Source organism: Phascolarctos cinereus, unplaced genomic scaffold (assembly GCF_003287225.1).
Source record: "Phascolarctos cinereus isolate Bilbo 61053 unplaced genomic scaffold, phaCin_HiC Scaffold_9;HRSCAF=440, whole genome shotgun sequence".
Taxonomy (NCBI): Eukaryota; Metazoa; Chordata; class Mammalia; order Diprotodontia; family Phascolarctidae; genus Phascolarctos; species Phascolarctos cinereus.
In genome coordinates this window covers 199943845-200088023 of record NW_027556402.1, presented here as the reverse complement: position 1 = coordinate 200088023, position 144179 = coordinate 199943845, and the positions used below count along the sequence as shown (strand labels likewise).

The following is a 144179-nucleotide window of genomic DNA, read 5'->3' as shown; positions in this document are numbered from 1 at the left end:
AAGGAAGGAAGGAAGGAAGGAAGGAAGTTAGAGACTATGTATTAAATGCCTACTACGCACCAGACACTGTGCTAAGAACTTGACAATTATTTCATTGGTTCCTCACAACAACCCTGGGAGGTGGGTGCTATCATCATCCCCATAAGGCAGAGATGAAGTGACTTACCCAAGGTCACACAACTAGTCTGAAGCTGGATTTGAACTCAGGCCTTCTGACTTATGTCCCAGCACTTTATCCGTTTATCTGGAAGTGTCAATGAAGAGTCTGGGGAGTGGGGAGAAAGAAAGGAAAAGGAACACACAGTACCAAAGAGGGTGGGTCAAGATACAGTGTCTCCCAGAGAGATCCTGGTTTCCATGAGCACCAGAAGATAGAATGTGAGATAAGAGTTCTAGGAGGAAGGAGAGTTTGTCCACAAAAGAGGAGGGTTCTTGAGGACACAGTGGACTGGGAGGGGGCGGGGGAGAGAGAAAGAGTGGAGTGGTCAAGCTGAGAGTGATGGAGACTAGAACACTGGGAGAGGCAACAGACAAACAGCATTCTTGTCTCAGCAGAGGTCGGTTGACCCTGAATCACAGGGCTGAGAGGAGCAGGAGGGAAGTTTGTCTTCGGTAGCATGGGGGCAGAGTCAGCCTGGCTACCCTGCAGGGTCCTGGTCACCTCATTGGGGTAAGGATGGTTTTGCCAACTTCAGCATCTCGATGCTTCAGAGGTGGGCGGGGGAGCACTACAGGCACGGGCAGCAGGCAGAAGCAGCGAGGGATTTCTGTCCGAGTGTCTCAATAAAGAGCTGGTCTTCTGGGTCCCTACTACAGAATGAACTCACCCTCAGAGGCATGCTGTGTCATCATTCCATGATGGTGGGAGCTAAGACTCATCCAGGAGACACCCAGCCCACAGGACAAGCACTCAGCTCTCCATCTCTAAGCCTCCAGAAGCATGGACCCTCCGCTGCCATCGGCCCACTGAGGAATGCAGGTTCATTTTCAGATTCCCTCTCCAGACACAGGCTCCCTGAGCGAAACTCAGGCTAACAGGATCAGAGATCGAGGAAGTTGGAAGGGACCTCAGAAGCAACCCCTTCATTTTACAGATGAGGAAACCAAGGCCCAGGAAAGTTAAGGCAGCTAGGTAGTGCAGCAGATGGGAAGCTGGACCTGGAATCCAAATCCAGCTTCAGTCACTCAGTAGCTGTGTGACCCTGGGCAAATCCTCCATCTGCCTCAGTTTATTTATCAGTATAATGGGGATAATATCATAACACTTACCTCCCGGGGTTGCTGTGAAGATAAAACAAAATAGTATTTATAAGGTGTATTTCAAATCTTAAAAGCACTATATACATGCTGGCTATTATTAATTAAGGGACTGCCCAAGAGCACATGGGAATCTAGCACCAGGATTGGGATTTGAACTCGGGTCTTCTGACTCTGACACCAGTGGGCTTTCTTGATTGCACCAGAGCCTGGCAGTGGCAGATGGTGATGGGGCCCTGAGGGATGGGCTGATTTCATAGTACCTGTGCTGTCCTGAGGCTCAGGATGTCCAAGGTGTATCAGCTCCCTTCACTGAAGGCTCTCTAGGGATTAAGGGTCCCTGAGGTTTCGAGTCCCCGTCTGAACAGCTCATTGCCATGTCTACCTGAGTATCAGTGCATGAGTATACACATACATTTATATGTATATGTATATAGTTGTATCAGTGTGTGAGTATAGAAACATACATATATATACTCACGAGTATATATACACATGAGAATATACACACATATATACATATATATTCATGAACTGATTTGTTTTCAGTTATGTCTGACTCTTCGTGACCCCATTTGGAGTTTTCCTGGCAAAGATGCTGAAGTGGTTTTGCCATTTCCTTCTCTAGCTCATTTTACAGATGAGGAAACTGAGGCAAACAGGGTTAAGTGACTTGCCCAAAGTTACACAGCTAGTAAGTGTCTAAGGCCAGATATGAACTCAGGGAGATGAGTCTTCCTGACTCCAAGCCTGGCACTCTATCCACTGTGCCACTTAGCTGCCCATGAACCAATCCAGCTACACACACACACATCTACATACATATACACATGATGCATACATGCATACATACATACACATATATACATATACACATGTACATGCATACATACATACATATACACATGATGCATACATGCATACATACATACACATATATACATATACACATGTACATGCATACATACATAACTATATATACCCACATCTATTTACATATGTGCATATACATGTATGCATGTCTGCATATGTACATGTATGCACATATGCACATGTGTGTGTTGTGTCTGTAACTTTTCTGGTCTTTAGTAACTGCATTTGGGACTTGAAGATAAGTCAACTCTTTCAGTATCAGAAATCTGAATAAGAGTGCACAGACAGATGTTTACTTTGATAAAGAGCTATATGAGCTTAAAAAATAAAACAAATTGTCGATGAATTAACTAACAGAAACAGGCTATCAAGGCTCTATTTCCCTGAATAATCAGAGTTGCCTGTCCAATGGAGTGAGCCAAGAATCCCATCTGTCTTCACCACCAAATATGGTTTCCAGTGAAGGGTCCTAAATCACCTACTGATTGACCTGATATTAACAAGAGAAAGGTGTGCTGTCTTCCTGGGCCACGTATCTGAGGTATGACTGAGAACCTTCCCAAATCTGTCAAACCTGATGACAACTATCCACTTCTGGTGATTCCTATAGGGACAAATGATATTTCCAGAAGGAAACTAGAAAAAAATTTTTTTTACTAGGGATTATGTAGTCCCGGATAAGAAACTAAGAGTGTTAAGGACACAGGTGGTGTTTTCATCACACTACTGATTGAAAAAAGTAAGAAAGGGAAGCAAAAGACAGATGTGGGAATGTGTAGGAGCCGCTGGCACAGAACACAGTGGCTGAGAACAGGATTTGGATTTCTGGACCACAGTATCAAATCTAGGAATGATGATCTCCTGGCCGGGGATGGCATGCACCTAATCAGGGGATGGTAAAAATATATTTGCTGGAAGTCTTGTGAATCTAATCAAAAGGTCTTTAAACTCAAAAAGGAAGGGGAGGAAGAAAATTGCTTCCATGTGCCGGCCAACGTTTAGATACCATAGAGACCAGAAATGACAACATAAGAAAGAGAATAGCAGCAGAGAGGCCTAAAAATTCACTGGAGACAAATACAAGGAAAAAAGCACTGATCAGACTCATTGCCTCAAATGTTTATAAACAAAAACATAAAAAGCATGAAGAATAAAAAGATAAACCAGAAGTCTCAACGTAAGAAGATAAATTAATAAATCATAGGAGCTATCTGTAGAGCTGCAAAGGACACTGGGGGGTCCTCTAGTCAAACCCCTTCATTTTAGAGATGAGGAAACTGAGACCCAAATTAAGTGACTTGCCCAAAGTCATTCATATAGATAATAAATTGAGTTGAGATTTGAACCCAGGATTTCTGATTACAGCACTTGTGATTCTACAGTCTGAACATTCTCCACTGCACTCTTCTTCCTCTCACAGAGACACAGTGAGATAAGACTCAGGACTGGAAAATGGCCATTGAAAGATGGACCTCATCCAAAAGAAATTGAATAGACAAAAAGGCGAAGATTGAGGAGGGCTGAGAATATGCACTTCCTTCCCTTCATTGTAGAGGTGAAGGATGATGGGAATATCGCATAAATTGTCAAACACATGCATATGTTGGTTAGTTTTGTTGAACTGACTTTTTGCCCTCTGTCTTTGTTACAAGGGGTGACTCACTGTGTCAGAAAGAGAAGGTGGAAACATTTGGAAATGAACACTATGCAAAAACCAAATAATCAATAAAATATAGTTCCTCTCAATAAATTCAGATCATTAGGCCTAGAGGAACTATATCCCAGGGTTCTGAAAGAACTCATTGATGAGGTTGCCGAGGCACTGGCAGAGATCTTTGAAAATTCATGGAAGAGAGACCAAAGAAGTTTGGAGATGGGGTAAATGCACTGATTAAAAAAAGGGGGGGGGGAAGGTGGTGAAATCTGTTCATTGTATGTCAGTTTGCTTGACCTCAACTCCTGGCCAAATTCTAAGCTATATTATCAAAGGGGTGGTTTGTTAACACTCCAAAAGGGAAGCAGTGATTTCTGAGAGCCAATATGGCTTCACCAATAACAAATCAACTCAGATACAGGACAACTAGATTTCAATGAAGTATTTGACAGGCTCTCATGCTATCCTCATGGATAGAATGGAGATGTGTGGGCTGGATGATGGCAACTAGATTAGGTGGATTTTGAACTGGTTAAATGAATATTCCCGATGTCAGTAAGGACATGAGCATGAACTCACATGGCCTGTTATATCTAACCAGCCCCAATCATGTTTCCCATTTCTACTCCAGCCATCTTCTCAACCTCTCTGCCCGTTCACACTGCTAACCAGGGCGGTGTAAGTATTCCCTTCCACCTCTTGCTCTGAGAACATAAATCAAGTCTTTACCTCTATTGCTACTGGAAATGGTGTGATAGTTAATACCCCATCACCATTCCTGTGACGTCCCAGACCAAAATACACCTCCATGGCCATCACTCCTTTATATACGTTGTTTCCTCCTATTACAGGGATTCTTAAACTAGGATCCATGGATCAATTAATTAAGGTCAGTTAATTTTGTTAACTCAATTGTTAATTCAATATGGTTTCCTTTATAATCTTATGTATCATGCACTTAGAAACATTACTCTGAGAAGGGACCCATAAGTTTCATCAGACTGCCAGAAGGGACCATGACACACAGCAAGGTTAAGGATTCCCTACCTATTAGAATGTGAGCTCCTTGAAGGCAGGGGCTATCTCACTTCTGTATTTGTATCCTTAGCATTTAGCAAAGTTCTGGCCGCACAGTACTTTAAAAATGCCTCATTCAAAGGGCAGCTAGGCGGCGCAGTGGGTAGAGCACAGGCCCTGAAGTCAGGAGGACCTGAGTTCAAATCTGGCCTCAGATGCGTAACACTCATTACCTGTGTGACTCTGGGCAAGTCACTTAACCCCAATTGCCTCACCAACAAAAAAAAAAAAAGGAAGAAGATTCTTCATGTGTGCATGCATACATTCACATATTCAGATCTGGAAGAGATTTCTCATTTTATAAGTAATTAATGTTAGACCTAGAACCAGAACCAGTCCTCCTGATTCCAAGATAAGGCCAAGCTCCCTCTCTTGAGTATTTTATTCAGACCTTCCCTGAGACCCATGGAAGGCTTTTGGAAGACAAGAGAAACGTATGGAGAACTCATCCCAAGAGACAGCATGGTTTCTATGGTGGGCCCCCCTCTCTTTGGGGCAATTTGCTCCACAGGTACTCCCTAAGCTTGGGAACTTTGCTCCCTGTCCAGATGTCCCCCCATCCCCACCCCAGGCTACACAATGAATCTTCAAGGTGATGGGGGTCAGGAGGGGGAGAGACTCAGAAAAGCAGTGAGGGTGGCAGGAAGAGCAACACCAGGAGCGAGGGGGAGAGGGCTGGGGAGGCCGGAGACCAGGCAACCCCAGAGAAATCCCTCTTTTGTTTGCTGGCTGTCCTGCTGCTGCTGCCCCTCCAGCTGAGGGGTCTGAGCTCAATGAATAAGGAGCGAGCGAGCGACTCGAGACAGGCAGCTCAGGAGCCCACTGAGTCTCGGGAGATGACAGGCGGCTGTCAGCCTTCCCACAAGCTGCCTGCCATTCCCAGAGGAATTTCAGGCATCAATCAAAGCGCTCTGCTTTCTGCCTCTTTACCATGACATTTAAGTCACAGAATACACATGCTCTTCTCTCTTCCCCGTCTCTCTGTCTCTCCGTCTCTTTATCAGTCAATCAAAGGGCTCAGAATAGCTCCAGCCCTGATGAACTTGGGATAAGAATAGAGAAGTTCTCACATTGTGCATGATTTCCCCCCACGCTGTGAATCTTCTTGTGAAAGGAGGGGTGCGGTGGGGCATAAAGGTGGAGCCTTTTTGGAGCCTTCCCCAAGCTCGGGCTCTGAAAGGCCCCGCCATCCCCCTGCAGGCACTCTCACCATCCCTGGGGAGCCAGGGCCTCAGACGCAAGGGAGGATGTTCACATTCCGTGCTCCTCTTGCCTGTCCAATGCCTTCAGGGTCCTGGCCCCCTCTGCTCCTCCTCATCCTCCTTCTGAGCCTCTCTCTCCTCTTCCTCATTATCCTCTTTGCTCATCCTTATCTCTCTTCCTTCTCTTTCCTCATCCTCCCATCTTCTCTTCCTCTTTTTTCTCTCTCCTCCTTTTCCTCATTCCTTCATTGCCTCTCTCCTCCTGATGCTGCTTTCTCCTTCTCCTGTTCCTCTTCTTCTCTCTTCCCTCCTCCTGATTCTTTTTTTTCTTCTTTCATCTTCCTTCTTTCCTTCCCTCCTTCCTACCGTCATCCTTCTGTCTTTCCCTTCTCTATCTACCCAGATTCATTCCTCTTACCCTGAGAGCTCTGGTTTGGATCAGGGCCTGATCCTGGCCCTTTGACCAAATCTATAGGCCAGACAGAAAGAGCCTGGTGTCCATCTCCCCACGCTTGTACCAAACTCAGGGCTGATAAAACTCTGTTCTCTGTTCTGTCCCTGACCCCTTTGATTTATTGCATCGGGGCAGAGGTACACCTCTGCCTGCCTAGAAGAGAAATAAACCTGTTCTTGGCCATCCATTCCTAGAACAGGTCAGCTGAGGCTTGGAGGAATCAGAACAGAAGCCCAGGGAAGTATGGGAGAGATTTCTTGCCAGAGGATACTTGGGTCATGCTGCTCCCTTCAGAGGGGTTCCACAGAAGGAGGGTGACCCAAAGAACCTTCAAAAGCAAAACAGAGAGAGGTACTGGGCAAGCAGTGTCTGGGGCCCTGAAACGGCCCATCCCTCCTACCCAAGCAGGGATTTCCCACAGCAGTAGGAACAGTGGGGGCCCAGGACTAGATCAGAAGGAAACTAGGAGCAATCCCATCAGCCTCTAGTGGTAATGATTGTGCTAAATGATCTTCCTGTCACAGGCTCCTATGTCTGCAGAAGGAGCCCCAGGATGTGAGGCTGGTCCCTGTCAGCACCAAGCATACCCCAGGTTCTTTATCTTCCTCCCACACCTTCCTCTCGATGTCCCACCCCCCACCCCCACCGCCAGCCATGACTACTATCCTTCTCCTCCCCTTTGCTTTTCCAAATCCTCTTCATACTTCTCAAAGTCCTCCTCCAGAAAACCTTCCTTGACCACTCAAGTCCACACTGATGTATTCTTCCTTCTTCTTCTTCTTTTTTTTTTTTGGTCGAGGTAAACAGGGTTAAGTGACTTGCCCAGGGTCACACAGCTAGTATCAAGCATATGAGACCATATTCGAACTCAGATCCTTCCGATTTCAGGACCAATGTTCTATCCACTATACCACCTAGCTGCCCTGATCTATTCTTTTCAAAAATTAAATTAAATTTTTTTAATGAACAAAAATACATTTCCTCTCCTTATATCCCAATTAATCATCATCATCATCATAACCCTTGTAACAAATATGCATAATTAAGCTAACAAGATTCCTATATTGGTCATGCTGAAAAAATATTTCTTCCTCTGCTCCCTAGGTCCATCATCTCTCTATCGGGCAATGAGTGGTCTCTCCTATTCCCGATCAAGATCCCAATCCTATACTTTGCCAAGCACTGCATTAATAGGATAATCTGGTTTTTTACTCTACCTTTTTTTTAGCTGTATTCTTTCTTCTTTGTATAGGAATCTTGCCTCCCTGACCAGACTGTGAGATCCAGGTCTGTTCCTCCTCGGAGGCCTCCTCCAGACCACAATTACCCTGAGTGCAGGGTCAAGTTCTGTTCCTTTGGTCCCCATGATAAAGAAGTATTTACTAAGTTTGCTCAGACTTCGAGGAAATCAGGCTAGCATGTCCTTTAGGCCCTTAAATCAAGAAATCTCTATTATAACATGGAAATTATAACACCCTTCCTCACCCCACCCCCAGCCAAGAGGAAAGCAGATCTGCCACCTGGAACCAGGACCTCCCTTTTTCTCAGAATCCTAGATGACTCTGTAGGTAACTCTCTAACTAAAAGGATAGCTCCCAGCTGGACTGGGCTTCGGAGGCTGCCAAAACACCTTTCCCCTCCTCATCAAAGCCCCAGGGCCTAGTGAGATTTGCTTAATCCCTTCCGGTCTAGGTGGGAAGGTTTCAAGAACAATCCCAAATCCAACAACTCACTCCAGTGTGCCATGGAAGGAAAATTAAAATCTATCACTCCCACTGCCCCTCTAACTGAGCAACTGAAAAATAAAGCCCACATTACAGACATGCGTAGATCAGCATTGACCATGTCCAAAAACAGATGTCTCTTCCTCCATTTGAAGTTCATCACCTCCCCGGGTAGGAAGTGAGCGGTGTGTTTCATCTTCAGTCTTTTTGGACTTGTGGTTTATCATTTATTTGATCTGAGTTCAAGCATCTTTCAAAGTTCTTGTTGTTATTGTTTTTTATGATTGGGGCGATCGTACATGTCCGCCGGGTCCTCCTGCATGCCTCCTCACTCTGCATCACTTCATAGTGGTCTTTCTGGTTTCATCTGCAACAATTTCATTTCATCATTTCTTAACTACACGTTGATACACGGCAGGTAAATCACCTCTTGGGGCGGCTAGATGGCACAGTGGATAGAATACCAGTCTTGGAGTCGGGAGGACTGGAGTTCAAATGTGACCTCAGATACTCATTAGCTGTGTGGCTCTAGGCAAGTCACTTCTCTCTGTTTGCCTCAGTTTCCTCACCTGTAAAATGAGGTGGAGAAAGGAAATGGCAAACCACTGTAGTATCTTTGCCAAGAAGAGTCAGACACGACTGAAGAACAACGACAAGCCACCTCCGAATTAGGGCTTTGTTTGGACTTATCATCTGAAGGACCGGGAGTTCCCAGGGAGGGCGTTTTGTCCTGAACCCTGAGGATTCCTTGGAGACACCCTGAGACTTGTTTCTGAGGCTCTGCTCTTCCCTCTGCTGGGAGCGTATCCCCCAATCTGGATGCCCTGGCATCACCTCCTTTTAGTCACAAAATGGCAGAGTTGAAGGGGTACATTGAGAAGTTATGGATTCCCTCTCCCTGGAGCTTCTATAGCAGCCCTCTAGCTGCTCTCCCTGCATCCACTCTTTCCCCTCTCCAGTCTATCTGTTCCTTTGGTCTTCTCCATGATAATGAGATGTTTATTCAGCTCGCTCCCAGAACTCAGCCTGGCTGGTCCGTTAGACCCTAGAATCAGGCCCTAGAATCAGAACGCCTTCACACAGCTACCAATAGTATGTTAGGACCTTCAGTTTAGAGCTAGGAGGAACCTTAGGGTCCATCAGGTCCAGCCTAGTCATTTTCTATACAAGGAAACTGAGGCCCAGAGAGATGAGTGCCTTGTCCAAGGTTATACAAGGAGTAACACTTGATAACAAATCCGCAGCTCTTTCTGCTCTATCATGCTCTTACCAAGTCACTCCTCTGCTCAAAAGCCATCAATAGCTCCCCATTGCCTCCCAAATAAAGGTCCAGATCTGAGGGTTAGTCTCAAATGAGCTATCAAATGACATACTAATTATAAAGCATAGTGCTTGGTACATAATAAGTGACATACATACATACATACATATATATATATATATATATATATATATATATATATATATATATATATATATATACTAGCTATTAGTTTTAATTATTAAATTCAGGAACATGTGCATCCAAGTTCTCCTTGGACACATACTGTCTCTCTATTATGTGACTTCGACCCAGAGCTCCTGCTTGGACAGGTTGAGGTTGGTGGACTGACTGAGTTGGGGGTTCAGAGCTACAGCAGGGCTGAAGTCACCTGGTGTAATTGCTAAGACCAGTGTCAACAGGGTGAACGCCCAAGCGGCAAAGGCCACTAGCTGGCCTGAAGAGGGCCATGCCAGTCTGAGTCAGAAAAATGAAGAAGTGCCTACAGCAAGACGGGGAGACCCAGGCTCAAAAGACTTTTTCATTTAATTTCTCAGTGCTTCCGGAAATTAATGCAGAAATTCTTAACCTAGGGTCTAACAATGTTTTTTAAAATATATATATATATATGTTGATAGTTCTATTTCAATAGAATTTATTTCCTTGAAAATCCCACATATGTTAGTTTATGCATTTAAAAACACTGTTCTGAGAAGGGAGAGGGGGAATCTAAAGGCTTTACCTGACCATCAAAGAGATCCATAACACACCAAAAGGGTAAGAACTCCTGTTGTGTATGAGTTACTGAGGAGTTGCCAATCTGCACTGGGGTAGGGAGTTTATTATACCAATGAAATCAAATGTCTCGATTAAAATATATATATATATATATATGTGTATATATATATAAAAATATATATAAATATATTTATATATATATACATACATATAGACACATATATACACATATACACACACATATATATATACACACATACACAGAGACACACATATACATACACATACATATATATACATACATATGCACACACATACATATATACACACAGACACACACATACATAGATACACACAGAGACCCACATATACATACAGACAGACACACACATATACATAGATACACACAGACACACACATGTGCATATATATATATACACAGAGACACACATATACATATATACACACCAATACATACATACACATATACACGCACCAAACACACCTATACATATATACACACAGAGATACACACATATACATACAGAGATATACACATATACATATATACACAGAACACACATATACATATATACACGTATACATATATACACATAGACACACACACAGACACACACACACATATACACACACACACATATACATATGTATGTATGTATGTATGTATGTATGTAAGAAGTATGGTCAAACTCAAATAGAACCGGATCCCTCCAGGCCACAGATTGACTAAGAAAACCACAAACTGACCTTATCTATGTTGTATTGTATTTTTATTTATCTTGCCACACACTTCCCAATTACATGTGAATCTGGCTGGGGTTCACTGGGGAGGTTTTTTGCAAGCTGCAGCTTGTGGTCTGTAAGCAGGGTGTTTGATGCCTCTGGTGCAGTGCACAAGATGGCACAGTCTCTGCCCTCCTGAACTACCAGCTTCTAAGGGAGCAAAGAAGAGCTGTACTGTACACCAATGTGCATGGACAAGGACAAAGGAGAGCTCTAGGCAAGGTGCTCTAGAAAATTTGAGAACCGAGAGAGAGGGGCCCTTGGCCAGTGGGGCACTCTGGAGGTAGGCAACTCCCACAGAGGAGCCTGAGTGGAACCTTAAAGGAAGATGAATTTGAAGAGGAGATGAGGAGGGGGTGCATTGAAGCTCATCAGGCCACTTGTGTCTAGTTGGTCTGAAACCCAGAATGCTGCCTGAAAGGAACAAATTGCTGATATAAGAACTTGTATCCATGTTGGGGTGAAGCATTCAATGCCAGGAGAAGGCTATTTCAGCCTTCAGACAACAGAGATCCAAAGAACGTTCTTGGCCAAGAAAGTGAGATGGCCAGAAATCTGTGCCTGAGGAAGGTCATCTCGACAGCTGTGTGGAATGTAGAAAGAAGGGAGGAATGATGGGGGGCAGGGCAAGTGCTTTGTGCCTGGACAAAAAGGGTGACAGTATGAATGGAAAGAAGGGGATGGATGTAAGAGATATTCCCGATGAAGAATAAACAGCAGGGCACCTCGGTGGCTCAGTGGATAGAGCATCGGCCCTGGAATCAGGAGGACCTGAGTTCAAATTTGACCTCAGACCAAACCACTTGACACTTACTAGCTGTGTGACCCTGGGCAAGTCACTTAATCCCAATTGCCTAAATAAATAGATAAATAAGCCAATAAATAAATAAATAAATAGATAGATAGATAAATAAATAAATGAATGAATGAATGAATGAATGAATGAATAAATAAATAAATAATAAGTAAATAGATAAATAAATAAATAAGCAGAATTTGGCAGCTGTTTGGAGGGAAGGAAGAGGGAAGAATCAAAAACTACTTGGAGAACCTCGCAAATTGGCATTGATGACTGATACAAACAACAAATGGTGGAGGGACTGCGGGAAAAGGGACACAGTAAGACTCCGTAGAATTGGTCCAACCATCCTGAAAACCAGTTTGGGATCACGCTAAGAAAGGGAACGAAATACCCTTTGATCCAGAGAGCTCAGTGCTAGAGACATACCGGCAAGTGAGCTGAAGATGGAAGGAGTGGCTCCATATACATAAAAGAGACATAGTATCACTTTTTGTAGTGGGAAAATAGATTTCCATTGATTAGAGAATGACCAGACAAATTGTAGTATATGAATCTAATGGATTATCACTGAACCATAAGAAACAAAAAACATGAAGAATTTAAAAAAGCATGAAGGACTTACGTGAACTGATAACAGAGTAAAGTAAGCTGAACCAGAATGATGTACACACTATACATGGAAAAGTAAAAGCAAATCTAAGCAGAATCAATCTTGGCCCTGAAGAAGAGATAAAAATGCTACTCCTTCCCCTACTCCACCACCCCCCCCTTTTTTTTTCAGAGGTGAGGGTCTATGGGTGTGGAACACAAAACGCATCGTCAGACTTGGTTGAGGTGTTGATTAGAGCTACTAAACTGCTTTTCTTCATTCTTTTTTCTTTATTACAAGTGATGGCTCTCTAAGGGGGGGGAGGGGGAGAGAGAGAGAGAGAGCGCGAGATTTGGAAATGAAGGTGATATAAAAACAAAACTATCAATTAAAATTTTTAAAAGAAAAAAACAAGTAAAGTTTTGAGCCTGGGTGATGAGGAGGATGGTGGTGCCGATCAAGAGAATAAGAAGGGGAAATGACATGTTCAGTTTTGTATATGTTGGGTTTGAGATGTTAACCAGACACCCAGGTAGAGATGTCTAGAAGAAATTAATGATACAGGACTGAAAAAGCAGAGGAATAAACTGGGGGTGAGGATAAAGATTTAAGCATCATCTCCATAAGGAGAATTTGTCCTGAGGTCGCCAGGCAAGAGAGTATACCTCATACTGCTGCTCCCCTTTACCCACTCACACCAGCCACACGAGGTAGGCGAGGCAGACATATTGATCTCTATTTGTCAGATGAAGAAACTGAGGCTCATCCATGTTGTGACTTGCCCAAGGTCACACAGCTTGGCAAAGCCTGACTACAAGCTCAAAGCTCTTTCTACCATACCAGACAGTGATCTTTAACCCAGGCTCAGAGAGGAACAGTCGGTCATCCAAGGTCACAAAGTGAATCAATACTACAGCCACGACGCTCCCTCCAGACTTAGGAGTCTTGACATTGCTACAGTCAGGCCAAGGTCGAGGAGCAGCAGTCCTGGGGAATGCTGGGACTCTCCCCTGTCAGGGCCTTCTGTCATGAGACACGGAGCCTCGGGGTTCAGGACCCTGGTAAAGGTCAGGGGCCAGGGAGACCCGCCGTGCCCTAATTGTTCAGCACCTGTCAGTCACCCCCACGACCACAGCTGGCATGCTGAGCCAGCGTGAGAAGCAGGAGAATCCTAGAGGACGTGGTGATCTTGAAACCACACGCCTCGAAACCAAGACAAGAGTGTCAGCAGCTCGCAGCATGGGGGCTTGCCTTGATGCCGAAGCATGGGGGCCGAGTGCAAAGCAGGATTGCTCAAGACGAAAACCCCAAACCTCACTTGGTGAAACTAAGAACGGCTCTGCGAGGGCGAGGGTTTCCCACCAGGTGGCAAGTAACCCCAGAGCCGGGCCTGGGGCCCCAAGGCCCAGAGCAAACAAAAATAAACAAGCACAACCAGAGTAAGCTTTTACAAAGCACTTCAGAGGCTTGCAAACGCTTTTCTCACAGCAGCCCTGGGAGGGAGGTCTTGAGGAGGTGGATTCTCAGGGACCCTCCCATGGTCACCTCGGAAGGAAAAGCCCAAACCAGTGGCCCAGCCCCAGCTCTACCCGGGAGGCCTTTCGCACGAGGGAGGCCCTCAGTAAATTAATGCCCCCAGAGCATTTTTCAGAGTTCTCATAGCCCCTATCACATTCCACCTGATATTATAGTGACTTGTGGCCATTCTCACCCTGGCCCCAACCCTCAGATATACTCGAAGGTCCTTCTAGGCAGGAAATGAATCCTACTTTATTTAGGAAATTAAGGGTATCTGTCCTGAGCTCCCCCTCATCCCCGGATCCACAGCTCAGAACCATCTGCGACTTCACCCAATGACTTTTGATTGCCTCCCTCTCTGAGGAAGAAGTGGTCCTCCTCCTCAAGTCCAAACCCTCCACTCGTACCCCGAGTTCCCTCCCCCTCTCCTTTAGAACTGCCCTCCTCAATCACTGTGGCACTCTCCCTCTTAGTTCAGCCTGCCCCTATCTACTGGCTCCTTCCCTGTGGGGTGAAGATGAGGAGAAGGCAGTAAGCATTTGCAGAGCTCCTACTGTGTGCCAGGCACTGTGCTAAGCGCTTTACAGATACTATCTCACAACAACCTTGCAAGGTAGGTGCTATTATCTACTACTACTAATTATTATTAATATTATTATTATTATTATAGCAGGCAATCATATAACTCCTACTATGTGCCAGGCACTGTGCTAAGTGCTTTACAGAGATTATCTCACTTGATCTCCACAACCCTTCCAGGTAGGTGCTATTACTCTGTAACAATAATAATAATAATAATAATAATAATAATAATAATAATAATAATAATAATAATAGCAGGCATTTATATAATTCCTACTATACAGCAGACATTGTGCTAGTATTTTACAATTATTAACTCTTTCGATCCTCACAACAAGGGAGGTAGGTGCTGTTACTATCTCCACTTTAACATTGAGGAAATGAAGCAAACAGAGGTAAGGTGACTTGCCCAGGGTCACATAGCTAGTAAGTGTCTGAGGCTGGATTTGAATTCAGGTCTTCTGTGCTTCATCCACTACTATCCCTACTGTTTATAAATATGCTTGGGTGTCTTGCTTCCTTAAAAACAAAACAAACAAACATACAAAATCCATCCCTTCAAGCAATGGTCTAAAACTCCTTTCCTTAACCTGTCAACTCCTAGAAAAAGTCATCTATACTTCCTGCTTCCCCTTCCTTTCTTTCCCATCACTTTTCAGCCCCCCCCAACCAGAATACCTCTTAGCTTCTAAATTCCAAGTCCCATCCTCTTTGACCTCTCAGCTACTTCCTGGGGGCAGTGGCTGACCCCTTGGATACTCTCTCTTTGTCCCTTGGTTTTTACAATCCTGCTCTCTCCTGATGGTCCTCCTCTGACCACAACTTCTCTACCTCTTCTTCCGTCTCAGCATCCATCTCCCTTTCTCTTTATACTGGGTGTCTTCCAAGGCTCAGCGTTTCACTTACTCTCTTCTCTTTGTCCAAATTCTCCCTTGGCTGACCCATCTACTCCTGTTGGTTCAATCATCATCTCTACTCATATGATTATCAGATTTCTACATCTGGCCCCAACTTCCCTCATGAGCTCAGTCTTGCACTGCCAGCTACCTACCAAATGCCCCACTGGAACTTCAAATACAACCTGTCCAAAATGGAATTCTCCATCTTACCCCCTAGGCCCGCCCCTTTTCCAAACCAAGTCAATCAGTGAGTAAATAAGCATTTATTAAGCAATATGTGCTACTCACTGTGCTAAGCAGTGGGGATACAAAGAAAGGCAAATTCATGGTACCTGCACTCAAAGAGCTTACATTCCAATGGGACAGACACATACACAACTATATACACACAACAGAACAGATGGAAAGTAATTTCAGATGGAAGGCATACCCTTAAAGGGAGGCTGGGAAAAGCTGCAGAATATGGAATTCGAGATGTCTTGAAGGACACCAGGGAAGCCAAGAGGTAAAGATGAGGAGGGTGTGCATTCCAGACATAGGGGACAGCCAGCCAATGAAAAGGCATGGAAATGGGAAATTGTCATGTCCCAGGAACAGTGGGAAGGCTAGTGTTGCTAGATCACGAGATGACTGGTGGTACAATGGAGATACATCACTAGATCTGGAGTGAGGAAGACCTGAACACAAATCTAGACTAAGATATCTACTAGCTGGGCAAGTTATTTAAGCTCAGTTTCTTCAGCTGTAAAATGGAACCTCCCCATTTTAAACCCCCCTTCCGGGGTTGTTGTGAGGATCAAACGCGACAAGGTTTGCAAAAATCCTTTAGCACAATGTAAGTGCTTATCCCCTTCCTTTAGAACTAGGAGGGGAGTAAAGTTGGGAACAGAGGAAGATTTGGGGTGGAGGGGTAGGAGGAATGATGAGTTATATTTTGGACACGATGAATTTGAGATGCCTATAGGACTTTCTACTTCAAGATCTCCAAAAGGCAGTTGTTAATGAGAGCACGGGTGTTAATGGAGCTCTGGAGAGAGGTTAGGGCTGGATCTTCAAATCATCTGCATTGTGATGATAATTGAACCCATAGGAGCTAAGGTAATCAAGTGAGACAATACAGAAGGAGATGAAAACTGGTCCCAGGACCATCTTAGAGTGTAGTCGTGGTTGGGAGACATGACTGGGATGAAGATCTAGCAAAGACATCTGAAAAGGAGTGGACAAATCAAAACAGCTAATACTAGCTAGGATTTATATTGCACCTGCTATGTGTCAGGTCCTGTGTTAACTACTTTACAAATATAATTTCATTGGATTAGAAGAGTGCAGTATCGTGAAAACCTAGAGAAAATATTTAGCCCAGAATTCAAGGAGGAAGACTGAGAAAAGACCAATAGATTTGGCAATGAAAGGATCATTGGTGACTGGAGAGGGAAGCTTCTGTGAAATAATGAAGTTAGAAGTAGGTTTTGGAGAAGGTAGGAATGAGAGGATTTGGAACCAATCAGGTATGTGAAGGCAAGGAGGAGTCAAGGACTACACTAAAATTACAAACCTGAGACACTGGAAGGATGGAAACAGGAAAGTTTGGAGGAGCAGTGGGTTTGGGAGGGAGAGGTGATGTAATTGGAACCCATCCACGACTGCTCATCCTGTGCTACTCACTCTTTCACAGTGAAAAATAAAAAGCGTATAGGGAGTTGGGGAGGAAGGAAGGCTGATTCTCAAGCACAGGGGTGGCAGTTGAGGGGTGCCTGCTGCAGGCTCAAGGTGAAGCGGAGAGATGGGGGCAGGGTGTAAGGACACTGGGGAGTAGAGGAGCTGCAGGGTACAGCTGCTGCAGGTGTCAGGGTTGGGGGTAGTTATAACTGCCCTGAGGGGCCCACATCAGTAAGCTCCAGAAAGCCAGCAGTGGAAGGGGAATCGAATTGGGGAATCTATCAGCAGAAAACTAGGCTATGCAGGGAGGGTGGAATTCAATGCATTCCCTCCCCCTCCACTGGTTGATCACACACACTCCTTGTGGGTCAAACCACGGCCCCAACTTTGGAGACCACCATCCAATGGTACTTTCTCTGCATCTATTTGCCTCTATCCCATTTTACATGTGTATGTGTTATCCAGCCAGCCCTGCCCTCTTAAAAGAATATAAACTCCTTGAGGGAGTCATTTTTAAAAACTCTTTTTATTCCTACCATTCCAGCAACGTGTCTTATAGATTGAGTCAAGGCAACAAGCATTTATTGAATGCCTACGATGTTCCAGGCATCGTGCTAAGTTACAGGTCACGAATGTTTGTTGAATTGTCAGGCCACCCTCCTACCTCCCAGAGCCCAGGGCTCCGTGGCTCCGGAGGACCTCCAAAGGCTTTTTATAGGCAGGTGGCATCCTCAGGTGCAAACATGATCTAGATGGGGCCTCTGTGAAATTTTCAAAAGCTGCTGAGCTCCAGGCTAGTGAACCCAGCTGGCTTCCAGTTTCCGGGATGATTTACACAAGTATCGTGAGGTTTCCAGTAATAGGTGATGTAGATGCAGGGCAATAGCTGTTTTCATTTCTAATTATAATGTGCCATCCTTCCAAGTTGGAGAACTAGTGAAGAGAGAACCAGCTTGCTTTATGAATTGGTACTGGAATGAGCTTTTGTTCGGCATTTTCAATCTAGGCTCCTGCTCTTGAACGCCAAACAAAACTTTGTTTTAGCTAATTCATATTTTCTTGTGCTGGGGCTAATGGTGTCCCGCAGCTAAAGCTTCATTCAATGTCATTTATGCTGCAACTACTAGGCTCCTATTGTGTGTAAAGATACACGCTAGGTTTAGCCTTCCATTTATTTCGATTTGCATTTATTAAGCATTTACTGTGTGCAAGATGCTGTGCTGTGGGCCATGGGGATATGAGGACAAAAAAAAAAAACAAGAATGAGTCTCTCTGCCCTCAAACAGCTTACATTCTACTACTGACCTACGAGTCAAACATTTACTATGTGTCAGTCCTAATGCTGTGCGCTAGGGGTACGATTGTAGATAATCCTTGCACTGGCAGTCCATAAATTAATGACTGCTGACCATGCCTAATTAAGGTGTTTGTGTGGAAGGATTTACCATTTTACCAAGTTGCAACGGCAGAAAAGTTCATTTGTCATTTTGAACTTCCTACTTCTCCACCAGGGTGTTTTTTTTTTTTTAAAAAGGACAGCCAAGTACTCTCTTTGGATTTCTCCCATGCATTTGGATTACGGTTGTGTACTTTGCTCCCTCGGTTCCAGATTGTAAATTCCTTGAGTGCAGAGACTGTGACAATTTTTTTGCCTTTGTATTTTTTGTATGTGCATTACTTACAGGAGGGGGCTTAACACATGGTAGGAGCTTAATAACTGTTCGTTTGGATTGCTGGGTGGGGGGTGTGGGGGCAGGGAATAAAGTTCTCTAATAAAAGATTTTCCAGGCAAAGTCCTAAGAGCTATTCAAAAACGTTCCCGGCGACCTTCCCAAGGGAGAGCTGCCATGGATGGCCTAGAAACAAAGGTGTGGGATTGTCGTGGATGGGTTTTTCATGACTTGGGGGAGGCAGCAGGCCAGATGTTGGCTGGGGTTCTTTGAAGTTGTAAGTCAATCAATAAGAGTTTTGTTTTGTCTTTTTTCTTTTAGGATCAAATGAGGTAATATGTGTAAATTGCTTTCCAAACCTAAAAGTGCTATATAAATGCTACCTAAAATCATTATTTCTCAATGACAGGAGGGAAAGGAGGGAGAAAAAAAATAAATGTTAATTGAAAAAAATTAAAAAACTATAATCTATGATTCTATGATCTTCTTTGCAACGTTAGCCAGAAAGAGAGCTGTGGTTAATACAGAGTAACTACATAGAAATACAGTATGAAGCTATGCATTCATCTGCGTACCTTTCAAGCCTCTTTGTCTACATCTCCCTTATGTACTTGCCATATTGCTTATTGGTTATGTGGGTCAGTCAATAAGCATTTATTCATCCTACCACGTGCCTGGCACTGCATTAAACAACAGGGATACGAAGAAACAACTATGTACACACAATACATATCTACAGGATAAACTGGAGATATTCAATAAAGAGAAGGCAGATCAGGAAAGCTTCTCAAAGAAAATGGGATTTTGGCTGGGGCTTGTAAAGGAAGCCAGCAAGAGGCAGAGATGAGGAGGGAGGGAATTCAAGCATGGGGGACAAGAGGTGAAAATGTCCAAAAGAGGAAGACTGAGTGTCTTATGTGACGAACACCAAGGAGACCAGTGTCACTGGATCAGAGCATGGGAGATATTCTGAAAGGCTGGGGTGGGGGGAAGAAAGGTACAGTTTATAAAGGGCTTTGAATGCCAGAGGATTCTGTATTTGAGCCCAGAGGTGACAGGGAGCCACTGGAGGTTCAAGTTGGCAAGTGGTATGGTCAGGACTTTGCTTTAGGAAAATCATTTTGGCTTCTCAATGGAGGGTGGAATTGGAGGGGGGCGAGACTTTGGGCAGGCCAACCCACTAACAGGCTACTACAACAGATAAGGTATGAGTTGTTTGAGGCCTGCACTGTGGTGGTGGCAGTGGCCGAGGAGAAAAGAGGGGATATTCAAGAGATTTTCAGAAGGCAACATCAACAAGACCTGGCAATGCGGGTGTGTGTGAGAGTGAGGAGTTGAGGGTGACACGTAGATTGTGAGCCCGAGTGACTGGGAGGATGGTGATGCCTTCAACAGGCATAGGAAGGCTAGGGAAACGGGTGAGTTTGGGGAGAAAGACGAGCTCAGTTTGGGATAGAGAATCTAAGATGTCTATGGGACACTCAGTTCAAGATGCAGATGAAATTGATGGCCCCCTCTCCTGGATGGATTGATAAACTCCCATTTGTATCTCTTTCAAGTCTAAGCAAGGGTCCTTAATGTGACTGTTGATTGAACGAAAGGGAGGCAGAATTGTTATCATTCACATGTTTTTGTGAGACTACCAGAACTTGCTCTTTCTAAGACCAATATTAAGGTCAAAATGGCAGAAAATCAAGAGGGCAGAATTATGCATGATGGATTAGTGATTCAAAGGACTTTAGATACTATCATCTAACACAACCCATTCCTTTTCAAGAAGAACAACAAAATCAAGTGGATTTTAAGTGTTCCATGAAAACAGAAGATAACAATGATCTATGAAAGTCCTACTAGAACTCCTAGCCTGGAGGTTCCATAGCAAATTGAGGCAAATAGCTGGACACTGCCTGGTGAGTATATTATAATGAAGAGCATAGAAATGTGTTACTCTCAAAAATGCATACAAGCTGATCACATACAACATGAAGCTTTATCATAGTGTTTTAAGGTTTACAAAACAGAATCTCATTTGAGTCTCCCAACAACTCAGTGAAATAGGTATTATAAGTATTATCCCCATCGCGAAATGAAATTCAGAGAGCTAACAGCTACTAAGCAGCTAACAGTGTTAGAGGTAGGATTAGAACTCAATCCCAATCCCCAGCAATGTCCCCCCCATTCCTTGTGGGTAACTCTGTATAAAGTTTACATAGTGCTTATAGTATATGGCACCAGAGGTAGAACTGAGGCCAATGAATAGAAATTATCAAGAGGTAGGGGAATTTATAATGAAAAAAAAAGTCACTAAAAATTGGAAATGGTCAACGATTAGGGGGGCTAACCACGAACCCTTCATTCAAGTGCTGTGGCAGAGGAAGGAGAACATTTGCAGAACACAAAACAAGAACGCTAGATCTGGGGGCTCAGATTTGATCCTTGCTTTCCTACTTGCATAACTCTGTGCAGGTCACTTTCTCTCTCCGAGCCTCAGTTTCTTCCCCTGTAAAATGAAGAAGGTTGAATTAAACGGCCTCTGAGATCCAGCAAGCATCTTTCCTCTGGTCATCCTTTGACCAGGTCCCTCTCCAGCTCGAAACCTCTGACATCTGTAAAGAGGGGTCATGCGCAGAGAGGTTAGAGGAGACGTTCTTGGAGATCTCTTTCGAACTCTAGGATGGGGAGGTGGGGGAATGAAGTAGAAGGAGAGTTCTAATGGAAACGGAACTTTATGGATAAAATAGTTATCATTTCATCTCTTTTCCCTTGAATGGAGGAGAAAAAGAACCAAAACTAGAATGTAGGATATACCCAAATGTCCTTTTTTGGAAAACAAAATGGAACTGTAGGCCGGGGGGTTCTTAGGAATCCTTTTTCAGAATGGTTTTTTTTTTAAAAAATTCATTAAGTCAAAGAAATGCTAAATTTCAGCCAGATTAGTGAAAATGAAGATGTAACTTTTTTTTCCCCATCCAAATTCATGGACCCCCTGAAATCTATCCACAGACCCCTGCTTAAGAACCCCTGTTATGATATTTGTTGTTGCTTTACTATACCTCCAGAGGAGATTATATACTCCTCTCCTTGAGGTGGTAAGAGAAAATGCTTTATTTACAAGAAAGATTAAACGAACACAAAATATTCATTTATTTAAGTCCAAAAATATGTCAAATAACCAAGAAAAGTCAAGAGAAATAATCAAGTGATCTTAGGGCAAGATTCACTCATCAGCTAGATGAACTGAAAATCAGACTCGAAACCAGGCCTCAGATACACAGTAGTATGGAAATACCATTAGATGTGACATAGATGAAGCAACTTAAGTGGGGGATGGGAGAGGAGGGAGGTGAGCTCAGTAGCACTGAAGAGTACACCTCCTAAGGTCAAGTTTTTGTGCAATGCCAAGTGTGTATTTTTGTTCCATGTCATTTATAGCGAGCAATTTCCCTCACCAGCTTCCCTTAAAGCTGAGTTCTTCGCTCTACCCAATAGGCGATTTTTCTGATTTTAATCCATTAGCAGATACAAAGCTTCTGGTTCTGACCATTAATAATCTTGCTAAAATCTTGGTGCATAAGTAAGTGCTTCTTCTCTTCTTCTTCAAAACAGGAAGGAAGTCTTGTGTGGTAGACTGAATCAGAAATTAAGTCACAAGTACTTCTGACCTTCCCACCCATTTTAACACCACTGAAGCCTCAACAAGGTTAAAGATTACCTTTCAAGGGAAGAGTCATTTATCACCTTCACAACATTTACATCCTTGGCCTAGCTGAGTTAATAAAAATGTGTGTCAACGATGACACTTCACATTTTCTTTCAATAACCAAGAAATATTTTCCAGAGATATTGTTAATGGTCTACACACCCCCACCAACAACCATCTCCACCCTCAAACCCCACCCCATTGCCCCTCCTCCCATCACTGCCCCCAATTTCATAGTCTTCAGAGACTTTTGGGCTCAGCTCAAGGGCTGTCTAGGGCAGGGCCCTGTTCTAAATGTGAAAATAAAAACACATGCTTTGTTCTTAGGCTGAACAAAGCCCAGGCAAGGTCAAGTAACCACTGGGGACTTTAGAAGCAACATTTAAACCAAATTAATAAGCAGAAAGCCACATATGCAAAGCAAAAAGTCTTTTATTGAATTCAAGGACTAGGTTCTGTCTAGTATTGCTCAAGGGATCACCTCCTGGGGAACTGATCATTGCATTACAAAGCCCCTGTCTAAAAGTTCAAGTGCTCTTTGTCATACATTCTTCTGAAGCACAGAAAACATAATATTGACCACCAAGCAGGGAAGCTACTTGAATTTTTAACCCGCCTGAATTAGCATGGCTTCAGGCTAGAAAAGATTCAAGTAGTGAAAGCTGGGGAAATATTAAACCTGTAAGGTCAGCACTACATTTTAATCAAAAAGTCTGAATGTAGGAGGAAAAATTGTCTCGGTTCAAGAGGTCTTGTAACCACTCGAAGTAATGATGGACAAGCACTTCTGACCAAGTGTCAATCGGAGACTTCAAGAGTTTTGATCTCCAGATACCTGAAGTTTTGTTACCAATTACATTACACAACTCAGTTTTTCCCAGTAAGCATTTGAACAAAAGGAACGGATACCCGCACTAGAATCACTGTAGGCAGATTGACTTTAATAAAATGCCCTTCAGGAAATTCATTTCAAAATAGAGAAGATTTCTCCACAACTGTAAAAGCCATAAAAATGCAAAATACTTTTGTTAGGAAAACTTTAATCAAAATTACTCCTTAATGTTCAAAATAACATTTAACCTATTTTTTTTTCTGTCCATATACTGATTAACAGACTATAAACAGGTGACATCACTTCATTTCCCATTTCCCCCACCTGAATTTTTTTTTTTTGGCTTTTTTGTTTTTCTTTTTTTTAAACATAGCCCCTCAACAATGGCCACTATAGACGTTCGGGGATATGGATTACACATGGCAAAGGTAATCCGCTATCAGTGGAAATTGAGAAAAACTCACTGATTCTAACCCCAACTCTAGGACTGACTCAGTTGTTTTCAATTTGCTCTAGATCTAGGTCCCCACAGTCCAGAGGAAATATGCCCTCCTCGGCACTCTCACAATCACTGGGGTCTTCTTCATCGCTTTCACATCCTGCAGCTGCTTTCGCACAATCCCTTGTGCTGAAGCCAATTTGGCATGGTCCGTGATGTCTAACTTCATCCAGCTGCTCTTTCACTGGACTGGAACCAGGGGTGATGATGCTCATGAGGTCATTTGAGTCACATGGGGAGGACACAATTGTCTTCATTTGGGTATCATCTTCATCATCATCTTCGTAATCAAGGGAGCAAAGACTTTTTGAATTTTTTAGAGTCTGCAATAAAACAAAACACAAAAATTGATATGTTTTGCTGCACATACAGAACAACAGGTGGCTAGTTTTCTTGATTTGTCAAATTTTCCACTTTGACCTTCCTTAGTGCTCAGCAGTGTACAGCGGGTGCTGGTTTAAGTAAGTTTTCAGTTTTCTTACTCATATTTCCATAAGCTCACATCTTAAAGATAGCTCTGAATAGCCAATCTTGCTTATTCACCACCACCCCCCCTTTTTTTTTTTAAACATTTCTTAGGATCAGCGATTTAGAACTGAAAGATTTTCTAATCCAACTTAATGAGCCCAGTAATCATGTATGTACTAAGTGGCAGAAACAGATTTGAACCCAGGTCCTAGGATTCAAAATCCAGTGTGCTTTTTTTACTACACCAAGCTGCCAGTATAAGAATGAAGGAATGACACTGAAGGCTCTACTTGGAAATCAAGGAAACAAAATGAAAAAGAAATGTGCTTATTTTAGAATTAGCAACACTGACCACTTAAAACTGAGTACATCTAAAAAAACTGTCAAGAACCAAAATCAGTGAGGTCCTCACAACTTAAGAGTAAACTCCCTCCAAACCACAATTCCTCAACAAAGGGTTTGGTGCCTGGAATACAAAGATTCCCCTCTGGTTATAAAATATCTCATCCTGCTAGAAAATAAGGAGCCTATTAATCAGTCAATCCCATGAGGATACCAAGTGAATGAGCCCAAATGTCTGACGGCCTTTTACCCCAGCCAAAGATCAATCCACTGTTATTTTCAGATAAAATTCTATTTTGCAAAAGGAAGATCAAATCCTATTTGAGTCAACAGGACATAGTCCATAAAATGTCCTCTGCTTTTTGATCCACATTTTCTAGTCACAAAATTGGGACACATCCAAAGGAATACATCCTTCATTCAAATATGGCAAAGGAGACCAGAAATCCTCCATTCTCTCTTGAAGTTCACGAAGCTACACACCCAAGGACCCAGCTTTTACCCTTTCCTTTTCCAATTCTTTAAAAATCAGGTGAGAAGCTTGTTTTATATTTAAGCTTACATTTTGACCAGCAGTTAAGACATGACTATACACACAAAAATAAGACACATACATAGATTTAAAATGAGTATGTAGAGGTGGAACCCAAGTTTAGCATATTAATGAATTATCTTGTACATATATGCATATACATCATTTCTTATATGTTTTAATATATTTATAATTCCTCCTTCTAATACTCTATAATTAAATAATTGTATCTTTTACTATAACTCTGTAGGTTCAAAAGACGCTGTACTCAACCTTTTATGCATGTATGTACCTACTTAACAGATGGTACTAATGACAACTGCTGAGATGTCATTGTAACACATACCAAATTCACAGATTGCAACTGTGCAGCTTAAGCACTACAAACAGCAGGCTCCTTAATGACTTCCAGTTTATGTAATTTATAGAAGGTGTTCTTGTAATAGTTACCATGTCATTAATACTTGTAAAGGAAAAAACGGAATACAGCTAAAAACCCAATAAAAAACTCTTACCATGGAACTAAGGATCCAAAGCTTCCAGAGACTTGAAAAACAAATTACTTTCTCTTCTTGTTGAATTTAAACAATACATACATTTAAAATCCTGCCTGATGGAAGCTCATTTTTTTTTCTCCCTATAATATACTTATATAGATTAACAAGGGACATTTGTTTCCTTTGAAACATGAAATCACAATTGAACAAACATTTATTCAAGACTCAGCTAGGAACCCAGTACACAAAGAGAAAATGAGACAGTCCCTGACCTCAAGGAGCTTCCCTTCTACAATGTTAGAGCCGGAGTTTCCTCGGGACCATTTAGTGTAAAAGAAATGTGGAACCTAGAGATGTCAAATGGCATGTCCATGGTCACTGGTCTGCTATGTGGCAAAGGAGAGACTGCTAGCTCCCTATGTGCACATAAATAGGCAAGTTTAAAACTTCATATATAACAGGCAAATTTATGAGTCTCTAAATTATTAAGCCAATTTGAATAACTTTACCCCCTGGAGATTAAGCACATTTTTAAAGGATGTTTATTAGTGAAGTAGAAAACAGCTCACTAGCCACACTGCACTGAGCGAGCTCACTGGCCTCAGCCTAGTTCTCTGCCACGCACTCGTCCCAGCTACTCCACACTACACATTGGTGGACACTCTGAAGCTCAATCGCACACCTAGCAGGGAAGGCAAGAGCAACTTGTTCAATCATCAGTCTTCACACAAGATGCTAGACCAGACAATAGGAGAATGCAAGGCTAGCAGTGGCTAGAACTCAAAAGCACTCAACATATGTCTTTGTGTATTAAGATACATAAAGAAGCCCAACAAGTTTCCAAAAGGAGTGGGATGGTAAAATGGCTGAATATTTGACTTTCTCCTGGAAACAAAAACAGTAAGGGGAAAAGAAAATCTCCCCAAAGCCTTCTTTTCCAATCAAACAAGTCAAGCTCACATTTAATTGGAAGCAAGATAATGTCTAAGTGTTCTACCAAACTCGTGGCTCAGAAATTCACAATGAAATCACTGTATGGACCCAGGAGGCACAAAAACTCTCCCCGGAATTCCACGGGTATATTTGCCACAGAAGGTCTTAATCACATACTGTCCACTATAAAATACGGATTATCTGCCAGTCACCAGCATCACCAAGAAGCTTTTGTGAGGGTTTATTTCTTTTGGGAGAAACCCATCAAGGATAAAGTCACCGAAGCTCAACAAATGGCACATTAACCTTGCAATGATCTATATGAAAGTGAAGCATCTTGTCCAAGCCAACTTTCATAACCGGAATGCTTACTTCTCAAAGTTAAAATCCAGAGGCTCCACATATCCATGAACTGAGCTTCAAAGAAAGCCCCAAACCTAAATGAATGACTGTGCAAAACATTTAAAAGGAAAAAGAAAACTGGTCAAGGACTGTCTGCTCAGATTTGTCACCCAGTACACGAAGGACCTGGGTCTATGCCTAGAAAAGCCAAAAAAGTTTTGGTGGTTTTTTTGCATTTAAGGACAAAAGTGTGGCTCCAGCTCTGAAGAGGAAGTCAGAAAGGTGTAAGAATTCTGACAGGGACTCGCCGCACAAAGAAAGTCAGTCTGGCTTCCTTTCAGAACATTTTCATTGTTGCTGAGGGGAAAAGTAAACTTTGGCAATCAGCATACTAAAGAGAGAAATGCTAGCATAAATAGCTCCAATTAGAACTCTGTATGGAGTAAACACATTTTCCCCCCATCACACAAAACTCACCCTCTAGAATCTAAACTCGTTTGCCCACCTCATGAAACTCACTGAAAAAATATTCAGTTAAGCTTCCTGAAAAATCTAGTTAGTGGCAAAAAGTCAAAGAGGTTAACAGCTGCAAAGCTATATTTTCTAAAACGTTATACTTTTTGATTAATAGAATTATAAACACTTTCTTCTCAGGGATGGTACTTTTCAGGGCACCTTATGGTGCTAGAGAAAAAAAATGTAAAACATATGGCCAATAATTACCCAAACTCTACTAACTAATGTTCTTTCTTGGTATCTTGAAGGGTTTTTTTCTTTCCCTTTTTTGGGGGGAGGGAGATGGTAGTGGTGGGGGACAGAAAAAAAAACCCTACCCCAAATGCCAAAATAAAACAAACACAGGGAAAAGTCTGAATTGTATTCCAGCTGACTCTTTTGGTGGGAGGACAGCATTGTCTTTCTTGAATAAATAAAGGCTCCTAATAAATCTTCATATTATGTCAAGACACAATGAACCTGAAGATCTAAGTGCAGTTTAATTATACTCACTTCCTGCTTTAATTTGGCACAGATTCCTTCTGGTGCTACAATCACTACTAACAAAGAAATTAATTACCATCTTAAAGAACGCTTTTTTTTTTTTTGCTGGCCCTGTTACAATATCCTAATTAATTCATAGTATCATTCTTTATTTAAGCCTATGAATGCTTTATTCATATCCTCTACAACCCTGAAGCAGACTGCTTCAATGCAGTTATATTTCTATATATAAAGCATTTGAATGTCAGTTTCAAGGAAGAAGAAAAATTAGGTACCTGGACATTTAAAACAGTTTAGGGAAATTAGCTACTCCCCCCAAGAATTCAAACTTCAAAGACGGAAAATAAAACATAAGTCCTCATGCTCATACTGCACTTTATGATCATAAAATGCATAAAAATCAATGTCCTCCCTTCTACCCTCCCCACTTCTCAAATCAAATGATAGAGACTCTGTCCATAAGATGTGAAAATACCTCATCCAAGTTTCTCTGACACTTTCCAGAACAGAAAAGCTGTTTGTTAACAAAACTCGGAATAAAAGCCAGGTGCTTGCCTAGTTGGTTGACCACAGCTGATCTGAGGGTCACATTTTTGTTTGCAGGAAATCCTGAGGCATGCTATTCTCAAGACAGGAGCTAAAACAAGCTGTGATGGTGATCGTGAATGTGGCAGAATGAGAAAAATAAAAGGCAGACGTCTGGAAAAGAAAGGGGGCGCACGCAAGCTGTCTGCAGAAGCTGTTGAATTCTCCTTCCTGCTGCCGTGACACATTTTATCCTAACTGCTCTGGAGGGATAAGGACACTGCTTCCCTCAGGAGCAGCAAGAGAACCTTTTTCCTCTCTCAAGGGCCCAGACTCATACACCAAAACAAACCAAAAACACCCACCCCAAACCCCAAGAGTATATAAGAAAAAAGCAACTTTTCCTCTTGGAGAAATGTGAGAAGTCAAACTCATCAGCTCATTTAATATATTTAAACACATACCACCACACCACTGCAAAAAATTGATACTTTACTTCCCCATTAAGACCAACCAAAAGAGGAAGATTGGTAGGGAAATGGGATGGGAAAAAATGAAGAGAAGGGGGAGAAACATGGAAAAGAAAGAGGAGGTAAGAGAGGGACAAACTAAAGATGAGGAAGAAAGATGGAGAAGAGGCCCACAAGGTGGGGGCAAGGAAGAGCAGGGCCAAGCCAGACACAGGGATGTGTCATCGTTTTTGAAATGGAGATGAGAAGATAAACTGCCTTTTGTTACATACTCAGTTAATCTAGGGTCAGTTTCACCACTCTTTCAAACAGTAATGAAATGAGCCACTACTTAAAAGAAATACAAATTCAAGGTCCCAGTCTAACCAAAATCTATAAATTACCAAAAACGGCTGTTCTACAATCTGTTTTGGTATAGTCTATTCTAGTATAGCATATAATGGTGTTTTCCATCATCGAACCTGAATATGTCTGTAAATTCATCCAGACCTCTTTATGTTTCTCTGTGCAGAATATAAACATCAACAGGACCAGGTCCCTGGTCTCTACCCCCTGGGTATTTTAATTTCAACGAAGAGATGAGATTTGAATAGTCTCTGCTAATACAAGTTTATTGTTTTAAATGTCTACTCTGGGGCCAAGCTTGGACATCCCAGTTCAATGGTGTGGTCTGTTTGTTTTTAAATCTCTCCTTTTACACTGCTGTAGTCACTGTGCACACTGTTTCCTGACCCTGCTTTCACTCTGCATCAGTTAATCTATCTTCTAACGATTCTCTAACGACATCACATTCATGTACCACAATTTATCTAGCTGCTTCCAAGTTAAGGAGCATCTTCCTTTGTTTCCAGTCCTTTGTTACCACAAAAAGTGTTGCTCTCTGGTCATCAAATCCTCCTACCCCTGTCAGACAGGCATACTCCCACCTCTGTCCATAACGAACTCAAGCAAGCTCTCCAGCCTTTCTGCTAGAAGGTATTGTCTACTCTGATTGGGCTCTTGCTCATGCTCCTTCAATTCTTTTCTCCTCTCCCACAAACTCTTCTTCCTTCTCCATCCTTTTCTAAATTCAGCTCAGCCTACATCCCACTTCTAAGCTCTCCTAGGACTTCTTAAACTTTTTCCACTCAAGACCCCTTCCAAACTTCTTAAACTTAAACCCCATATGGGGTCTAGACCATACCCTGGCCTCATCTTCTCTTGGCTAAGTGGAACATAAAACAGTAGCATCTGATCAGTTTGCCACTGGACCTTTCACATGGGCTCATCCTCTATCTCCAGGGAGACTGTGCTTAAGATCGGGGAGATAACTCTACACTTCTATCGGACCGCAACAACACTCAACCCACAGCCGTTTCCCAAGAAATATACTGTCTGATCTCACAATCAGATTGGCAAGACAGAGAAAAGGCTATATTCTTTTTGCAGCACATGAGATTCTGTGATTATCTTCACAAGAAGTAGATAGATCCTTATGTGGTATGGATTCTCGAAGGGTGTGTGGAAAGAAAGCCATGATCTGGATTCCAATCACATCTCTGCCATTTACTAGCTGTGTGACCTTGGCCAAGGCATTTAACCTCAATGAGCCTCAGTTTTCCTCTAGATAGCCTAGCTTTTTTTAATTAAACATTTTACTAAAAAACACTGACCACTGATACAAACAAACTTGCTTAGTAACAACTACATTTCATTGCCAAGTAAAAAATATCACAGTACTAGGGCAGCTAGGTGGCACAGTGGGTAGAGCACCGGCCCTGGAGTCAGGAGGGCCTGAGTTCAAATGCGGCCTCAGACACATAACATTTGCTAGCTGTGTGACCCTGGGCAAGTCACTTAACCCCAACTGCCTCACAAACAAACAAAAATATCACAGTATTAATTTACAAGCACAGAGAAGTATCATAATGAGAGGCAGCATGGAATATTGGTTAGAGAGTTGGCCTCAAAGCCAAGAAGACCTGGGTTCAAGTCCCACCTCAGCTACACACTATGTGACTTTAAGCAACTCACTCAGAAGAGGTGGTGTTCTACATTGGCGGAAGGAGTTTCCTTCTCCTGTAAATTTCCTATATCAATGAAATCACAGGTTCAGTCTCTATCTCTAATGTTATCATAACATTTTCCCATTTACTCTCTCTAGGATTTTATTGGATTCTTTGCACAGTTTTCTCACCTGTGCTGGACTTAACTATAAATTCTCTAACATGATGTATCACAATTGACTAAACAATTACCCCATTTGTAGAACATTTATTATTATTTAGTTTTTTGAAATGACGTTACTATGAAAATCTCTGAACAGATAGTTCTTTTTTGTGTTTTTGGTAACACCTGAAACTATATTTCCCAATAGTAGAAATATTAGGTCAAAGACAATGTTTTTTTTTTGGTAACTTGCAATTAACATTTTTTTTGTTTGGATGACATGATCTCTAAGGTCCCTTCCAATTCTAAATCCTATGATCCTACAAATTAAACACCCCAGAGGATTGCTCTGTGTCTTCTTTTAAAACAGTGACAACGAAAACCCTTCCATGTGTTTGATGATGAATTACTGAATTAAAGCATTCACGTCTTTCAGAATGGAAAGAGGAAAGGACTTGAAGTCACAGGATCTGGGTTCAAATACCACCTCTGACACTCACTCCCCCACTTCACATCTCTGGGACTTGGTTTCCACATCTGTAAGAGGGGAACGATGACCTCCAAATTCTCAATCCATGATCTACTGATGCTATCACATCTTGGCCTGGAAGTGTTTTTCTCAAAGGGGACTTACTGTTTCCACACGTTCATCCTGGGAATTTTGTGAACGACACCAATGACAACAACACGCCATGATCAGCAGTCACTAAGTGCCAAATATTTCCCACAGTAATTGGTCTTGATTTAATGATTTTCTCAAATTCTGCTCACAGGCAAACAGATTAACAAAGCAGACAGAAAGTCATTCAAGCCTTAGGGATGTTATAATTTTCACCAAGTCATTATAATTTAATTACAATTCCTAAACAGAGAAGAGGTGGTGATGGTAGCTATAATAATCAAGAAAACTCATTCCTATACATCAAAGCAGCTCTGATTTGGAGGCCCAGAACTTGAGAGCAAGAAGGGGCCCTAGAGGGGCAGCTACGTGGTACAGTAGATACAGCTCCAGCCTTGGAGTCAGGAGGCCCTGAGTTTAAATTCTCCCTCAGACACTTGTGTGATCCTGGGCAAGTTACTTAACCCCGACTGCCTCACCAAAAAGAAAATTACAGTTAAAAAAAGAAGAAGGGGCCCTAGAGATCTTCTGGTAGCAACTCCCTCATTTTTATTTATTTTTATTCATTCACTCATTCATTCATTCATTCATTCATTCATTCATTCATTTTTGCAGTTCCCTCATTTTAATGGTAAAGAAACTAGGGTACAGAGTTCATAGCAGAGCTGAGACTTATGCCCTACCTCCTGATTCTCAGGCCAGACTCTTTTTATCACACCATGATGGCTGAGTCCTATTTAGAGAAGAGGCAGCAGAACTGGTGATGAATGAGTCTGGGTCCTACAGAAATAAATTCAACAAGTCTAACAATTACTACCTCAAACTACCAGTTGGCCTCAGAAATGGATAAATTGAGAGACTATACATTATTATTTAAAATTTAAGTGGGCATACTGGAGTTTTACAAATGTTTGTGGTCTAAAACAATGGTGGTAAAATTAAATTTTAGTTACTTTTTCGTTACGGAAATTTAAAATGTTGCAACATAAGTCAATCTATAATTCTACACGGTAATTCTTTAAGTAAGTCTATAAATGTGGGCAATTATTAACAATGATTAAACTACTTTCAATGATTATGGAAAGTAATAGCTTGTTTTTTGCTATCTAAATTCAAAAATAATTACACAAAACATGCTTGTTGACCTAAGCAGGCAAGGAAAGTCCAGAAAAGGTCCATTCTGCACATTTTCATCCCTGAAGTAAAAACCACTAAAAAAAAAATCCTATCATTAAAGTAGATTAGAGAATATAGTAACTTGATAAATTTCCCCTCATTCTTACTTATGAAGTCTTTTTTTAAAAGTTAACAAAAAGTTGTTGATGGAAAGTGTACTGGAAAAATAAAAAAAATTCAGATTCCAAAATTTGATTTTTTCTCCAGTTTAGTACTTTCAAATACATTTAAGTCCATGGATACTTTGTCCCAAACATGAGATCATAACACAATGTGCTATCCAGTTACAGTAATCTGTCAATTTAAAAACTATTTGCCTTTTAAATTTATGCATTTTCCCCTTACATTTTTTCCCTTTTCCTAAGTAAACAGAAATTAACAGACTCTTTTTTTACTTAATAGAAAATGACTGCTTTAATACTTTATAACTTCTTAAAAACCACTTTAAATTGTTTTAATGTGGCCTTCCTTTCCCCACCCCGACCCTGATTCAAGGCCATTGCACACCCTTCCCCCTCACTGTAAGGACACATCTGGTCTTATACCCATGACAGCTGGTTATATTCTGTCATCTACAGACTGAGTCCTCAAAAATAGGACAGAATGAAAGGAACAAGAGAAGTGTCTTTCAAAATTAAAACTTCAACTTTTCCATCTGTTTTGAAACGTATGCTTGGGTGAATTTGTAGAGAAATAAATCTTTCATTATGTGAACATATTGAACCACATAACAGTCAGTGAAGTAGCCAGGTCACCAGATAATGGAAAGACTTATTTCAGAAAGAAATGTTTGCATTTATTAAGCTTTGATACAGTGAGTTCTATCAACCAAGAATATCATCTAAAGACCAGCTGTTACCCTGAAGTGTCTTTAATGATTAACATACTGATTATAACTCCAATTCCCTTGAAGACCAACAAGATAAAATGTTTGGGGGGAGGGGACTATTGGGGGAAGGAGAAAATAAGAAGGGAAAAATTTTGTTAGTTGGTATTTTGCTCAACTTTTAATTTACATTATAAGATGTGTTACAAGGTTTTAAATAGTACAAGTAATAGAAACATCTGATTATTACAAAACTGACTCATCTTGTTTATCCATAATTGCTTAAAAGTCAACTCCTATTTCTAACTCAAAACAAAGGGCTACTTTCTCTAGTCATTAGGACGGTGATAGCTACAGGTTTCAATGAGGCTATATATAAAATTTACATTTTTTTGTTCTTTTTAATAAAATAAGCTCAATGACTGTCTTTATCTACAAGTATCCTGTAAGAAATAACCTAATCTATAGCTTTTTGAACTAACAGAAATCAGTTGATCAGTGAAATTAGTCTATTAGTCAGAATATGCTTTGTACTTCTCTACTATACTACCCTATTCCCATCAAAAGCAGGAAAAATGGATTACACAGAAATGGTCTGTTCTTAGCAGAGATCCAGAACTAATAAAAAGGATCCTGATGATGGCCACCAGAGGATTAAACCTCTTATGACAATAAAATTTTGCCTATGTTTCAATGCTTTGAATGTAATACATATTTAAATTATTTGCTGAATTTTTAAAAAAAGTGTTCTTCTGCTATTTCCTCATTTATATTGGACTCCATAGATTCTTCATGAAGGTAGAAGTTCCAGGTCTTGGGCTTGAAAGTCAGTTTGGATAATTATTACCTACAGAAATCTGGGCAAGTCACTCTCCAACTTGAGGCTTCAGTCTCCTGGGTAAAATGAGGGAATCGGAGAAGATCCCTTTCTGCTCTGAATCCTTTGATTCTGGGGATGATCCTCACCTGCAAAGGATGGGCCATCCTTCTTAAGAAGATAGGTTTTCTCTGCCTTCTGTCTCAAGCAGAGCCTTTCATTTTTATTTTAACAAATAACAGCCAGCATTGACCTTCCTATTTTTCTAAGTCTCTGCTCATTCAGGGTTTTATACTCGCTGGCACTATTCTTGCAGAATGGTGTCACTCTCCTCTTCTTTGGGTGGCCTACGTCTCCTCACACCTTTTGTACTTCACCTTTTTAAGGTCTAAGCTGATCCGTTTAATCATTTAATCAGATTGCTTTTCTCATAACACTTAGATCAGCTGTAAAATAGGAACAGCAATGCGGGTGGGGGGAGGTAATTTGGAGGCATGAAACACTCGAAGGGGAATAGAGAACCAATGTGAGTGACATAACAGACTAAGTGGGGGTGCGGGGTAACCCAGAGGAGAAGGGTATCAGAAGGTTGAGAAAAATACAAAATAGAAGGGAGAGGATGACACATTTCACTTAAATTTGGCCTCAGACCTGCCCTGCACCCAGGAAAGGATGAAGAAGCTTTCCTTTGTCCACTGTCCTCTGTTCCCAGAATTGAGGCATGTGCTAGTTGATACTATAAGTCAGTTATATTATGGGCAGAAACACAGGTCCTCCCCACCTATCACTTCTGTGGGAGAATGAGTCCCAAACAACTTACTCAAAATTTGTTTTTTTTAAACTTGCATATTTCTCTTTATAGCAACTTACTCTTATTTAGAACAATGTTAAATACTAATTTCCCTCCTCAGCAAGTCCCTAAAAGTTCATTAAAACAGTGGTCAGTTTTCATAGCACATAATCTACTAAAAAACACATGCAATTTGTATGTTTCCTAGGTAGGTTAACTTGCAGTGACAGAAATTTATCTTCATAAAGTTTCACAGTCTTGGCAAGGATACATCTTCAAACCTAACATGCCTTCAAAACAAGACAATGGTCAAGAAAACAGTAAGGTTACCCTTCCTAATACTGTTCTGATACTGGCACCACTGATTGAATAGGGATTAACAAAGTTTATAACAAAACACACTCCAATGCTGCAAAGAATTTTGGAGGTGGATCTTTTAGCCCAAATCCCTTATTTTACAGGTCAAGTAACTTTTTTTTAAACCACATACACAAATTCCTATGTATAGTAACATAGGATTAATTTGCGTTATGCCAATCTTGAATGTGTTTTACTTATAATGATGGCGTGGAGGGGGATCCACAGCTGGGGTAGGCCAGAGGAACATAACCTCCATTAAGTTCTCCTCAGCTAGAAAGGCTTCAAGTTTAAGTCCTGGGGTCTGATGGTAGTGCTGAATAGAAGGAGGCTCATAGCCAGAAGGTTGGCCACCATGGATAAATCCATTCCTTCACACAGTTATTTATCTACCATAGTCACTCAAGCAGACCATTTCTAACAACTTTCATTGATTTAAATACGACAGAACAAAAGACAGACTGAATTCTAAGTCAACAAACCACAGTTCCCTGAGGATTCCCTATCTGCACCCACAAAATCAATCCTTGCAACACTCTCCTGGCAGATATGCTCAAAGTGGAAAATCGCACATTCCCAGCTGAGGTCGAATGCTTGAAGGCCTTCTTGTTTCAGCTCTCACCCTACCCCCATCACTGCCATGTTTTTCGGGGTTTTTTCACATTTTTTTTGTGCTGTCTGTTGGTGATGTTGCTATTTAAAATGCATCCCAAAATCAATCAATAAATGAAATGGCCCCCAAGCATTCCTCAGCACAAGAAGGCTGTAAGGGGCCCAGATAGGCTTCCTTCAGGCGCATCCAGAAAGAGGAATAAGAAATTCAGCCATCTGTAAGTGAGGCTGCTCAGGAAAATACAAAATGCTCAAGTAGATGTGACTGTGTACCTAAACCTGGATCTTCCCCAAGGAACACTGGTTCAGTATTCACTAGTTCATGGTGACTTTGTAAGTACAGAACTACCACAAATGGCAAGAATCAGCCTACTATTATGTGCAAGAATCTATGCTATTTAGCATCCACTTAAGCAGTAACTAGAAAGAACAGATTTGATCTACCAAAAAAAGTGATAGGAAATTATTAAATTGTCTAAAAAACAAACTTATGGCACCCTCAAGAATTCCAGAAACACCCACTGGTAAACAATACAAATGATAACTATGCTCTAAATCACAATTCAAATTCCCTTAGAACACCTCATTTCCCCCCCCCCCCTTAAACTAGTTCATGTTACACTGTAAAGGAAAACAATGACTGCTTTTCTTTAAAAAGGTTCTATAATTCTATAAGACTCAATGCCCCTCTCACCTAATGATTGGATTTGTTGTTGGGCTTTGTTTTGTTGGGGGTGAGGGGACATGGAAGGCTGTACTTTTGCAACTATATTTATAAAACATATTTCCTAGCTGATCAAAAAAGTTTAGACATGTTTAGGAAAAATGAAAGTAAGTACTGAGCAAATGAGATATTCACACACATTTTAAAAATGCTCATGAAGTAAACAACTGTTATTATGTCAGGTATCAATTATCAACTTTACCTATGTTTTTTAATTCCATTAGTATGCCTATTCAAGCCAAACCCAGGCAATGACTTGGGGCTAATTCATTTGTCTTTCCCAGAAATACTAAAATATATGAACCTGAATGACACTTGTAAGAATGGCAAAGAATCATAAAGTCACTAAATGATTATATTTTAGAGTGCTTGGTGAAGAGGACCTTTATAAAATAGATCATAAAAACCTGGTCTCAGGTTTTAAAAAACACATTTATGCCTGTGAGCCACTTTGTCCCTCATTTGCAAGATTTTGCTTTGTAGTCTTTATAGTACACAGCCTCTAAAAAATGAGAAAGATGAGCCCAGGTGAGTATGTCGACCACAATCAATTAACAAACATTTCTGAAGTGCTTTCTATGTGCCAAGCACTGCCCTAAGTGCCCAAGACAGAAAACAGAATGAACAACCAAGCCCTGGCCTTAGTGGAGAAGGTTAACAGGCACATAAATTGGCATGGCAGAAGTTGAAGAGAACCTTCAGGGAAGACTGGACGAATTGGGAAAGGTCTCTGGTTGGAGGAGGTGGCATACAGGGATTCTAATTATGTAGAATTAAAATGTCTCTTTTGATCTGGATAAGTAACGTGCAAAAAACCTGTAAAAGATGGCAGCATAGACCAGTGGAAAATGTGGGAGGGTCAAGAATGAGGACTGAGGGCTGAGCCCAAGCTCTGCCACATCTGCTTCCTGTCTATGGACAAATCATCAGCATCTCTGAACCTCAGCTTTCATATGGCAAAAAATATCTATCTGCCTTGTTAACAAATTCATAGGAATACTGTCAGGATCCAGCAGGAGACTACAGAGTGATAAAGAAAAGGGATGTATAATCTATCAAACTGGGGTTCTCCCAACAAAATCTTTCACTGGGATTCTTCACTGTGGCCACTGAATCCAAGGAAAAGAAGAGCAGCTGAAAAGACACAGATGGCCCTGGTGACAGATAACATGCTGCTTCTCAAGGGTCAGTCTAGTTAAGGGCAACAAGAATCATCACTAGAAGACAGGCAGCAAAGTGGTATAACCTTTTTAGCCAACAATTATTAAGCACCTAATATATTCAAAGTACTGAGACAGGTACCAACTAGCAAAGCCCCCCAAAAGAAAAGAGACACTTAACCATTGTTGTGATCTTAATGGAGGAATAATACCCACATGTATGAAATCATGACTCAATGGAAGACATTTGGTGACTACAAGGCAGAAAGAGGCCTAGGGGCCGTTAGAAGGCTTACTCTGGAGTCCCAACTATGCTATCAGGCAGCTCTCTGGCTGCACCCAAGTTACCTGGCCTTTAGGAGACTCAATTTCCCTTTCTATAAGACAGGAAAGGCTATTGCTATTGCATAATGCTCAAATGAGACATAAATGCCAGCTATTACTTTTTTAAAAATTGGGCTTTTGCTTATTGTATGCATTAAATTTCTTAATTAATTAAAATGTTAATTAGGTATTGATGACCTGGACAATAACATCACCTTCTATTTTCACACCTGTAGGCAGCCAATGCCAGAAATTTACTCCTTCCTTACTCTAGCTTCCTTCCCAAGATTAACTCTCCCGGGAAGCTTTTCCTGATCTCTTCCCCACTGCTATTAGTGTTTGTTCTCTCCAGAAATTACTTTGGATTTATTTACCTAGGTAACTGATTTTTGAATGCCCCTACTAGATAGTAAAGGCCTGGAGAGGCAAGAATTATTTTGATTGATTGATTGATTGACTGGGTGGAGAAAAAGGGGAAAGGTATCTTTGTGTCCTATGTATCTTAGCACAGAAGCTGGGACATAGACGCTTGTCCCAAGTGGACTTTGTTAAATAATGAGACCACAATTGTTTTATTCTTAGGTGCCAATATGTAAGAACTGAATCATCTTTCAGGCATTCCCCTCTCTTGATATGTTTGAATGTAATACCTGGAATTTTAGTGTGATGCCAACTGAAATGTCTTTTTAAAATCTAAAAATACAGTTTTTCATAACCCAACACAAACATCTGTCAAATTATTTTTCTGAACAAATTCATATCAAATACCATTTCACACACATATTTAGCATTTCCTCTGTTTTGCTGATAACGTGCAACATTCAATGCCATAAGAAAAGCTTTTGGAACTCTTATATTAAGGGTAATGGGTCATGCTAATGGGAACTCCCATTCTTCACTATCCCATTTTTAGACTGAGTAGATCTGTCAACCCCTCCACAGAGCCTCTTCTTTCCCTCCTCTTCTCTCAACAGCCACTACAGTTTAGGTCTCTTAGCACTGATCACTTGGACTAGTTTGATAAGGTCTCTCTGACTCAAATCCCTCCCCTCTTCAATCTGTGCTCCCCACAGGTGATAAAGTGATAGTCCCAATCCAAGCTGTGAAGACAAGAACTCACTGTATTTGATAAAAATTGCTAGGAAAACTGGAAAGCAGTTTGGCAGAAACTAGACCCAATGTCTCACACGGTATACCAAGATAAGGTTACGTGGTTCAATACATAATTTAAAGTACATAATTTAAACATAGAGGTTGATATCATAAGCAAATTAGGAGAGCATGGAAAATGTTACCTGTTATCTATGGATAAAGGAAGAATTTATGACTAAACAAGAAATAAAGAAGATCATGGGAAGTAAAATGGATAATTTTGATTATATTAAGTTTAAAAGGTTTTGCACAAACAAAACCAATGCAGCCACAATTCGAAGGGAATCGGGGGGGGGGAGGTTTACAGCAAGTTTCTCTGAAACTCATCTCTCAAATATTTTGAGAACTGAGTCAAATTTATAAAAATGAGTCATTCTCCAATTGACAAATGGCCAAAGGATATGAACAGGCAGTTTTCAAAAGAAGAAATCAAAGCTAACTATAATCATATGAAAAAAAATGCACTAAACCACTATCGATTAGAGAAATGCACATTAAAACAACTCTGAGGTACCACCTTACACCTGTCAGATCGGCTAATATGACAGAAAAGGAAAATGATAAATACTGGAGGGGATGTGGGAAAATTGGGACACTAATGCACTATTGGTGGAGCTGCTGGACCAAAATGGTCCAAGGACTCTAGAGAACAATTTGGAATGATGTGCAAAGGGCTATAAAACCATGTATCCCCTCTGACCCAACAGTACCACCACTGGGTCCACATCCCAAAGTGATCAAAGAAAAAGGACCCACATGTACAAAAATATTTATAGCAGCTCTTCATGCGATGGCAAAGAACTGGAAATCTTGGACGTGCCCATCAACTGGAGAACGGCTGAACAAGTTGTGGTATACGATTGTGATGGAATACTACTGTAAATGCCAAGCAGGATGGTTTCAGAAAAATCTGGGAAGATTTATACAACTGATATAAAGTGAACAGAACCATGAGAACATCGTACACAGTAACAACAGTATTGTACAATGACCAACTATGAATGACTTGGTTATTCTGATTAATGCAAGGATCTAAGACAATTTCAAATTCAAAGAATGTCAAAAACAAATAATGAATTAATAACAACAAAAGACAGAATGACAGTCCTGAAGCACAGGTCCAATCCTGTCACTTCCCTGCTCAATGAGATCCAATGGCTCCCTATTGACTCTAGGACAAAACACAAAGTCTCTGGCATCTAAAGCCCTTCACAACCTGGCTCCAACCTACCTTTCTAGACTTATTCTACATTATTCCCCTTCATGCACTCTGTACCAGTCAAAGTGGACTTCTTACTTTTCTTTGGCACATGGTGCTTTATCTGTTTCCATGCCTTTGCCCCCACCCCCTTACCCCCAATACTCTGAATGCACTGTCTTTTCACCCACACCTATATCCCCTAGCTGTTTCTGCCTCCCCCACCTCTAAAATTAGCTTGTATTTACTTTCTACATGCTAGTTGTTTTCTCTGATAGCCCAGAGGCTCCTCGAGGGCAAGGACCCAGTCTCTGTTTTGTCTCTGTATCTCCAATGGCTGGCAGACAACAGGTGCTTAATAACTGCTTGCTGACTGATTTCCCAGAAATATCCAATGCCCTATCTTCAGGAATGGCACAGAATTATGATGCTGTCAATCTTTGTTTTGTTTTGTTTTAAAGAATGGGTAAAAAGGGTCATGCTCAAAAAAGAGATTCAGTCACCAGAGTAAAGCCCAGTTGTGTTTGTTTTTTTAAACTCTGGACAAATTTAAGCTCCTGTACATGTGGGAAGAGGTGGTAATAAATGACTAGCTAACATTTTCCAAAATGGGAAAGTCCAACTCTGCAATGAGACGGGCATCACCAGCTAACTTGTTCCACTTTGCTAAACGTCAGACATCTGTTTTGCTTTTATCACACCTATGTACTAGTATCAGTGTTTAACAGAAACTGGTCTGTACAACGCAAGTTTAGTAGAAAGACAGACAGAAGTGACAGTTAAATTGATTCAGCTATGCAGTGAAAAAGTTTTACCCTAGACTCCCATAACCTCAGGTTTTTAAAATCCCTGACAAATATACATAGAACTAAATAAACAGAGAAGTCAAAGCCAAGCAGCACAGAGTAAGTTTGCTTTTAAGTTAGGCAGAATTCACTGCCAATAAGGCTTTAATTTCAATCCTAAAATGTAAAAGCCCCGAATGTACACGCCTTCCTCCACTGCCCCCTGGCCCTTAGCACTTTCAATACCACCATCCTTCGGAAACCTCTTTCCTTGGTGGCTAGCCATCCTAAGAGGACTGTGGTAGCACCACTAATTCTAGTAGAAATACTACCTCTAATAATCTGGAGGGGGGAAAAGGCAGTGCACAAATCTATCCAGCTAGCCACAAGTGCACTCGGGGTGGGTGAGGTTAGGGGTTATTAGACAACCCAACAATGTGAAAAACCTGGTCTGCTCTTGCTTAACTATTCCAACAGTGAGTGTCACTGCAGCTAGATAATCTGCCAAAGAGGTCAAATAAATCTGAAGTTGATATTAAGCTTTCCAGTCTCACCAGTATGTAGCAGAACAAGAGGAAAAGACATATGTCAGTTCTGAGCTCTGGAGGAGAGGCAATGGTGTCTGCACAGTACCTCTAGAAGGCAGAGCGTCTGCGACAGGCCCGACACTGGTAGAGAGTAAATGGGGTGGAGCGGGGGTGGCCAGGAGAGAAAAGGAGGGAACCCAGAGAAATGGCCTCAATGAGATTTTCCTCTTCTTGCCCGTCTTGGGGCCTGCACTCCTTCTGAGCCCTCTGGCATCAGAGCATGGGGAGCCTGCCACCCCGAGGCTCACTTCATTAAATGCCATTTTGGGCCTGATTTCACACTGTAATCACCTCTGCTGAAGCAGGGGAGCAAAGCAGCAGATGCTGCTGGGGCACCACCTTCAAGCCCCCATTGAGAACTAAGTAGCCCCGGCCTGTTCTCTCCTGTCAAAGGACAAAGTGCGGGCTTGTCTTCAGCCCACTTCGGATGCTTGATTATCATCTCCTAGCCCGGCCTACAGCTATCGCCTTTCCTTCTTCCCAAGCCTGCTGGAATCTGAACTTTAAATGGACGTCCTCCTCGGTAACAATAGATAAAAAGGGGGCCTTTGATTGTTCATGCGCGGCGGAAAAGAAAAGGCCCAAGATTCATCCTGGCTGAGACCTCGCAGGATCTCATCAAGAGCTGCTCTCATTCCATTCCAACAGGACGCTTTAGCCTGTAGCTACTCATTCAAGCTCACTGTGTCTATGTTTCCATTTCAAAAGGGATGAATTCCTCAGGTTTCCCGTTAAGAAATGAAATGTTGATCCTGTGAATGAAGGGCAACACCAAACTTGGAATGCAGCCAACAGACTCTATAACACACTGCAGTTTGGAGTTAATTCAATACTTATTGATTGCTGGCAGGATTTATAACCGCATTATTCATAAGGGGAGGGGGGAGTAGCCAGGCCATAGGGCTCCATAAAAAAGGAGTTGGGGGCATTTTTGTATTTCCTGCCTTTCCAAGGTACAAGTTCTTTGTTCTACTTCTCAAGCACCAGTCTAAAACTTTTACAGAGAATAGTTTTAGCTCTTTGTCCATGGAGTGAATGAGGTCAAACAGCCCCAATCAAGGTGAAGGGATATAGCAGTATTCTGGGTTCAATCTTTTACAAATCCCTTCATCTTCTGATGCTAAAATAAATCTGCCTGATAGAAAAGTGACAATCTGAAGAGACTGCAAATATGCAGAGTCTTCCCTTACAAACTTGAACAGAATTTAATAACCTTTTCACAAAGAGCAATACATTTCATACAAAGAACGTTACTCTGTGGAAAGTAACAAATGCTCATTAACAACGCTAAGCCATCTGAAAAATGCTCACACTCCCTGGCAATGTTTTTCTGGGAGATAGTTGCCAAGTTTCAACCTCATTAAACCCATAGATATTTTGTAACCAGTCCATTCTGCCAGGCCCTCCCGCCACCAGGAGGGAGAGGGGGATGAAAGGGAGGAGCAGCTGCTCCAGGCACCTAGCCTCCCCAGAGGAGCCTTCATGCTGCAGCTGCCACCCAGGCCAAGGGCTCCGAAAAGCCACCAAATTAACTCTTCAAACTCACATTGATATTCTGCTCTTAGCGTGGGACCCAACACTGGTGGCCTCCCCAGCATGACAAGAGGGATAAGCCTGAAGGGCTTGCCGGTTTCTTGAATTCCGATTAAAGTCATGCTTCGGATACCTGCATACTGATTAAGTTCTCAGAAATGCCCTGCATGGCAGAAGTACATTCAGCTTACCCTCATAGGCCACATCCATGTTTCCTTTATAATCAAAAGAGCAGCCATACATAACATTGAGGAGTGGGTTCTCCATTAAGAAGTCTGGTGTTTTTTGGTTTTGTTTTTTTAACTGTGTACAAAAATTCATATGTTCTGGTAGTTTTTACTATACTTGCTTATGTAATTGAAAATACTAAGAATGTGTGTACCTAGATATACACACATGAAATGTTCACATATTTACACTCTATACAGAAATCAGTACACGATGCCTGCAGAAGGTCTTTCCTAGAGAGCTTTACCAAGCTCAATCTCTGGGTTCAGCTCTGTTACCCCCAAATCCTTTGAAGGTTTAAGAGCTCATTTTGAAACATTCAATCACTCTCAGGGATCATTCTATAGATATTGACCAGAGAGGTGTGAATGAAAAGTGTCCTCCCTTTCAACAACTATGTGAAGGCACTGAAGTGGTCCCACGTCAAGTGAAAAGACTGTCTTGTTTTTCTCACATGGACAGCACGGGGAACTCAGCACTGGAACACAGACAAATCCAACGCAATACTGGACTTCTTTTGTTGTTGTCGTCGTCATTGTCGTCCTCAAAAATGTAAACTAGAGCACGGTCATTTGTGGGTGTTAAACGCTTCTCTTTATAAAAAATTATAGCAGAATCCTTTTAAATAGCAAGTTCCCTAGTGTATTTTTATGTGTGTGTGTGTGTGTGTGTGTGTATTTCTATTTATTAAAATGGATGTATTTACAAATCTTGAGATAAAGACTGCCTAAAGGATAAAGGTGGATGCTTTCACCATTACCAACATTTAAAAATCAATGTTAAACAGGACTGGTAAATTTCTGCTAATATTTAAATCACATGTTCACATAAAGCAAGAAGTCATACAAAACCTATTTAAAGAAAAGTCAAGAAGGCAAGAGATATTTATAAGGTATTGACTAGTCAGCCAGTATTACATAGCACCTTTTTCAGCTCCAAAGTTCCCTGGGTCCTATGAAATAGTATTTGGTTTCACATTTAAAATAAGAATCTCTTTCTCAGAAGACCCCTTCTGTCCTACCAGACCCTGAACTGAAGCAAGACAGGTGTGGCCACCAAAAGGGATTAGAGTGGAGAGGTCAGCCAGACAGGCTGATATCACTGAGCTCCTAGTGCCCTAGAAGGCATTTAATACACGTCTGTTAAAAGGAACTGGTAGATAACATAAGTCAAGTGTTCCAAGAGGGCAAGGCTGACTCCAGCAGGGAGAAGTAAACAGATACCACAGAGGCCCAGGCAGGCAAGGGTCAAGTCTAGGAAGATTAGCTAAGGCAGGGATCAGGAACCTAGACTGAAGACACAGGAAACCAGGGGTCAGGGAACAAAGCCAAAGAAGCATCTGCGCAACCAATACCAGGGAAATAGGTAAGGAGTTGGGTGACAGGCACAGGGCACTCAGTATAGAGAACACAACTTGAAACTGAGCCAACGGCTTTGAAAGGCAGGGGATCCTCTTGGATCACTGATTCAGGGCCAAAACTGGGCTCAGAGTATAGATGAAGGGGTGGGAGTGGCAGGGGAGAGTGGACGCTATTTCTGACAAATTCACTCTCAATGATTCCCTCTATCTCAAATATGTGCCTCCAGTCCTGCCCCTCCAAATGCTCATTAGATATGTTCATTTGGCAGTCCTGATCTCCACAAAATCTGTACCCCCTACCCAACTCCTCCATTTTTAATGATAATCCCCCAGGCACCCATGGAAGGGCCCAGAGGGCAGAATGCTGATTTGTACATGTGCATTCTGGCTCAGTCCCTAACCTACCCCCCATGGAGTGCCAGGTCCCTGACCTGTTTCTTCCACTATCACCTGAGAAGGTTGTAGTAGATCCGATGTCTCTTCTGCCTCTTAATCCCATGGGTCCTTCCATCCTATCTCTTTATTGTGTCTTACTTGTGCTCCTTCCTTTGCCTTTCAATAGCCAAAGCACTCCATGATGTCCTTCTGTCCTAACACATGCCAAATCCAAATTTCCTACCTTCTTCAGTCCCAATAACATCCTCTGCATCACTCATTCGGCACTTAATAAAATACTGTTTTCTATTATTATATAACTTTTCATACAAAATCATCTTCCCGACCAGAGTACAAAAGGATAAATGTAAGGATGGCATCTCTTCTTACGTAGAATAGATGTACAATAACTGTTTACAGAAGCAAAAGAAAAAAAAAGCAACCAAGGATTAATAGTAATGTGGCTCCAACATCTTAAAATATATAGTTCAATAAAACAGATCCCCAAATTACTATTTTTTGATAACCAATTAGTAAAATTGACATTTAAGTAGTATGTAGGCAGGTTTGGAAGAGCTCCCACAGTTAGTTACCTACTACATAGAAAACTCTTATTTATATATTTGTTTCTGACCTGTAACCAAATTATTTAATACAAAAAAAGGAAACAGGAGGAAAAAAGTACTCAATCCACCTCTCCCCAATGCTGTGACTATAACTTTTCAGCTCTAAGTTTGCATTCCTAAATTTGCAGGACTGTGTTCTGAAGAACAAATGGAGAGTTTGGGAGGTGGGGGGCAAGGAGGGACACAGCAGGAGGCAGAAGGCTGAGAAGCAGGCGCATCTGAGAACATCTGCATTAACTACTTCCAAAGATGTCTAATTATCAGGCTGGGCACATAGCACTTCAATCCAGGCTTAGCCCTGTATCACAAGCTGGAGTTTAAAGTGAGGTCACCTATTTTGATTCATTCAGTGTTTAGCTACTCCTAATTAAGTTGTGTGCCAGCATTCATTAATGCAGCAACTGATATTAGACATTGGATGGCTGACAACTTATGAATGGCCTTGTAGACATTCAATGTGTACATTAGGGCATCTTATACCATTATTTTGCACCTGCCATGATCTAGAAATTTTAAATCATTCCCATTTAAGGCCAACACTAGCATGTGCCTGCAACTGATTCAGAAATACACACACACACAGCTTTAGAAGGGAACAGGGAATCTAGTGTTCCTATTGCCAGAAGACAAGCACTGCAATTCTACAAAGCAATGCATGAGCTGTTAAACCACAAGACACCTGTGATAAATCGGTGGTTATAAAACATTTTCTAATACTCTGGCAACTTGGCTAGAAGACTTGCTCTTTTAATGTAGCATACACAGTAATGTCAAACAGAAGTGTGCTAAATTTTTAAAGCCTGACTTCCTTTTACTATCACCCTATCCCTTCTACCCCAATCAATTCTCTCCTAAAAAAAAATATATATATCTATATATGTATGTGTGCATATATATATGAATGCATACATATATATGAAAAACACATTGCAAATTTGTACATCCCCCTTGCACAGAGGCCATGCTGACCTACTCTGCAGGAGAGGTTTACTGACAGAATATTAAAAAAAGAATATTCAAGTGGCCAAAGTAACTTCCTTCAACTAGTACTACTAACAAAGTATTAGCTTTTTAAAAATAATGCCTTCCATATCATCAAAATATAGAAAGGTAATTTCAGGTGCCAAAATGAGAACTGCATTGTCTATTACAACCAACAGAGGGACCAGGCTGAAATAAGGAAGCAAGGCACAAAGACATTTAGCAACTGTCCCATCTCCAACAGGATAACCACCCAAATCTTATGAATTCACCAAAATACATACAGGTATTAGTTTACAGCTAAAATACACATCTTTTTTTTTTTAAATACTAATCAATGCAGAGTAACTTGGAGCTTTTTTCTCAACTGGATAGTTTTTAAAAAGCTCCCATAAAAGTACTTTTTCTTACTCCTCTCAACTTCTAAGCACCATTTAATCGTTTTCTCCAATTGTCTTTGTCCCCAGGACCCAGGCAGACTACACTTCATATAATGGATGCTGGCAAAGTGTACCTTATTTTCCCAAAGGTAACCATCCCAAAGAGCTACATTTGGGGAAGGGGATGTGAGGGTAGGGAAGGAAACACCACATTCCAAATGGCTGGGCTAAAAACATTTGAGGGAAAAGAAATCGAGTGACTACTTAGTATCATGTCATATACAACCAGATTTGTCTCCAGAATGATACTGCACAATTCAGTGTTGTGACCCATAACTACCATTAACTACCTTATCTTCCCTCCCCCTTCTCTCCTACGCTTTAGGAGGTATTCTGTACGCTGCACAGGTCCTCCGAATATAAGGGAAAACATGCCCTCAAGGAAATGCTATTCTCGCAGACAGACAACGTGTGTACAGATACATGAACACAAAATGCGTGCAAGGTAAACAGAAAGTAATCTGGACAGAAGGAAGCTCTAGTAACTAAAGGGAATCAAAAAAGGCCTTCTGTGGTAGACTGCACTTGAGCTAAACCCTAACAGAAACTCAGGATTCCAAGAGCAAAGGCCTGGAGCTAGGAGAAAGGAAATGTTTGGTATGAGCATCAGCAAGAAGGTGAGTTGGTGTAGAATGGGGAACGTGCAGGAGGGAATAATATGTAATTACCCAGAAAAGTAGGATGAAGCCAAATTGGGAAGTACTTTAAATGACAAAAAGAAGAGTATTTTACCTCAGAGGCAATGGGGAGGGACACGCTTTAGGAATATCACTGTGGCAGCTCTGTGGAGAATGGACTGGAAAAGGAAAACACTAGATGTAAGGAGATCAATTAGGAAGCTATTGCCATAGTTCAGGTGACAGGTAATGAGGGTTTAAACCAGGGTGGCTGTGGAATGAGTGGGGAGAAGGGGACGCATGTCAAAGATATTATGGAGACAGAACTCACAAGAAAAACAAAAGGCTACACTTCATCCAAAAACTCCTTTAAGTCTGAATTGAAAGTTACACAATATGTGTTAGTTTCCCATTTTCTCAAAAAGGAACCTTCGCATTAAAATTTTTGATCAAGTCAATGGCTTCATTTCTCCTGGGACTTCTGGTTAGTGAAGAAACTGTAAAAACCTTTGGACTCTACTTCTAATAGAAGTATTGATTCTTCCCCCCACAATACAAAATTGACAATAATTTTCAACTTACGGTAGTCTTATAAATCAAAAAAGTGTCTTTTATCCTTACTGGCATACAACCAACATGTCCTCATCGGCAACCCTTTCAAAGTTAATAAAATTATTAAAGCTAACAGAAGTTAATAGCTGCAATGTTAATGATCTTCCACTTTATGAAGGACACAAGATTCATTATTATCTAACTCAACAGATACATAAGTAACGAATATTCAGTTTACATGGAAACTACTTCCTCCAATACAAAGTATGACAAGTTTTCACTGGAATTTAGTAAACAAATTGTTCTCTTTTTTTTCCACTAATACTTATATAGCATATAGAAGGGCTAAAATGCCAGTTTTTGGCAGAAGAGTTTTCAATCAGAATCTCCAGGTAGCTACATAGTGAATAAAGAAATATTATCATTATAATGAGATAACCAGTTATTCATTGTATGAATATGGTTCTCTTTCAAAACCTATCTATCTTTATAGGCTAAAAACCTTTTCAAATTTCAATATGGTTCTATAAAATCACATGCTAATTTAACTTAAAACTAATTAATTAAATACATTAATTTAAAACTCTATAAAATCACATTACTTCTGATGGCCCTCGGTCATGACATTTTCAGTCTTGTGTCAAGCTCATTCCCTACATAGGAGAGTATAAGGTGACCCTTCCCTTCCCTCATGATGAGTTTGAAAGACTGAATAAATGTCGTATTGCTTGGACCACATTCTATTTTACATGGAGGTCCATTAAAACTGTCATATTGGAATGAAATTCTCTCCTTTAATTGTGTATAACTGAAATAAGCACAACTCACAGGGGCTCTTCCAAGGGTCTGCCTCTCTTGAACAAGAAAAAGAATTAGGATTATCCTCCTGGGAACCAGAGAGAAAGGTTAAACTTGTTCCTTAAAAATAATTATTGTTCCAAAAGCATATCTTGCAAAAATTAAAAGTCACGGACATTTCCAGAAGAATTCTATTTTTAACTTTTGTGCATAAAAGTGTAACTATTAAATGAAGTGCAATAAAAGCTTATTCAAAAAATCTGGTCCAGATTCATTCTTGAATTTCATAGTGTTAGCAAGCAGGCAGTGGGGTGTAAAGGAGAACAAAAGACTCAGAGGCAGAGGCCTCGGACCTTGATGCAAAATCTCTACTACTTAGGCAAAGGCAAATCTTAAGAGGAGAGGGGGGGCCCCAATTTTAAGACCTACAATTAATTATACAAAGTTAGTATTCTTTTCCACTGTAAATAAGTGATGGAACTTGATCTCTTCAGGTGCAAGCCTGGCTTTTATAAACAAGGCAGAAAGAATAATTAAGCAAGTTGGCCCTCAAATAAAAAAACTCCCAAATTAATTTCTGAAACTGGATGCAAAGGAAACCTCTCAGAGAAAAGACAGACTGCAGATTTTTATGAGGGTATTACTTAAAATTCTGAAAATGGGGGCAAAGGGATTTAGACGGAAAGAATGATTTCACTGTATCTAGTGTCACTACAGTGATCCACAGTGTGACTGTGAAAGCTAGAAATTAAGCAGAAGCTATTTGCAGTGCCAAGTGGTAACGAAAAAAAAAAGTTCAGTGAAATAGGATAAAAATTCATCAAATTAAAAAAACCTACATAATTATAAAATTAACTGACAAATTTGCCATTCAATTTAAACTCAAAAAAAGTTTTTAAGAATGTCCCTAACAGATTACCTTCCCCCCCAAAATCAAGCCTCAAAAGAACTGTTTTGGTTCTTACATGTACTTGTCATAGCAACCAATTTAATTTCCATGGCCCTGATGTATGGTTATAGTTATAGTAACAGATCTCTTGTTTCACCTACTGGTTAATGGAAATATTCATAGTGGTCACTGTTTTGTGCACACAGTTGGTACTTAATGAATGTCTGTGAACCAAAGCTACAGGCATACTCCATTTGCATATGAAGGAAGGCAAGAATGAAACACTCCCCCTGGAACTCTATGCACAGGGCAGACAGACAGCAGCCCTATGCCTGGCAGAGTCAAGCGTTCAACTCCCCAGGGCCCAGGCGCAGCACTCGGACCTCTGGAATACAACAACCACATCCTTCACAACCACCAACCACTGAGTCGTTACTCAAACTTTAAGCTAGCCAAAAGCACTTTGTGGGAAACGTATAATTTAAAACAAAAATCCTACTAAAACGACGAAACTTAATGACCTAAATTGATCTTTTTTACTTAGCATGTCAAAACAACTGCCTACTCCACGATTTTCCTTTCATAAACTAAATCAGTTTGCCAAAGCAAAACACCTCATTTTACAATTCTCTGTTCTAAAACTGCAGTCCTTTGCTAATCACCATCTCTGTTCTTCTCTGCTAAACAAATTTTAAATTTAACTTCTATGTTCTAGTTAAGGTACAACAGTACAACAGTGCTATGGTGTGTTTCTTAAGTTTGCTTAGAAGACAGAAGAACCAGCTGAGCCCACGTGGGATTGGGCAGACAGGAAGACATTCTGGGAAACCAAGTCTTGATTCAGCGTCACATTTAACGATCTGGTTCTGTTGATGGCAATGAACAACAGGCCCATTTGTTCTTTATATGCCGAGAGACATAAATGGCACACTAAGATTAAAAAGGAGAGCCAAGCAGACCTGGCAAGAGAATATGTTGATTAATAAGAGATACTCAAAACACAAGTTTTGCCTAGCAGCTTACTTTCACATTCAAAAAGACACTAATGACAGTGAGAGAAACTGAACTACTTTGATATATTAATTGTTTTAAGGAGACAGTGAAGCAAGAAGTCACGTTTAGATCTGTCTTCATTATTTTAAATTTCTAATAATGAAAGTATAAACAGCAATAATAATCCTTTTCCAGAAACAACTCCTGCAGTGAAAACCTGGGAACTATAGATTCACGACAATGCTAACATTAAACTAAACACTGAAATCAAGAATGAGGAATAAACAGGTGTTAATTGAAAAAAAAACACACGTTCTTTCTAAATTATCTTAATTGCCTTATTCTTAAATAGTCTGCTTCAGATGGAATGTCTAATATCTACTGCCTTACAAGATGAACTATTAACACTGACCGGAACTCGTATAGGGGTTTACAGAGTAGTAACAAGCAAAGGTCCCTGAAGACAAGATGGATGGATGGACATAGTCTATGTAAATAAATAGCTGAATTTACTTTAAACTCTTAACTGATTATGGGGAAATCAGATATATGATATTAATTTCTAATGCCTTTTTCAACTCTAAAAATTCTACAATTTTATTAAAAACAAGTCATACTAGAAGCATAATTTTTGGTCCTTAGAAATCAAGACATTCCACTCAGGTGGCAGCATTAAGAGTTCTAGTTATTACTAGTTAAAAATCAACAAGCATTTATTGCACTCCAATTACATGCCAGATACTGAACTAGGCGCTAGAAATAAAGACAGAAAAATGATCCTTGCCCTCAAGGAAAGATTAGGAAACATACAAAATAAATACAAAGTAAGCGGAGGATGGGGAGTAAGAGAAGGAGAGAGAGGCCCTCAGGATAACACCAGGTTTAGAAATCTGGCAGACTGAAAAAAAATGGCGGTTCCTTTGACAGATATAGGAAGAGGGGTGGGTTTGGAGGAAAAGATAACAAGTTCAGTCTGGACATACAGTTTGACATACAGTCCAGTGCATCTTGTTCAGAATTTCCAATAAATAACTGGATGCAGAACTGAAGCTCAAGGGAAAGACTAGCTCTATGCATCTGTGAGTCATCAGTATAAAGATGATCATGAAATCCATGGGAGCTGATGAGGTCAACAGGATCACAAATAAAGAGAAGAGAAAGGGGACTCCCAGGATAGAGCTAGCCAGGCTTGTGACCAGAATCAAAGAACCAGGCAATTGTGCCACCTTGCCACCCCAGAAAACAGAAAGTGGGTGGGGAAAGAAGGGTGAAGATGGAGGAAGGACCATCAGATATAGCAATTAAGAGCTCTTTGGTAACTTTGGAATGAGAAGTTTCAATTACATGATGAGGTCAGAAGGGTTGAGAATTGCTTGAGCAGAGAAGATGTGGAGGGAGGTAGTACAGACAACTCATTTAAGGAATCTGGCTGAGAAAGGGGGAGGTAGAGGATGACAGACGAATGGGGAAGTCTAGTGAAGGCTTTTTAAGGATGGGGGAGACCTGGCCATGTCTGAAGGCTCTGTGGTGAATAGTAAGAGGTATTATTGACTTGTCTTTATGAACTCTGTGTGTGTAGTGCTTTATGACAATGCCTTTGACATGTTATCTTGTTTGATCTGATATTAATCCTGTGAAGTAAATAATACAAGCAGTACTGTCTCCATTTTAGAGATTGGGAAACTGAGCTTAGAAAGGTGAAGTGTTGAGGTGAAGGTCATATGGCGGATCAGGGTTCAAGCCAAGATTCAGGTCACACCAGGATGAGGATAACTCTACATCCAGAACTTTCCCAATTTCACCAAAACGATTCTCTACATAAATAAAAATTATCGATTTGCCAGGATGACCAACTTCGGGAGTTCAAATTTTAAGTAAAACTGAGCAGTTGAATGCTTTTGGAAGAATAAATGTTAGAACACATAGTAATTATAGGATTAGAAAGGAGGAGAGATGAGATGGGCTCTCACTGGTATTCATTAGGATCATATTAAAATGTATCAATAACAATTTAGTCAAAATCTCATGATGAGTCTTTGAAAAAGAAATTTGACAAATTAAAATAAAAAAACTTTTATAAAATTCAGAGCTCTCCGTTAGAATGATGACTGTCTTTTAGCTTCCCAATGAAGAAGTCTGTCCACATGACTGACCTCTTCAAAAACCTTCTATGATCTTTCTCTCTTACCTAAGGGCTAAAATAGAGATCCTTAGCCTAGCTTTATTTAAGTCCCTCTGCAATGTGGTTCCAAACTGCCTTGGCAGCTTTATTTCAAAACACTCCATCCCACTACAAATTCTAGTTTCAGGCCAAATGGGACCATGAGCTGTCCCTCCATCTTATCCTGTCTTCTTCATGCACTTGTATGGACCACCCCAACCTCTCAAATCCCATGACTTTTTCCTATCAACCTGCTAAAATCCTTTTATTTCATTCAAGTCCCAGTTAACTACTGCCTCTTCCACGAGGACTTCTCTGAATTTCTAGCCCTTCTAACCACCCCCATGCTTGCTACGGATCTCTCTGTCCTTTGTCCTCATCAATCTATATCTCTTACAGCAATAAATCTTGTCTGTCAGTATGCTGGGCCAGGGCTAGAAGCCACAGATGAATTAAGCACCAAATACTAAGCTCCATGGCTTACTCATCCACCTTAGTCAGGTTTACCCAGGGCCTGAGAATAGATTCAAGAACAGCAAAGGTAGCAAGTAAAAGGATCTAAGAAACAATGACATCTATAGAATACTAGACCGGGATGACAAGAAGTTACCCAGCACATACCTACTCTTTGACTTCTCCACCATGACCCAAGAAGCTCTTAATTGGGAAAACCTTATTCCCCTGCAAGATACCACCAGCTTTGGTTACCCTATCTCATCACCATTACCCTCTGTCCTTCCAATGGGAGGTGTAGCAATGAATGCCAAACCTCTATTTAAGGAGGGTGGCTCAGCTCAGAACATGTATGTCCTCACGTCTCACCTGGCTGCACTACTTTGAGACTTCTCTGCCATTTCCACCACGCCCCAGTGTCAGGTACCTTCCCTAGCCTCCTTCCCTTTGTCTCCCTCCAATGTTCCTACTGACCCCTTGAGGCTCATCAGAATGTCAAGGTAATATGCAATGGCTGGATTAAGTAAGTTACTAGAGAGGATGCAGATAGGGCCAGTGTTTATCCTCAGTTTCAAAAGCCTGAGCAATAGATAGGTCCTGACTGTGTAAAAAGGGTAGGAATGAGAATGAAAGGGAGAAACATAGAAGGGAGGAAGAGAGAAGGAAAGGGACATGGGGGGAGAGAGAGAGAGAAGGAAAAGAGTAGGAAAAGGAGAGAAGAATTAACTTGCATTCTGGCACAGGGAAAAAGTATCCTGAATTTATTTACTCTGAACTTACAAAGGAGTAAAAAGGTGGGGACTTAATTTTGAGAAAGGCAAAGATAAAAATCTTGAGAGACACTTGAGCACATTGTGTTAGTGTGTGGAGTTAAAAGGCTAACAATATAGCGGGGAAAGTTGTTGACTAGCCCTAAGACATGCAGGCCTGGGCACTCTCACTCCAAGCAAAAGCAACATCATTAACAAGAACAATAGCTACAAGATGAAATACAAGTAACAGAAACAGATGGAGTACAGTAGAAGAGTGGAACCAAGAGCAAACATTTGGCAAAAAGACAGGTTCAAATGGAAAAATTCCTTTATCAAGTGGGAACTGAAGCTAAAACCAAGGAACAGAGCCAAGAAATGAAAACGATAACCCAGACTTCACCCTTCACTGGTACTGAGTCATTCTGATGCCTAAAAAATGTCATGATCTACTAAAGTGGAATTCTCTAGCAACCCCAAGTTCTTTCCCCTCTGCTTTGAGAAGGGAAGAATTCAAATCCAGCGTGGGGTTATAAGAACTTTTTAAGCAGGTCCCTGGGGGGATGGACAGCCTTCTTAATTATCTATGAGCTTAGTTATGAGTCCTTTTCCATTATTTGTCGTGTGTGATAAATTCGTTCTTAGACTAAAAAGACACATGTGCTACATATGTTAGACTTAAAGATACACGTACTTTAAGAGCGACAGTAAGCCATCTAACAAGGCCATTTACGCTTAATATTGTGAAATACGGATTTTTCTCCTGAAAAGGCCAAGATTATATAAGATTAAAAAGCAACAACAACAATAATTCTGTAGGATCTTATAAGCAGCCAGTAATAATGATCTACAGTAAATCTGCAATATATATTCACTAAACCTAATTTTGAAAAGCCTCATGAGAAGCATTGATTATCAAGAAAATAAGGGACAAATCCAGGAAGAAAGTGGCCCTAGTCATTAAAGTCCACATTCAAATGCATATGAATACTATGTCCCTTCCTGTATCAGCTTTTCCATTGGTAATTTTGTTATGGACCACTTCCAACAAATATTAGGAGAAGTAATGTGCTTTCTGCCAAGGAGGGTCAGAGCAGTTTGCACTTCTAAAAATATATTGTGACTTGTATCTTGAAATTTATAAAGCATCTTTCACCTTGAAGTATCCTAAGGCTTCCCTGAAATGTCATAATACAGCATGCTTAAAACTGTAAATTAACAATAATCCATCTTAGACCTCAGGAATCTAATTAACTGATGAGGCATGTGACACAAGAATTTTACACGAATGGTGCCTCAACCTCAATATTACAAGACGACACTTGAAAAATAAGATAAACACTACTAGAGAGATTCTTCTCTAAAAACATGCCATGGAATAGTGGAAAGAACAACGAACCAAGCGTCTGAAGGGCTGGATTCGAATGCCAGCTCCCATAGTCATGTGACCTTAGGCAAACCGATTAACTTCTTCAGTTATTTTTTCAATCTTTTACAAATAAGAAAAGAAAGAGACTAGTCCTATTAGTCATATAATGCTATTTTTCAGGCTCAAATGAGGAAAAAATATGGGTAAGTACCCTCAAACCATAAATGACTCATTTGGGTATCCCCTACCCCCACCCACTAGTAACCTCTGTAAGTGGTTTCTCTTATCTTTTCTCACAGTGCTTTGTACTCCTTTTATATATATTTTCTAATTTGTGATATATTCATCAACATATGGTGAACATATATGTATATATGGATACACATACGTATGTTAAATTTCTTTACTAGCTTATGAGTTCCCTGAAGGAAAGCACTCTTATTTGATATGGTATGGTAGACAGAGGGCATTCTAGGTGGCTCAGTGGATAGAATGCTGGGCTTGAAGTCGGGAAGACCCACCTCGTGAATTCAATCTAGCTTCAGACACTTACTAGTTGTATGACCCTGGGCAAGTCACTTAACTCTGTTTGCCTCAGTTTCCTCATCTGTAAAATGAGCTGGAGAAGGAAATGGCAAATCTCTCTTTGTGATTTTTGTGTGTGATATCTTCGTCAAAAGAACTCCAAATAGGATCAGGAAGAGTCAGACACAACTTCAAAAAAAACCCAATTCAACAACAAAGTGGAGAGAGAGCTGCCTTCTCAGTCAAAAGGACCTGGGTTTAATGCTGTCTGTCACGTAATGGCTGTATGACATAGTCACTGGGCAACTAAATTATTTCTTAGTGCTCCAGGAAACCCTCTTAAGATTAGAAATTGCAGAAATGATGCCAATATAAAACAGGCAGTCCCTATAACAAATGAGATGATAAATTTGGTTCTCCCCATCATCTTCATTCCCTAATTAAAAAAAAGTGATGACATCAGATTGGCTAAGATGACAGAAAAGGGGAAATGACAAATACTGGGGGAGGCTGTGGCAAAAGAGGCACACAAATACATTGCTGCTAGAGCTGTAAACTGGTCCGGCTATCATGGAAAGCAATTTGGAACTATGCTCAAAAGGCTATTAAACCGTGCACACTTTTTGACCCAGCAATACTGCTACTATGTCTGTATTCCAAAGAGATCAAAAAAAGAGAAAAAGGACCTATATGTACAAAAGTACTTATAGCAGCTCTTTTTGTGATGGCAAAGAACTGGAAAGAGGGGGGTGTCTATCAATTGGGGAACAGCTGAACAAGTTATGGTTTTCAAATTGGATAGAATACTATTGTGTTGTAAGAAATGATAAAGGTGGTGGTTTCAGAAAAAATTGGGAAGACTTGTTTGAATTGATGCAAAGTGAAGTGAGTAGAACCAGGAGAACAATTTTCACAACAACAATATTAAAAAGACAAACAACCTTTGCAAGAATTAGGAACTCTGATCAACATAACCAATCATAATTCCAGAGGGTTAAAGAAGAAACAAAGTACCCACAATCCAAGATAGAGAGGTGGGGACTCACAGTGCAGACTGAGACTTATTTTTTGGACATATTCAATATGGGCATTTGTTTTGTCTGACTATACATATACTTGTTAGAAGGGCCTTGTTTTCCTTGCTTTCTCAATTGGAGGTGAGTATCCACCTGGGGCCCTTTGGAGTGCTGCTTCCCTTATTTTTGCTGAGGCACTGGGAGATCGGTTTGCTGTAGCCTGCTGGGGCACCAGGATCTCCTCCTGTTGTGCTAAAATGGGGCTTTCCGCTAGCTGGCTGGGATGCTTCCCGCTCAGTACCTTCCCCCCCAGGGTAAGAGGGGCCTTTCCTGTTAATCCCTCAAGCTACGTGGGCTACAGTACTGCTGCTCCCCATCTTTCTTCTGGTTCAGCTGTTCCAGGGTTTTTTGTGGGGTGATATTTTCTGGGCTTTCAGAGTTTCACAGGGGAGGGTGAGAGCAACTACCTTTCTTTTACTCTGCCATCTGGGCTCCCGGAAGCAAGCGGAAGTCCTCAAATTGAGGTAAGGTGGAGAGGAATGGCAAGAGTAAGTGGGAGAAAATTCAGACAAAATAAAATTGAATTTTTTGAAAACCAAGAAGGGCAATGGACAAAGAACCTGGGTATGAATTCCAGTTCTGCAACTTACTATCTGTCTGTATGGACTACTTCACTTCCATAGCCCCAGTTTCTAATCTGTAAAGTGAGGGAGGGGAAAGAGCTCTTTGTCTTATCACTTGACCTTTGTATTTCCCACAGGATCTAGCACAGTGCACAGTATAGTAGACACAATAAAATTTTTGTTGAATGAAACTTACGAGTCTATCAAACTTTATGAAAGAAGCTTTTGGAAGAAAAATATTGGAATTACTAAATTATAAATTTCCTCACAACTAATTGTTGAATAGAACTGAGTTAATGCAATAATTTCTCTTGTCTTTTCTGTGCCAAGGAGTCAGAATCAGTCTGAGCACATCTTCAGCTGCTGAAGGCTTCATACTTTGATTTTAACCTAGTTTTAATTTATTTAAATACTTTGTGATTTCATAAGACCTGAATTTCCATTTAACATTGAGGAATCAGGCTCAGCACATACTTTCATGAGCTAACAGTTCTGATCTATACCACAGTCTCATGTCCTATAGGCTAAAGCATGAAGTTTGATTTTTTTCTCATTTCCAAAATCAGTTAGTATTTATTCCTTGGCCAGGTAGAGATATATACACTAAGAACTACCATTACTGTGGGTCTAACAGCTCAATAAATGCTTGATAAATGTACAAATAACTATAGCAATAAAGAACTACTCTGAAATCAGTCAAGATTCTATATAACAATCAGGTCTCCAACCACAACATTTGAACATGTCTACTCTGATAAGCATAAGGCGAGGAATCTTTTTTTACTTTAATGAATAGGCACAGAATGTGGCCCTTGTTGGAAGGGCAGAGGGAGAGGGCTGTAATGTAAGAATTCTCTGTATAATCCTGACATCTTCTCTTCTAAAATTCTACTATAAAGTAGTATCAAGGAACAGGAAAATGAACATCTCAGTAAATATAAAATCTTGCCTTATTAAAAAGAGCCAACAAATTCTCTAAACAATGCCCAAGAAAATGAAAGGGATGGGAAAATAAAAACTAAGCAGAATTCCATATAAAGCAAGCGTGTGTGTGTGTCTGTGTGTGCCAACTAATCTTACCCTTACCCCTCAATCTTGGCTCCCAACATACCTGTCAGTCCAAGGCCCCAGAACAGAAACAGGTATACGTCTTGCCACAGAAGCAGATCACCAAGAAGTCAAAGATTCCCAAAGGGGCTTCCTGTTCTATCCAGTTTATTTCCCCTCTACATAGCTGACCTTAGAAACTCTTGGTTTAACTGTATAATAGTATAAAAAGTAATTTATGTGACTTGCTTAACATTTATACTTAGCTGCCATAAGCATAACATTAACATTAAATGTGTCATATTAACACTGCTGTAAGTTACATTTGATCACAATACCAAACTTCACATATTTGATCTCGATAGATTCTTGCTAAAGTGACATTCATCTGCTTAAAACTTTTTTTTAAAAAAATGAGAGGGAACACAGCAGAAGGTAGATGCAAAGCAAACATACGAGCCAAGCACTAAAGAAAAACCTACTGATGCTTTTTTTAAAATTTACTTTCAAAGTTCCAATAAAAATCTCTGTTTCTTAAATCTCTAATATCCTGTAGTTCAAAGATAGTCTCTGTGAAGCCTAAAGCTTTTCTCCTAATTGAGTCAAAATTTCTACTTCTCTCACATAAATTACTATGGTATCCCAATCATTCTGGTGAAGAAAAGTTCCTTTCATCCTTGGTCCAGCTGGACGGCTGAATGTCCAAACAGAAAGCAGCACAGCTGAGCACCCCAGCAGCTGTCCTCCTGACTGCTGAAAAGAAAGGCTCGAACAATCCCACCTTCACATTCACAAGGAGCCACTGCTTTTCTTGCAGTTTTACAGTAATTCATTCAAGAATATTTACTGAGCGCCTACTATGTGCAAAGTGCTGTGCTGTGACTCAGTGCTGTGAGAAACGCAAAGATCAACAAAGCATCATCCTTACATCAGGGCACTCAAAGTTTTACAACTGACCAAAGACTGTGAACAAACAGTTCTCCAAAGAATTGCAAACTACTAATGATTACATAAAAGAATGCTCCAGATCAATAATAATAAAAGAACTGCAAATGAAAACAAGTGAGCTCTTATCTCACACCCAAACAAATTGGCAGATGACAAAAGATGGAAGGCATACTTTTGTTGGTGGAGCTGTAAACTGGTCTGACCATTCTGGAAAGTAATTTAGAACTACATGAAGAAGGGGACTAGAGTGTCTGTATCCTTTGACCTGGAGATGCTACTGCTAGGCATACAGCCCAAGGAGGTCAATAAGAAAAAGAAGGGTCTCATATACAGCCAAATTAAATAACACAGAACTGGAGACAAGTAGATGCCCACCGACCAGGGATTAGATAATCAAATTGTGGTACATGAATGTAATTCTTACTAGACCACAAAAAAGGATAAATATTATGAATGTGAAGAAGCATGGAAGGGTTTATATGAATGGATACAAAGCAAAATAAACAATCAAGAAAACAATAGACAATGACGACAGTATAAAAGAACAACTAAACAACTGAAATTGAACACTACAGAAACATAATTATGAAACTTGTTCCCTATGGAGAGATAAGAGAAGACATGCTTCTTTGCACAATGGGGAGACCCATGTGGCATGCAACACTGCACAGAACATGCAACTTTGGATATGTTAGTTATATTTGCTGAACTTTTTGCTCCTTCCTTTTAAAAGAAAAATCATTTATTAATTGAGAGGAGGTGAGGGAAGGTCATAGTGGGAAATGTAGGTAATATTAAAGCAAAAAAATATATATCAATAACATTTTAAAAAGTAAATGACCAAAAAAAAAACCAAACACTGAAGTGTTTTCCCTTAAGAAGTATTTATTAAACAAGAAACCCAGGTGGGAAAGACATATGGTCCTGGTTCCTCCAAATATAAAACTAATAATTGTATTTATTAGCATAGATAGTATTCAGCAGACAGTGGCTACCGAAGTAAAAGTCATTAACTAAACCAAGTGCTTTTAACAAATAAATTTCTAGGAGGAGAATGTATAGAGTTATAAAGACAAGAAAAAAATATCACAGGCATTTAACCCACATCTAATATACAGTGTAAACCAAAACAAACCCTAAGTACCCACATCCCCAAACTGCAAGGAGAATATCTGTGGACACAGAGCTGCAGAACTACACATACAGGTCACAATAACATAACTATTCAACATTCTGATGAAAGCAGGTGGACAAACAAACTGCCTCAAATCCTTAAATACACCCAAGTCGTACACAGATGACTATAATTCAGGGATCCATATTCATGAATATTTGACCAAAGGCTTGATAATCGTCTTGAACTCTCAGACTGTACAGAAACTAGAAATTTCAGCAACTGGCACAGAAAACTTGGCTATTTCTTATAAGTGAGCCCCAAACAGGCATCCATGAACCACTAGCATTAATCACTGAAGATCACAGAACAGGGAGTCATTCCTACTCTGGCTTCACAGGATTAGTAACAAAAACAAGTTCTCTTCAAGAGACCCCAGACCCACTATATACACATTCTGGAATTTGTCATATTTTCACGTAGGGTATAGATAAGAATGAAAGAAAAAAGTTAGCTGTTCGTGTCTCTTGGTTCAGTCAAAAAATACTACAGTATAAAACAGGAAATGTGATATACATCACTACCCTGATGGTACAAGTCATTAAAGATGACTCTACTTCAACGATCCTTTGTTTAATGTCTGTGCTAATACCATGAGTTTTTTCCTTTGGTTCCTGTCTCTATCAGAAAGAAAAATTAAGAATCGTAATGTTTTGAATGAGAAAGATGGCATAGTCTAGTTTTATTAATTCTGTAATTTCTCCACTCAAACGTCTGAACAGGAATCTGCTAGTTGCATCAAAAGAAGAGTATGTAAAGTCTGTCTCTCTTCTTTTGCTGAGGTATGTAAGATATCTATGTTTTCAGAATGAGTGACCGGTCTTAACAAAGCCAGCAATTGTGTCAATGGGTTCAGTGATTAGAATGAATTCAATATTACTTAAAAGTTCTATTCTTCAGAATTCTTGTTAGGTCCATGAGCAACCTACAATCTAGAGAACAATCTACTGAGAATATCTATCTTATAACAGACTAAGGAAATTAACTGATTCAATATTTTTCTAATAATAAAAACATTCTGATGTGGTACTATTCAGGTTAATGTTTTTAAAGCTTAAGGAATTACACTACTTACCTGGAAAAGATACCTAGATTAATAATATCTTACATTTATATAGCATTTTAAAGTCAGCAAAGCACTTTTTTACATATTATCTCAATAATCCTGTTACATATATTTTACAGATGAGGAAACTGAGATTAAGAAAGGCATGTCCCCTGGATATAGCTGGTAACTATCAAATCTAGGTATCTCCTGCTTTCAAGTCCTGCTCCTTCCCTACAACACCTTTACTGCCCCCATATGCAAAATATCATTAAAAAAAAAGTTTTAATACCCAGGGCATGACTTGTAAACCCCTGTGAACTTATTTTTAAAGTACAGTGATGTAATAATAACAGTTAAAGAGAAAAACCACCAACTTTTGTTTTACATTTCAAACTTAGGGGACAGGGGAAGTGTGTGGGACATTAAAAAATAACACGGATTTTAAAAATAGCTATGTTCTTTTAACATCAACACACCAAACTTCCTCTATTTTAAGGAAGCAAAGGGAAAGAGTCTTCTAAAGACAAAAGAAATATTCATCTGTTGTTGATAGGGTAGGATTTAAACCTGGAAGGGTCCTTGGATTACCTAGCCCTCTTCATCATTTTGCTGATAGGAAATCTGAGACTGGTGAAGATTAAGCAATTTTTCCAAGGTTAGAGAGGTAGTTAGTAAGCAGGAGAGATGGGTTTAAAACCCAGCTCTTCAGACCCCAAATTGAGTACTTAAACAACCAAACATGAATACTGTGGAGTTAATATTCTTACAATTCATTTAAAGTAAGTTTTGAAGTATCATGCTAAGAGAGTTTACATTGACACAGCAATTTTATAAAGATTATCTCATTTGCAACTATATCACAGCATTTCATTATTCTTAACTAAAAATGAAATTGATTGACAATAAGCAGAATTGAACATCCAGTGACAGAATATGTAGGCTTTTTCCCAGTTATAATATGACAGTAGCAAGTGAATGGTAAATATGACCTCATAAAGGTCAACGAATAATATCAAAAGTCTAGGAAAAATACAGCATGAATGACTTTTATCCATTTATCTGCCAAAATGATTTTTATCTAAATTTTGTAGTGCCAAGCAGAATGCAATATAGTACCGCATCTCTCATTCGGGTTATTGACATCTGAAATGGATCATTTGTTTAGCTAAGCAGATTTAGATACACAGACAGATGGACGGATGTCAACATTCTTTTTTTAAAAATTAAGTTCCAAATTCTCTTCCTCTATCCAGTCCCTCCTCCACCTATTGAGAAAGCAAGCAATATGGTGTCAATTAGACATGCGAAATCATGCAAAACATTTCTGTATTAGATAAGCAAAATTTGTCAAAACTGCAAACACCCTTCTCTTACTATCAAAGTCAAGGGCATGAAGCAAATTTGGCCAACCCTGGCTGGTAAATACAGTGAAACATTCTGAGTTGCCCCACAACTCAGAACTAAAAGCTAGGTAAATAAACAAACTGAAAATCAAAAAAGAAAAGCTACCTACATCCCAATTTAACTTAGCATCTGAAAAAACACTCACAGAACTCAAGCCATATCCAGTAGTTCATTAGGGCTTTATCTTGTTATAATTACATAAAATAAAATTAATTATAACAAATCCACGAATACTTTCTTAAGCACTTACTATCTGTCAGCAGGGATACAAAGGTAAAGCAAAAACAGACTCTGGCCTCAAGGAGCTCACATCCAATGGGGAAAACACCATGTACACATCTAGGTATATTATATAAAATAAACAGTAACTTCCAGACAGCCTTAGAGAGGAAAGCTACCAGCAGCTAAGGAAGACGGACATGAGGTGGAAGAAGCAGGAAAGGCCTGGTCCTATACAAGGTTGTGCTTCAGACGAGTCTTGAAGGAACCAGGGAGTCCAAGATGGACAGCACAAAGGCGTGGAGGAGATGGGGGAAAAAAAAACCAAAACATCACATACGAGACACAAACACGCAGGCCACCATGGCTGTACCCACAACGCATGGAGGGGTAGAATGTGTTATAAGACTGCAAAGACAGCAAGAGCTTTCTACGTCAGAGAGAGAGAGAGTTTCCATTTGATCCTAATGGTAATAATAGGGAACCACTGAAATTTGTTGGAGATGGAATAATGGGAAATGGTGAGACATGCTTTAGAAAAGTCACTCCGGCAGGTATGTGGAAGACAAACTAGAGTTCAGGGAGATTTAAAGCCAAGACACTGATCAGGAGGCTGACCCAATACTCCAAACAAAAGAAGATGAGGGCCTGAACCAAGAAGGTGGAGAAGGCAGCAATCCCATGGAGACCAGAACGACTACTTCTGGCATCTGATTCGACAGGCGTGATGCTAGAAAGTAAGAAGGGGCACAAAAGAGAGTGGCTGGAAGGCTGGTGTTCACAGGGAATTCAGGACAAGGAGTGAGTTTTGGGGAAAAGATAATGATTTCTGTTTCAAACATGCTACGTCTGAGATGCACATGGGACATCCAGCTCAAAATGTTTAGCAGGCAGTCGGTGAAGTGAGACTGAAGCTCAGAAGACCAGAGCTGGGCATAATCTGCGCAGAGATGATGAACCAGTGGGACCTGTCGAGATCGCCAGGTAAGAGACTTCAGAGAAGACAAGAAGGTCCCAGTACAGAATTGGGGGGTATGCCTACAGCAAAGGAGACTAAGAAGGAATGAACAGAAAGGAGAAGAGCCAAGAAACAGAACTGAAAAGCCAGAGAGGTGACAGTTATGTGAACGAAAAGGTAGTTTTGTCAGGTGCCACAGAGAAACCAAGAAGGACGAGGACTGAGAAAAAAGGCCGTCATCGAGTTTATAATTAAAAGAGCTACTTCAGTTGAATAAGGAAGAGAAAAGCCGTATTGCAGAGTTTAGAACAGAGTGAGCGCACAGGAAGTAGAGGCACGAAGAGTAGATAGATTTCCAATGGAGAAGAGAGATATAGGACAATAGGTAGTGGGGTTGTTAGGATCTAGTGGGGTGGAGGTGGAAGGAGGAGGTGGTGGTGGTGGAAAAAGGATATTGGCTGCAATGTATTTATACTGGAGGAGACAGAAGAGGATGAAATCAAATTTAAAGGTAGATGGTGCTGGCTTTGGCAATGAGAAGGGCTACTTCTTCATCAGACTGCAATGTAGAAGGAAATATGATCTCAGAGGTAGAGGAGATAAAGAGGTAGGGATAAGAGAGAATTCATGATAAATGGCCTCAATTTTCCTTGGTAAAGCACAAAACAAGCTCCCAAATTGAGAAGCTGAGGAAGGAGGTGCTATGGGAGATCGGAACCAAGAAGAGACGGTTTGGAACACTGACTGAGAGAAGTGCATGGACAATTAATTAGGGAAGGCTAGAAGAGCTGCCTCGATGGTCAGGTGAAATGAGATAACATCAATTTGTTAGTGGACCCAGTCAGGACCACTGCATGACTTCTTCTAGTTTCCTTCATGAGCACACGAGGAGGTGAGATGGAAGCAGATAATGGCAGTAATCAGGGATTAGAGTTTGACAAGGCATTGAGCAGCTACAGGGCAAGGGAGGTGAGATCAGAGCAGATTTGGAGGTAAAGAGATCAGAGATCATTTCATTCTTTGTATTTAGGCTGAAGCCCCATAATATGATAATAGGAAGGGGGGATGGGGGGAGGGGCTCTGAGTTCCCCAACCAAGAAAAAAGAAAGAATTTTAAAAGATTCTTTTGGAGTTTGAGCATTAACAAGTAGGGAGTAGGCTGGCAGAGAGAACAGAGAGCCACCTTGGAGTCAAATAGAACCAAATTCAAGTCTTGCTCCTGATACATACAAGTGGTATGGCTATGAACAAAAAAGTCACAACCCCGAAGTGTACCAGGCAATTCTCAAACTTATCAATATGTCCAATATGTACATCAAAGGGACGTAATCACAGATCTAAAGTCTAAAATAGAAAGGTACCATTTGAAGTGGTACCCAAGCTTTGGAAATCTGAAAATTAATGTGGAATGCCCAAACTCCCCTTTGTGAAGAATACAGGAAAAAATGAGGAGCTATAGCTTGGGTCACCTTAGCCAAGGGAAAGCAAAAGAATAAAGAAGTATAAAATCAATGCCCTCTGGCTATTTATCTTACCCACTTTATTTCTCCACACACTCCCCCCCACACACACATACCACCTACCAAAATACTTAAATTTAATTATCTTTACATGGATTGTCTACCAGGATTTAACCTAGATAATTCAGAAAGAAACTACTGTCTCCATTGCCTGTAACCACGTATAGAGCTACAGGTTCTAGAGTTGGAAAGGACTTTAGAAATTCAATCCCCATAATTTCACATGTCTTTAGGGCCACTAGATGGCATAGTGGATAGAGTGCCAGGCCTGGAGTCAGGAAGATTCATCTTCCTAAGTTCAAATCTGGCCTCAGATACCAGTTGTGTGACTCCTGGCAAGCCATTTAACCCCATTTGCCTCAGTTTCTTCATCTGTAAAATAAGCTGGAGAAGGAAATGGCAAATCACTCCAGGATCTTTGTCAAGAAAACCTCAAATGGGGTCACAGAGTTAGGTGTGACTGAAAAATACTGAACAATTTCACAGGTCAGAAAATTGAGACACACCCAGTCAAGGGGCACTTGCCAAAGCTCAACAGCTAGTGAGCATGACAGAGCTTCTGTTTTCTCAACTTCAAATGTAATGCTCTTTCTCCTGTGCCATGTGATCTGTCTAAATGAGCTGCCAGGTTGAAAGAGGTAGACTTTTGGCCAGTGGAGCACCCTACTAACAAACAACTCCTTCTAAGTGACCATGGTGCTGAGGTCTACTTGCCTTCCCCCCCTCCCCCAAACAACCACGCCCATGGTCTCTTTAACCTCTGGGCAAATCAATCTAAGACTGTGCCCCTAAAGATCAAGAACTGCAGCAAAGGCAAAGCGTAAGTGTTAAACGCAAACAGATGCTACGTGTACAGGGAAGGAAAGATTTCTTTTTCCAGCAAAGTCTAGGATTCAGTATTGAAAAAATGTAGCTGTTTTCCAGGAAGGGATCCAGTTCTGAAAGGATCTCTGAATACCATATATCTCCATGGTTTACAAAGTAATTGAAAAGGATTTTAGAAGATAAGAGCCAAAATGGCAGAATACAATGAGCATTTTCGCCCAGCTCTCCCAACACACTCCTCTCAAACCAAATTCTGAACAGGATAACAAAGTCACACTGAGTCATTTTTCCAGCCCAGGGTAGCTCAGAAAGACCAAATAAATAAAAACAAAAAAAGAAGTCTGTGAACACTGGGGTAGGGGCTGGCCAGGGGAGTGCAGTACGGCAGAAGAGGCCTAGGAGGCTGTGGGTGGCAACAACGGCAACAGCAGCACCAGGAGCAACCAGCACCCAGGGAAGGTAAAGGGACCAAACACCTGGCCACGCGGTGCCACTCCCACTCGGCAGCTCCTTCTCCCATTGTCCAGTTCAAGTCACAGGTGGAGAGGAGCAGTTGTGGGGAGGGAGCAGGGGCTCTACCTGGATAAGAACCACAGCACAGACAAGAGAACTGCTTCTCTCTGGATCATACCAACCTGGAGGCATCAAAAACGTACAGGTCCCCGACCTAGCTGTGAAAGCAGCAGGACATAAGAGTAAGTAAATCAGACGACACATGCCCCAGTGAAACATCACTGTTTCTCACCTATGAGACTCTGTTTTCCACCTCTAGACCCAGAGGTGAACAGAGCCCAGCTCTAACCTAATGCCAAAAAGTCAAGAAAGAGGATGGAAAAAATGAGCAAACAACAACAATAAAGAACTTGACCACAAAAAGCTATGGAGGTGACAGGGAAGCTCAACGTACAAACTCAGAAGATAATGATTTGAAAACATCTACAAGCAAAACTTGAAAGAAAAATGCTGAATGAACACAAGTACCCAATAAAAGTTCCTGGAAAAGCTAGAGGCTTTTTATTAAAAGATCAAAAAAATTATTTTAAAAATCAAGTAAGAGAACGAACTGATGCTGAGTGAAGTGCGCAGAACCAGGCAGCAGAACACTGTACACAGTAACGGCCACAACGTGTGATGACTGACTTTGACAGACTCATCTCTTCTCAGCACTGCCAGGATCCAAGACAGCTCCAAAGGACTCATGATGGAAAATGCTGTCCACATCCAGAGAAAGAACTATGGAGCCTGAAGGCAGATCAGAGCATATCATGCGCTCTCTCTTTTTTGTTTGCTTCCTCTTTCTCATGGTTTCTCCTGTTGGTTCTAATCCTTCTTACAACATGACCAATGTGAAAAATAGGTTCAATATGAATGTATATGTGCAGCCTGTATGAAATTGCACGCTGTCTTGGGGTGAGGGGAGAAAAATGAGAATTCAAAATCTTATGGATGGGCAGCTAGGTGGCGCAGTGAATAGAGCACCAGCCCTGGAGTCAGGAGGACCTGAATTCAAATCCGGCCTCAGACCCATAATACTTCCTAGCTGTGTGACTCTGGGCAAGTCACTTAACCCCAATTGCCTCACTAAAAACCAAAAATCTGATGAAAGTGAATGTTGAAAACTAAAATAAATAAACAAATAAATTTAAGGACAAATAAAAAAATCAAGTAAGAGCAGTAGAGGAAAAATTGAGAAAAGAAATGAGAGCAAGAAAATGAAAAGAGTGGGCAGCTAGACTGCGCAGTGGATAGAGCACTGGCCCTGGAGTCAGGAGGACCTGAGTTCAAATCCAGCCTCAGACACATGACACTCACTAGCTGTGTGACCCTGGGCAAGTCACTTAACTCAATTGCCTAGCCAAAAAAAAAAAAAAAAGAAAGAAAGAAAAGAAAAGAAAGAAAAAAATGAAAAGAGCAGCTTGGTAAAAGACACACAAAAAAAACCTGAAGAAAATAACTCCTTAAAAATTAAAATTGGGGAGGAGCAGCTAGGTGGCACAATGGATAGAGCACTGACCCTGAAGTCAGGAGGACCTGAGTTCAAATCCAGCCTCAGACCAAACACTTGACACACTTACTAGCTGTGTGACCCTGGGCAAGTCACTTAGCCCCAACTGCCTTAAAAAAAAAATTAAAATTAAAATTGGTCAAGTGGAAGCTAATGATTAATGAAATATTAAGAAATAATAAAACAAAAGACTGAAAATATTCAAGAAAATACGAAATAACTCCTAGGAAAAACAACTGACCTAGAAAACAGATTTGAAGAGAGATAACTGAAGAATTATTGGACTACTTAAAAGCTATGATTTAAAAAAAAAAAAGCCAGGGCAGCTAGGTGGCACAGTGGATAGAGCACTGGCCCTGCAGTCAGGAGGACCTGAGTTCAAATTTGGTCTCAGACCAAACGCTTGACACTTACTAGCTGTGTGACTCTGGGCAATTCACTTAACCCCCAATTGCCTCCAAAAAAATAAATAAATAAAAGCCTAGAAAGAATATTCCAAGAAATTATTAAAAAAAAGATAGCTCAGAACCAGAAACTTGAAAGAATCCAACTGAAAGAGAACCTAAAACGAAAACTCCCAGGAATACTATAGCCAAATTCCAGAGCTCTCAGGTCAAGGAGAAAATACTGCAAGCAGTCAGAAAAAAATCATTCAAATAATGTGAAGCCACAAGCAGGATCACACAAGATTTAGCGGCTACCCAAAGAACTGGAAATTGAGAGGATGCCCATCAACTGGAGAATGGCTGAATAAGCTGTGGTATATGAATGTAATGGAATACTATTGTGCTATAAGAAATGATGAGCAGGCAGACTTCAGAAAAACCTGGAAAGACTTTTATATACGGACTGATGCCGAGTGAAGTGAGCAGAACCAGGAGAATGTTGTACACAGTAACAGCCACGCTGTGCAACGTAATGCTGATAGACTTAGCCCTTCTCGGCAATGCAAGGATCTAAGACATCTCCAAAGGTTTCATGATGGAAAATGCTATCCACATCCAAAGAAAGAACTATAGAGTTTGAATGTACATCGAAACATACTATTCGCTATTTTTTCCCTTCTGTTCTGTTTTCTTTTTTGTGGTTTCTCCTATTGGTTCTAATTCTTCCTTAAAGCATCACTAATGTGAAAATATGTTTAATAGGAACGTATTATGTATAGCCTGTATCAGCTTGTGTGCCATCTTGGGAAGGGAAGGGGGGAGGGAGGGGGAGAAAAATTTAAAACTCAAAAGCTTATGGAAGTGATTGTTGATAAATCCAAATAAATTAATTAAAAAAAATTTTTTTAAAGATTTTGCAGCTACCAATATAAAGGGGTGGAAGGCTTGGAATGATGTTCTGGAAGGCAAAGGAGCTAAAATTACAACCAAGAATAACCTACCCAGCAAAACTGGGGGGGGGGGGCGCGTGGAGATAAAGAATGGCTACTGAATGAAATATAGGACTTTCAAGCATTCTTGATGAAAAAAAAATCAGACAAAATAGATAATCTGACATTCAAACACAAGACTCAAGAGAAACATAAAAAGGTAAACATGAAAGAGTAATCCTAAGGACTCAATAAAGTTAAAACTGTTTACATTCCTTTATGGGAAGAAGATACACATATGTCCTAGAGCAGTTAAACAGAGTTTACAGAGACAGAGGGCATGAGGATAATGCAAGTATTTCCCCGAATTTATGGAAGATGAAACCAGGACTCACTGATGGAGCTGGGACACAAACCTGGCTCTTTCTGAGGCAATACATACAGTGTAGGAAAAAAAATAAATGCTGGAATTGGAATCAAAAGATGATTCTGGGGTTTTAATCCATATGCAGCTACCTCCCGTGTGATTTGGGGCAATTCATTTGCCTTCAGCAGTCCTCAGTTTTCTCATCTGTAAAACATGGAGATTGGACCAAATCATCTTTCCCATCCCTAGCAGCTCTAACTCCTATGATCCTATGATTCTTTTGTTTCCCCTCCTACTAAGTCAGAATCTTAAGAATTATGCAAAGGGTGAGCTTCAGGCAGTATAGACAAGACTGAAGCTGTAGTATTGCTTGACAGGGGAGGGGAGGCAGCAGCTTTGGAATGATTGCAAGACAGCACCTCTCCTTTTTTCTGAAAACATCAATCCTAAATCGAGTCTATCGCAAGGCAGGGCATTCACTACATGGGTTTTTATTACCATTTTCAAGCAGATGCCACATTCATAGCCACTTTCTAGTTTTATTCTGTTACACACTGCCCAAATTTTTTTTTCTGGAAATGGATGCTGCGACTGGGGTAGGTACTATCCTAGACAGCATAACACAATTAAAGAGAAAGTCTATTCACTGCTTTTTATTTCCAAAATGTTTCTTTAATCTTATGTAGGTGTTTCCTTCCTAGAAACAAATGGCTCATTAGAAAAGTTTTCAACCATTTTCTTCAGGAAAGGGTCAGGATTATTAACTGAAACAATGTATTTTAAGAATAAAGTAACAAGCACTGTACACAAGTTAGTTACTTGACACTGTTTTCTAGACTTCTGTAGAAGATGCTCTGTGCCATAACAGGGAAAACCACATACTGAACACCGTAACAAAAACATTCAATGACAACAATGATAATATCAACAACAGCTAAAAATTATAGAGTACTTTATGGTTTACAAAGTACGTAATATATTACAAAGCATGAGATAGATGATCTCATTTGGTTCTCACGACAACCCTGGGAGGCAGACATGATCATTATCATCATCATTATTATTATTATTCCTATTTTACAGATAAAGAAACTGAGGTTGTGACTTATCCAGGGTTACAGAACTAGGAAATATCTGAGAGAGGTTTTGAGCTCCGGTCTTTGTGACCTCAAGTTCAGGGCTCTAGCCACTGTACCAAAAATAGAATTTCCAAATCTCTGGAAGAGGACAATTTACTGAACAGCATTTCACCTGATGAAAATTCTGGTGAGAAAAAGTACGTGGCAACCCCTTCAAGTTTATTTTCTTGATAGTTCAACTGTTCACAGCCTAATAATCAATATTAATTTATTAAATTACCTACTATGCAAGAAGTACCAGGCTAGCTGCTACGGATACAGTCTCTGCCCTCAATGGCCTTTGGGAGGTCAGGCTGAAAGGACACAAGAGGCAGTGAAGTCTGTACAAAATACAAGGTAACTAGGGGGAGGACACTAGCAGCTAAGGGGAGTGGGGACAACGAAGAAAGGCTCTCCTAGAAGGTGGCAGGGGCCAAAAGGAACGCCCTCCAGGGATGGGGGAAGAGGAACAGCAAGAAGGCCCATGTGGATGGACCTAAGAAGGAAGGCAAGGGAATTCTGAATGACAAGGCCAGAAAGTCCTGCTGAAGCCTCCAGACAGTGGAGGGCTTTAAAATTCCAAAAGGGTAGTTTAAATCTGATCCTCGAGGCAATAAGGAACCACTGGAGATGATATTCTATTTATGGCATGGGGGAAGCTGAGAGAAAGAAGGGACAGAGAGGGAGGGTTCTAACACTAGATTATAACCACGGAACAATTCCAAGTCCACACTTGTCTTTGATAATCTGCTCAGACCCAAGCCTGCCTCTGGAGAAAATGCACCTCCCACCTTTTCTTAGAAAAGGTGGGGGACAAGGGGACAAATCACTGTGCCATAAAATGAAACTCAGCTGACAAGGTTAGTTTTCCTGAAATGTCTTCCCCCCTTCTTTTTATTTTGTTACAAGGACGGGTGCTCTTTTGGTTCAAAAAGGGGGGCAGGACACATTGGAAATGTAGCTGTTGCAAAAATCAATTGGTTCAAATTCCCCAAATATTCCAAATCAATAATTACTGCCACCAAGAAAGAACAATTTTACAAAAGTACATGTAACAAATGGGCTTACCAGGATACATGGCATTTTGAGAGTTGGAAGGAACCTAAAGATCACATCGTCCAAGCCCCTAAAATTTATAGGGGAGGAAAGGTAACACCCCTCCCCAAATTAATCAACAAGCCTCTATTAAAAATCTACTTTGTGCCAGGTACCATGCTAGATGCTAGGAATACAAAGGCAAAAAAGAAGCCTTTCCCTCCACTCCTAGTTACATTCTATTAGTGAAGGGGTGGGGAGGCTACAGCCTGGAAGCCACATGCGGCTCTCTAGGTCCTCAAGTGCAGCCCTTTGACTGAATCCAAACTTCACAAAACAAATCCCCTTAATAAAAGGATTTGTTCTATAAAACTTGGACTCAGTCAAAAGGACTGCACCCAAGGACCTAGAAGGCCACAGGTTCCTCACTGCTGTATTGGGGTAAACAGCAATCATGTACATTAGCATACTAGAAATACATACAAGGTCACTGAGAACAGAGGGAGCAAGTGGGGAGGAATTCAGAAAAAAAGTGAAGTGATCTGCCTCAAGTCACACGGTTAACGGGAGAAGCTAGGATTAGAGCCCCAGCCTTGTGAGTCTGAACACAACACTCTTCCCAGTGAGCAAAACAAGCCCCCAAGACAACACTTAGTTGGTGCATTTGTTTCAGTGGTAAAGCTCTCTTCCAAGTCCCAGTATCACTAGAAAGAGCCATCCACAGTCACCCCAATCTCACATGGAAAGACGTGGCTTCCTTCTCACATTGGCAAGTTTAATTCTGTTGAAAGGAAACTGTATACCAAAGGGAGTTTGTTGCTTTGACAAATGATTTACATAAATTTCATTCTTCCACATATATGGACATAATATGATTGTGATGGAATGCTACTGTGATGTAGAAATGATTGAGGGGGATGGTTTCAAAAAAAACTGGTAAGACTTATATGAACTGATGCAAAGTAAAGTGAGCAGAACCAGCAAAACACTACACAGAGTAACAGCAATAATGTTATGATGATCAACTGTGAAAGACTTAGCTACTACTCTAATCAATACAAGGATCCAAGACAACTCCAAAGGACCCATGATGAAAAATGCTCTTCACCTCCAGAGAAAAAACTGATCAACTTCGGGCAGATTGAAGCATACTTTTTTTAAACTTTCTTCATTTTTCTTGCGGATTTTTGTGTGTTTTCTTTTGCAACATGGATAATAGGGAAATATATTTTGTATGACTTCACATGTATAATTGATATCACTGCTTGCCTTAAGGGATGGGAGAGAGGGAAGGAATTTGGAACTCAAAATTTAAAAAAAAAAAAAGAATGTTAAAAAAATATTTTTACACATAGTTGGGAAATATTTAATGAAATAAAAATATATTTTTAAAAAACATAAGCAGACATAGAGATATAATAAAGTATAGAGCCCAATTGGACAAATATAAGAAAGCCCTAATATTCACTTTCCTAGAAGCCCACAAGCTGCAGTGGATTTGTTTGGATCAGAGATAAAGAATGCCTGTGGTTAAAAAGCACATTTGCTCCCCTTTACTGGTTATTTTGAGAGATACTCAATTACCCGGTTTTCTTTCATAATGGTCACCACTAATTTTACAACGTGACATTACATCTCCAAGTTAAATGGGAGACTCTTCATTGTGGGATGAATGAACATCCCACCCTGCTATAGGAGTTCACTCGTGCTGTCAGAATACAGACCCCATTCCTCTGCGGATGTCAATGAAAAAGGAATTTTGGAAGAGCGAATGTGCTTTTAGCTGTGCCTATTTATGTGGTTAGGTTCCTAGTGACAGGAAACGTACCTCCTGAGACACATCTAAATGGCCACAGAGAATTTTAAAATATTGACCATGGGAAGGGCTTTAGAAACCACACAGCCTAATGCCACTCATTCTACAGATGAAAGAACTGCAGCCAAGACCAGGGAGACAGCTTGCCCAAGATCTTATCACTGCTCCGGACAGCATGGAACGACAGGAAGAAGACGAGTCAGGAAAGATGTGACCAAACAAGTTAACGTATGTCACGTAGCTATCATCATCGTCATCGTTATTACTATTTTTACCTAGGTTTGAATCCCTCCTCTGACCCTTACACCTCACTGTGAAATCACAGGTAAGTTAACCAGCCTCTTTCAGCCTCGGTTTTCTTGTCTGTGACATCCTATGCCCAAACTGCCTACCTCACAGGATGGTTTTGGAAGATGACAATGGGATCATGAAAGTGAAGAACTCTGCCAGCCTGCAAATCGCCTTCATGGAGGGCCCTTGCTTCCCAACAGTACTCCTTCCAACAATGTAGATCACAACACATCCATGCATCATGCTCCTGAGAGGCTCTCGTCCCGTTCCTGCCAATGTGCTTCTACATCTCTGGCCATTACATGCATGCCAATGAAACCTACGGACTCTCTATCAGTGTGTTGTCACCCTCATGACATGAAGAGTTTTTTTCCTTCCCAGTCAGGTACTTTTCTTGATGTCATCCATCATTATTAAAGCTAGTTCTTAGGAGAGTCAGGTCTACCAATCACCCTAATTTCCTCCGTCCAGGGTTATGTCCACTGTATCAATTCAATTTTTTTTTTTGCTTTTTTTGGTGAGGCAATTGGGGTTAAATGACTTGCCCAGGGTCACGCAGCTAAGTGTCAAGTCTGAGGCCAGATTTGAACTCAGGTCTATCAATTCAATTTTTAAAAAATTATTAAGCAACTGCTATTGTACAAGACACTGTGCTACATACAAAGATAAGACAGGACAGGACAGACAAGACAAGAAACAGTCCCTGCCCTCAAGAAGCATACACTCTATTGGAGGAAAACTTGAAACAGATTCCACATAGCTTCTTATAAAACTAACAGTTAAGCCTATCAGAGGGCACCTGGACTAGAGAAACATTCAGGAAGGTAAATATTTGGGCCTATTGGTTTTCTTGAAGGCCAAAACGGAGCAGTTAAAAGGTAACTAAGCTGAGTCCCACCTCCCTGGATGCGTCCTTGCCAGAAAGAGTAATAAAAGAATTTCTGCCCCTCTTGTTAACATGAATCTCACTTTGTGGGTCTGGCTATACTAATGCCTAAGAAACTCCATTAGCCAGCTCATCCCCACCCATTTTTGCTAATGCTACTGTGCAAACATTATTGTAAAACCTGAGCCCTAATCCTGACTATACTGAACCAAAAACCAGCCATCTGACTTCAGGAAATATTTCTCAGTTTCCTCATTTGAAAAACAGCCCATGTTTTCCTACTACTTCCTTCCCAACATCCCAGAGAAGTGTTTATGCTGCCATGTATACAGATATAGTTATCAGTCAGGCCAGGCACTATAAACCAGTGTCATAAGATTTTTTTCAATAACCTGTCACTTTTCCTCTAATAAAGCCTGGCCTATGCCTTATTGTGGTTTGAGGATTTTCTTAGATAGTAATTGTTTTGTAAGGGTGGGAAGGGAATGAAGTTTGTTTTTTCATCTTAGAAAATGAAAAGATACTTTCAAAAACTCACAAGTGAGGGCATATTACAGCAAACCAAAATGCTAGGTTCATTCCCCAAAATGCAACAAGACAGATATTGAACACTCACGTTCAGGTCAGCCTAGTATCCTTAAGACAACTTGGCACAGTAGAAAAAGTACCTGACTTGGAAGCCAAAGATCTAGCAGGCTCAGATTCCGGCTCTGGCACTTAGTACCTACCTGTGTGACCTTGAGCAAGCTGTTAAGGTCCCAGTTTCCTCCTCCATAAAATGAATGGGTTGGACTAAATGACCTTTAAAAGATTTCTTTCAACTCTAAATCTACAATCCTATGACATCTTACTTATTCCATTCTCACACATACATGACCATACATAACTACTGGACAGAGAACTTTACAGATGTTTACTGCATCAAGGAATGGCATGAGGCTCTAAGTCAATTTTTCAATACTTGGTTATTTTCTTCCTACTTCCCTAACACAGAGTAAAGCTCCACTAAGATGACTTAGGCAGGTGGGGAACAAAACTATTGGCTTGTCATTTCAGACAAATGCCTTTCTTGCTAGACTTGATTCTTTGGCATCCAATTACATCTACCATACATTAAAAGGATTTTGAACTGGAAAAGGCTCTGTAAGTCCCTTGTCTAACCTCCTCCCTTTCACAGGTCCAAGCTGATGTGTCTGTCTAGTCGAGGTAGGAGTCAAATGCTAGTCTTTCAACTCCAGATCCAGTGTTACTTCCACTGTATCACAGCTGTCTCCTTCTCTACTTTGAAAGAGACAATTTTAGTGATTTCAAAAAACTAAATCTATCTCCAAAAAGATGAAGGGTATTCAAAAGTAGTTGCTATTTCTGAAGGCAATTTCTTACAAGAATATACAAGTGCTTTGAGTTATGGTGGCATCACTGAAATAAGCAGAACTGCCTCTAAGGAAGCTTCCTGGAAGGGGACAATCATCATTTAGATGTATAATTCCTGGTTACTTGTTTTAGAAAATTACATCTCCTATGCCACTCAAACGGATTCTCATTTGTTCTTCAAGGCCCCCGTTCTCTCTCACAAGCCAACTCTCTAACTCCTCCCTCTCAACAATCCATCCATCCACCAATGTGTGAACACATGCTATATGCCTGTACTGGGCTGCTTTTCTAGTCCTCAGTACTCTTTCTTTCTTCTCCTCTAACCTGCTTTCTCTAAATAGCTTCTTTAGGAACACAAAGGGCTGCCTGGGAGCCCCTTAGCCGGCTGGCTACTCTAACACTCTGTGAGACTCCTGTGGAGAAAGGGATAAATAAGAATGTACTCTGAAAATTCAAAGGTTTTTATTCCACAGATTTGACAAAGGCACAAGAAATCATTTTGTTCCGATAAGTATTTCCCTCGCCAAAATGACTGCCGAAGTTATGAGAGCACTCCTCTCACACAAACTAGAACTGCCTACTAAGTAATAAAATCTATTTAAAACTGTGTACAGGTACGTTTAAAAAAAAAAAGCTCAGCTATTTACTTGTGAACTCAAGTTATCACACAGGGCATACATACTATCTAAGCTAAAGATTCACCACAGATTCCTGTAAGCCAAGCCCCAAAAGTGCATTTTAAAAGATTTAATTTACCAACACCTTTTCAGGACCCCATCTACTGTACACAAAGAGAGTAAAACATCCACTCCATCAAACACTACCCATCAAAATTCAGGAGTAAAGAAGTGTGATAGCAAGGAAATAGGAAAATTCTTCAAAGGAAATGGCATGCTTTGATGCCATCATGCTACTGGATACACCACCTTTGTACAGCATTTAAAAACAAATGCACTCATTTCTGACGCAAGAATTTTGGGGTACCTCACCACTACCCAAAGCAAAATTATTAATGTACTTTAAACTTAGAATGGTGTTATTAAGCAATTTATGAATTCAGCTGTCCTGTTGAGGTTATTAGGGGTCCTAGCTTCTTATCCTAACTTGGAAGCTAACTGGCTATGTGACTTTACTTCCTTGGATCTCATTTGAAAATCCTCATCTTATAGTGAGGAAACTAAAGCTCAGAAGGTCAAATGTGTGTGTCAAGCCTTGAATTTGAGTCTTTCATTCTTTTCACAACACAAAAGGTATGGTATTGACTATTACCAACTTCTAAGGCTTTTCAAGTTCTCATTCTAAAACTCCAGGTCACAGGTACCATTGTAATCAAACAGTGACAACCACCTTTGACAACTGAAGTTCAAACCACATAAAATTCACTACTCATTGAAAATGATTTCAGGCTACTCTTATGATGCCCACAAACTAAATTTAAGAATTATACAAACATTTTAGGATTTGAGCAAATCTTTTAAACAAATTAGAAAATATATCTTACAACAGGAACTTTAAAAAATTAGGACAACTCATTAACTTTTATGTTATTATTTCTACTCCAATTTCAACTTACCAACTATACACTATCCCTGATTGACAGCTAGGTGATGACAAACAGCACCTTTCTTCAAGCTTCCAGCCTACTTGAAAAAGAGAAGTCTCCAGTGCCACCGAATTTGAAAAGAAGGTGAAAAACAAACTCTATTTATCCCCAGATAGCATCACTGTGGGGGCAGGGAAAGCCATAAATGTGTTGGTAAAGACACAGACTCCAATTGAAGTTGTCACCAAAGAAAGAAGCACTCATGACATGGAAAAGACCTTGACAAGAATTCGATACCAACCAACCAACAAACAGCAACCAAACCCAAAGGTCACACTAATTTAATTCAATTCACAATAATATTTACTGGTCCATCCCATGTGCAAAGCCCTGGGGCTATGACAACAAAAGCAAAACAATCCTCGCCCTGAAGAAGTTCACACTGACCAATTAAAACAGCTGCCTCCTCCAAGAGTAGACTCTCTTCTCGAATTACCAGGGCCCTTTTTACCTCTTGTGAGTTCCATTTTACACTGACTTAAAGTTGTACTGAAATAACTGACTTCCCTTCTAGACTATAACAGCTCCAGGAAGGCCAAGTCTGTGCCTTATTCTTCCATGTGTTCAACCCTAGCAGCATGTTGTATATAACAGATACCCAATAAATACTGAATGAATAAACTGGTGCAATAAGCCTGTCAGTGGTGATTTATCCCAAGCAATTAAGACAACGTTTACAGTACAGACCAACATGGAGATCCTGCACACTTAAATGGCAATGGATTAGCTCTGACCTGGATAATGCTTAATTAAAGTACTGTATTAATCCTACAGAGAAAGGAATGTGTCTCCAAAAGCCTTCCAAGCCTTCCTGGTATATGGATCTCTTAGCGTCAAAAACTCCAAGTCATCAACTAGTACTACTTTTACAAGTCTCTGAACACCACATTACAAATGAGTTATCCTACCATCTTTTAATTTCCAAAAATCATACTTGGCTCCAGATCTGTAATCATTTGCACTAGGAATTCAGAAAACAACCAGAGCTCAGTGTGAGGATAGAAAGGGGGAAAACACCTTTAACTAGAAAAGGTAGAACTCTCCCTTTACCATTATGCCTTAGAAATGGAAAATTTGATAGCTAACTTCGGGGATCAGAGGGAAAAGAGTTGATAGATTTCCTCCCTCCCCCAACATTTGATTCCCAAAAGGAACATTAGGCATTCAAACATGGACATGCACGAAACACACACACACACACACACACACACAAATATGGTTTGCAAAGTGTTTTCCATACATGATCTCATTTCTTCACAATCTCTGGACCTCAATTTTCTCATCTCTAAAAGCAGAGGTTAGAAACAAGGGAGGAAGGGGAGAAGAGCTGAACGAAGAACTCACTTCATCACTGTGTTCCAATGCCAAGCACAAGGACTTGTACATTTTACTTAGTTGTTCATTTTAACTGAGCTTCCAAAGAGCTTACATGCAAATCAGGAGGACAAGATACATACATGCACATCTAAAATACAAGGTAAGAATATGAGAAACACGAAGGAGAGGTTTGGATGAAGTACTAGAAGAAATCTACAGAGGGTTCGGGAGGACGGAGAGAACTGCCTAAGCTGGGCCTTAAAGGGAGGGAGGGAGGGGATTTCAAGAGGCAAAGTCACGCAGGAGGAGAAAAGTAAAGTGTTTATTTCAGAAACCTAAGACTACTTAAGCAAGAAGTACGAAGACAAGAGGAGGCACAACAGGATTGGGGGTGGGTGGGTGCACCATAAGTAGTTCCATTTGACTGCAATGAAGAGTACCTGAAAGAAGAGAGTATGAAAAAAGGCCAGAAAGGCAGGCTGGAACCAAAGCACAGATAGCCTTGAATGCCAGGATATGGCATTCATACTTGCTGTTGCAGACAGTGGCAAGCCAATGACAATTTCTGAGCCAAGCAGTAATGTGGTTAACACTGTACATTAGAAAGATTAACATGGAGGGTAGATTTGAGAGGGGAAAGAAAAACCAACAGTCCCAATGAAAGGAGAGCAGTGAACAGCAGAGCAGAGGCAGTGGTAACAAGATATTTCAGTGGTAGAATCAAAAGGACTTGGAAACAGATTGAACATGGGGATTAGGGCCAAATAAGAAGCAAAGAAGACTAAGGTTTGAGCCTGGGTGACTGAGGAGATGGTGCTATCAACAGAAATGAAGACATTAGGGAAAGCAAAACAAAGGACAGAAGAAAGAAAACTTATGTCATAAAAGCTTAGACACATTTTAACATATTTTAATGAAACCAACGTAAGTCAGATGAGTATATACAAGACATAATTACGATTCAAGTAACCAGTACATTATTAAAATAAATAGTAAAGTGTGAAATAAGTGCATAAAAGGTAAGAAAGGCAGTGACTTTCAATCCTTCGATTTAAAGGAAAAGTCACGTTTCTTAAATTTAATTCGTTAGGCTTTAATAGAGATTTTAATTTTACCAATAGCCTCTGTCTTTCATGCAGAGGGGTCAATTTTATATTTAAATCACCTTAATTACTGTTTAAAAATAAAGATTTTAAAATTATCCTTCATTTGGAAGATTGGTTTTGTAATACTATTTGATCAAAGAATACTAATACTTGGATGTAGCTATTCTTTGCTTAATGAAAAAACTAATTTTAATAGGAAAACTTTGATGTGACAGTAAAAGCTACATTATCTGAAACTTTACCAATACGTGAACTGTAGAGCACCCAATTTAGTAACCAAACCACACCAACTGCAATATGAGCACAATTTGAAAAAAGCCTGAGAGAAATGTAAGACAAGTCCTCTCCAACTTGAGAAAAACATTCTATTCTTTACACAAGTATGTCAAATAGTCTTTAACGGATTACATACGGCCTATGGTCATTTCAATTCAACAAATGTTAAGGCCCACATGTAAGTGAGACACTGGGCTAAGGGCTAAGAACACAACGATGAAAAGTGGGAGTGCCTTCCCCACAAGGAGTTGATCCTCTATTAAGGAGGAGAGATACAACATATACATGTTAGGATTCAATGATAACAAAAGTGACATCTAGACTAAGCACCATAAGAAAATATGAGAAAAAGACAGCTCCCTTCAGTCAGGAAAGTCTTCTAAGAGACGAAGATGTGGAAGGATTTAAGGATTTGAGGAGCAGTGGAAGGCCCAGAGAGGGAGGACTTCAGAATGAAGACAGGAGAGACCGCAGGACAGGATCTGGCTGAAATATATGCCAGTGCTGCTTAGCACAGTGACTGAAACAACTGGCACTTAATAAGTACTTTTTCAATTATCTGTTCATTCATATAGTATGTCTGAAGAAAAGTACTAGAAAATAAAGTTGGGAATATAGATTGAAGCCAGACTACAGAAGGCAATAAATGCCAAGTTAAGAAATTTGTATTTTATGCTCTAGACAATGGGGAGCTAGGAAACTTTTTGGTTAGGGAGGGAGTCTGAAGATTAATTTGGCAGCTGTGTGAAAGGAAGACAAACTACGAGTAGAGACAACAGGTCAGGGACTATTACAAGAGGCCAAGGGAGGGCTTGAACTATGCTGACAGCAGGCTTAACGGGAAAGTTAGGGAACAACACCAAAGATACTGTGGAGGTAAAAATGGAGAGGCCTTGGTAACTGAATGGATTGGGTGGCTGGGTGAAAGAAGAGTCAAAAGGTTTTGAGTCTGGATGAGTCTGGGAAGATGTCAACAGCAAAAACAATGAGGCTAGAAGGCAAGCCAGTTTGGTTCGGGACAGCTAAATTTGTGGTGCTGGTACAGAGGGGGAAGGGGAAAAGGAAGGGAAGGGAATGAGCATTTACATGGCACCTAGTATGTGCCTGGCACTGTGCTAAGCACTTCAAAGCTATCACTTTGTCTGGTTCTCACAACGACCCTGGAAGGCAGGTACTGGTTTTAATGCCCATTTTATAGATGAGGAGCCTGAGGCAAACAGAGGTACAGCGACTGCCCACTGTTACACAGCTAGTCAGTGTCCAGGACCAAATGTGAACTCAGGTCTTCCGCCTCCAGGTTCACTATGCAACCTGGCTTCTAGGTCCAGCAGGCGGCTCAGAATTCAGGGCTAAGGCTCGGGTAAGAAGGCAGGGTCATGTATACAGACTGGGAAGTCATACGCATAGAGGATAATTAAAGCCATGGGGCTAGATGAGGTCACCAAAGGGAAAAGTCGCTTCCATAAAAAGCTCATAGGATTTAAATAGAAAGAGGCACTTAGAGAGCATCTAAGTTCATCCCCCATTCCCCCTTTTCAAGATGAGAAAACTGAGGCCCAGAGAGGAGGCAATCAAATGTCTTCATGTCTATAAAGCATTGGGCAAACCTCCAAATACTTATCCATCTCAGTGATTATGAAGTGATTTGCCGGCCGATCAGCAGGGCCAGAACGTGCGTTCCCATCATGACTCCAGAGCCAAAGCTCTTTCCATCACCCCCCAGTCTGGATCAGGAACAAGTCTCAAAGTAACTTTTGTCTATGAGAAAATCAGATTCTAGTTACATCACTAAGAGCACCATTTCTGTGAATGCACCTGTACATACACCTGTAGTAAAATGAAAGTCTTCTGTGACGGCAGTCTATTTCTCAACTTTGACACTGAACTGCGAGAGAATCTTGAACAAGAAGGAGTTCAGTATTTAATACTGACTCAAACTACAAAGACTTTACTCCCATGGGACTGTTCTCTGAAGTCTGAGGCAACGTGATTTTTGTGTTCCTCGCAGCATTTCCCAATCCAGCACCTTACACATTCTTATTACATGCAGGAATGAGAAATCTTTGGGTTTCAAAAAGCTGTCCAAGAACAGCAAAGTTTGTCAGGACTATTTTTCTTCAAAGCAGTTCAAACAAAGGCCTGCTCCTAAGGGCCAATAATTAAGTAATTTCTTAAAATATCAAAATCAAATGTCCTTGGATGACATAAGGTCACAAATTTAGAGCTAGAAAGCACCCTGGGAGTCATCTAATCTAACCCTCACAACACATGAAAGAAGAAACTCAGTCCCCAAAGAGGGGATTCTACTTGCTCATGGTCAAGAAGCAACTAAGTAGGAGAGCCAGAACTGATCCTAGGTCCTCAAGCCAGTATTCTTTCATTTAAAACAAAAAATAAAAAATTTCCACTAACTTGGGAATCAGTTGACACTGAATTGAGTTCAAATCCTGACTCGGACACTTACTACGTGACCTTGGACAAATTGCTTCACCTCTCAGCCTCAGTTTCCTCATCTGTAAAACAGGGAAAATAACTGCACCTACCTCTCAGCGTTGTGGTGAGGACCAAATGAGAGAACATATGCAAAGCACTTCACAAACCTTAAAGCACTATATAAATGCCAGCTATCGTTATCACTAAAACCCATGTTACTAGGGGGAAATGGCCTTGTTCATTTATACAAGAATATATTTCGAAAATTAGTTTATCTTCAAAAGTTATTTGAGATGAATGGTATCCAAATACTCTAACAAACCACACCAACCAATCACAGGAAACTTTCTTCTAAAATTAGCTATTGGCGCAGTTTTTGATCCACTGGAACTCAGCTAAGGAGATACATATTTGGTGGCAGTCCAGAGAAGCCAGACTAGAGAATACTATAAATGGGAGCACATGAGATACATATTCTGTGTTCTTATTTTTAGAACTGTGATTTTTATATAAATATGTGACTATTCTATACAAGAATATGGTATCAAATGGAAAAACCTGAAGCAAATTAAGCAATAAGGCAATTCAACTTTTTTAGAACTCCAGACTTTTAATATGACAGAGTATAAAAGGTACTGTAAATTGAGATGCTGTGAATGCAACCTCATCTTTATTATTAGCTTTTATTGTTTAACAAAGTTGATTTTCACTGTAATTACCATGTTTCTTTTTACCACGGCACCACAATAAAAATCTGTATAAATCATGTAGTAGGGCACCGTACCAAACGTCTAAGTCCTACCTATAAGACACTGCCCCAAAATAGTAACAGTTAGCTTTCTGAAATTACTGCATACATATGCCTGCTTCTGACAACGCCATTTAAGATGACAAGCAATTGATCACAGACCAGTCTGAAGAGTTCCCAAAATGTCTTGACTTACAGAATTCAACAAACTTTGATCAGGGACTTACTATTACGTTCTGTCAGAAACAGAATGGAAAAGTAGGACTGAATTCTAGTGTCTTCTTAAGCAATGTGCTAATGATACACTTATTTGACAGAGAAAGACAACCTAATTTTACTCACATGTCTATTAATCTCCTTGCATACTGAAGAAAAGACAAACTAGCATTTTTTGTTATTCTCCTAACTACCTACCTGCATAGAAAGAAAAGAATGGACAAGACAGAGCAATGCGAAAGACGGTAACAAGAAGCAACAGGATCTAGTAGGAAATAATGTAGTTACTTGGCCATTTTTCTTTTCCCTTGAAAAATCCTACATCCTTTCTCTCTGGACCAAGGCAACAGACCTTTCGTTAAGGAACGTCCCTCTCTCGGCCATAACCTCCCCAACCCAGGCCCCCTTAGGCCCAGCCCCTCCTTATGCCAGGGCTATTCTCTATTTCTATTTCCAAAAGAGAATGAGTCCAAAGCCAGGCAAGGTAGATAGTATAACCTTTTTTTTTTTTTTACTATTTTTACACAAATCACAGAATTTCAGAGTTAAAAAGCAGCTTAGAGATTATGTCTGCTCTATTTAAATCACAATCTTCCAGGAAATAATTTATTTTGTATTTGGTGAAATTATACACTTCTTGTTCAGTTTATCATAATATATGCATTACAAAACTACCTGGGCTGGAAAGCACTGATGCCTCAGCAATTCAGCCCATTAGACTTTGGCTAAATATTTCAATATACCTATTTAACCTCCTACACTTGGTTATCCAGTCTAGAAATCAAGGTTTCCAATAACAATTCATCGTTTGCTCCTTTTGCATAATTGATACTAAAGCCGTCACAATTAAGGGTATGTGTGGACTACTGGGCTCTTTTACTCATTTTCACCTCTGGGAGAATGCTATCTTTCTGAATTGAAATGTTAGATGCTTGATTCCAGCCTAAATTTAACTCCACAGAATTTTTCTCACAATGTCATTAACACTTCTAATTTGCAAGCAACAAAGATCATCATGATTTTCCAAAGAAATTCAATTTCTATAGCCAGAACTCTCAGTTGGTCCCCAAAGATCTCACTGGTGCTCTAGAGATATCCCATAAAAACAATATCCAAAAACCTTAATATTTACTGTTTTTCCATAACGCTAGATGTTACACAAACTAGGTCTTGCCCATCAGAGCTTACAAGAATCAACAATGAATGTGTAGATAAGGCACAAATAAAGGACAAAGACGAAGATAGCTACCAGAATGTGGTCACCTGAGAAGTCAGGAACCTACAGAGTACCATCAGGCAAAGTGTGTCCTAAGTATGCAGTCTTGTCTTTCTACAAGCATTCCAAACCCCCACTACAATCTGTTCGACTATACGAATTACCTGCAGGAAGCAAAGCGGAGGAAGGAATTAGGAGACAATTGGATCCAGTGGTATACGTAATATAAGAGAGCTATCTGTATTACCGAAGATGCCTACTTCCAAAGGAAGGAAGAGCATCTTTTCTGCAAACAATTCAAATATATTCCATTTTATGCAATAGATGTGCTATGGAAGTTAAATATTTAAGATTAATATTTATAATTTGACTGAAACTTGCCTTTTTAGTTAAGCTTTTACTACCATGAATCATATTTTCTGGCTAATTTATCAATTAAAAAGTATTTATTTAAAGGGCATACTACTAACATCAGGCACTGTGATAAGTGCTAAAGATCCCATAACACTGCCCTCAAGAAACTTACATTCTAATGGGGGAGATGTATATAAATGTGTGTATACATACAGCTGAGATATAGGTATATATATAAGGCATGTGCAAAGATTAGCATATTAACATATGTTTACATTTGATTTCTATGTGTGGATATGTATGTATGGATATGTGTGCATGTATGTGAATACGCAAGGTGGTTTTGTGAAGGACAGCACTAATAGCTGAGAAAGCAGGTGTTGCTTGAGCTGGGTTCAAGGAAACCAAGGTTTCCTAGCTAGAGAAAGAGGTGAGAAGGGGGAGGATTCCAGGAATGGGGAACAGTCAGTGCAAAGGCCTGTAGGCAAAAGGTGGTACCTCAAGGGTGAGAGCCAACAAGCATGCTAATGGGCTGCAAGTTGTGAAGGGCTTTAGAATGTCAAACAGAGGAGTTTATATAGGGTGGCCCAAGAGCCTTAAAGCAATTTTAAGCTATAATAACTTCAGAAGTATAAATGCTACAAACTTATAAGAAGACTTGAAAAGTTAAAAAAAATTTTTAACTGATATGTTTTCCTAAAATTCAACATGGCCACCATCTTGTGCTCTACATCTCTCTGGCTAGTTTTTGAACTTTTTTGGTAAAAACTTTCAGCAGCTGCTGTGCAGCACCTGAAGGACTGCCTCTGTAATCCTAACTTTCCATTCTAGTTCCTACAACCCTAGTCAATTCTCATTTACTATCTGCCCTCCCATCTCACTCAGTGCCCCTGTCTGCATCCCATTTGATGAAGTGAGGTTCACTTGCCCTCACCTGGGCCTTTCAGAATCCCTACTTTAATGCGAGGCCTGGCTCAGATGCCACCTCCTCTACAAAGTCTTTCCTGATCCCATACGTCAGGGCTGTCTTCCTTGTGACATTTCTGCTTTGATTCATCTGTGTAAATGGTTTATTCTCCACCCCCAGGAGAACGTTGGTTTCTTGAGGACAGGGACTATTTCATAGGTGTCTTTATATCTTCTTAGTGCCTAGCACAATACCTTGCTTCTATAGTAGGTAACTGATAAATAGGTGAGGGACTGTTCAATTATTTGATAGCCAGCACACTCTTTTCCATTCAAGATAAAATTATTATGAAGCTAGACAAAACTACACAGGCAAAGAAAGGCTGAGAGCATGTGCATTCTCAATACAACTTTCCTCATCTTCAGAGCTCTTGGAGAGTACCATGGACTAACATACTCAAAATTTATTCAGAAAATCAACACCATCTTCTAGAAAATACATTTAGCATAAAACTCTGGGGGTTTGCTTTTTGCTAAGTTGAACAGCTGATATTAAAGACAGTGTGTCATTTTCCAAAGTTCTGTTCTTAACCATAAATTAATATTCCTTCCCTATTACAACTGTTGTAGTCTAATAAGCAATTGAGATATTCCTTTTTTCCCCTTCTACCTTTGTGTTTGAGAAAAAGAGAAAATTTTTAGGAAAGAACCTGTATTACTCAAACCTATGATGGTATTTTTCTAGAAAAAATAAAATCAGAATACTCTGTTCTAAATTAATACCTGTTTCAACAGGGAGACTGCAAATCCTTTAGACTTAATTACAGCCAATCAATGGCATGTTTTCAGTAGAATCCAAATACAGCCACAATGACAAGGACAACAAACAACTCAAGAGGTAAGTGAGCCCCTTCCTCAGCAGTAAGGAGGTGACTGGAGATGTCTGGTTCAAAGACTGCCACCACAATCTTATCTACTTACAAAGATAATGAAAAATATTTCAAAATAATTTCCATCTTGTTTAATTTAGGATTTCTTCTTCTCCAACAATTTCCTCTTATAACCAACTTAAAAGCAACACACTTAACAAGACCTCCTAACAGCATAACAGCATACGTCAAACGAGTGTATCCAAAGACTTAGTGATCCGGATGCAGGCACAAGACAGCAGCAAACATTGCGTTTTTAGTTCATCTGATGCTGGAAGAGGCAGCACAGTATAGCAGAGGGCCAGATCTGGAGTCAGGAAGATGTGGTTTCAAGCTCTGACTCTGACATACACCACCTATGTCACCATGGGCAAGTTCATCTCTGCATCCCAGGTGACTCTCTTAAGATTATGAGCTGATGATCTGCTTTGACAGAAACAGTTCCCAGGAGTTTCCTCAATGAAATCAGAGATCTAAGTTCTCCCAGAAAAACATATCCCACTAGAATGATCCTAAGGACTGAACTTAGTGAAGGAACAGAATGAAGCCTACCAATCTTAGTTTTCACTGACTTAAAAAAAAACAAAACACGTCACCAGGGACATGGGAGTGAAGGGGAGGCTACCAACTCCTTGCAATCAGATTGCAAAACCTCACAACCACTACTTGTGAACACTCTGAAATGAAAGAATTTCAACATCTGGGTTCTCTAAACACAAGTACTAAATAAGGATCTGCTACAGAAGAGAAATATTAAACCAATAACTCAAAGAATGGAATGGACCCTTCAAAGTTTCACCCCCCAAGATCTAAGCTGCACAGCCCTGCATAAAGAGCTCACCCTCTGCGGAGGCAACATGACATCCCACACCAGGAGGGTTTCAAGCCCTACTGAACAAAGTAAAAATCTCACCCGTGTCATTTTAAAAAAGTCTAAAGATGGCCGATTCCACCGCATGTCTTCCTCTCGTCTGCGCTTTAGCCGGCTTTTCTTCTCGTTCAGTACACAAGGCTGTGAGCGGCATCTCAACAAGCCTTGGCGCCGGCTAAGCTCTGGTGTGGAAGTGGGAGTGCTATTAGCTGAAGGCAAGAGGTTCCCCACCTCGGGAATGTGCTCCTGGGAGAGAGAGAGGCGACGCCTGGGGTTAAAATCACAAGGTCCGGCAGAATTCCAGCGGATGCTGGAACTGGTGCTGCCCTCACTGCTGTCCACAAAGCCACTGCTGGCCGAGGAGGGCCTGGGCACTGGAGACGTGTGGAAGCTGGTGATGGGGAACACATTCTGGAGCGACAAGATGCTCTGGGGCAGGCTGATGCTGGTGCTTCTCTGCAGGGTGGCGCTGCCACCACTATTGCAGCGCTGCAAGGTGGCACTGCCGCCACTGTTGCATCGTCTTTTGGAGACTGGAGTCCAGACCTTGGAACTGCCAGGTTTCCATGGTGACCGGCAGCGAGCCAGCTCATCGGGCTCCGACAAGGATCGACAGTGTCGCTTGGGAGGCGGGGCCAGCGGCTGCCCCGAGTTTTCATTCAGGTTGAGTTCACTGATCCATCCTGACACCGTCGATGGGCTGGGGGATTCTTTCTGCCACTGGAGACACATGTTTGCTGAACTAAATGGGCATGATGGGAAAGGGAAAGCTGAAACCTTGGTCACTTCGGTTCGGATTGGACATCCTCCATTCAACACTTTCCAAGGATTTTCTTCTACTGAAGGAAACAGGGAAGGACAGAGATCAGCAAGGAAGACAGACAAGGGGAAAAAGCCAATTAGCAGGAAACAAGTACAAAGATGCCGCTGCAAAATGAATTCAACAACTGACCAATAGAAGGCCAAGCCTTTGGGCTTTTTACTAAAAGTTAAAAAGTTTACAGCAACCTAGCTTCTCCTTCCCATTAGTTTTCAGTTATTCACTGGAATTACCATCTTAAACTGAACTTACTATATCAGCTACCAAGAAAATTCCTGTACATAGGACATAAGCAACAACAGATCTGTAAAATACTTCAGAAAAGATATTTAGCCTACCTACATTTAACCACAATCTTTGAGACAGTGGCTCAGGCTTCTTAGTAGCTTTAGCTATCAAGACAACATTTTTACTCCTAAAAATACTAACACATACATATTCCAAAAAAAGTTATTTCCTGTCTATTTAGGTCAGACTTCTAGAAATCAATCTGTTTTTTAGTAGCTCCATGAAATGAAACCAATCTTATTTTCAGTTACCTGCAATAAAGACCTAATTTTTTTTCATTTTTTAACTAGTCTACTTCAAATAAAAAAGTTTTCCTTAAAGTTGCATGAGATAGTTTGGAAATCTTAAACAGTCACAGATCATAGATTTAGAGCTATACAAAACCTTTGAAGTCATCATTTAGTTATTTTACAGAGGAGGAGACTGAGGCCTAGAAAGCTAAACGACTTGCCGAAGGCCACACACAGGCAATAATTCTCCAGAGCTGGGATTAAAACCCACACATTCCAGTTCCAGGGCTCTTTCCCCAATACTATGTGGGATTTCATTCAGATGCTCAAGGTGACTGACTACCACAGGACATACATAATAAAAATTTCACCAAAACCTTAGAAAGGTCTGCTGTTATTAGATCTATCATCATTTGTAAGGAAATGAAGGGCAACTTATATTTTTTTCTTCATTAAGCTACCAATTATCTAACACAAACTAAGAAATCTAAAATATATTCCTTTTTTGTTCAATTTTGCTAAGATTTTGCTGTTATCCCATTTTTATTTAACCCTGCTTACAAGTAAAATATTTTTTATTAACTTTTTAAAAGTATTTATACTGGGGGAGCTAGGTGGTGCAGTGGATAGAGCACTGGCCCCTGGATTCAGGAGGACCTGAGTTCAAATCTGGCCTCTGACACATAACACTTACTAGCTGTGTGACCCTGGGCAAGTCACTTAACCCCAATACCTAGCCAAAAAACCCCCAAAAAACCCAAAAACAAAATAAAAGTATTTATACTTACTAACATGTTACAGTAACACTATTCTTTGCCATTCTTAAAAGAAGCTAAAACTTTAATACAGATGACTGCATCTCCCTCCTGACATTGTTATACCACATAATGTACTCGAAAGTAAAAACAATCCCCTTGTTTTTAGTTGTTTAAACAAAGCTTTTACTTATTAGCTCTAGTATTTTTGACTACCAGTCAAAGCTTTAAGAACTTCAGAAGTATCATCCAGTGTGAAGGCAGGGGCTGGGAATCATTAAAGCTATTGGCAAAACCTCAGACTCCTACATCAAACTGCTTTTTCCAACTACATTCAGCATAAGTTACAATTGTTCTTAAACACTGTATGATATGGGTAAAAATAACCGACAAACCTAAGATAAAAATTAAGAGGAAAACCCCTCTCATGTTAAACAGTTTTTCAAGCTTGGCTGCAAAGATGACACGTTAAACCAACTGGAGTCAGGTCGAAATGTCTCTCATCTTCTAAATGAGGCAAAATTAAATCACTTAGATACTGAGGAATTCTCAGGTCATCGAAGAATTCTAATGTAAGCAAAACCCTGACTTCATTCTCTGTGTACAAGATGACGCAGTGGGCTCCTTCTCCTGGAGCTGCATATGATGCCACGTGCCGACATCGAGGGACAAAACTAATCGAGCATTCCGACTAGGTCCAGCTAGTGTTCACACCAACATTTTAAACAGTAGGATTTCTGTCCCTTTCATTTAAAAATAAATCAAAAGATACTCTTTCCCAAGTATTTCCTTCATTCTTACCTCCTTATAAATCAGATTAGAAAAAAAAAAGTCTGCTAAAAGGTACCCTCTGCCACATGGGCCTAGAACATGATCATGGCACCCAAAGATGCCAGTCATGCTTGTCATTTTCCTAACAGCTACCTCAAGAGAAGGTCTCAAAAGGGGATAGGGGATGTGAAGAGAGCATTTAGACATACCAAATGATATTGAACAAAAACATCTCACAGGAGCTTTTACTATGCAAAGCAGATCACAAGCAGAAAACTAATAACCAGTGATTCGAGGTATTGTCCCAAGGCCAGCTCAAACCAGCAGGCTCTGCAGCAGCAGGTCCCGGCCCCCATTTCACCTGATTTGCAACAGAAAGGCTGCTGAGCGCCCCAATTACCTCAGTGTCTCGCAGCCAGGGCTTTTAGAAGAACTTACCATTGATTTCGAAAGGGAACAAGCTGCCACTTTTGTTCAGCTCCTCAGATGAGTACTGAAATTAATCAGAGAAAGAGGTTTCAACACCACACAACTATACATGGTGTGAAAGAAAATGAGCACAAAACTGTGAGTCCAAAAATAGTTACATGTTTTAGAATCCAATTCTGTTTCTTAGCGAACTTTTTTGCTTCAAAACTTTAAAAGGAAAACTTGGCTGTCTAGTTGGGCACCTGGTCTCTTAATGGGAGGCTAAAAACAAAACATCTGACTGCCCGACAGTCTGATTCTAGAGGAATCAGTCTGATGCTTACTTTTCTCCTTAAATCTGTTCCTCCTTCTTCCCCTCCACCTGGCTACTCTCAGGTTTCTTCTAGCCTGTGTGTGTGTGGGGGGGGGGGGGGTGACGTTTGGGAGACGGCTGAAATAACTTTGCCTCTTACCTCCACTGACATCAGAAAAGGGAAACCTGCTCAGATTTGGGGGGGGGGGGTGGCGGCAGTGCAGTCTCACATTAAGGCTTCAAAAGGAACTCAAAGTTCCAAAGTAACAACACATGGCTAGTATGGGGGAAGGGAATAGTTCAGAACTGAAATTTCACCTGGGTAGAACTCCAGGCAAGGAAATTCTCTCCAGTGACATCCATCAGAAACTATTCTGCCTGAGGGATCGGAGTGGACCTGGGGCATGCAGCCAGGAGGGTCAGGGGCAGCAGTGGCAGAGAGGAAAGAATACTCTATTTGGAATCCAAACCTGGGGATTCAAGTCCAGGCTCTGCCAGGCTAACCTGAGCAACTCTGGGAGACTCACCTCACTTGTCTGTCCTGCTTCCTCCTCAGTAAAATGAGGGGTGTGGACCTGGTGAGATCCAATGACCCTTCTAGCTCCCACAGTCTAAAATCCTGTCTTTCATTACTGCCTTGCAAATCTGACCCTGGAGTTAATTAAGATTTAGGAGTAAAATCTCAGTTTTGAAAAATCCTGACCTTTCATTTGTCAAAGATCAATGGATTTTCTATGAACTTAATTTTGCCTCTGTTTAAAAAAAAAATTAAAAGGTTAAGTTATATAAACTCATTAACCAAGTATGTAATTGTTGCCTTAGAGATATCTCTAGTGGCATTATCTGAGATTAAAAATTCATAATGAATTCTAATTCCAAGACTCTCTCAACTTCAGAAATTAATTGGCAGGATCATAAAATATCTACTAAGCTATACATAAATATATCATACTGGAGACTGTTACTTCCCCCGCCTTAAAGAGAGAAGGGATCTATCCACTGGCTCTTACCCCTGTAGATAAAAGTGCCTCATCCTCCACAAAGCCTCCTTGAGACCTCAGGTTCTCGATTTTAATATGCACCTCTATGCCAAACTGCATCATCTTTATCTATGTGTACATTTATTCCATCTCTCCTCACTAAACTGTAACCTTCTTAAGGGAAGGGAAGCACAGCCCATTTGTCTGAGTGTTTTCCTCAGGCACTTCACAAATACTCAATGTTGTGGAATATCTAGCGCAGTCATCTTAATCATAAAGCCATCTCAATATATGTAAACTTAAGAGTAAGTTTACATTGAGTTAGCCAATTTCAATTCATCAGTGGCATCAGCTCAGTGATGGTAGCAGAGGACGCACAGGCATGGGGAAGGATCAGATCACACCACGAGGGGTTGAAGGAATTGGGGATATTTAGTCTGGAAAAGAGAAGGCTTTGGGAGACACAAAATAGCTGTTCTAGACACTTAGCAGATAAACAGATTTTATGACTGCTCCTTTATATGCACCTCTGTGGGGTATATACGCTCATTTTAAAAAAACTATATTAAAAAGGAATTTTAACACTAAATTTTTTTTCCATGCCACCATTTTGAACTATTCCTCTAGAATGCCTTTTTATTCATTCTTTCCTATCAGTCTGCATCTGAAAAAAAAAATGAGAGGCTTATATGTTTTTCAAGACAGAAAAAAAAAGGTTTGGTTATTTTAACAGGCCTCCTCCTTTACAAGCTTTTTTTTGGATCCTGGGTTTTGTTTTGCGTACGTGTGTTTTATTATTATTAAACCAAAAAGAAGATAGTATTGTTCTAAGACTTCCTTTCTAGATACAGGTTCATTTTTTTAAGTAAACATCCTTGAGCAATGAAAAATTTATAATGTTTATGAATATGAAGTTCTGCCCATGTTAAGACCTTGAACTGAGGTTATAGTAAAAATGCTTAATATAGTATTGTAAAAAATACTTAGGGAAATTAAGACTACCTGTTCCCAGACAAAACCTGCTAGAAATACTTTCAAGTATTTTTCAAGTTAATGAGCCCTTAGAGATGTTTCATTTCCTTACCTGAACAAAGAAAAAGAGCAAAAGTCTTTGCTAATAAAAAGCTAAAGGATTTGGGAATCTAAGACTCTAAATGAGGATTCAGATCATAATCACAAATTAAGGATGAAAGGTGGTGTTATGAACTAGTTAATTTAGTAAATGTTTCATTAAGATTAAGCGTCTTAGTTTTGCCCAGTCATTAAGTTTTATGTACCTTAACATTAACACAGCTGGTATGTGGACAAGGCACTTTCTACACTTCCTTTAAAAGGCAAATATTTCACTATAATCCCTGGCTCTTATTATAAGAATGGAGAAAAATGAAAACATTCTGTGGTAAAACAGAAATCTGGCAGTTTAAATTTGGCTATATCTGATAAAAACAGATTGGGCTACTCATAGTAAAATATTTTCCAAGATCCCCCTGGCTCTGGCCCTGGGAGCCCATAAGCAAGTCAAATCATTTCACTTTCTCAACCCTCCATTTTCTCCTCGGCAAAATGAGGACAGCAAACACTGCTATGACCCACACTTCAACAGACTACCTTTTGTCAACTTGCCATTATTATCCAAAATCAATTTCCTTAAGTTTTGAGGCTTCCTAAAAATGAATGGGGGGGGGGGGCGGGGGGAGAGAAGGAGCTGAATTTAATTGTGAATAAGGTGATGCATTTGAAATTCTCACTTCGCTAAATACTAAGGTACCAACACATTATGTTATGATCTAGAGCCAAAGAGAACAATCATTTTCCTCTTATTCTACAACCAACAATCCTAGGATAATTACAGACCCCTTCTGCCTTATTAAGCACCACAACAATTCAATACAGGGCAGGAATGGGACAGAGGATCACTGCGCACACCAAAGGTCTGAGAGGCCAAAAGGCATGCGCAGTGGCGCCTCACTGACCTTTGCAAACACCACCCCATCCTAACAACCACTCTAGGAGGGGGCTAATGCAAGTACTGTCACTTCTCTGCTACTTGCCCACGACCACACAGCTAGGGTCAGAGTCAGGATTTGAACGTGGGGCACTTAACTCCACAGCAATCTTCCTTCTCCTGCATATGCTGCCTGTCACTCAAAACAACAAAACTTTGGAAATTTTCTCAAGATTACACACCTTCAAACACTAACCTTTCCCTAATTTCAGGAATGAGGCATGTCTTCACTGAAACTGATATCCAACCTAATCAATTAATAATAAAACATTTAAAAAGCAAACAAGGACGCGACAGAAACACCCTACGATCTTAAATATCTATAAATGCACTGTGGCTACCATTAATCTTTATGGTCTTTGGGGCAAATCTTCAACACTCTCCAATGCACAATAAATATTAAACATTTACCAATCACTTCTTTGATCATCAACCTTTGAAACTACAAATTAGACATGGAAAAACATAGCCAAAAGAAATGGCCAAGAATAATCCTACTGTCATTAAAAAGCAATAATTCTATGGCTGAGAAACTAGCCTAACATTTCTAACTTCCATGATTTTGGATTTCTAGTTAATACTTTGAAAAAAAAAAGTGGTTTGTTATCTAACTCACAGAACAGTCTTTGGACCTTGATTTATCATAAACACCAAACACTTAAACGCAATTGGCCTATGCCACTCACTCGGAACAGCTACTGGAAAAAGAGCCAGTATCTCAAAGCACATCATTTCTGTGGCTTAAATACAAAAGTATACACTGGATTGAAGGAATGGTGTAAGCTAAAATTCCAAATAAGTCAAATTATGTTATCGTAAAATATTTCAACTTCTACCAATTTTCTAAAATCCACATGTAAATATGAATCTCAACAAAGAGGAAAAAATAGGTGAGGAGGAAGATGAGCTTTCAGGAATCCTGTCTCAAAGGAAAACCAAATCTATCTGTAAATGAACTAGGAATATTTGAGAATATTATTAAAGTACATGGACACTCTCATGACCTGGCACCATTCTACCATGAATAAGAATAACAAAGAAAGCAGAGTGGATGGGTTGGGAATTTTATCAAGAGGGTACCATCTACCTCCATGACATCACTGATCCCTGGGGGTCTGGACAAAACCCACAGGAGCTTCTTGGCTAAAGGCCTGTTACACCTTTGTACTGGCTTTCCTAAAAACAACCATTACATCGTCATCCATTTCAGCATTCACACAGCTCTGTACTTACAGCCCCTTCAGACTACAGGTTGTACAGGCCTGCTGTAAATCCTCAAGATCTACAAAGTACTTTCCTCCCAACAACTGTGGAAAGGGCTGGTACCATTGAAATTCAAGAGGGATAAATGTAGAGTCTTGCATTTGGGTAGAAAAAAAAAAATCAAATCTGGAGGCCTGGTTAGACAACAGTTTTGAAAAAGATCTGGGGGCAGCTAGGTGGCACAGTGGATGGAGCACCGGCCCTGAAGTCAGAAGGACCTGAGTTCAAATCCAGCCTCAGACCAAACTCACTAGCTGTGTGACCCTGGGCAAGTCACTTAACCCCAAATGCCCCCCCCCATAAAAAAAGACAGGAAAAAGATCTGGATGTCTGAGTGGGCTGCAAGCTCAAGGTCAGTCAAGTGGTAAGTGACTTGGCAGTCAAAAAAAGCTAGAGTGCTCCTGGGTTGTAGTAAGGAGGTCCCAGCTTCCAGAAATAGGGAGGTGAGAGTTCCACTGCACTTTGCTTTCAGACATCATCTGGAATACTGTGTTTACTTCTGGGCATCACAATTTAAGAACACTGATAAACTGGACAACGTCCAGAGAAGCAACCCACATGACGAAGGATCTGGTCAAATGAGGATCTGTTGAAGGAAAAGGGCAAGTTTAGCCATGAAGTTTATCAATTCAGTCTTGATGTGAGGAGAAACCTCCCGATGATAAGAGCAGCTGCGGGCTCCTTCTCCTTGACTGTACAACCCTCTGCAGAGGGCCTGCTCCCTCCAACTCTCAAATTCTGAGATTCTCTGAAGCACCACCCCCATTTCAGACCAGAAAATAAGGCACAGGTGAAATGGCTTGCCTGAGATCACACAACTGAGAAGCATCAAAGCTGGGACTTGATCTCCAGTACTCTTGACTGTAATCATGCCACTTCCATTAAAGAGACGCACACATACATGCAGCTCATTCAGATTTTTAAATTCTCCGTGCAGAACTGCAGTTAAGTGGTTCAGCAAGTATGAGACAAGTTAATTCTGAGTCAGGAAAAAGTTACATTCCATTATTATTGAACGGGAACTAAAAAAGTTCATTTTCTTCTTTTCTTTAAGGTAGGATAAGAGTTCAAGTCTTACAAGTACTGTGGAAATTTTCCTGCACTCGTTGAAATTAAATTATACAAACACATTCACATCCCTAGAGACTGGGCCAATTCAATGGCTTTTTCTACTAGTGGGTTTTACAATGAAGTAGAAAAGAATGAGCCAGAAGGGCCAAATCAAAGACCTAAGTTTTAGCTTTAGATCTATCCACTTGCAAGCATTTATTGAGCGCCCATGTGCTAAGCTAAGGACCCAAAGATAAAAAGCAAAAGCATCCCTGCTCTCAAGAAGCTTACATTCTCTTCAAGCCAAATTTATAAGACTACAAGCCATTCTCCAATTGATAAGTGGTCAAAGGATATTAACAGACAGTTCTCAGATGAAGAAATTAAAGCCATCTATAGTCATAGGAAAAAATGCTCTAAATCGTTATTGATTAGAGAAATGCAAATCAAAACAACTCTGAGGTACCACATCACACCTATCAGATTGGCCAACATGACAAAACAGGAAAATGATAAATGTTGGAGAAGATGTGGGAAAATTGTGGAGTTGTGAACTGATCCAACCATTCTGGAGAGCAATTTGGAACTATGCCCAAAGGGCTATAAAAATGTGCATACCCTTTGGCCCAGCAATAGCACTTCTAGGGCTATATGCCAAAGAGATCATACAAATGGGAAAAGGACCCACATGTACAAAAATATTTATAGCAGCTCTTTTTGTGGTGGCAAAGAATTGGAAATTGAGAGGATGCCCATCAATTGGGGAATGGCTGAACAAACTGTGGTATATGAATGTAATGGAATATTATTGTGCTATAATAAATGATGAGCAGGTGGACTTCAGAAAAACCTGGAAAGACTTGTATGGTCTGATGCTGAGTGAAGTGAGCAGAACCAAGAGAACGTTGTGCACGATAACAGCCACGTTGTGCAATGACTAATATTGATAAACTTAACCCTTCTCAGCAATACAAGGATCTAAGATATCCCCAGAGGCCTCGTGTTGGCAAATGCTATCCACATCCAAAGAAAGAACTATGGAAGATGAATTGCTATTCTTTTTCTCTTCTGTTGAGTTTTGTTTCCTCTTTCTGATGGTTCCTCCTACTGGTTTTAATTTTTACTTACAACATCACTAATGTAAAAATATGTTTGAAAGGAATGTAAATGTATAGCCTATATCAGATTGTGCGCCATCTTGGGGAGGGTGGTGGGGAAGAAGGGGGAGAAAAATTTTAAACTCAAAAGCATATGGAAGTGATTACTGAGAAATCAAAATAAATTAATAAAATTTTTTTTAAAAAAGCTTACATTCTCTCAGGAGAGGAAATGATACACACAAGGAGGCACAAAGTAAGTGCCTACATACTGAATAAGTGAAAAGTAATTTGGTCAGGAGTCACAGGTTGCTGGAGCAGAGGGAGGATTAAGAAAGCCTCACACAGAAGTCTTTAAGGACATGAAGAACTGTAAGGAGTAGAGGTGAAGAGAGAGGGCTTCCCAACTATGGGACACAGCCTACAGAGGCAGGAGACAGAAATTTGTGTGAAGAACAGCAAGAAAGCCAATTTAATTAGACCAGGTTTCTTAGCCTATAGTCCATGAACTTCTTTTTAAAATATTTTAATAATTATTTCCATGTAAACCATTTTCATTTCATCTTGTATATTTTATGTTGCACTTAAGAACACTTGTGAGGAGGCTCCAGGTTTCCCCAGACTACGCAAGGGGCCCATTACACAGAAAGACTGAAGGAGCCTTGGGCTGGACAAAAGAGCAAATGAAGTACCATACAGTAAATCTGGAAAGCCAGGTCAGGCCCAGGCTGTGAAAAGCTTTAAAGCATGTGCCCCTAGAAGTAGTATAGAGACACCAGTCAACCAAGCTGGAGATCTCATAATTAAGAAAATGGGAAACGTGGGCAATAAAAAAATAAAAGATATCAATAAAACTCATTTCCTAGAAAGAAAGATCACTGGTTAACTCCAGAGAGAATAGTTTCAGTGGAGGGACAAGCACAGAATTAAACCGATCCAACAAAGCCTCTAGAACCAAAGACTCAAACTATCATGGTAATTTCAGCTGCATTAAACATTTCATGGAGCCATGTAACTTCACTATAAGTAAAACACACATACACAGGACCCAAACATTTTTATATCGAAGTATTCCTGTACAATGGTATTTTTCCTGTAGTTTCCACCTAAGGATCATCCTCCTTCTGCCTTTCAACACTGCACAGAAGTAGATTACTCTCTGTGAATGGCAAGGTAATGTTGTGGAGTAGAAAAGAGTCGTCTGTGTAGAGCTAAAAGCCTGGTTCAAGTCTCAGATTTATTGCTTCACTGGTGACATCTTGGACCATACCCAGCCACAGGCCAGTGTTATGAATCTGGAGAGGACCGTGACCTCCATTCGGAGGTCAGCCCAGTCACCTTTCAAAAGAGTCCAAACCACACCAACTATATCTGGAAAATGTTGGGACCCTCCAGAAAAGTAAGGTGCCCTGAGAAATTTGTATTGACTATTTATAGGCTATTCTGCAATCCTTGTGTTTTCTGAATTTATTTACAGGCTCCTATGAGTCTACTGTATTTTCTAAATTATCTGTGAAATGAAATAAAGGTCCTTCTGTAAACATCCTCCCCAGAAGCTGCCTATTCTTGTCTCTGCCTCCTCATCTCTCACCTACCTGGGAATGTACCCCAACCCAAGGCTCTGACTCGAGCTATCTTCTAACCCTATCCTTTCTTTTGATGACCTCACCAGCACTAATGAGTACAATTATCATTTATTCAGCCCCAGTTTCTTTCCCAAGCTTTCTTTCATCACTAAATGGTATTCTAATGGTATCACTAAGCAGGTATTCTACAGCCATCTTGAATTTGATCCACATGTCCAAAACAGTTCTCATTCTCTTTCCCTCCCAATCCACTGCTCTTCAAAGCTCTCCTCTTTCTGCTGAAGGCATAATCTCCCCTCCAAGTCACCCAAGTTCACAATCCCAGAATCACTCTTGATCTGCACTCGTCCACCCCACATATCCACACAGCTGCCCAATCCTGACACCTCCCCCTCCATCACATGTCTGCCTAAATAAATCCCCTTCCTAGATTGAGAAGCATCATCTGTCTAGCTGAGGCCCTTGGCAGCTCTTACTAGACTACTGTAAGGAACTCCTAATTGGCCTTCCCCACTCCAAACAGCTCCCTCAGACTCAGCATCCCAGCTCCCATTTCTATGCTTTTCCTGCCCACCATGCACTCATCTTGAGTCTCCATGCTGCTGCTTAAGATGCCTGGCTCATGACCTTGTACGATTTGGGCAGGTGGGGGAATCCATCTCCCCACCCCACCCCCTACATACTCTCTCTCTCTCTCTCTCTCTCTCTCACACACACACACACGCACACACGCACACACGCACGTACGCGCGTGCTCCTCAAAGGCAACACTCTTTTTCTCTCTCTGTAGTCCTAGGCTCTGCACACAGTTGGCACAGGCTATGTATGTTAAACTGATATTCAAATTTTAGCAGCATGAGAGCAGAGACTCTCTTCCTGCTCAGTACTTGTCACATTAAGTTATTTGAACTGATCCAAATTTTAATACCTGGTCCATTAAAAAAAAAACCTACCCCAATGTTTAGCATAATAAGTGTTGTTCAATAGTAATGGCTACAACTATCAGACTATGTCAGAGCATATCAACCCTGGTGTAAATGGAGAACCTTCACAGACAAACTCAATTCTCACACCCTTTCACATCTTGCCTCCCAGGCCCCAAAGCTCAGAGGTCACTGACCAGACAAAACTCAATCCCGACAAGCTGAAGAGAGGCCAGGACAATTCGTGAGATGAGCAGTGACGTTCATCTGATAAGGACAGTGGCATCCCTCCTTGGCAGAGCCACATTCTGTGGCGTCCACTCAAGATCTTGCATGGAACTCATTTGTGAAGAACAATGACAAGGTCAGCACATGCAGTCAGCAGCTGGGCCACTTCAGTGTCAATATGCTACACAAAGTATTCACCACCTTTGAATACCCTCAAAAAGGAGTCAAAAGTTATCTATCCACCATTCCCCAATTCAAAAAAGAGAGAACGGAAGGTCCAGCCTTTACTGTACAACTACATGCATTTGCTATTTGTCAGGAAAGTATCTATAGGAGAAAGTTAGCAGAGAGGCAAAAGGAAGGGCAGTTCTGTTTCTTTTTCATTTTTTCTCACATCACTTTTTTTCCATTTACTCCTTTAATGGCAGATAAGCCACAGAGGGTCCCATCATGCCTGTCTTACAGAAAAATTCTGCTAACTCAAACAGTGTACTTAAACTGCTGTAATCAGTCGTTTCAGAGCTTCCCACAAAGGTCTTCTCGCTCCTTCGGCTTTTTGAAAGAGCATCCAGAGACACAGATCCTCCTCCTCCTCCTCTTCAACTCCACATATCAAGTGTAGCTCAAAATTATTTCTGAATCACAGTAAGCACAGATTCAAACAATAGCATAACTGTGTTTGGTCATAAAAGGCAGGAGGCTGTGTATGTGGAATGACAAAGTAATAAGAATGGATTTTTTTCAAGTACACTAGAACTTCTCTATGCCAATGAACAGTGACCTTCAATGTGCTGCCTGAGGCCCACCCCTTGGGAGGCTGCCACTGCTCCAACATATTTTTGGAGCTCTTCTCTTGGAACAGTTTTTCACAGCCAGTTTACAAGCCACCCAGAAAGTCTGTAACATTATTTTACAGTTACAACATGTATTTTAGGAAACAGTGTTGAATAGGCTATATCATAAAACCTACGTTTTATTCTGAGCCTCATGATGAACCACAATGCTTGGTAAGTCTCAAGAGCTCTATGCTTTAATTTATAAAAAATGGTCCAACTGCTACTCACCTCTACCTATCTCACAAGGATTGTAAAAAATTTTATGGCACAAAATGTTTCACTTAATAATATATTTATACAGAATCACTTTGACTATCAGAATATCTTTTGTACAAAACTCAAGGCATCACAAAATCATTTCATTTTAGACCTGAAGGGAGCTTAGAGATAATCTAGCCCAACCTTTTCATTTTACAGATGAGGAAACTCAAGCCGAGACATTAAGCAACTTTTCTAAGGTGGAATCCATAGCTAACAAGCAGGAGAGTCAGAACTAGGAGATGGGTCTGAATTCCCAGGCCAACAGTTCTCCTCCTAAGCTCCATGACTTCACTATTCTTAACAATTTGCTCCACTGCTCTCCACTTTACAAGGCAGTCATGTTGTCCTCATTCTATAAATGAAGAGAATGAAGCTCACAGTCTGACTTTCCCAGGGTCACACTGCTAACACATGTCAGTAGCAAGCCTTAAAGGCAGGTTTCCCAACACCAAACCCAGAGTTCACTCTACTGAAAGGCTACACAACCCTTGTACTCAGAGAAGAATAAGGAGCTCTCCTCAGAAAAGAGCTCAACAGTCTAGCTGATCAGTGTGCAATATTAACCACTGTTGTGAGGCTGATGCTGGGCCAGCATCATCTTCTGTCAGAATACACAATCCTAGAGAAACATCAGGTCACCAGGCAGAAGACCTTCAATCTAGAGCGGGAAAGGACCTCAGAAGGCACTGAGTCCCAACCCCTCCCCACCTTCTTCTACAGTCTCCAGTCTCTACTCAGAGACACTCTGCCCCCACCCCTATCCAGGTGCACTAGAAACTCCCGCGAAGTACCACAGCTTTCTACTTTGGACAACATTTATTGTTATGTCAAATTTCTAACAAAAGTTGAAGTTGGTGTAAAAACAACTTCATCAGAGGTAGAAGAGACAATAAAGTATTATATATTTATGTATTTCAAAACATTAGAGTCCTCTACAAACTTAGGGTCACTTTCTAATAAAGCCTCAGGGACTTTTCTCTCTCTCCCCAGTGCCACTGGGAAGACTTGTTTTACTATTCCCTTCAAAAAGGCAAGACGATCTACAGAGAAGAAACAGAGCGAGCGTGAGGATGGACAGATGGATGGTGGCCACCGCCTTTTGATTTCCCCCAAACCACCGAAGGCACCTCAACTCCATCCTGGGAGTAAACAGCTGAGAGGAGAACACTAGACAGGTCCCGTGGGACTCTGTCCAGCCTGGTCCACGTCACAGGAGGGCAAGATCAAATGAGGTAACAAGAGCACTATACAAGTTCAAGCTGTCATTTAATGAACCGTCTTGTGTGGTCTGACTTCATGCAGATACTTCTCAATAGCGTCTTACCTTCTGGCCTCACACTCCTACCCCAGAACCCATGGAGTGGGGAACCCCTCACCCCAGGGGGGAACTCTAGCCCTTCACTTGGGCCATTTTGTTGGATGAAAGAGGAAGAAGGGAGTTTAAGTACATATTCATACAGCATCTACTACATGCTTCAAACTAAATTCTAAATGCTTTCTAAATATGATCTCACTGGATCCGCACAACAGCTCTACAAGGTGGGCTTTATTATTAACCCCAGATGAGGAAACTGAGGCACAGCAGTTCAGTGCCTAAGGCTGTATTTGAGCTCAGAGCTTCCTGACTACGGGCCAGGTGGGGAACCTCCAGGCCTTAGCATCTGCCCTGCACCTACACTATACAGTGTCCCAGACAGCACAGGACTCAAGGTCTGGCCGTCACCAATCTCTCTCTGCATCCTGCCAGACTTTCTTTGATGTGTTCTCTCCTCCAACTTGAGGGCAAGCTTCTGCAGAGCAGGGACCCAAGTCTTTTCCACTTGCGTCCTGCAGCTCTTCATACAAAGCAGGCACTTAATGAATACTCTGCCCCCACTCACTGGATGGACTCTTTAGCATAAAATACTACTAAAAACAAGCCAAAGTCCTTATTACTATTCTGCATGAGAAGGACGACAGGTCAGTTTTCTTCCTCAGCTTCTAGGGTTTCTGGCACATACCTTAGTTGAGCAACTTAGAAATCTAATGAGAGAGGTGATAAAAACCTGCACGGGATAGGGGGATGGAGCAAATCACTGATGACAATAGAGTGGGAAGAGCTTTGCTACAGTCTGCAATGACTAAGGGGGAAGTATGTGATGCCCTTACTTAACAGGGGGAGGCAGTATCCCAGATGATCTCAGAATGATCTGTATTAGGCTTTGGTGTGTAAATAATCCTTCCACATACTGACCTATTTTTTTTTTAGGCTAAGGATGAAATTTCTTTGTGGTCTAAGAACGTGCTAGGTGGAAGAAAGAGGTCCATCTGGTTATTAAAAATTTTTAAACAGATTAATTCACAAAATGGATTCTACTTGGAAAAGAAAAAAATCAAATAATGGCCCTTCTCTCTGCCTGTGACCCTGTGGCTTTGCAAATCTCATACTTTGAGGCCAAGGAGGTCTTGACCACCCAGCAACCTCCACCTAGTACCTTGAGAAAAGAAGACAAAGATTATATCATTCTCCATGTTTCCTTATTCTCCAAGGAGGGAAAAAAACAGTATGCAAATACATGTGCATGTGTGTGTACATACATTCATACACACATACACCTACGTACTTTAATAGCTTGCACTAATCCACAAGTATCACATTTTTCATTGAGTAACTGTTCAAATCACAAGATTTCAATGAAGATATAGTGAGAAGTTTAAATAAAGTTGTTGCTAGAGGCAGCTAGGTGACTCAATGGATAGAGCACCAGCCCTGGAGTCAGGAGGACCTGAGTTCAAATCTAGCCTCAGACACATAACCCTCACTAGCTGTGTGACCCTGGGCAAGTCAGTTAATCCCACTGATTAACAAAAACAAAACAAAACAAAAAACAAAAAAAAAGTTGCTGCTGAAAGATGTGACAGCACCAATATAATTTTCCTGCATTTGAAGGACCCCAGCAGTGGGAAGGAGGCTGCTCTGAAAGCTCTTTGTGCACCCAATGGCTCAATGGTTTGACTGGACATCTGCACCACAGGACCAGATCTCTACTCTCCATAGCTGCTTCCCTCACAGACCAGCCTTTATGGAACAAAAGTACTGGGGCCCACTTTCTACACTATAGTTTCCTTCTCTGACAATCACAGCTCCTGGTTTAATTGACTCAGACAGCATTTTTAAGTACCTGTTCTGTACAAGGTACCATGTGACATAGGAGAGACAGATAATACGAACAAGTACCTGCCCTCAAGGGCATTCCATTCTGCTAGAGGATAACGACAGGCAAATAAATCAGAAAAAAAAAACCCCAAGATAAACTAAACTGATGAGGAAGAATGTACAAGAACTAGGTGACTCTTCACCTGAGCCTTAAAGGAAGTAAGAATCCTTGAGGTGAGAAGGAAGTATTCTGGCTCTGAGGCAACAGCAAGGAGGGTGGACTGAAGTGAAATAAATCTTGAAAGGAGAGGCCAATGTACAAAAAATATTCATAGCAGCTCTTTTTGTGGTGGCAAAGAATTGGAAATTGAGAGGATGCCCATCAACTGGGGAATGGCTAAGCAAGCTGTGGTATATGAATGTAATGGAAAACTATTGTGCTATGAGAAATGATGAACAGGCTGACTTCAGAAAAACCTGGAAAGACTTATATGGTCTGATGCTGAGTGAAGTGAGCAGAACCTGGAGAACATTGTACACAATAACAGCCACGTTGTGCAGTGACTAATATTGATAGACTTAACCCTTCTCAGCAATACAAGGATCTAAGACACCTCCAAAGTCCTCATGATGGAAAATGCTATCCACATCCAAAGAAAGAACTATCATTTTTTTCTCTTCTGTTGAGTTTTGTTTCCTCTTTCTGATGGTTCCTCCTATTGGTTTTAATTTTTACTTACAACTTCACTAATGTGAAAATATTTTTAAAAGGAATGTAAATGTATAGCCTATATGAGATTGTGCGCCATCTTGGGGAGGGTGGTGGGGAGGAAAGGGGAGAAAAAATCTTAAACTCAAAAGCATATGGAAGTGATTGTTGATAAATCAAAATAAATTAATAAAATTTAAAAAATAATAAAAAAAAAAAAGAAAGAAAGAAAGAAAGGAGAGGTCAAGCTGAGGAGTCTGTATGTAGCCCTTGCAACACCAAGAGTCCCTGGAGGTTGCTGAATGGGAGAACAAGATGGCCAGATCTATGCCTTCAAAAGGTGACTGGCAGCCGGGAGGGGAAGGGCCACCATCTTTGAGTTGGGAGAGAACTGCATTCACATCCTGCTTGTGACCATGGGCAACTCACTTAATCTAAGCCTTAATCTTTTCTTCTTTAAAATGATGATGATACCACCACAGAAACTATGACACAGGTGGCAAAATGCCACCTTTAATTAAGTACCTACTACAAGCAAGACACTATGCTAGGGAAACAAAGACAAAAAGTAAATAGCATGTACATATTCAAAAACATTCTGAGTCGGTATTTAACAATCTTCTGATGAAGACATGTACTTTTCAGGACCTTTCCTTCCCTCTTTACTCAATTGTTTTTTAAATTTAATTAAAAGAAAAAAAATGGCAATTCTCATTGGAAAGCAGTCAATGCAGAAAAATGAAATATTATTAACATTATATATCTCAATTCTTAATTTCTGAACATCCAAAAGTCCATGTAAATTTCCCACTCTTACTTTACAATTCAGATTAGATTATCTCTATTCCACTCAATCACCTAGTGTATCTTGTACCTCTGATGCCATTAAAAAAAAATCTGAATTTATTTTTGCATTTAGTTTTGGGGAGACAAAGTCCTTTACATATTTCAAGATGTTTCTGGAACAAAGGGATCGTCTGCCTCACTTAGAGAAAAAAGCAATCTGCCCTGGAAGAGAGGCACGTAAACCTGTCCTCCAAAATCAATATCTAAGGTCAACAAATGTTAAAACTCAAAGGAATTTTAGGAGATTGTCTGGTTCAAACTTTTTACTATTAAGGAAACTGAGGGTCCAAAGAGTAATAACAAGCAGCAGAGCCCAGACTTAAGATAAAAATCAAAATCTACCAAAAATATGTGGGAGTAGCTTCACTCCAACAATTTCAGTGTGGAGGCTACTGTCCCAACTGTCAGCCAGTCAATCATTAAGCACTTACTATGTACTACGCACCAGGGTAAGTAGGGATACAAAGAAAGGCCAAAGACAAATTCTGCTCTCAAAGAGCTCGCAGCCTAATGGGAAAGGAGACAACATGAAAACACCATGTACAAACAAGATGCACATAGCATAAATTGGAGATAATCAAATAAGGAAAAGCACTAGCATTTTAGATAGATAAATAGCTAGAGATGATAGAGACATATGTAGTAGAGACTTACCAGGTTAATATTGTATGTTTTACAGGTGAGATCATCCAAGCTCTGGTTCTGCAGCTTCTCTGTTATTAGTGTTACCATGGTAGGGGTCCCTTTTCCACTGCTCACGCTGACAAGCATCGGTGCTCCTCCGTGTCCCACTTCACAAATTTTGGGCCATCGCTGGATCTACACTAGTCAGTCTCAAGACTTACACTTCCATTTTACAGATGAAGAGTTTACGTTGAAGATACTTTCAGGGTTTCATGCCTACTCTTCTGTAAAGAGAAATTATCACATGTAACTACAGACATCATCATCTTATATCATTTAGCTATCAGAAACATATCACATTGATAAAATGCTTTTAAACATCATTTTTAGTTGTTTAGCTTAAACATCCTATGATCTGGGACAGCCTCCTCTCATTTTTTTAATGGAGAAACTAAGGCATTAGTTGAAAAAGCTTAAATTGACAATTTAACATAGGGAGCAAAGGGCATGATGACCAGAATTACTGACTTAACCCACAAAACTACATAGCGTCACTTATTACAAGTTAAGATTTATACCAATTTTACTATCCTTTGCTATTTAAGATTTTCAGATTCTACATCAGTGATAGATATAACTCCCAAAAATATACTGATTCCTTCTCCTTCCAAGAAAGGCTATTCTTAAAATCACTCGTTCGGCAATTATCTTCTTTCGAAAGATCCCAAGGGCAAAGATATTTCCTAAGTTCTCTTCTTCCCTCTAATTTTGTACATTTTTCAAAGCCATCTACAGCTAAAGTGTTAGGAGGTGAGGTAGCACTTAAATCCTCCTGTGTATACAAAGAGGTAGCAACATCTGCATCATACAAGATTCTTAGTTTCTAAGGATCTCGAAAAGAGGTTTCCCTTCTAAAAAGCTAGTGAAGGCTATGGAACTCCTTTCAAACAGAAGTCAAGATGTTAGGACATAGGTGAGCATGTTTTCATCTTTCAATTCTCTTCAATAGTGGAAATGTAATATTAAAAAAAAGAATAGCAATAAAAGCTTGTAAAAATTTTTTAAAGAGTGGAAATGTACTTCATGACTGAAAACTCAGCTTCCCTCAGAGACAGACCAAAACAAATTCTAGTCTAATAACTTGGATTATATTTCCAGCCATAGATTTAAACTAAAGCTCTGAAGTGCTAAGCTCTACCTTGCACCTTTCTCACTTGTAAACTTGTTGAGCATTCTTTCTACTCCACCAAAATCAGTGATACTAAAATAAGAACACCACCTTATGCCTGGTCCCTGACAAAACTTCACACTCTGTGCTACCACCTCACGCAACATTCTATTTGGATGGTACCTGAACACTCACTCGACCTCATGCCCCATGAAATGCAGAAATCAAAACTAAACCTTGCTCCTCCGTCATCTAGCTTCTGCCACAATCAGAGATAAAATTACCTAGTTTTCAAATTGGGTTGCTTTACAACAATTACACCAACAAAAATCAATTTTGTCACCACTTATTTATTTATGTACATGTATGTCCATCCAAGTACACACAGATAATAAGAAAGTCAAAATTTTGTTAAGAGTGGGCAACAGATAGGACTGTTCCCATAGGCAAACATACTGTACAAGGCTCCAGAGGAAGGCGAGAGATCTATTTAATGGAATCAAGGTTGTACGTAAAAGCCTTATTTCATAGCTTTCTGCTTACTGATAATTTTTCTTATGCTTTGTTTTGTTTCTGAAGAGGGGTAAAAGAGGCTCTGAAGTTAAATACTCCCTAGTACTGGCAAAGGTCAAAGGGTCATTACTGACGGGACTCCTAGACTGGGTGGAGGACTGAAAGAATTGACCTAATTCAGGAAATGTTGGGAAAAACTTGCGTTCATAATATGCTATTAAATGAATACACCTGCATATAGAAAACATTTACTCTAAGATAGAAGAAGTGAGCCCTAAAAAGGCAAATCTATATCGTCTGGTAAGTAATGGTTTACCATGTTTGTAAATATGTCTAAAAGGTTCTTTGGCAAAATGTTAAATGTATATTTGTTCAATTTCTTGTTTTGTTTTCTTAACTCTAGTTTCAACTTCGCATTTTAATGAACTTTAATATATTTTCAGCACATTCACTAACTAGGAGAAACTATTTTGAAAACTACTGATGATATAAATGGTTAATTCCTCAAATAACTGTCTAAAAATTTTAAGCCATTACAATTAACACAGATTAGATTCACAGGATATACTTCTAGATGGTGAATCTAAAAGAAAATAATATATTCCTAGTTCCCCTAATTTGAGTTTTAGACAATTTTCAAAGACCCTACCCAACAGACAATTTAAGTTACTCGAAGTACACAAGTATGATTACTCTACCTACCCCTCCAACTCTTCCCTCAAATCATTAAATACAATCTTAGATTAAATTTCCAAAAATGTAAAGATTCCATGAAACTCTTGTGACCTATTTGTATCTGTTTCTGCCTCAAATACAGTCCACTGGAAATGTCAGTTGAGTATGATAACAAAAAGACTTTGCCAGGGTGAACTTGATTTTTCTTTCTGGTATTGCTATATACATGTAAGCAAGCTTTAAAAAACAATATCAACTCAATGAGAAGTATCGTGTTGTCGTGGATAAAGGACCAGTCTTGGAATCAATTCGAAAGACCTGAATTTACCTGAATCACCTGAAGGGAATGTACACTTGCTGCATGGCCGTGGAGTTGTGCCTGAAACAATTCTAAGACCAAGTCCTGGACAAGCTAGTAATTTGCTCTGGTGAAGGGAGTTTCCACACTGGAAACTCCCCACCTGATAAAATCCTAGATCCCAACAAAATGAGAGATAATTCAAAAAATAAATCTCCTGTAAAAGGCAGCTGATTCTAAACTTCACTTTGCAACAAGTGAGAGCTGCAGGGAAGAAAACAAATAAACACAGAAAGATCAAAACAAGGAGCAAAAAACTTTTTTTGTTGTTCTTATCACATACATGCTCAGAGGCAGTGATGATAGGCAGTAATTCTGCAGTTCAGATTTGCCTGTGCAACCAAAACAAGGCAGAGAAAGAAACAGATAATGAAACAGACTTCCCTCCTTTTGTTAAAGAGATAGGAGACTATATACAGGTTCAGAATGTTGCACATGCCATCAGAAACTGTAGTTTTGTGGGTGTTTTGTTGGTGTTGCTATTTTGTAACATGGGAAGGTAGATCAGGAAATAACTCTGTTGTAAAAAGTTAAAAGGGGCAGAGGAGGAAGGAGGGGGGATTCCTAGGAGTTTCCCATGAGGCTAAGCTGCAAAGTCACTCTAGATTCTATTCCTCAGGAAGCCAGGTAGCCATAAGCACTCTGACCAAATACTGGAGTTGAAGCAAGGATAGGACAGAAATTCCAACTGATGGTACAGGTTAAAAGATGTATGGAGGTCAAACTACTGAAAAAAATTAATAAGACAAACAAAATGCCTGGTTCTCTTTGTGTTACCCCCAAGATCATCCTCAGGTTCAGCCTACAAAAAAAAATATGTACATATACTCATTTTTACTCTGTGAATTAAACCAGTGGAAAAACTAGAAGACAAGTTTAAAGTCATGAAAAATAATATTCCCTTCTCAGACACATTCTAGAAACTGTCCTTATACTCCACTCCTAGCTGTGGTCTGGTTTATAAATTATAAAATCCTAGAATTAGAGACCAAGTTCAGATGCCAACCCATGCCCACCCTAATGGCAAGAAGGGGAAAAGCTGATTCCAAATAAGACTGACCTTTAGGCCAGGTGCCAAAAAAGAAGAGTCAGAAAAAAAGGCAACAGAAAAATCTTTCCCTCCCCCTTTAAAACAGGCTACTTCTACCCTAAAATTCACATACCCTTAAACTGGGACCAAAAGCATTCACGTGAAAGATTTCTTCCAGAAACAGACTATAGCAATAATCTGTATAGAAGAAATTCTAGCACCTCAGAGAAGATCCCAATGCCACTTGTCCAGCATTTCTGTGTTCCTCTCTATTGTGCTAACTCCATGGTCTATCAAAGTCCTTTCTTCCAGCCCAGGCCAAGGCCAGGACTCCCAGACTCTTGATCCCAGGAGTTTTTGCCTGTGTTCAACTTTAAGGCCTGGTCCCTGGCAGTCTGCGTTACTTGAGGAATTGTGCAAAGACCTGAACAATTACTTTCAAGAAGAAAAAGTAGTGAGCTATGACTCTATGGCCATCTATATGTCATCTTGCCTAGAGGCAAAAGGATGGATGAGATTACCTCAAGGTCTCTCTCAGCCTACAAATACAGAGCAAATCAAGGTTTTCAAAATTATTTTCAAAAAGAAATTTTGTTTCTTGCCCACCATGCTCCTCTTCTCCCTAGCTTTTCAATAAATATGATCCTGTTTCAAAGACATGTCACTTTTAGCTTCCCTTATGTTTTTAGTTACTGAGATTGATCAGAGACCCAAAACTTAATGACTTTCCTCATGCTCCTTGCACGAAAAGCAGAATCAGAAGGTTTTATTAACTTTTAAGAGACTTCTCAAAGCCCATAGACTTCATAATCTGCGTCCTTCTAAAGCAGTAATTAAGTATCAAAATTTTCTGTGAAAGAACTTTAAATACTCAAAGGGAGCCACCTGAAATGGGGGGCACCCCACCCAGAAGGCATTTAGCTCCCAAAAAGTAGCCAACAAACCCCTTTTCAATCAGGCCATTACTTTTGACTTTTAATTCATCTGACTGTGTCCTCATTCACAAAAACCAGCTATTCTATATAACATGTGTTATATAGGACCCACTATCCCCACTGTGGTTTAAAAACTTCTTTAAATGTAAAACAATGTAAAAAAAAGTTTGTATTTTATATTGCTATTAGCAGTTTTTCACATTCAACTTAGCTATTCCCTTTTAACAGAATAATAAATATGTATGTAAAAAAATTAAAGGGGAAATAAAAGTCTGTAAGGTTAAAAAACAAAGCTCGTTTACAGAATGACTATACAAAACACGAATTTAAAGAACTAAAAGACAAGTAACACAAAACAAGACAAGCAAAGATACTAACACAACTTCTTACTTTCCTTTCTTATTCAGAAAGTACCCCAAGGTGTGAGGTGTCTTACAGACACACCTACTGCTGGCATTCAAAATCTACCCTGCTCAGAGAAAGCAGCGCTTTGAAAGGAGCCCTTTCCTCATTCCACCCCACAAGTCACTGCCTTACACAATAAGTCAGTAAGTAAGTAGGTGTCTGACCTGGCAACAAGACACAGTTTGAACAAGTATTCGCTGTGGGTTCACATCCTGGATCCCACTTATGCTAGGTGTGCCTCCAGGCAAAGCATCTGACTGACCTTCTGTTTCCAGACCTATGAGATAGGGAGAAGGAACAGCCTACTACCCAATATATTATTTATTACGTATCGGTAAGGCCTTTCCTGGGATAGCCTTGGTTGGGCCCTGGAAATTCCTCTCACTCCGGGCACGGAGTAAATGAAAGCCTCCACACAAGGAGTAATAAGCCTTTTGCTCAGAGAAAGGTCAGAAATCTAATCTTCATTTACAAATCCAGGTGATTTATTCATTTAAATATTCATCAAACACCTACTCACCTACTAGGGGCTAAGAAACTGGGTTCGACCTGCCACTTAACTATGTTTATGACTATTATTAAGTTATATCCCCTCTGGGCCTCAGTTTCCTTTTCTGTAAAATGGGGATGGAGACAGATGAGATGACCTATAAGGCCAAGTCTATTTCTAAATATGTGATCCTATGATCCCTAAAGTAAGAGTCTACCCCTTTCCTCACTGAAACTTACATACATCACAGAGAGTTTCTTAAACACCTTATTCCAACTGGGGTAAGTTACATTCATGGAAGGAGTGGATGGGGGAGAGGAGGAAATTAGCATTTATTAAGCACCTACTCTGTGCCAGGCACTTGCCCAGGATCAAGCTACTAGGTATCTGAGGCCAAATTTGAATTCAGGTCTTCCTGACTCCAGGCTCAGTGTGCTCTCCAAGGTGCTATCTCACTGCTTAAGATAATAAATTTTTATCAACTTCAGAAATTAAATTATCACCACATAATAAGTAACATTTCAGACAGGGCTTACTACATGTCAAGTACTGTACTGTTGTTCAGTCATTTCAGTCGTGTCTGACTTTTCATGACCCATTTGGGGTTTTCTTGGCAAAGATACTGGAGTGGTTTGCCATTTCCTTCTCCGGCTCATTTTGCAGATGAGGAAACTGAGGCAAAAAGGGTGAAGTGACTGGCCCAGGGTCACACAGCTAGTAAGTGTCTGAGGCTGGATTTGAACTCAGGACTTCCTGACTCCAGGCCCAACTCCATCCACTGTGCCACCCTTAAATATTTATCAACCTTAATTATTATCAGATAAAAAGACAACCTACTAACAAATACAATGATACATAAACAGTAAAACCTAATAAAACAAGAACATGGCAACTTTCCCCAGCTGTTTCAGAAAAAATTCCTCCAATTTCTCAGGCTTAGTGACAGGCAGTTCAAACGTAGAAATTCTACGGAAGATACAAAGCTTTTTGGTGCTCTAGGTAAAGAGCATAATATGAAACAACTGAGAGCTTCAAAGGCACACCAGGACTTTGGGGCACCAAGCATCTTCAAGGAAAGCAGGTTTTCCTTTAGATGGAGTACAAACACGTGAGCAGCCGCCATCACACTGGGAGGACAGTAATGGCGCACCCACTCTCAATGCTCCAACACCACCTTTCAATACTAACAGAGAGCAGATGACAAGTTATACTGATTCTTCCAAGGCAGCAAGGAGTCTGCTCAAGGAGTTCAACTTTCTGGAATTCAGTGCTATTGGCAATGGCGGTTAAGCTGGAACCTTCGAAGCTGGGGCCACTTCCACCTAGAGTTCTACCTTCAGGGCCTTTCGTTCTTACCTAACACTCTATTCACTTCATTCAACAATAAATAAAAACTTCCACAAAGTCCCACAGATTGAGATGTAAATTCATGCCCCCTCCACAGCAGATACAAGACAGCAGTTTTACAGTATCCAGGAGAAAAGCAAAAATGCCAACCACCTCTACTTGCTAATAAGCCCATCAAGATTAAGACCTCTACTAGATTATTCTCCAAATAACTCTTAGAAACTGGATAGAAACTCTATCCCCTGAACCTAGCTGCCCCATATCTGTTCTAATTCAAAAAGTTCAAGTTGTCTTATATGCAACTCTTTGAAGACAGTGAAGTGTAAGTCTTACCAAGCTAACAACAAAGAAATAGGGTCATCTCTCATACCAAAAACAGTCACCTTGGTATCCATAAAACCTAGAGTCAAAACCACCCCAAACCCACCTTCCCATACACATGGAGACTGAAGAGCTCTACACTCATTAACGCACTGAAGTTTAACCAGTCCCTAACCTCATAGAGCTTTCAGTCTAACGAGGAGATAACCGTTACCTCCAATATCTCTAAAATGTTGCCTAATGACCACTAGAGAAATGTAAAAAACCCAAATGACTCCTCTGCTAGATGGGAGGGAGTGATTATGGCCTGAGCTGACAGGAAAGGCTTCAGGAAGCTGGCATGTGAGGTGGGTCAACATGGACAGTCATGAGGCCTGAAGAGGCAGGAGCAGTGAATCAGGCCCAATGTGAACAAAGGCAAAGAAAGTACGCTGAGCATTTGGGAGACAGATCAGGACCCAGTTTGGTTGAGTGCAGTATACAAAAAGGTGATGAGAAAAATATGAGAAAATATCAACAGTTACTAAATCAAGGTTTGACCTGACCTAACCTGTTGGCAATGAAGAGCAGCACTCTGTCTGGCTTCTGTCAAACGGCAGAAACAAAAAAGGGGCTGGATCAAAGGGTCTGGGTTCTCATCCCACCCAATATGGCTTTGGGTAAGTCACTTCCCCTCATTAGCTGCCAGTTTCCTCATCTGTGAAAAACGGGGGGGGGGGGGCAGGGTGTATGGAAGCCAAATCAGATTATCTCTATGGTCCCTTCCAGCTCTAAATCCCGTTATTTGTAAGAAGGTTATTGCAATAGTCTAATCTTATGATCTCCAAAGTGAGGTGAGTTATGGTCTGACCCCAAGGAGTGTGGAACCAGTCATCAAGTCTTGGAAAGATGGGATACATTTCACTCTCTCTCCAATCCTGGCTGATTTAGGGTGGAACAGTATCACAGAAGATAAACTTCACCCAGTCTCAATACATTCTCTTTCCCCAAAAACCCACTCCGGTTTTGAACTTTTCTATTATTGCTGAAGGTACCACTATCCTCCCAGTGATCCAGATTCAAAACCCTAGTACCATCTTCAACTCCTCACTCCCCCTTACCTCACATATCAAGTTGCCAAATCTTGTCTCTTCTATCACAATATCACTTACATCTGTTCCGTTTTCACGACTTAAGGAACCACTAGTTTAGGCCCCTTTCACCTCTCACCTTGACTACTGCAGCACTCCCTACCTGGGTCTCCCTGTCTCAAATCTCTCCCCTTTCCAATCTATTCTCCGTGCAACTTCCAAAGTGATTTTCCTCAAATGCAGGTCTCACCATGTTATTTTCCTACTCAAACTCCAGTGGGTCCCTATTGCCTCTAGGATCAAATATTTCATCTTTATCTTATCCTTTAAAATATCTATTTTGTATGCAAGACACAGTAGTCAATGACTATAGTAATCTATTATTTGATAAACCCAAAGACCCCAGCTTCTGGGATAAGAACCCACTCTTTGAAAAAAAAACTGCTGGGAAAACTGGAAAAGAGTATGGCAGAAACTAGGCACAGACCCATATCTCACACCATATACCAAAATAAAGTCAAAATGGGTTCATGACTTAGATATAAAGGCTGATACCATAAGTAAACTGGGAGAACAAGGAACAGTTTATCTATCAGATCTATGGAGAACAGAAGAATTCATGACCAAACAGGAGATAGAGAACATTATGAAAAGCAAAATGGATAATTTTGATTACATTAAATTGAAAAGTTTTTGCACAAACAAAGCCAATGCAACGAAGGGAGAAAATTGGGAAAGAATTTTTACAACCAGTCTCTCTGATAAAGGCCTCATTTCTAAAATATATAGAGAATTAAGACAAACTTATAAGAATACAAGCCATTCCCCAATTGATAAATGGTCAAAGGATATGAACAGACAGTTCTCAGATGAAGAAATTAAAGCCATCTATAGTCATATGAAAAAATGCTCTAAATCGTTATTGATTAGAGAAATGAAAATCAAAACAACTGAAGTATCACATAACACCTATCAGATTGGCCAACGTGACAAAACAGGAAAATGATAAATGCTAGAGAAGATGTGGGAAAATTGGAACAGTAATGCACTGTTGGTGGAGTTGTGAAATGATCCAACCATTCTGGAGAGCAATTTGGAACTATGCCCAAAGGGCTACAACAACGTGCATACTCTTTGATCCAGCAATCGCACTTCTAGGGCTGTATCCCAAAGAGATCATACAAATGGGAAAAGGACCCACATGTATAAAAATATTCATAGCAGCTCTTTTTGTGATGGCAAAGAATTGGAAATTGAGAGGATGCCCACCAACTGGGGAATGGCTGAGCAAGTTGTGGTATATGAATGTAATGGAATACTATTGTGCTATAAGAAATGATGATGAGACAGGCAGACTTCAGAAAAACCTGGAAAGACTCATATGGTCTGATGTTGAGTGAAGTGAGCAGAACCAAGAGGACTTTGTACACAATAACAGCCACATTATGCGATGACTAATACTGTTAAACTGAACCCTTCTCAGCATTATGAGGATCTAAGACATCTCCAGAGGCCTCGGATGGAAAATGCTGTCCGCATCCAAAGAAAGAACTATGGAAGTCGAATCGCTCTCACTTATTTTTACCTTCTGTTGAGTTCTGTGTCATCTTTCTGATGATTCCTCCTACTGGTTTTAATTTTTACTTACAATTTCACTAATGTGAAAATATGCTTAATAGGAATGTAAATGTAAAGCCTATATCAGATTGTGCACCATCTTGGGGAGGGTGGTGGGGAGGAAGGGGGAGAAAAATTTTCAACTCAAAAGATTATGGAAGTGATTGCTGGTAAATCAAAATAAACTAATTTAAAAAATTAAAATTCAAAAAAATAAAATAAAATAAAATATCTATTTTGTATAAGTTTTACAATATATAATTAGTGCAGTGTTACTATGTATATATGTAAATAAATATGTAATTATTGTAGGCTCAAAACTTTTTTTTACCAATGGGGAATATGATAAAAAAAATTTCCAAACCTCTAGTCTAAGCCTATATTAAGATGGAGGGAATGGGAATGAAGGAGGGAAGAGATGGGAGAAATGCTATAAAGAAAATATGACATGCATGATCTGACAGATGATGAGAAATGAAAAATGAGGAGAGAAAGGTCAAAGATAAGCCCAAGTTACAAATAATGCAGCAAAAGATGGGGTACAAAGCGAAGAGTGGTGCCACACAAAGAAACAAGTCAGAAGAAGCTAGTTTCAGAGGAGAGATAATGAGCTCCCTTTGATACCCACAGAATTAGAACACACAGAATGTCAATGGATAATACTAAACACTTAAGCACTAAAATATTCTCAACAACTTAGGCTATTTAAGGAAAAAATAAAAGCAATGCCTCCCTAATCAAATCGAGAAGCTCTGCTCTGAACGTTAGTCACTGATGTTATGTGGTTATTTCCCTTTTGAAGGGACCCAGAACAGTAAGGTAAGAATTGCTAACATCTGGTTAAGAAACAATGGGGAGGACACACAAAAATATAAATGTACATTTACATGTGCACATGTTCAGAATGAGAAAGGCAAAGTGCTGGAATATATAGAAAATAGATTTCATTAAAGGCAAATAAAATTCACTTTCCCAATTCTAGTTTTCCCAAACCAGTATGTTCCTATTGCTAACTTTTCCATTTTATACTAGGCTCTTCATGCATGCAAGATAAACCAGAATACTTCTCTTTAAAAGGAGGGATTTAAGAACTGGATTTTTCTTATGAAGTTTCCAAGTTATTTTCCACCACATATTCTCCTGCAAGGACAAACAGTGGGGGAGCAGAAAAACAGAAGCCGTAGTGGTGAGAGAAGTGAACCAGGAGAGACTTGTATCTAGTCCTAGCCCTCTACCAAATCACTGAATGACCTTGGTCAGGCATTTCCCTTCTCTGGACTTTAGTTTCTTCATTTTTAAAAGCTAGATGGGTTAAACACATTATTTCTGTGATCAATTCAATTCAACATTTGTTAAGTTCCTATTACAAACAAACTGAGGATTCAAAGACAAAAATGAAATATTCCCACTCTTAAGGATGGTAGTGGACAGAACATGCACACACCAAAGGTAACTGGAGCACAGAGATAACATTAACAGTTCAGAATACCAGGGAACACCAGGATCTATAGGGAAGGCTCATGGAAGAAAAGGCATCTATCTGGACTAATATTTGAACCAAAGATTTTTTTACATGTGAGCAAAGCATCAGTATTTGCAATGACCAACAACATATGTAAAGAGAGAGAGGGATATGGATTGTAGAGTATAGGCAATGGCTACTGTTCTAGTTGGGCTAGAAAAGGGTAATGCTGGAGATGGGAGACTAAATCCGTGATTTCACAGGCAAAGGGAACTCCTGGATGCAGAAATTCCGTCTACCAATGCAAGTTGGTACCTTCTCTGAACCTTAGAAGGTAAATATCTACAACATTAAATTACCAATGTCACGAGAGGTCACAATGTCACTTGCTGAGGGTCACAGAACCAGTATGTATCAGAGGTAAGACTTGAATCTGTGATTCACCCTGGCTCTGAGGCTAAGCTAACTCTTTGTTCACTATGCCATCCTGCACTGCCTCTCACAAGGGATAGTAAGTTTGGATGGATGGTTTGAAGCCAGATCTTTGTGACAGCAAAACCTAGAAACTGAGGCCAGGGAATGGCTGAATGAATCATGATATATGAGTGTATGGAATATTACTGTGCTGTAAGAAACGATGAAGGGGATGGTTTAAAAAACCTACAAAGATTTATATGAACTGGTGAAAAGTGAAACAAGCAGAACCAGGAGAACAATTTATATAATAACCACAATACGGTGAAGATAAATCCCCTTTAACGACGTAGTAACTCTGATTAACATAGGGACTGATCACAACTCCAAAGATATCACGATGAAATCTGGTATCCACTTTCAGAAAGAAAATTGCTAGACTCTGCAGACCAAAACATTTTCTTCTTTCATTCTTTTCTCTATTTTTTAGGGGGTGGGTGGAGTGGACCAGGGAACATAGCTAATGAAGGAATTTGTTTTGTATGACTGTACATATTTATAACGGATTTTGTTTTTCTTGCCTTTTCAATGGAGGAAGGGAGAAAGACAATTTGGAACTGAAAATAAAATAAAATTGGATTTAAAAACAAAATGAATAAAATGTAAAAAAAAAAGAAGTGGGGGGGAAGAAAATACTTTTTTTTCTAAAAGCTAGAGAAAGACTTGTATGAACTGATACAGACTGAAGTGAGCAGAACCAGAAGAATAATTTATACTACAACATCAATATTGCAAAAATAAACAATTTGATTTTTTTTTAATTTATGAAAAATGAAATGAGCAGAATGAGCAGGAGAACAGTTTATATAACAGCACTCTAAAGACACACAACTGAAATGTGTAAAAACTAAAATGAATGCAATTACCATCCACGATTCTACAGGATCGATGATGAAGTGTGCTCTCCCTCACAGAGAGGCAATGAATATAAAAGTGCAAATGAGACTTTTAAAAAACACAGTCAGTGGGGTAATTTGTTTTGCTTGACTATTCATTTTTGTCATAGTTTTCTTTTTTCAATGAGGTAAAGGACTGGAGGGGAAGAAAATAAATTTTGATTCATTTTTTTAAAACTTTAATTAAAAAAAGGCAGTAGCTGAATGAATGGAGGTTAAAAAAAAAGGGACCCAAGTGTCAAGAATGACTATGAGTCTGGAAACCTCAATAAGTGGGAAGATGGGGATGCTACCAACAGAAATCGCAAAGCTTAGGAAGGAAGAGAAGTTCCATTTAATGATCTTACACACTCTCTGACCTCAAGCCCTTGCCTCTTTTTTCCTAATCACCCACTCTTCTATGTCCATACAATTTCAAATTGTTTTTCTTCAACTACTTCAAGCAGTCAATGCAGGAGAAGCCAAACAAAGTCACATAACAAATGAATATTTGTACAAAGGAGTTCCTGCTGTATCATTTCTCTTGAAAGCACACTAAATAGACACAAGGTATAATATGCTAAAGTTGGTAGTTCCTATTTGTAACCCTAACTTGCTTCCAAGTCAAATTGAACATCTATAATTTGCTACAAAAGCTAAGAAATTTACAAGTAAAATTATTATCAGGCTCAAAGAAAATTAAATTTGTTTCTAAATTATTACAATTATATAAAAGCCAAGTTATTTCCTAGAAAGCGAGGTCACAAGTCCTTTGCAGAACACAGAAGTGCCTGGGCACAACACTGAGCAGACACTAAGAACTCAATCAATCTGTTAGTCAAGTAACTGACTGACTTACTCTAAATACAAAATATATGCACACATTTTCTATCATAAAGCAACAGAGCCAAGCCATCATCAAATTCAGACATCTAAGCATCTCCCACACAAAATGAGGAGCACAAAAAATCGGAAATAGGTCCCCTGTACTCCTCTATCTCTTATAGATACGGGCCCAAGCTGTGTACAGGAATAATTAATACAAAGCAGAATACAATGTATGTAGCAGAGGAATGAAGTATTGGATAAGAGTTTGTAGGTAGGTGTGTGGATAGTGAGTGGACAAGAAAAAAAAATCCAGTTTCTTGAAGGGGCTAGTATTGAGTCAGGCCTTGAAGAGCACAACTGTAGAAATGTGGGGAGAGAACTCACTCCTGGTACAGGAAATATCCTAAGCAAAGGCATATGGGAAGAAAGGAAGAACATGTGTTCAAGAAACAGAAAGGAGTCTAGATTATATTTAGTAGGCAAGAGGTAACCAATAAAGTTTTAGTTTTTAAACAGGGGGGTGGGGGGAGTGTTTGATCAAAACTGTGAGACAGGAAGATTAATCAGGCAGCAATGTTCAAGATGAACTGGAGATGGAGGAAGGGACCAATTAGAAAGGTACTCCAACAGCCAAGGCAGTGGTAACAGAGGGAGCTGGTGGGCCTGAAGTCAGAAAGACCCAAGTTCAAATATGGCCCTCTTAGACACTTTACTATGGGACCCTGGGGAAGTTACCTAACCTCTGTTTATCTCAGTTTCTTCAACTATAAAGTGACGATAATAATAGCACCTACCTCCCAGAGGTAGTAGTTGTGAAGATCAAACAAGATAATTCTTATAAACTGCTTAGCACAGTGCCTGGTACTCACACATATATATACATGTGGAAGTCATCTACTTGGAGATAACTAAAGCCACAGGAGTGGAAATGGTCATCCAGAGAGAATGCATTTGAAAAAAAAAAACACCTCAGGGCAGAAACTTCGGCAGGGCAGAGAAGATAGAGACGCATGAGAAGAGTGTCATGAAAGCAGGTAAGCAGAAGGGGAGGTGGTCTGCAGGGTCAAATGCCACACAGATTCAATAATAAGGACATCATCAGAGACCCTGGAATCATTATTTCATGGCCTAATATGTCAACTCTAACTACTACTAACACTCCTCTACAAAATACAATAGCCAGTTATTGCATTTTGCAACAGATCTAACATAGACACATTAATTTTTATCCTCTAGAACATGAACAGCTCCTGCCCTTAAGGAATCTTATCATGAGAAAGCCAAGAAGCCAATCAGAGACAGCTAAAATGAAGTTCTTTCAGTATTTAGCTTTGCTGACCTCTCTCCTACTGATCTAGTCCTTAGCTTTTTTCTTCTCTCTATCATGTATCTAAGAACTGATTTCTAGAGCTCTTTCAGGTTATGTGATCTCACTGGATCCTCATGACAACCCTGAGAGGTAGGCATTATTATCCTCATCTTATAGATGAGTAAACTGAGGCTGGGAGAAGTTGTCTCTTTGCCCAGGGTCACACCACTAGTCTAAAGCAGAATTTGAACCCAGGTCTCCCTGACTCCAACTCCAGCACTCTATCTACTCAATCACCCCAGCTGCTTTTCCCCTCCTCCTGCTTAAGTGGGCTGAAGCCACGGACCACATCTTGGAAACAAATACTTTAGGAATAAACTTCAGTAGTCTCCATTTTAAAATCCACTTAAATTTGAATTATTCAATTAAATGAAATTTGCAAGAAGAGAACAGATAACCAGAATTAAAAACTTCTCTTCCCATAACAGCCCACTGATATACATTTATGAAAATACCTATCATACGCAACACACTATATTAGGTGCTGGGGTGGATAAAAGGTAAGTAATGTGCAATATCTAACTTTAAGGACATAGATAAAGCACTTAAGGACTTACTACGTTCTAGGTACTATGCTAAGAGCTGTGAATACAAATACAACCAAAAAAAAAAAAACCCAGACAGCTCCTACCCTCAAGGAGCTTACATTCTAATGGGTCAAGACAACATTAAAGGAAGCTGAGAAACAAGAGGAAGGGGGAGGGAAGATGGAAAAGGGGCCTCTAACCAGGGGCAGAAGCAGGTTAGAAGACCAGCACTTGGACAGCTCTGGATCTCACTGATTTAGGTCCTCCCTCTACCATGATGCAGGTCCCAATTCTCATCCTGTAAAAATTGCTTCCACACTTTCCTCTAAAATTCTCCACAAAAGGTTCCCTTAACGTGGGCCCCCCTACCCCATAACTACAGACATCTCAGGAGTAACAGTGAAGCAATACACTGTCTAAATCTACATGTATCGGTTACTCTTTCCCCTTCTACTATATGACCAATAACTCCTTTTCTGTTCACACATTACTTCGATATCACACAACCAGTATGTGTCAAGTCAGAACTTGAACCCAAATCATCACCTGGGCTGCTTCCAGGCTGGCTCTATACTACAGTATGCATATATAGCTGATACGTATACACTATGTATGCATAGCTGACATGTACACATTAAAAATCAACTGGGGGGGATGGGAAAGTAGGGAGAAGGAGAAATCTGGACCTCTGATTTCAATTTCCGAAAAGGAAGCTCCTTCTCCCAATGAAGACTAGAAAATGTGGTGTAATTTTTCATTTTTTAAGTTGCCTAGGGCATTTAGAATGACTTACCTAGGATCACATAGTCTAAGGATACTTCCAAGTGAGAATCTATGATCTTAGCTACACTGTCCTTTCCATTTTAAACCCAGGTTCCTCCTGACCCCAAGGCAAGTCTCTCCACTAGGAAAGTTGTCTCCTATAAATCAGAATAAAAGTATAGAGTCTCTACAAGATGAGGTAAGGGAAATCACTTCCTAAAGGGAGACAGGAAATCCCAAAAGGGTCAAAGAAGCACACATTGATAAAGTATAAAATTGTATAGCATACAAGCTAGGCCTTGAAAGATGGGATAGAGATGGGGAAGTGGTGGAGAAGAGTCAGGATGAGAAAAAAGGCAAGTCATTACAAGAGAAGGAAGTAGCAAAATGGACAAATAGAAAAGAGTAAAGAACAGTTAAGTCATCAAGCACTGGCTGAAGATAAGCATTTGGGTGGAAGAAGGTTCAAGAGAGAGATTTATCAAGAACTTAAATCAATTAATCTCAACTACATATATGTCCTATTTTATACAATTAACTGAAGGTTTGTAGGTAAATCAATCTTTCATAAACAAAGAAATTTAAAATGCATTAGAAAATGTCTTACTTAGAAAAAACCAGCAGAGAATGCCTTAGTAGACAGTAGGCTCCCTAAGTACAGAGATAGTATCTTATCTGAAATTTGTATTTTAGCCCCCTAAAAAAGTTTGTTCAACATAACCATCACATTTCATAACTTCAGACATTCCTAAGATGTCTCTGGTCTATGGCATGTTGTACTTCAAAACAGGGAGGGTTTAAGTTTAAATATAAAAGTTGGCTCTAAAAATGTTTTTAAACCTTCCCCAGACAAGATGGCCAACTGCTACATGAGCATCCCACCTTGTCTCTGACGCACCAAGAACATCAGATGTAGAACAGGGGCTCCTGGCTTTTAATCTTACCTCTACCAGTTACCTGGGTGACCATTAACAAGTTATTTGTCCTTTCTGGGTCTCAGTTTTTCAATCTATAAAATAATGGAGATGGACTAGGTGACCTTTAAGGTCCTTTACAAATGAAAAGTCTATATTCTTATGCCTTTACACACTTTCCATCAAATAGAAAGAGTCACATATTTGTTGAGCTACCTTTAAAGTCTCTTGCTCTATTTGCACAAGCATGTTGTCTTACCCAAACGAATGGTCTACCTTTGAAGGTGAATGAATAAAGCACCTATACAAATAGGCACCTGCACCCCATGACTCTGATACCCCTGACCTGGGCAGGACCACCCTGCAGGCTCCCTAAGATACCACAACAATTTGGGGGCCAGAAACTCACTGTGTAGACCCTTAAGCAAGAACCTGACTTCCCTTTCCAGCTCTCAAATTCTATTCCATCATTTACCCAAAGAGAAAGCAATATACTTATTTAATTATCCAAGAAGAAAAGTAGAAACTGCCTCCTGGTTCCTCTCCTCTCTTCCCTTCCTCACAATTAGGCTATTTCTACCCACCTCACCTTTCACACCTTCCATGAAACAAAGGAACATTAGGCAGTTGTTAAAGAAAATGAGTAAATACCCAGGTAATATACCCATAATGTATAGTAACTGAAGTAGACAAGTACTGTATACTGCTTTAAAACTGAGCAACTTATTCAACCTGTAGACTAAACAATATTTACAAGCTAAATAAAAATACTGAACATATGTGTTAACACTTTAAATGCACAGGCAACTAGGTGGCACAGTGGATAGAGCACCGGCCCTAGAGTCAGGAGGACATGAGTTCAAATCCAGTCTCAGACACATAATACTTACTAGCTGGGTGACCCTGGATAAGTCATTTAACCTCATTGCCTATACCCCCCCCCAAAAACCACATTTTAAATGCAGACAATAACATTATTACTAGCAAACAAGTAAATTCCATAAAGGCAGGGCCTTTCTCTCAACTCTGTATCTTCCCCAGCACTTTATTTTCTAACAACAATTTCTGTGTGGCTGTTTGTCAAGATTAGCTGCCCTCATGTTTGGCCTCTCCACACCTGACAGTGACTTTCAGGCTTACCAATATTCCCTACAGGGTAGGCACTAAATATGTTGCTGAATAAGCCTGTTGCAACACAGTACCATTCTATCTCTTTCCTCCCTTCCTCATATAACATTTTTAAAAACTTCTATAGAAAGATGAACCTTATAGCACTTTTTTCCTCTCAGAAAGGCCAAGAAAAAAAAAAGCTCAGTGTATAAAAATATGAAAAATATCACCACAAGTTATATTTTAATTGGTTCGTCTATAATTTTTGAAAAATCCATTAAAAAGTTTAAGAACACAAACTGATGGAAGTGGGCTGTACACTTTAAAATCTTTTTTCTCTATAATCCTGCTTTGCCAGGGACAGAACAACAAAAACAGCAATTCACACTTACATAGTGATCTTAGCTCTGCAGGGCTCTTATTCACTGTAACCTCTCACTTCATACTCACAACACCCCTATGAGGCAGGGCATATTATCCCCATTTAACAGATGAGAACAATGTGGCTCTGAGGGGGATAAGTAAGTGTGAGAGACTAGATTTGAAGTTACAGCTTCCTGACCCTGAATCCAGCACTCCAGCCAATAATGCATGAAATACTAAGTTTAGCATCTGAAACTTTTAACTGATTTTAAACTACCATGAGTCTTGCCTTAAAAAGCAGTCTCCTAGGTATCATATAGAAAGGAAAGTTTAATAACTGGCCAATTCCTGAATCAATAAATGGTCAAAGGATATGAAGAGTCAATTTTCAGAGGAAGAAATCAAAGCTCTCAATAACCATATAAAAAAATTCTTTGAATCATTAATAATTAGAGAAATACAAATTAAAACAACTCTGAGGTTCTACCTCATACCCACCAAATTGGCAAAGTTGACCCAAAAAAAAAAACAAAACCAAAAACCCCGAACATGACAGCTGCTGGAGGGGCTGTGGCAAAACAGGTACATTAAATGCACTGCTGGTAGAACTATGAACAGCCTGAGCTATTCTGGAAAGGAATTTGGAACTATGCCCCAAAAGCTATGAAACTGTGCATATCCTTTGACCCAGTAACACCACATACACAAAAAAAAGAGGAAATAAACATATGTACAAAAATATTTATAGCAGCTCTTTTTGTGGGGGCAAAGACATGGAAACTGAAGGGATAGCCATGAACTAGGGAATGGCTGAAGATTTATGGTGTATGTATGTGATGGAATATCATTGTACTGCAAGAAATGATAAAGGTGGCGGTTTCTGAACAACCTGAGAACACTTGAATGAACCTGAAAACAAAATAAAATTGAATTTTTAAAAATTAACTGGCTAGGATATTGGACCAAACTCTCAATAACTCACTAACTTATCTTCTGGAATAGAATTTGAAACCTGACCCCATTAGTTAGGTCACAAATCCACCTTAAGGAAGAGTAATCCTAAGGTTACATAATGAGGATGAGGTGTGCTGCCATCTTGTATCTATTATGGCAGTTGCTTATTGAAATTACTCAACTTTTCCTGTTTTGGCCAAATCTCAACTAACTGCAGGTACCTGAATGTAATGTGCTAACATCTTCTAATGTAATTAAGCTGTTGTTATTTAACTTTTCAATCAGACTAGAAGTTCCCTGAGGTCATATTTTCTCACCTTCACAAAGCTAATGAATAATAACCTTTGACATAGTAGGAATTCACTTTGTTTCCTTGAAACCATGGATTCTGGAAAAACATAGGAACCATTTACTGATTACTGTTGACATTCCTCATCACTTCTTAGACACTCAAATAAACACCATTACCAGGCTGTTGGCAAACTTCAGAAATTTTATTCTATCTCTTTCTGTCCAAGGACATCTATACAAATGTCACAGACATTATTGGGTGACATTATCTGGCCAATGAAATAAAGATCTAAATAACAGGAAAAAGAGTAAAATAATAAAAATAAACCTCATTAACATAGTTTGATGGCTCCTTAAGAGTGGGATTGTTCCATTTTTTGTCTTTGTAGCCCTAGCCTCCAGCACACAGTAGGCACTTCTAATAAATGTTAATTGACCAAACAAGACCAGGCTCAATCTTGATATATGAAAAACTAAACAATCCAGAAAAGGTTCAGAGGCCTTCTTTAGCATAAGGGAGAGGGTAAAGAGGCTTGAAATAAAAGAAGAAAAAATCTCCAGTACACATAAAGCTTCACAGTAGTCAGAATTCCTGGAGTCAAGAGTACACTTTCAGAGTCTTTTTGCTGTGGCCCTGGGCAAGCCTCCAAGCTGCTTCCACTCCTGTTTCTTCATCTATAAGTAAAGGTAACACCTGCACTACTAACATTTTGTAAACCTTAGGACACCACAAAAATATGGGAGATATTATTCATACTCTACCAAAATAGCATAGTCCTACCCGTGGCCTTGCTTAGGACAAGTAATCCACATAAGGAAGTAAATGAAATCACCCTAAGAGGCAGAAGGGTAGGGACCTATCATCAGTTGGAAATAAAGTTAAATATGAAAGCAGTAGAGAGAGGCTAATTAAAATAAGACCCATCTCTAAGACTTCAGAATTACTACCCCTGCACGAGGACAGTTCATGAAGCAGAGTAAAGCCACGCCAGCACACAGATGCAGCAAAATTTGAATCAGCTGAAATTCCTCTTTTTTGTTCCAAAGTCTGATTATCCTCTTCCCCTAGAACAACATTTACAGGTTCCATTATTATTTTTCAAACTTAAAAGTGTTACAGCAGGCCAAATTCATTTGGGAAATAAATGCTGCTCTAGACTTTGTGGTAGCAGCTGCTACAATCATTGAGATTGTAGAATTTCAAGTGTAGGCTGAGAATTGGAATACAAGTTCCAACACAAAGCTTTAACTTAAAAATCAAACACAAGAACAAGAGCCAGTTTGTGCCTTGAGCACAGTAGGTACCTGATTAACGCTGTTAAATAAATTAAGGAACTTATGAACAAAGTTAGGAGCCTTTGCATCTACCTAACACCATCTACAAATCATCCTTCAATGTTAAATTAAAAACTAAGGCCAGGATTTTGAAGGTACCAAAGATACCCCAAAACTGGTGTTATTTTTTTTCACCTTATCCTGTTTAATCTTTTTCCATTAAAAAATAAGACTAAACATGTTTAAAGTACTGCTAAAAACCTGTTGAAATCTTCACAAAAAAAATTTAATTCTACACTAGAAATGGAGAATACACCAAAGACAAGTTTACAAGGAGCGTGTATCTCTCTGGTAAAGCCAGCTGGGGCTTAATAAGTATTCCATCGGAGCAGCGGCAACAAATCCCTTACTCCTACAGAGCCTGCAGGTTTCCTGAGGCCTTTTGCTGGTGATGACCCTGGGAGGCAATTCAAACATTAACCAAAATGTGACCCAAGGTGGTAAAGTGACTTGCCCAAGGTTCTTCTGTAAAAATCAGACCCAGCGCCCTCCTATCTCTCACCTAAATGATAATTTAAATCCTGGCGCTTGTCTCTTATAATATAGTTACTTCCCAATACGCCTGACCCCGCCTGACCCCCACACAGTCCCTTGTAATGAAGACAGCAAAGTCAAGCCAATGAATAACTGCATTCAGTGTGCCAATGCCACCAAATGGAGGGAAGTGTTTCATTATCTCTCCTCTGGAATCAAAAGGAGTAAGGGCATTTAATCTGAGTTCAGACCCTTCTAGTGTAGCTTCCACTTACATTACAGACATGCTTTATATTGTTCTCCTGGCTCTGCTGTCTTCCCCACTAAGTCCATAAGTCTTCCCAGGTTTCTCTGAACTCCTCATAGTAGTTATAATGTTGCAATACAACAATTTGTTTGGCAATTCTGCCATCAATGGCAGCCAGCAGCAGCTAGGGGGAACAGCTGATAAGGTGCTGGCACTGGTTTGAGGAACATGAGTTCAAATCCCGCCTCTACACTTCCAAGCTCTCTTCCTGGGAAAGTCACTTAACCTCTGTGTGTTTCAGTTTCCTCATCTGTCAAATGGGGATAATAATAGCACTTACCTGCCAGGGTTGTTTTGAGGATCAAAAGGCAGACTATTTGTAAAGCCCTTAGCCCACTCTCTGGCACACAGTAGCCACTTAATAAATGCTTGCTTTCTTCCTTCTAATGGGCACCCACTCTGCTTCCTGTTTTTTTGCTACCCACAAAAAATATGCACTTTGAATACTCAGCATATGCAGAGTTTAGCATTACCAGATCTCAGATTATATAAAGTAGTTACCAAAACTATCTGGTACCAGGTAAAAAATTTTAAAAGTATGTTAAAACAACAGAAAAGACAAGCAATGAATTAAAAGTGGTCAGACACAGCAGCCATGGGGTCAATAAACCCCAAAACACAAGCTACTGAGGAAAGAACTTCAAATTAGAAAAGAACTGCCCAGAAACTAGAAAGCAGTCAGGCAAAAAGCAACTTCAGACAAGCATCTTAAACTATTTATCACAGTGGGTGAGCAACTTAAACATAAAAGGCCTCATTAAAAAAAAAGCTATCTTTCACAATTATATTTAGAGGAAGAATTCATAACCAAACACACGACAGTAGTGGTCACAAGACAAAATAAATAATTTTGATTATGTAAAAATCAAAGGTTTTTCAACAAATTCAACTACAATAACTAGCAACCAGAATAAAACAAGCTCTTGAGTAAGGGAAAAAAATATATCTTCAGATCAAACATCTGTGATAAAAGTCTGATACCCAAGAGTTAATGAGAACTGCAAAACACATAAAACTAATAACCATTCCCCAAGAAAGGCAAACGATATGAGTAGTTTTTAAAAGTGGAAGTAACAAATCAACAAGAAAAATGCAAATTAAACCGCCCAGGCTTCAGGTCACATTTACAGTGGCCTGGGTGATAAAAGGCTACTTCCATATTGGAATTGCAGTAAGACACTGTTGATGAAGCTATGAATTAGTCCAACCATTCTGGAAAATCGTTGTAGAAAAATTACTAAAGTGTTATACTCTTTGACTCTGTGATCCCACAACTGGGTCTATACCACAAGGTCAAAGATGGACGATAACAGAGAATACAGACCATTTACTATTTCCTCTGGATCCCCACCTTAGATCCACCTTGGCAATGTGCAGAGTAGTCCAAAACTGATTATATACAAAGCCATCACCATTTTATAACAATACATTCAGGATACTTTCCAATCATATTTCATATTTTCATATGACTGTGTTCAGACAGGACAAATAGATAGTGAGCTGGCCTCAAGAGCAGGGAAGGCCTGGGTTCGGTCTCAGACACACACTGTCTGTGTGACCCTGGGCAAGCCAGGCAAGCACCTGCTGGAGACTGTAAATTGCAAAGCTGCATAATTAAAAGGGGTTTCCTCCCCTAAGTGCTCCCTGTGCCAATGACATCACAGGTCCTATCCTTATCCTCTTCAAAAGCATTCTCTCTTCCAAACTGGTCCACACCAGCTTCGTCTTCAATATCCCATCTTCTGCTCTCTCTCCCCCTCATTTGCCCCTGCTATAAACCCTAGCTGCCTCCTAGGCACAGCCCAGAGGTGTCTGACACAAGACTTCTGCTGATGCCCCACCTGCTAAGTGCACTCTCCTCCTTGGCATTTTGTGTGTGCTTGAGCAACCTGAGGACAGAGACCATTTCATCTTTGTCTCTGTATTGCCAAAGCCAACACAATGTTTTCGCACACTGCAGATGCTTAATGTTAAATCAAATTGAAAACAGTATGGCTTAAAGGGAAAATGAACACTTACTGTAAATTGCTGGTCTCTTCTACCATCTTTAAAAAGGCTCAAAATTTTTACTCTACATTCAGCCAGATGAATACTGATTTGGGAACTGTCTAAAGAACTCAATGAATTAAAAAATCACAAAATTCACTGAATATTTTCTTATAACTTTTTTCCAAAAGGCACTTTATCAAAACTTTTATATACAAATATAATCTGCTTTGTTAGAAAAAATGTCATGGCCTTTAAATTGTTTTTAAAAAAAGGCCAAAATAGACTAGATGACCTCTGACATCCTCCTAGCTCTGAATCTAAGAAATTCTGTTCCGTCTCTCATGAGTTTTTAAGAGTTGGAAGTAAACTAAAGAAATCAACTGATCTAACTCCTATATTTTATAGATCAAGAAAATGGAAGCCAAGAAGCTGCTTAGGATAACTTGCCCAAGGTTACCTGATAAGCAGCAGAGACCTGATTGAACATAGGTCCTCCACAAGCCAGTGATCCAGCCAGTACACTCTAGATTCCTGGGGGCCCAACTGGCATTATATCCTCAATGCCAAAAATGTTCAAATTTGCTGACAATGTGTTAACTGGCAAAAGTTTCAAGGGAAATAGTATTACAAATAGAAAAATGCAAGCTTTCAGGAAATGCTAGTTAGTATCCTTAATATTTAAAATTAATTTAGAGCCCTTAAGGCTAACATCCTTGAATATGCTGATAATTCTTATGTACGGAGCATTTCACCACATGGTCAGTTTCAATACAGGTTCTATTTCTGAGACATCACATTTATTTTTACATGGTATACTTACACCAACGATTATAGGAAAAGATTCAGATAAAATTGGCACTAGTGTTTATAAAGTATGCAAGATAGCTAAATTTTAGACAAATGTATTTTTAAAACATTGTTGGTCAGCTGCATCTGACTTTGCGTGACCCCATTTGGGGTTTTCTTGGCAAAGATACTAGGGAGCCGTTTGCCATTTCCTTCTCCAGCTCATATTACAGATGAGGAAACTGAGGCAAAAAACATTAAGTGACTTTGCCTAAGATCACATAGCTATTAAGCGTCTGAGGCCAGATTTGAACTCAGGTTTTCCTAACTTCAAGCCCTGTGCTCTGTCCACTGTGCCATCTAGCTGCCCTATAAAACACGGGCCTTTTCCAATAATCTGCAGTGTTCTAGAACTAAAATCTGGGTTTCAAAAAGTCCATGGAATAGATGCAACAGGTACAAATACAGACTGGGGGAAAATAGTCTGCAAGAAATGACAAAAAGGCACGTGGCAATGGGAAAAGAGAAAAAATGCTCCATAAGACTTTCTGGGTTACATTTTCACCTTCCTATGTAAGTGTAATTAAAAAGGACTTGACTGATAAAGCAGAAATTATGACAAAAAGACTCAACTCTAATGATATCAAGTTTCTGACAAATCTACCAATATAATCCAGGAATACCTGTACTTTTAACTTCTGCACAGTCAGAATTCACTCTTATAATTAATTTCTTCCCCTCCTAAGACAGGTATTGTGTTTGGCAACAGGCCACGTTAAAAGCTTCAGCTAGCTGCTTGGCAGGCAGTAAGCATTTGATCCTCTGAAAACTTTTCCTCTTGTCACTGAACTTGGTTAAAGTGTTAACCATGATCATAAAATTATATTCTTACCCGGCTCTTGATTTCTCCCACTTTTAGGACCTTCTGCATTTAAAGGCATTTTCCCTTAAAACCTTTAGGGAAGAGCCGCTTGGGATAGATAATAATGAAACTGTTTTAGTCTTCTTAGCTTAGTGTTTTAAAACCAGTTACCATTTACTTCCCAAGGACATCTAGCCTTTAGTTCAGTTTCCATAAAACCATTAAAAAAATATGAAGCTAATTCATCTTGTTTCTCAGAGGTTATAAAAAATAAAACTGAAGCATGGGAGATCAACATTTTGTGTAAGGAAAAAACAGTATATTTTAAGAGGCATCAAGAATATCCTTACATGTATCTCTTCAAGTAATCAAATTGAACAATACCTCTTACCTGAAACTTCCTGTTACCTTTTGAAAAATTATACACTAGACATTAAAAAACACTAAAAAAATTCTATGTGAAAAATAAAGTCATACGTTCAGAATGTGACAATTAAAAAAAATTCTTGAAAAAAATGTGCATTTGAGGAAATTGCATTACTGCAGGAAATAAAGAGCCAAGACTATCTGTCTAAATGATTTCTCATTTGCCTTCTGAGGTGTAATTTGGCAAATCCTGTATGAATGCATAAGTGAAAATTTAGCACCTAAAGGCGATGCCGCAAAATGTGAAACTTGGATTAAGACAGATGTACATGAGAGTCTAACTGTAAAAACCAGAAGAGTCAGAAGAGTCCCAGCACACCCTCTAAAAAAGGGAGAAATAGAAACTGTCTAGTAAATTATTTTAAATGCCACTGAAAGAGAAAGCAATTTTAAAAAAATTAATGTCAGCTTTCAAAGAGGCATCATAAAATTTATTGCAGGAACAAAGATCAGGAGAGGAAAGTTTTAAGTACACGTGTTTATAAAGGGAATAATCTATCAAACCACAGGAGGTGGCAGATCTGCCACCGTTATTGCTGTTAGCACAAAGGAATGCTTGGGAAAAAACAATGGCTGCCAGACTCCAAGGGAATTCCTATGAAAAAGAAAAAGATATGAAATAAGGTATATTCATCTCCCAAAAGAAAGAATTATTTTCTAACACTCCCATGTTAAGTACCCCAACTTTAAGATAAACAACTGCTAAAACGTATGGATTCACATCTTAAGTTGTGGGCAAAATACAAGACCTTCAAGCACAAACCAAAGCCAGACTCCTTCACTCTTATTACTTTGAAATATTTCGATTTGTACATTTCTTCCAGTACTTTGGTTAGGCGCTGAATGAACCGATTTCTTTATATAATACATCTCAATTACAGTACATTACCATGTAAACTGAAGAACTGGAGTAAATGTTTGTTAATTCGATTAGTATAGGTCTCCATATCTGAAGTATATTCAGAAAAAAGCCAAAGTAAGAGTTTTAAATATAGTCAACCCACTGAACATCAAGGCAAGCCAAGCAGAAGTCCATGTTTCTATAAAGTATTTTAAGTCATTGTGAATTGAGCTCCAAGAACAGAAACAGGTACCCTATTTTAAGCCTGAAATTATATATCTACAGTATGCTTTAAAGTTAAATGGTAAAATTATCAAGCCAGCTATTATACTTAGACTTCAATAATTTAATTAAACAAAAAAGTCAGAGGTGATAGAAAACAAAAAAGTGAAATCCAATGCAAGGACTTAAAATTATTTTCTTTCTAGAAAGTAATTAAGTTCTTAGAATTTAACCTGATCTTCCCTGCCTACCAAAGGGGCAGACTTCCAACTATCTGTTCACTTAAGAACTATTTAAAGCAAAGAGTCTTATTATCATGGAGTTTTACATCGAAAATATTTCATTACCTATTCAATTCACTGTTACATGATTTAAAACCCTTTCAAACAAAATTTCCACCCACATACACTTAAAGCAATGTTAACAGCAACGACTGGAATTAACAGCTCTTAGTGGCTAACTTTAAAGTAGGTGTAGTGAACCGGAAAAGAGATTCAAGCAGCCAGTCCAACTCATCCTGAGGCCTACGTCTTATGTGCACATTAAAAATCCCTAATCTCTGATCTACTCTGACTCATTCAGAATACTAGTTCCATCTCAGTTGTCACCCTTAAGTACCGTTATTACTACTACAAAGATCAATTTTGAACCATCTTCCATTAGGACTGGACAAATCTGCTCATTTACCTCAGTTTCAGCCAAAACACTGAAATCAAAATTTCCTTTCTCTTCCTAAAAGTTAAAGTAGCTAAAACGTTTATCAGGCCAACAATGAAAAAAAAACACACATTAATTTTAATACTTTTTATTAAACACCTATTACATGCAAAAAAGCATTGTGTTATGATCACATTTTCTTGGTGGAATGGTTAAAAAATATTTTTTCTTCTTTCAAGGCCAAATACTGAATGGTCCAGACGTTTCTTTCCATGAGGTTGCTTATCAATGATTAGTAAAGGGTTTTGAGTTGTTCAACCACTTTGCCCTGTTTCCTGAAAGAGCTGCCAAGAAGAGCCCAAGAGAAAGTCTTCCCAAAAAAACCCCACAAAATTCCCACAACTGTCTCAAACTAATTTGCGGAAACCTATTTTGTTCATTTTTCAGATGGTGTCACTCGAGGTGCAAGGCAAAGGACCGGCCCGTGACAGATCGCCGCTGCCCATCCAGCCTGGGAGCTGGGCATGCACCGCTCCGACAGGCTCCTGCTGCCTCAAGGTTGCAAGGCTCCCGGCAACCACCAGCCAACTCTCCTCTGCACGAGCTTTCCTTTTCCCTTAAAGCGAACACCCCCCACCCACCTCTCTCAGGACTCCCTCGGAGCAATCGACTCCGGGGTCCCAGGGAAGCCTGGCCCACCCTTGGAGAAGGGCAGCCCTTCTGGGAGAGCCTCGGTTTCTCCATCTAAGAAGCAAGGGGTCAGCCCCTCCGGCATCTCTCCAAAGCCTTTCCTGTCCACCCCCCGCACCCCAGACCTCCTGCTGCATGAGCCCCGGAGTGAGACTTAGCAAGTCGAGAGAGAAGCTAAGCCGAGCAGGGACGGACACGAGAGCGGGGGAAGGTGGCTAAAAGGGGGGGGGGGAAGAGCGAGAGAGAGAGAAATAGAAAGAGAGACAGAGAGAGAGAAGTGCACGAAGAAATGAAACTTAATTTGTTGTTTTAAATGGAAACCAAGCCCTCCTGGGGCTCAGGACGGGGACAGGCTGACACGCGCGGCTCGCGGGACGACGGATGCGGGGCGCTCCGCAGCGGATACCTGTGGCTCGGGCACGGCCGCCGGCAGCGGGAGCAGCGGGAGCAGCGGCAGCCGGGTCCACGGCGCTGGAGCCGGGCTCGCGCCCCGGCGAGGCAGAGCAGGGGAGGTGAGCCCCGTGGGCAGAGGCAGCTGCAGCGGACGGAGGGGAGCCGGGAGCCGGGGGCGGCCGCGGCCGTCGGGGGGCCCGGAAGCGGCGGGTGCTGCGCAGGGTGCGGGCGGCCCGCGCTCGCCTCCGCCGCCGAGGATCCCGCCGCCGCCGCAGCCCAGGCCCGGAGCTGAAGCCGCGCTGGCCGCCAACCCTCCTGCATATGAACGACGACGCTTCCCCTCAGCGGCCGCGGGACAAAATAGACGGCGACGCCCCGCCCCCTCCGGCCGCCCTCATTGGCCGCCCCCCTTCGCCCTCCGCCGCTGCCATCAGCCCGTCGGGACCCGGCCGGGGCCCTCCTGCCCTTCTTCCTTCTCCTCCTTCTGCCCTCCTCTTCCTCTTCTTCCTCCTCCTCCTCCTCCTCCTCCTCCCCCGCCACTCCCGTCTCAGCTCCCCGCACGCAGGCCATCGGGGAAGGGGGCGGGGCTCCCCGCCCCCCCACCTTGCTACGTCACGCCCCTCCCCCGCCCACCCGGCAACGTGCCGACGACCAGCCTTGCCAACCGTGCGGTCATGAGCGCGTGCGCGCGTCTCCTCCCCCCCTCCTCCCGCCCTCGGCCCTGCCCCTTTCTCCTCCCCCAGTGCCAACTTCAAGTCAACGCCGACCTCTTTCTCTTTCTCTCTGGAGCTGCTCGCCCCGCCCCTTAGTGGCGTCATCCAACAACTGCCTCCCTGAGCCGGCATATACGCACGCGCCCGACTTCTCCCCGCCCCCTTAGTCCCTTCCTGGGAAGAGCAGGCGGGCACGCCCCAATTTGGAACTGTTCCTCCCGGTCCTGGGAAAGGAGGGGGAAGGAAGGGCAGGAGGGAAGGGCGCCCGAAGGGCGGGGCCTCCCGGGCGCGTGCCGGGCGGCTTTCGTTCTTCGCACGGCACGTGACCCCCTACCTCCTTCCCCACAAGGCAGCCTCCCACGCGAGACCGACACCACTACCACCCCCACGTTCACCACCACCCCCTTGGGGACGCATGCGTGTGGCTGGCCGCTAGGTGGAAAGAGCTGGAGTGACCTTTGGGAGGGCCGGAGCTGGGGCGGGGAGGGAAGTTTCAGCCACCGCATGGGCAGTACAACGTGGCGTTCAGTTCCCCTCCCCCTACCCCCCCCCCCGCATTCGAGGTGAGAAGTCGAGGGACCTAGTAGCCTCCAGTCGTCTTCTGTGACTTCTTAGTGCTCCACACGCACGCTTGTGGGGGTGGGATGGGGGGGCGGAAAATTAAGCGAATGTGTGTAACCCACGTGTTTCTTTACAGTTTATCCCCGTTTTCTGCACGTAGATTGTAAGCTACTTGAGGGCAGGGAGTGTCTCTAGTCTCCTTATGTAGCTGCAGCGTTTTTTTAGCTCGTTACCTGGCATATATAATACCTGGCGCATAATAAATGTTCCCTGAATTAGATTGATCCCCTCTCCCCCACCTCTAGACCGTAAACTCTCTGAGAGCGGGAGCCAGGTCTCAAATGTCACATTACACAATCCCACAAACAAGGAGAATATGGGCCTGGATGCTTCTTGAACGCAGAAAGTGTTTAATTTGTGGAGGGGGGAGGGGCATTTAGTATAGTACCTCCACGTAGTAGGTGCTTGATAAGTGCTGTTTGAATTGAAACATTTGTATCAAGTGCCTGCTCTGCAGATTACATGTATTGGGAATGTGACATAAAGTTGATGACTGTTAATTACATTATATAATATTGCATCTAATAGAAGGCAGCGTAGGATGGTGACTGGGGGGGGCGCTGTCCTGCTTCTCTCAGAGCACCCAAGCATCTCCCTAAGACTAAAAGTTGTGGAGTGTCGAATGTCTACAATAGTGGAGGGACTAAATTCACTGTCAGTTGCCTGCACCAGTGAAATCTAAACCTATGAAATCACAGGTCCCCATTAGGAGAAAGACCCACCCCCACCCCGACCCCCCCAAGGTAAAATACAAAGCCTTCTTATAGCATTTAAAGCCCTCCACAATCACTTTGTTCCACCCCAGCTAGCTTACTTCCTGTTTCCCTTACAAGCCATAACACCTCCTTTCTGTGTTGCTCTGAAGCCCTAGCCTCCTCACCTCCACAGCCTGGAATCCAATCAAGGCTCAACCCAAGTGCGGTTCCCACTGGAGGCCCTCTCCCCATCACCCGGCACTTCCCTCAGCCGTCTGCATTTGCTTATCTGGGATCTCCCCCAGTAGAAAGGGCTCTTTGGGGGCAGAGGCTGTTTTCATTGCTGTGTTTGGGGGCCCAGCAGCACTTAGCCTAGTGCCTCCTACCAAATACATGCTTAATAAAATATTGATTGGTAATTCAGTTGAGAGGTGTGAGAAAACTGAGATCTGATAAAGTAAGCGTCAATACCTACCAAGTATCAGGACCTGAGTCCTGAAAGAGCAGACCTTGGAGGTGACTCCAAAGAAAGGGATGGGAGTTCACCAGGAGGAGGGGGAAGGGACCTTAGAAGCACAAGCAGGAAAGTGCAGGGGTACCGGAGCATAGAATACTATGAAATAAGGCAGAAAAGGAAGGGTGGTGTTAGGATGGATCTTGAATAATAATAAAAGCTAATATTTATGTGACATTTTAAAGTTTGCCATGGGATTTATCTGCTTTATGTAATTTGATCCCCAGAACAACCCTGGGAGAAAAATTATATTATCCTAATTTTACAGATGAGGAAACTGAGTCTAAAAGAAAAGTGAAGTGACCTATTCAGGGTCATGCCAAGTTAAAGAGTTTACTTGCCATTCAGTAGCTGTTGAAGAGTTTTGAACAAAGAAGACACATGGCCAGGTCGATAACACGTGTCTGATAATTTCACATGATAGTTACATGTCATGTGTCCCTCTCAAACTCTAAGCTCCATTAGGGCAGAGGACAGTGTCTTTGAAAAACTTTGTCTCCCTCAGTGCCATGGCACCAAGGATCCAGACCTGAGAAGTGGGAGAAATGGCGATTCCACTGACAAAAAGAGGGAATGAATGTAACGGGGCAGAGGATGGAGGATCATGCAGGGTTCTGTGGAGCTGTGGCTGCTGCAGCCGATGAATGGTGTGGACTACAAACGCTTTAGGGAAACCCTGGAGAGCTGACAGAGTCAGGGGAGAGCCTTCTCCCTCATAGAAGCAATACCGTTGCTGTTTTTCCAAGAAACTGTAGGATGTGAATTGATGCAGAAGAGGGAGTTGGACATGCCAGGTAAGAACTAGATTGTCAGCTCCCAAAGCAGGGTTCCTTGTGTATCTGTGTCCTAGAACCCTTTGTGGTAGTACAGCCTCTGGAGCCCTGCTGAAATTCATGGGGTTTTGTCGATTCAGAATTGAAAGAAGTGCTAAGTTTCAGTTAGAGATTTATAAAAATAAAAAGGCAGTGTTTTTCCATGCAAGTTTGTAGATTCCTCTGAAATCTATCCATGGACTCCCAAAGGAACTTGGCTTAAGAGCTCTGTCCTAGAAGATAAGGACTTACATTGTCCCTCTAAAGTTGTATATGTCCTAACCAACCCATGGCACTTCTAGCACCTGGTATTCATCTCAGAATTGGAGGGAACCTGAGAAATCATTTAGTGCTTTCACCCCTAGCCCTTCCTGTAAATGGGGAAAAAAAACCACTACACACAAATACCATGTATTTACAGTGCATACCCTGGGACAGCTAGGTGGCAGTAGATACAGCATTGGACTTAGAATCAGGAAGACCTGAATTCAGATCCAGCTTCTGTCACTTACTAGCTTTGTGACCTTGGGCAAATCACTTAAGCTCTGTCTGCCTTAGTTTCGTCATCAGTAAAATGGGGATAATAATAGCATTTACCTCCCGGGGTTGTTGTGAGGATCAAATGAGATAATAATTATAAAGCACTTAGCACAGTGCCTGGCACATAGTAAGTGCTTTATAAATGTTAGTTATTACCATTTTGTACCTTATTACGTCAATCAATAAGCTGTTATCTTCTGATGGAATGTAAGCTCCTTGAGGGCAGTGGCTATTTCATTTTTGTCTTTGTATTCCCAGTGATTGGACTGTGCCTGGCACATAGTAGATGTTTAATCATTACTGGATTGAGTGATCTAATTAAACATGTACCCAAATAGGAATCCCAGCATAGTATACACATGGCCATGAACCTACCATCTCTGAGGCACTCAGTTCCACTTTTGGATAGCTTTAATTATTTTTTCTTGTAGTGAGTGAAAATGTGGCTCTTTGTAACTGCCACCCATTACTTTCGGTTCTGCCCCCTGGATCCAAGCAGAATAAGTCTTATCCTTTCCCCATTTGAGTCAGTCAGTAACATGAATCAATAACATCCCAACTTCCCCAATTCAATTCATTTGCTCATGCTTTCCCTTTTCTTGTCTCCCTGCCTTTGCTCATGCTGCCTACCTTCTATGCCTGGAAGGAAACCTCCAGCCACATCTCCTGTAGTGAAAACCCTTCTTTATTTTCAAGGCCAGATGCCACCTCTTCCATAACGCTACCTCTGCCCCCCCCCCATTTCCAATCCACTCCAGCTGGAAGTAATCTATCTCTCCCTACTCTTTTTTATTGCATTTTGCCTGGACTTTAGCACTTAGCACATTCTGTCTCAAAGTCATAGTTATACATACTGAATCCCCCTTATTTGTTTGTGATCCCCTTGAGCACAAAGAAACATGTCTGATTTCATGTCCATCCACAGTGACAAGCACAGAACCTGGTCAACAACTTTAATTCTTTCAAACTTCTGACTTCTCCTTCTAGGTGCTTCTTTCACTGATACCAATCATAACCCAGCTTTCTCTGTACCACTCCCTCATCTCCTTCATTCTTTTTATGATTTTGTGTGTGTGTGTGAGGCAATCGGGGTTAAGTGACTTGCCCAGAGTCACACAGCTAGTGAATGTTATGTGTCTGAATCCGGATTTGAACTCAGGTCCTCCTGACTCCAGGGCCAGTGCTCTATCCACTGTGCCACCTAGCTGCCTCCATCCTTCATTCTTTAGAATACAGTTTCATGTGTTTTTATGAACACAAAGTTCATAACCTGCTTTCTGATGAGGAACTTCTGGATTTAGCCAGGCTGGCCCCCATGAGGTAAACCCAGAGGCCATCCCTGGGTCATTCAGACAGCAGGTGCTTAAAACATTTTTAATCAAGCTAAATTTGATTCCTTATATTCCTAAAAAGGCTTTTGAGGTACCTTCCAATTTTATTTTATGTTTAGATTTTGCCTTTTGCTTCTTTTAGGTGTTCCTTTCTTAACATTTGCTCATTTTCTTTTGTTTGTTTTCATTTTTCTTTTTCATTCAGACTTTTAGGAAGCCTGATTGTTTAAATGAATTATAAAATGCCTTCAATATTCTTATCATCCTCCTTACTTTTTTCTGGGTCATTTGATGGTAGAAATGAGTTACTTTAAATATGTTTTGAGTGAAGGACTTTAAGTGCAGCCCATGGACCTGAATCTTTTTTTTTTTAATTTTCATTCTAAATGTTATAATTCATAATAAAAAATCAAATGAAAAAGATCATATAAACCCACAATTCTACATTCATAGTTTTATAAAAATTATATGTTATCTAACAAAAGCATCTTAATTCTGTTATCCTTAGTTAATCTCTTTTGTATGTGTGTAACTGGAGTGCAGTTGTTGCTATTGTTTTTACATAGTCATAGGAAATACACACATTGTGAGGAATCTGCTTTCTTTACTCTGTATAACCCCATAGAAGTCTTTTCATTTCTTTGTATTTTCCATACCTGTTATTTCTTATGGTACAAAAGGCCTTTAAGAGGGATGGATAAAGGGAAAAATGAGTATATACGTGATGTCCCAAAGGTTTCAGTGTAGTTTTAAGTTTTAAGCTGTAAACTTAAAAATTCTAGATCATTAAAGAGATAGTTGGTGAATCTATGGGGGAAAAAATGGCAGTTATAAAGAGCCAGCATGGCTTCATCAAGAACAGGTAAAGAACAGGTAAACAAACTAATCTCAATTCTTTTTTTTTTAAATAATTACCAAACTGATAGGTGAAGGGAATGATGAAGATATAGTTTATCTGATTTTAGCAGAATTTTTGATAAAATATTTCATACTGTCCTTTTGGAGAAAATAGAAAGATGTAGAGTAGATGATGATACAATTAGATAGATTTGGAGCTGCCTATCTGGCCAGACTCAAAGTGTAGTTGTTAATGATTCAGGAATGATGTTGCAGTGGAGTATCCCAGGGATCCGTGCTTATCCCTGTTCAGTTGAACAGTTCTTATCAATGAGATGGATAAAGTTATAATGGCAT

At 40.4% G+C, this 144179-nt stretch overlaps 1 protein-coding gene across 2 annotated transcripts; it reads right to left on the bottom strand.

The window, feature by feature from the left end:
* Positions 1-22877: 22877 nt before the first annotated feature.
* FAM53A (family with sequence similarity 53 member A) lies at positions 22878-137863 on the bottom strand. Of its 2 annotated transcripts, none has more exons than XM_020992246.2 (5): positions 137773-137863; positions 108950-109203; positions 93093-93147; positions 89833-90629; positions 22878-24117 (listed from the first exon to the last, which is right to left on the bottom strand). In XM_020992246.2, the coding sequence occupies exons 2-5, from the start codon at positions 109064-109066 to the stop codon at positions 23788-23790; spliced, it is 1299 nt and encodes a 432-aa protein (XP_020847905.1). In that variant the 5' UTR covers positions 109067-109203; positions 137773-137863; the 3' UTR covers positions 22878-23787. The 2 variants fall into 2 exon arrangements, with proteins under 2 accessions (XP_020847905.1, XP_020847906.1); XM_020992247.2 differs by having other exon boundaries at positions 89833-90626.
* Between the last annotated feature and the right edge of the window lie 6316 nt (positions 137864-144179).

Coding starts and splice junctions, on each gene's coding strand:
- FAM53A (XM_020992246.2), bottom strand. CDS start 109,066: ATGCTTGTCAGCGTGAGCAGTGGAAAAGGGACCCCTACCATGGTAACA. Junction 93,148..108,949: donor AAACATACAATATTAACCTG/GTAAGTCTCTAC, acceptor GATTAATTTCAG/TACTCATCTGAGGAGCTGAA. Junction 90,630..93,092: donor GTTCCCTTTCGAAATCAATG/GTAAGTTCTTCT, acceptor TGTTTCCTTCAG/TAGAAGAAAATCCTTGGAAA.